Raw genomic sequence first — 109307 nt, forward strand, 5'->3', positions numbered from 1 at the left:
CCCTACAGTGCTTTTCTTACCCCTCTTTTTTACCCCAGTCTGAGATCCAAAACATATAGCATATTTTGTATTTCTATGTCATGTGTAAATGATATTTTGTGCAATTCTGAAATATAGGGGCAGATTTACTTACCCGGTCCATTCGCGATCCAGCGGTGCGTTCTCTGCGGTGGATTCGGGTCCGGCCGGGACTCATCAAGGTAGTTCCTCCGCTGTCCACCAGGTGGCGTTGCTGCGCTGAAAAGCATCCGAATGCCTTGAAATTCACCGAGCCGGACCAAGTGAAGGTAAGCGCGTCCCAAGCGACACTTTTATTGTTTTAAATGCGGCGGTTTTTCCGAATCCGTCGGGTTTTTGCTCGGCCACGCCCCCCGATTTCCGTCGCGTGCATGCCAGCGCCGATGCGCCACAATCCGATCGCGTCCGCCAAAATCCCGGGGCAATACAGGGGAAATCGGCGCAAATCGGAAATATTCGGGTAACAGGTCGGGAAAACGCGAATCGGGCCCTTAGTAAATGACCCCCATTATGTTTTAATAATATTTTAATATTAATATGTTTAATACTACACACACTTATATCGTCAATTGCGTATAGATAGGTGCTCGGCTCTATATTTTTTCTTCTTGAGCAGTGAAAAGCTGTCCAAGTTTTTTTTAGCTTTGTGCATTTCCATTTTTCACTTTGATACTTTCACACACTGTAAATTTTTTTTTTTTATTTACAAAGCTTCTTATCTGCAAATTATATTTTTTTTTATGTACTGGGAAGCTGGGAGAAAATTCCAGATGTGGAACTGGCGAAAAATGACAGTTGCACCATATTCTTATGGGCTTTATTTTTACGGATGTCATTGTGCGCTCGAGATGACACCTCTTCTTTATTCTTTGGGTCAGTGCAATTTTAATGAAAACAAATTTATATAGTTTTGCATCGCCATATTCTGTCACCTGTAACTTCGTCAGTGTACGGAGCAGTGTGAGACGTCATTGTTTTGCAGGATGACTTTTTCATTGATAGCATTTTGAGAACTGTAAACCTTTTAATCACTTTTTATAAAAATTTTTATTGGAGGCAAAACTGGCGAAAAATTGTCGTTGCGGACATTTAGGTGCTGTTTTACGTTACGGGGTTCACCGCAGTGAATAATTGTGGTAGAAAAATTTTGAGACGTAGCAATACCTAACATGTTTATGATTTTGCTGTAGGGAAAGGGAAGGATATCAATTTTTTATTTATTTATGCTTAAAAAAAAAAACTTTTTCTCATTTTTATTTTACTATTATAACAGCCCCCCCCCCCCCAGGGTACTTAAACCATAGGGGGTCTGATCATTTATACAATATATTGCAATATTATACTGTCTCTGACAGAATGTTAAGCAGAGATGTTAAAAGGCTCCCAGCTGTCTTGGCACCCCCTGCGTGGGCCCTCTCCATACTCACCTTAATGACTGGCCAATGTACACTCACCGGCCACTTTATTAGGTACACCATGCTAGTAACGGGTTGGACCCCCTTTTGCCTTCAGAACTGCCTCAATTCTTCGTGGCATAGATACAACAAGGTGCTGGAAGCTCCTCAGAGATTTTGGTCCATATTGACATGATGGCATCACACAGTTGCCGCAGATTTGTCGGCTGCACATCCATGATGCGAATCTCCCGTTCCACCACATCCCAAAGATGTTCTATTGGATTGAGATCTGGTGACTGTGGAGGCCATTTGAGTCCAGTGACCTCATTGTCATGTTCAAGAAACCAGTCTGAGATGATTCCAGCTTTATGACATAGCGCATTATCCTGCTGAAAGTAGCCATCAGATGTTACAGGGTACATTGTGCTCAATTTCTATGAGCTTGTGCAAATTGTAGCCTCAGTTTCCTGTTCTTAGCTGAAAGGAGTGGCACCCGGTGTGGTCTTCTGCTGCTGTAGCCCATCTGCCTCAAAGTTGGACGTACTGTGCGCTCAGAGATGCTCTTCTGCCTACCTTGGTTGTAACGGGTGGCGATTTGAGTCACTGTTGCCTTTCTATCAGCTCGAACCACTATGCCCATTCTCCTCTGACCTCTGGCATCAACAAGGCATTTCCGCCCACAGAACTGCCGCTCACTGGATGTTTTTTCTTTTTCGGACCATTCACTGTAAACCCTAGAGATGATTGTGCGTGAAAATCCCAGTAGATCAGCAGTTTCTGAAATACTCAGACCAGCCCTTCTGGCACCAACAACCATGCCACGTTCAAAGGCCTCAAATCACCTTTCTTCCCCATACTGATGCTCGATTTGAACTGCAGGAGACTGTCTTGACCATGTCTACATGCCTAAATGCACTGAGTTGCCGCCATGTGATTGGCTGATTAGAAATTAAGTGTTAACGAGCAGTTGGACGGGTGTACCTAATAAAGTGGCCGGTGAGTGTATATTTATGTTGAACCTACAGGAATGGGTAAAGGTTGGACAGTGGAAGGTTAACGTGAATATGGTAGGATTGCAGATAAATATGGAAACTTCAATAAATGTGAGTTCTCTGTTGTAACCGTTAACCCCTGTGTCCCTGAGCCATTTTATCCGACACACACTATAACATCATGGGAATCCTAATTTAACACATTGCAGGAACAGTAACATCTTTAATGCGAATTTCCCCCAATACTACTTTATGGTACCACATATCAGTCTGGCATCCAGGCTGTTCAGTTCACAGAGCATTGTCTAGACTGGATACAATTGTCTCCATTCAGAGGCAGTGACCCTGTACACAGCTAGTCCTGCTCTCAGCTGAGAAGTGGAGACAATTATATCCAGTCTAGACAATGCTCAGTCTATACTGTAAAGCTTCTCCAGAGACATGTAAAAATATGTAACATGTAAAACTAACCCCAAACAACAACAACAACAAAAAAAAGTACTTTCACCACCCAAACAAGTTGTAGGAATTCTGACTTCTATTTGGGTTCTTCATTTGAACATCACTAGTACCTGAAGTATTACATGTAGAGGTCTTCAGGATCAGAGAAGGTTCCAAACTGGGGATTTTATTTTGTTTCATCAATAGAACATGAACAATGATGGGAAGAGACATTTGTAGCTTCATAAGAGTAACAGAAAACACAGGGATGATAGGGAGACAAAGGGGAAACAATGTGAGGCTCCAGGCTGGCCGATGGATCTGACTCATAAGTAGGTTCCATCTAGAGAAATAGATCCATAGTTTTACTCCTGAGTAGAATCCTCTGACTCATCTATGGCCTTGTAGTAAGTAATATTAAAATGTTCCACTTCAGGGTCTAAAGACTGAAATACACCACTGGCGTAATGACGCGCTTTCTCTTGGCACGGCACTTTCTTGGTAGTTTTTCCTGCACATGGTTTGCCACCTTCTTGCGGTTCTGGGTTGTTACAAGTTCTGGTTCTTGTCTCTTCTCCGTTAATGCAGGAAGAGGAGGTTTTCCAGCAACTCCATCTTCCATCAACAGGAACAGTCGGCTCTGGAGATGAAGACACAGCGGGTCAGTGACTAGAGTAACCCCAGGTACTACAGGTGGTCTATATAACTTCTGGAGAGATTCTAGATTGTAACAATTTACCTTTTCTAGAGAATTCTGCCTGACGTGTTGTATTGAAACATGGTGATGATATGGAGAGGGAGCGTGGCCAATATGCTGAAACAAGGTTTATTATGGAGGAAATCATGGTAGCAGAGGTAGCAGGGGCAGATTTACCCATAATGCATCTCTGGAGACTAGTGGGGGTCCCACATAATGGTGGGATGCAGGTTTACCTGCAACCAATGTCACCTTATCTCTCCGTCCTGCAGTATGATGCGGCACGCTCTACTCTTCCTCTTATTCCTTCCCCCTCCCTAAAAGGGTGCTAAGAAATTAGACAAAGGGGAGGAGATTAGCACTAGGTAGCTTCACATCACACCAAGGGGTGGAGATCTACATTAGGGGGCCCCCAAGATGTAATTTTGCATATGGCCCCAAAAATGTCTGTACATGAATATATTACTCCCTGCTGTATCATAGCTATAAACTGTATTGGCATCAGGTTTGGGCCCCCCTGATCCCCAGAGAACTAAGACATGGGCTTTGGGTTTACTAAATCTGTTATAGTCCAGGCAGAGCAATGAGGGGGGGGGGAGAGGCATTCAACCTGATCTGAGGTTGCCCTTTAAAGGAAAACTACCAGTAAGACTAACAAAAATCAAACTAAACATACTCACCTGCGCTCCTCTTCATCACGATCCTCTCTGTGGTCTTCTTTAATCTTGACACCCCAGGATTACCTGGAAAAAAGACTTAGAATTAGCAGCACAGAGCACGGGGACGAGATGTCCGGCGCTTCGGACTGCATACTGCATAAGTCTTTTTTCCAGGTGATCCCAATGTATCAAGATTATCCATTGATTCCTTCTAAAATCAAGTTTTATAATCATGCTAATGTTTCCAGAGCCCTCAGTTTTTCACATTGACAGGCTGTTACAATGAGCAGAGCAGGACTTCCCTCCCTCTGCACATCCTGAGCATGTGTGTGCTTACCATACCGTGCATAATGCACTCCACTCGTACTGCTATCTCGTGGCTAGACTTAGTATTGAAGTGATATAAATGACGTTACTTACTTTCTAACAGTTTATCCTTCACCTCCTGGCAGGCCAGACCCTTGTACTGCAGGGGGCACTGACACATGCACACCCCGTCTACCAGCAGCACTGTGCCCCCGTTCTGACAAGGCTGGCATTTACACACATTATATTCATCCAGGTAGTCCTCCATAGCGCGCTCCAGGTTCTTTGTCTTTATATAGGCGTCTCTTATGTCAACAGGAACCAGGGTGTAAATAGGAGAAAGCTGCAGAGGAGAAATACAAACCACAAGTCATACACAGAAAGATGGCGTCCAAGGTCCAGTGTGGCATTTCAGTGCCACAAGCACAGCTGATAATAAGGTCTCCTAATGTAATATTCTACTACAAATGGCAAAGCAGGGGATCTATTGCCTCATTCTCTGAAAATAGCTTCCAACTGTATTGGCATCCAGAGGACGCTGATACGGTTTTAAATACACAGTGGACAAGAGTCTTAGAATCCTACATCTTCTCAGCTGGTTTATGAGAATCTGTCTATCTATCTATGTTACATCTGTGTCAGTATTTTCCTCAGGCTGAATCTGATTCACATCAGTCGGCAGTCTGAACAGTGCTTTAGTGGTTAACCGCTGATTTTACCTGTCACTTCAGGTGCTCAGATGCTTTGTTTTGGATCGGCAATGGTTAACATGCTCCAACCCTCAGAGCCCCGTCCCTTTCACCTAGAGCAGAGTTCTTACTCACATAAAGATAATGAGGCAAATTTACTTACCCGGTCCATTCACGATCCAGCGGCGCGTTCTCTGCGGTGGATTCAGGTCCGGCCGGGATTCACTAAGGTAGTTCTTCCGGCGTCCACCAGGTGCTGCGCTGAAGTCCGCCGAGGCCCGCCGGAATGCACTGAAGTTCACCGGCCTATTCCTGGTGAAGGTAAGCGCAAGTCCAGCGACATTTTTTTTAAAAAATGTGGCGGTTTTTCCGATTCCGTCGGGTTTTCGTTTGGTCACGCCCCCCCGATTACCGTCGCGTGCATGCCAGTGCCGATGCGCCACATTCTGATCGTGTGCGCCCAAATCCCGGGGCTATACAGGGAAAATCAGCACAAATCAGAAATATTTGGGTAACACGTCGGGAAAACGTGAATCGGGCCCTTAGTAAATGACCCCCTATGTGTGTGCTATACAGTCTTCTTTTACATCTCTATTGTACGTGCTACTGTTTTGCTATTTCTGCCCTTTTAATTTTTGTCTCTTATTCCTTGACTATCCTTTGCATTGGCAATGTTGTGCCTTTTTAGCCATCTCTGCTGTGACGTCTTCATAGTTGTCACATATCACACAGGATACACTCAGGCGAGAAGGCAGTGCTCTTAGGGTGCTGGAGTTTTTGGGTTAACTGTCTTTTCTACTGACCTGGAGTCCAGTGTTCCAATTACAATTTGTCTGTCATCTAACTATAGTAAGCATCTAGGTATATATCTGTTGCACTACAACTTTTCCCAAAGATTCATGGGCAGGTGTCTTGGGTGTACTTACCCTCTTCTCCGTTATAGATGGAGCGTCTATTAATGAAGTTGCCCAATCTACAAAGTCTTCAGAATTAACGTCACCTTTTTTCTTGGAAATCTTCTCATCTAAAATTGTAGCAAACTTGAGGGTTCCGCCCTCCACAAATGAAATTGTGTCGTCTACCACGGGGGTTACAGTTTTGTTTTCTAGGATATAGAATGATAGATAATTTTAATAATACAATACAGAAGTTCATACATCACCGAGTAACACTAGGGGTGCAGATACATGGATGACTCCCCTTATCTTCATAGTGTACCTCACCTTTAAGCATGCATATGTGTGCTTGTACATGAGTGCACATGCTTCCAGTTATTAAGTGACATGTAGTCTTCATTTTCTTTAGTGTCTATGGGTAGACCTAGCTGCTGTCACTCACTCCTCCCCCTTCCCTCTCCATAGACTTTTATGTAACCTGACATAGGGAGAAGTTATATTACACAGTTTCTTGTGGTCATTGGACTATTGACTTGTACAAAAATTGTTGAAAAGTTATTGATCCCTGGACATATTTTTTTAAAATTTTCTCCTCTTCTAAAACCAACTTGTTTATTTTTCTGTCAACCTATAGACAGAATGGGGGTCATTTACTAAGGGCCCGATTCGCGTTTTGCCGACGTGTTACCCGAATATTTCCGATTTGCGCCGATTTTCCCTGAATTGCCCCAGTATTTTGGCGCACGCGATCGGATTGTGGCGCATCGGCGCTGGCATGCACGCGACGGAAATCGGGGGGCGTGGCCTAACGATAACCCGACGGATTCGGAAAAACCGCCGCATTTAAAAAAAAAAAATTGGTCGCACAGGCCATACTCACATGCACCACGATGAAGACGATGAACTCCGGGGCACCTCGCCGTACTTCGCCGCAGCAGCGACACCTGGTGGACATCGGGCGCAGGACCTTCATGAATCGCCGGAAGACCCAAATGCTCGTCGGAGAAGCCACCGCTGGAATGCGAATGGACCGGGTAAGTAAATGTGCCCCAATGTAGTTTTTGCAGATAAATTGTATCTTATAATACATATAAAAAAAATTGTAATAATTATTACAGGTCTTTTAGGGGGAAAAAATTGGTCTTCATTTAATTTTTAAAATTTTCCATATTTTTGTAAACTAAAAAAAGGAAGGAAAATCTCCAATATAAAGCTTTGCGTTAAAAATTCGGAGACCTATGTTTTCCCTATCGATTGAGCTATATAAGAGTAGAAAGAAGCTAAATTGTGATTCAACTCAAGACTTTTCCCAAGTTCCGTGTTTGAGGAATCCAAACATTTTAGGATTTACTTTGGGCTCCTCTACCACCTTTTGAGGCTCTGTTGGATAAATTGAAGCTACTGGGTCCCAGAGAAGACATCAGTAGCAGCGCCCCCCACTGTAACGTATTGTTTATAATGCAAATCTCATTGTATGGGGAAGAATTTGGCCCCCTCATGTTCTTGAATCCAGGTGCCCCTGATGAGGAAGGATCACATGATATCAGTCAATGGTCAGGTGGACTGTCCCATGATTCCTGTCTGGCATCAGTTATCCAATCCAAAGACAATTCACCAGGAAGTAGTTGACATATGTTTTTTTTCATGGGTGAAATAGATGACACCACAAATATAAATTTTATTGCATTTCATTGGATACTAGACATGGAGCAAGGATACAGGGTAGGAGCTTAAACTTTCTTTATTTGCAGATTATATCCTCCTCACACTCATCCAAACCTTGATGTTTTTTCCCAATCTACATTCACTGGTGAGGGAATTAGGCCACCTGTTCCAATACAAGGACACCACAATAGTGGGATACACTCTAGGACACCACAATGGTAGGACACAGTGTAGGACACCTCAGTGATGGGATACAGTCTAGGACACCTTAGTAGTGGGATACAGTCTAGGACTCCTCAGCGGTGGGATACTGTCTCAGACACCTCGGTGGTGGGATACAGTCTAGGACACCTCAGCGGTGGGATACAGTCTAGGACACCTCAGTGGTGGGATACAGTCTAGGACAACTCAGCGGTGGGATACAGTCTAGGACACCTCAGTGGTGGGATACAGTCTAGGACACCTCTGTGGTGGGATGCAGTCTAGGACACCACAGTGGTGGGATACAGTCTAGGACACCTCAGTGGTGGGATACAGTCTAGGACACCTCAGCGGTGGAATACAGTCTGGGACACCTCAGCGGTGGGATACAGTCTAGGACACCTCCGTGGTTGGATACAGTCTCGGACACCTCAGTGGTGGGATACAGTCTAAGACACCTCAGTGGTGGGATACAGTCTAGGACACCTCAGCGGTGAGATACAGTCTAGGACACCTCAGTGGTGGGATACAGTCTAGGACACCTCAGTGGTGAGATACAGTCTAGGACACCTCAGCGGTGGGATACAGTCTAGGACACCTCAGTGGTGGGATACAGTCTAGGACACCTCGGTGGTAGAATACAGTCTGGGACACCTCAGAGGTAGAATACAGTCTAGGACACCACAGTGGTGGGATACAGTCTAGGACACCTCAGTGGTGGGATACAGTCTAGGACACCTCAGCGGTGGAATACAGTCTGGGACACCTCAGTGATGGGTACAGTCTGGGACACCACAGTGGTGAGATACAGTCTAGGACACCTCAGCGGTGAGATACAGTCTAAGACACCTCAGTGGTGGGATACAGTCTAGGACACCTCAGCGGTGAGATACAGTCTAGGACACCTCAGTGGTGGGATACAGTCTAGGACACCTCAGTGGTGAGATACAGTCTAGGACACCTCAGCGGTGGGATACAGTCTAGGACACCTCAGTGGTGGGATACAGTCTAGGACACCTCGGTGGTAGAATACAGTCTGGGACACCTCAGAGGTGGAATACAGTCTAGGACACCACAGTGGTGGGATACAGTCTAGGACACCTCAGTGGTGGGATACAGTCTAGGACACCTCAGCGGTGGAATACAGTCTGGGACACCTCAGTGATGGGTACAGTCTGGGACACCACAGTGGTGAGATACAGTCTAGGACACCTCAGTGGTGAGATACAGTCTAGGACACCTCAGTGGTGGGATACAGTCTAGGACACCTCAGTGATGGGTACAGTCTGGGACACCACAGTGGTGTGATACAGTCTAAGACACCTCAGTGGTGAGATACAGTCTAAGACACCTCAGTGGTGAGATACAGTCTAGGACACCTCAGTGGTTGGATACAGTCTAGGACACCTCTGCGGTGTGATACAGTCTAGGACACCTCAGTGGTGAGATACAGTCTAGGACACCTCAGTGGTGAGATACAGTCTAAGACACCTCAGTGGTGAGATACAGTCTAGGACACCTCAGTGGTTGGATACAGTCTAGGACACCTCAGCGGTGAGATACAGTCTAGGACACCTCAGCGGTGAGATACAGTCTAGGACACCTCAGTGGTGAGATACAGTCTAGAACACCTCAGCGGTGAGATACAGTCTAGGACACCTCAGTGGTGGGATACAGTCTTGGACACCTCAGTGGTGAGATACAGTCTAGGACACCTCAGTGGTGGGATACAGTCTAGGACACCTCAGTGGTGGGATACAGTTTAGGACACCTCAGTGGTGGTATACAGTCTAGGACACCTCATTGGTGGGATACAGTCTAGGACACGTCAGTGGTGGGATACAGTCTAGGACACATCAGTGGTGGGATACAGTCTAGGACACATCAGTGGTGGGATACAGTCTAGGACACCTCAGTGGTGGGATAGAGTCTAGGACACCTCAGTGGTGGGATGCAGTCTAGGACACCTCAGTGGTGGGATACGGTCTAGGACACCTCAGTGGTGGGATACAGTCTAGGACATCTCAGTGAAGGGATGCCGGACCGAAGAACCGAATGCCCATTTCAGTGCAGAATTTTGTGTTGCGTCGGGTATAGTGCAGCTGAGCCACGAATGTGTCTCGGACACTTCTTAAATACCTCTGCAAACAGTTTGCACATGAAAAAACATGCAAAGTCCAACAGAAAACTGGTGCAGCGGCTTTAGTAAATCTGGGCCACAGTCTAGGACACCTGGTTGGTTGCATAAAGTCTATGACAGCTGGATACTGGTTGGATACAGTTATTGTATTATAATGTATTTACCTGGAACGTTCCTGGAACCAGTCTTTCTACAGGCTTCGGGATTTATCTTTGCTGAAACATTCACTCCTTGACCTTCCACCTCTATTCTAGCATTAAATCCAAGACACTCTAATACATTTTCTATGGTAACATCTGTGACAAAAAAAAGTAAGAGGAACTTGTCAAAGGGATTCCGTCATGAGCATAAGGCCCACAAACTATGACAAACCAGTTAAACAGGACAGCGACAGGATCATATTGATGTCCTTCTACATTCTGGGAGATTCAGCATTACATAGAAATCTTTGAACATAGCAAACAAAAGACCTCAGGAGTCAAAGTGGTGGAGAAGAGTCACAGGGGTGGAGAAAAGTCACAGGGATGGAGAAGAGTCATGCTGGCCTGAGCCCACCCGGCCTTACGTCCCATGGGACTAGTCCATCATCATAAGCTATGTTCACCACCTGCCCCAGACTTTTAATGATTAACTGGACTATGGGACATGAGATAAGACAGGAGGAGACATGTGCTCATGGCTCTTCTCAACCCCTGTGAATCTCCTCCACCCACATGACTCCTTACAGGTCATTTGAATTTAGCATTCAATTTTTTGTGACAAAATTGGATACGAGGTAAAGTAGAGGGGGAGAGGTGGATTAACTGGTCAACAAAGCAGAAAATTGTCACAAATATGTTTTATCACAATTTTATACAACCTCTGACCTTCCATCAGTAGCAAAACTCCAACTTCCATCATGTCCTGACAGCTATGAGTTCCATTAAAGGAATGCTGGGAGTTGTGGTGCAAAAGCTGGAAAGTCACAGGTTGGAGAACACAGTCTCACCATGTACCATACCTCTCTTTTTCATAAGAGCAGAATCCAGCACATAAACAAGTTCATATTTCCCTCCAATTTTTCCAGCTGTGGTATAATGCGTTCCATACATCTCTAGGAAAGCAAAGTATTCAAACTTGTGGTAGGATGAAGGGAGGTCGTTCAAGTCATCGATGAATTCTGAAGTTAATACGACGTTTCTTGGTCTCATATTGAAAGTCCCCAGTTGTATAGTTCCCGAAACCCTCAAATATTTTTTGTTCTATGAAAAAAATGTTTAAAACATAAATATTTTTACATCCTTCTACCCATATAAAGCATCTCGTACCCCCATGTAGGTTCCATCAACAAGAACCTCTCCCGCTACGTTGGGTCGCTGGAATTAATTTGATAAAAAAACATTTTCGAGGCATCAGCGCTTCATAGTCTCACCGTTTTTAGTGAATATTCTTTGATTGTATGAATGCTTTTATTTCTTGATCCTTCTAGTCCTAATTTCCCAGTAATTTTAGCGCCAGATTTGGTGGTATTCAACCCAGAAGCAGGCGCATCATTGGTCGTTTTGATAGTCACCGAGGCATCTAGGTTTAAAGTGGTTTCCTTATAGACTTCGCTGAGTATTGACACAGCATCCTCGTAGGTCTCCGTGGTGAAAGATTTATCAGCTTTGGTCTGGAAGATAAAAAAAAATTATTAAAACCAGAGAGAGGGAATGGGAAGCACAGAGGGAGAAGGGTTCAGGAAATATTGCCTATTATACCCTGCCGACAGGGGTAATCTACTGTGAAGTGAGATGTAAATTGGTTGTATTAAGTCAGGGAGGCGGAGATTTTATCACTGAAGTCAAGATCTCTCTCCAGCAGAAAGTCCCCTTCACTGTAAATGATGGTCTTGCATCCAGAGACATCACTAACCAGATCTCCTGAAGTCCGATGCATGAAGTCAATCACAGAGGAGGAGGCTTCAGAGCTCTGACTTCAGTGTTAAACTCTCCGCCTCTTTGACTTTACACAGACAATTTACATCTCACTCAAAGTAGATTTTCTGGATGATGCCGCCACAAAGGACCATGCAATAAACAAAAACTAGAAGGTGTTACACTGTTTGACAATATACCAATTGCTGATGACAGGTTCCCTTTAAAGTCACGATGGACATTAAAGAGAACTGTCCACTCACAATGAGCAATCTTAATTGGTTTTGCAACACCCTCGCCGATGCAAGGCGGAGGAGTGGTTGCGAATACGTCCCACCATGTAGCTTGCAGCCTGTGTAGGGTCTAGTCATCCCCACAGCATGTCACTACATCACTCTACATAGTCCTTATAGGACACAGGGGAACATTGCATTGGTAGATCCTGCCTGGTAAGGCAGGAGTTAAGTGTTTTGTGTGATGTAAGATGTGTCATCCAATCACATGTATTATCCTAATGTATTGTAAGCTGGGATGTAACTGGAGGAGCAGCCACCACCTGACCAAGGGGAGTAACAAGATCCCTGGAAACTTCCAGATGAGGTCAGTCTCTCTCAGGAGAGAGAAGAGAGCAGTCAGACCTAGGAGTCTGCAGTAGCAGACTGGAGTTACTCCAGTCTAAACTCTATACAGCTAGCATACCAGACCAGAGCAGGAAGAGCCTAGCCCCTGCCTGAAGAGTGTAGCTAATAGCTAAGAGTTAGAGAGGAAAGGGGTATCATCCTACCTTTAAGGGTGATACCTGAAGCAACCCAGGACAAGCTGAAGCATCCTACTAGGACACAGCTACCTCCCAGCCTGCCCTCTGCATCCAGGCTGGCGCTCTACATCCTGTGGCTCCCTCCAACTGCATCTCAGCACTCCACCATTCTGTTAAAGGCACGTTGCTGCGGTTCCTGTCGGTTCCAATAAAGAACTGTAAGTTGTTTTTGTTCAACCTCTGCCTCCATCTGGTCCCTGCTACTACGGCTGTCACCATCACGAGCACCCTGTCCACCACACAGAGACTCATACTCTAGACACCAAAGGGTTGCCCCAGGGAGATTCGCTATAGCAGCCTCTCCCTCATCATTTCTTGCCAACACCACCCTGCTGGAGACCTGCCAGGCTGTAGGACAGCCCTCCGGTTTCCCATACCAAGCACCGTGACACTAGCGTGCCTAGGCCGCAACCGCCAGCCACTCAGGTACTGCGGGCCCCGGCTATCTCCAGGCCCCGAGAAAAGGCTAGGCCCCGGTGGGGGATGTTGCAAGTGGCGTCACGAACAGGATTTCTACTTCTGTGCCTTATTCTGGCACTAAAGACTATCCTTTATTGAAAAGACTGTGCTGCCTAACCCTGCTGCCATTCGGGTTTAGGCCCCAAGTGATTGTGTGTTTCTGCATTGAACTGTATTACTGCTGCCACGTGCTGTCGAGCACCGCTCCAGCACTCAAGAGGTTAACCCCTGCAAAGAACTTTGTCAGCTCTGCTACATCCGGCGCTGCCGCGCCTGAAGCATTTTACCTCACGAAACTGTGGCGCAGCAAGTAATTCCAGCCCGCCAAAACCTTCCCTGGCGGGAAACCCAGATGACACACCAAGCTCCGCCCACGCGCGAATGGCGCGAATCCCGCCTCCTGTGGCGCAGGAAAAAATAGAGCCCGTCCCAGCTCTTGGCGGGAAGGACTTGGACTCCTCCCTCTGGCACGAGGCGGACTTCCTGCCCCGCCTCAACAAAACGCCAGAACTCGTGTGGATCTTGTGCAGTGAGGTCAACACCATGTGAGGTCCTCGGCCATTCCCCTCCGTGGAACAACCGGAGTTCCTGGAAGTTCTTGAGACCATGATTGTGGTCTCTGCTCAGCCGGTCCGGAGGCCCTTTGCTGGGCACCGGCTGCATCGAGGACTGACCCGAGCCTTCGTCACGAGGACGTACCTCCAGAAGGTGACGGAGCGCCAAGTACCACCCGGGCGGTTCCTAGTGCCTCTCCCGGCTACCATGCTGGTACTGCGGGCCCACGTGGAGGCGCCACGTGGGGAGGCCCTGACTCCTGCCGAGCCAGCGCCTGGGCCCACTGCTGCTGTGCAACCTGCACCGAGGCCCACTGCTCCTGCCGACCAGCCTGCCAGACCTGCTGTTGTGGTTCCTGACCCTCCAGCTGCTCCTGCTCCAGTTCCGGCACCTGCCCGACCACCTGTGAGACCAGGACCTGCACCGGAGAGACCTACTCCAGCACCGGCACCTCCGCAGCCTCGAGGCCGAGGTGAGGCCCTCCGCCGGCAACTCCGAGACGCTGTCTCGGAACAGCGACGCCGAGAGAAGGAGGCCCAGCGCTACATGGCCGGCCGATCTAAAGAAGGAGCCTGGGTGAAGCAGAACCGCACCACCGGCATGGTCCGGTACTTTGACCGGCAGCGTGGCTATGGCTTTGCCACTCAAGACTATACCGGACGGGAGGTATTTATTCCCCGCCGGTCCGTCAAAAGGCCTGATTTGCCGGAGAGACTCCATAATCTGAGGCCGGGGGAATGCATCGAGGTTTCCCTGCAGGAAGGACCTCGAGGGCCATGGGCAGCTGGCGTGATCCGGATCCCGGACTCTGATGAGGACCGCTACCCATCGTGTGACGAGTCGTACGAGGACGACGAATGGCCGGAGTCTCCGAACACCTCTTCTTCCTCGGCTGCGAGTCCCCGGGCGGTGACCCACGTGAATGCTCCATCCACGGTGATCGTGAATACAGGCCCCATTGCTATCCATGGGCCAGGCATGATCCAGGGCGCACCACCCCACCGTCTCCCCTGCAGGGAGCGTTGCCAGATCCCGCAGTTCTTCCGTGGGAGAGGATATCCCGGTTCGTGAGCCTTATCCGGAGGCTCCAACTAGACCCTCTTCTCCACCTGCCGCTTACCAGTGGGGTGACGACCCGGCCCCAGAAGAATCGGAGCTGGAGGGAGCCGCGGCGCTGCCGCAGGATCCCATTTACTTCTTTCTGGACCCCTCCATTGTCCCTGGCTCTGTCGAGCCCCCGGCTGGAACAGCCGACACCCCGGGCGACAGCGCTCTTCCCCCTGAATGTCAGGAGGATGCTGCAGAGCCTGCAGTACCTGCAACTGCCACCGGGTGTCCCCAGCCGATTCCTACTTCCGCTGAAGATACACAGGATTCCCTGCTGACTTTGGATCCTGTCCCCGTTGAAACCAGCGATGCATCTGATTAACCCCTGATGGGCTGTAGCCCTCTTCAGGTACTGTGCCTATTGCAAATATTATTTCCGCTAACCCTATAGAGCCAGAGACTTTCCTGAGACTCTCACCCTTATTTATCTCAGTCAAGAGATTTTCCTTGAACTGCCCACTGTAATGTGCTATGATAGCACCCCTTCCTCTGCCACAGCAGAGATTCCTACCAAAGGACTCTGTCCCTCTACACCTAGAGGAGACCCTTTGCATCTTTATTGCACTTTTCCCCACATCAAGGGCTGTACCCAGAAGATGGACTTTGCTTTTAGAGACCTTCTGTGAGACTTTTGCCAGATACTACCAGGGAAAAGTTGCTATTTCATTGCTATTGTCTTGCACTTAATGCCTTCCTTTTAGGTACGGACATTATGCTTGCACTTTTATGCCTTTTCCTTTCCAGGTAAAGAGACATTGGGGCAGATTTACTTACCCGGTCCATTCGCGATCCAGCGGCGCGTTCTCTGCACTGGATTCGGGTCCGGCCGGGATTTAATAAGGTAGTTCCTCCGCCGTCCACCAGGTGGCGCTGCTGCGCTGAAAAGCATTTTAACGCGCCGGAATTCACCGAGGCCGTCTGAGTGAAGGTAAGCGGGTCCCGAGCGACACATTTTCGGTTCTTAAATGCGGCGGTTTTTCCGAATCCGTCGGGTTTTCGTTCGGCCACGCCCCCCGATTTCCGTCGCGCGCATGCCGGCGCCGATGCGCCACAATCCGATCGCGTGCGCCAAAATCCCGGGGCAATTCAGGTACAATCGGCGCAAATCGGAAATATTCGGGTAACACGTCAGGAAAACGCGAATCGGGCCCTTAGTAAATGACCCCCATTGTATCCTGCTACCCTGAGTAGCCTACCTCTGTAACGTTTGTAACGTTTAAGATGTGTACCCATTGAGCTCCTAAGCCAATGTGAGTTTACAAAATGTTTGCACACTGTCAATTTATGCCAGTAGTTTGCACTAACCTTTTATAGGCTTTTCAGATTGTAGTGTGGCTGTGTCGGACTGTCTCTATGTAAAACCCTGACCGCTATCTTATGCCTCAAACCGAGGTTTGCAAGTGGGGGTAGTCGGTAAACTGCGGGTCCTTAGGGGACTGGGGGTGTTACAGAGATAGCACCTGGATGCCACTCATACAAGGGTAAGAATGTCAGTCGGCAGGTACTTATACATTTGTATAATGTTTAATTGTGTCACATATGCCAATGTAATGCATATACACACTATATATTTGTCGCCAGGGAAGAAGTGTTTACCTAACAAATATACAGGCCTTGGTGCAAGGAGTGGATTACAGTACATGACACCACACCTTTCCTACTGTACAGTTTGGTTTAATGGCGTTAGCGACCAACTGTCATACTTCGCATTTACATGTCCTTGTCTTAGTCCGACACCAACCCAGGTGCCTGTCTCCAGGACCATGGGCGGTTTGTCCCTACAGATCACGTAGCCTGCACTTCATAGAAGTGCCCTTATCTACCTCTGCGCCCCAAACCATCTGTAGTCGAGCCGAGGGCGGCTCTTTCAATTGCCCCGGGGGTATGCAACACCCTCGCCGATGCAAGGCGGAGGAGTGGTTGCGAATACGTCCCACCATGTAGCTTGCAGCCTGTGTAGGGTCTAGTCAGCCCCACAGCATGTCACTACATCACTCTACATAGTCCTTATAGGACACAGGGGAACATTGCATTGGTAGATCCTGCCTGGTAAGGCAGGAGTTAAGTGTTTTGTGTGATGTAAGATGTGTCATCCAATCACATGTATTATCCTAATGTATTGTAAGCTGGGATGTAATTGGAGGAGCAGCCACCACCTGACCAAGGGGAGTAACAAGATCCCTGGAAACTTCCAGAAGAGGTCAGTCTCTCTCAGGAGAGAGAAGAGAGCAGTCAGACCTAGGAGTCTGCAGTAGCAGACTGGAGTTACTCCAGTCTAAACTCTATACAGCTAGCATACCAGACCAGAGCAGGAAGAGCCTAGCCCCTGCCTGAAGAGTGTAGCTAATAGCTAAGAGTTAGAGAGGAAAGGGGTATCATCCTACCTTTAAGGGTGATACCTGAAGCAACCCAGGACAAGCTGAAGCATCCTACTAGGACACAGCTACCTCCCAGCCTGCCCTCTGCATCCAGGCTGGCGCTCTACATCCTGTGGCTCCCTCCAACTGCATCTCAGCACTCCACCATTCTGTTAAAGGCACGTTGCTGCGGTTCCTGTCGGTTCCAATAAAGAACTGTAAGTTGTTTTTGTTCAACCTCTGCCTCCGTCTGGTCCCTGCTACTACGGCTGTCACCATCACGGGCACCCTGTCCACCACACAGAGACTCATACTCTAGACACCAAAGGGTTGCCCCAGGGAGATGCGCTATAGCAGCCTCTCCCTCATCATTTCTTGCCAACACCACCCTGCTGGAGACCTGCCAGGCTGTAGGACAGCCCTCCGGTTTCCCATAGCAAGCACTGTGACACTAGCGTGCCTAGGCCGCAACCGCCAGCCACTCAGGTACTGTGGGCCCCGGCTGTCTCCAGACCCCCGAGAAAAGGCTAGGCCCCGGTGGGGGATGTTGCAGTTTCATCGACTAAATAACCTTAAAACTTATCCCCCAAAACGGGGAAACCGCTCTGCAGATTACCCAAGTGTACACACAGCTCTCATTAGCACTCCCTACTGGATGCCCAACTGTACATTAAAATCTCCGAGGTAGGGGGGAAATGATCCTGCACAGTGTGAAGATGCAGCATGGACTGGCAGTGGTAAAAACCTCATCACTCCTTCAGACTAATTAGCATGATTTTAAAAGTTGAAGAAGGAAGGAGGCCATGTAAAACAAATATAAGAAGATTACCACAGTCCCAGTGCCTGGATCTATAAGTAATGTCCCTGGTTTATCATGTTGGATTCTGATTTTAGATTTCCTTTAAGGGATTAATTATATAATAGCAAAACAAAATAACTCTACATATAGAATTTATAGATCACTACCTGATAGGAAAGAGTTTTCACATTCCACGGCTTGCGGTAAGCAATCTTGGTGTTAACATCACGGACCGTTTCACAAACCCCATTGAATAATTCATTGTCGAAGACGGTATCTTTTATTTCTACCCCAAAGATGTTAAAACTACAAGGAAGAGAATTTATCAAAATTAATAAAATATTAATTTGTAGAAAGTAAGATTATATCATAGACATACAAAGAACTGAATACTTGAGCACACACTTCCCTCCTGTATTGTCTGCATCCCAGAGACCAAACTAGTGACAGGTAAGGGAACTTTATTCGGACAAGTATAAGGAACTGGACTACTGTGACAAGGCACAAAATATATTTGTAATGAATAGATCAGAGCTTGTGGGTTAGGCTATCCTGCCGGGCCTGATCCCACAGAAGATATTGGGGTTGTAGTCACAGAGAGGTCAGAGCACCCATGCTGACCCCTGACCACTGCTGGCTATGATAGAAAGGTGTCAGGACACATAGGACATGGCAGCTCGCTGTGTATGGGGGGGTGTAGTCACAGAGGTGACAGTGCACCCATGCTGACCCCTGACCACTGCTGGCTATGACAGAGAGGGTTCAGGACACACAGGACATGGTAGCTCGCTGTGTATGGGGGGTGTAGTCACAGAGAGGTCAGAGCCTCCATGCTGACCCCTGACCACTGCTGGCTATGATAGAAAGGTGTCAGGACACACAGGACATGGCAGCTCGCTGTGTATGGGGGTGTAGTCACAGAGAGGTCAGAGCGACCATGCTGACCCCTGACCACTACTGGCTATGATAGAAAGGTGTCAGGACACACAGGACATGGCAGCTCGCTGTGTATGAGGGGTGTAGTCACAGAGAGGTCAGAGCGCCCATGTTGACCCCTGACCACTGCTGGCTATGATTGAAAGGTGTCAGGACACACAGGACATGACAGCTCGCTGTGTATGGGGGTGTAGTCACTGAGCGGTCAGAGCCCCCATGCTGACCCCTGACCACTACTGGCTATGATAGAAAGGTGTCAGGACACACAGGACATGGCAGCTCGCTGTGTATGGGGGGTGTAGTCACAGAGCGGTCAGAGCTCCCATGCTGACCCCTGACCACTGCTGGCTATGATAGAAAGGTGTCAGGACACACAGGACATGGCAGCTCGCTGTGTATGGGGGGTGTAGTCACAGAGGGGTCAGAGCACTCATGCTGACCCCTGACCACTTCTGGCTATGATAGAAAGGTGTCAGGACACACAGGACATGGCAGCTCGCTGTGTATGGGGGGTGTAGTCACAGAGGGGTCAGAGCACTCATGCTGACCCCTGACCACTTCTGGCTATGATAGAAAGGTGTCAGGACACACAGGAGATGACAGCTCACTGTGTATGGGGGGTGTAGTCACAGAGAGGTCAGAGCGCCCATACTGACCACTGCTGGCTATGATAGAAAGGTGTCAGGACACATAAAACATAGCAGCTCGCTGTGTATGAGGGGTGTAGTCACAGAGGGGTCAGAGCCTCCATGCTGACCCCTGACCACTGCTGGCTATGATAGAAAGGTGTCAGGACACACAGGACATGGCAGCTCACTGTGTATGGGGGGTGTAGTCACAGAGGGGTCAGAGCGCCCATGCTGACCCCTGACCACTGCTGGCTATGATAGAAAGGTGTCAGGACACACAGGACATGGCAGCTCGCTGTGTATGGAGGGTGTAGTCACAGAGGGGTCAGAGCACCCATGCTGACCCCTGACCACTGCTGGCTATGATAGAAAGGTGTCAGGACACACAGGACATGGCAGCTCGCTGTGTATGGGGATGTAGTCACAGAGCGGTCAGAGCTCCCATGCTGACCCCTGACCACTGCTGGCTATGATAGAAAGGTGTCAGGACACACAGGACATGGCAGCTCGCTGTGTATGGGGATGTAGTCACAGAGCGGTCAGAGCGCCCATGCTGACCCCTGACCACTGCTGGCTATGATAGAAAGGTGTCAGGACACACAGGACATGGCAGCTCGCTGTGTATGGAGGGTGTAGTCACACAGGGGTCAGAGCGCCCATGCTGACCCCTGACCACTGCTGGCTATGATCGAAAGGGGTCAGGACCCACAGGACATGGCAGCTCGCTGTGTATGGGTGGTGTAGTCACAGAGAGGTCAGAGCCTCCATGCTGACCCCTGACCACTGCTGGCTATGATAGAAAGGTCTCAGGACACACAGGACATGGCAGCTCGCTGTGTATGGGGGGTGTAGTCACAGAGGGGTCAGAGCCTCCATGCTCACCCCTGACCACTGCTGGCTATGATAGAAAGGTCTCAGGACACACAGGACATGGCAGCTCGCTGTGTATGGGGGGGTGTAGTCACAGAGGGGTCAGAGCGCCCATGCTGACTCCTGACCACTGCTGGCTATGATAGAAAGGTGTCAGGACACACAGGACATGGCAGCTCGCTGTGTATGGGGGGTGTAGTCACAGAGGGGTCAGAGCACTCATGCTGACCCCTGACCACTGCTGGCTATGATAGAAAGGTGTCAGGACACACAGGACATGGCAGCTCGCTGTGTATGGGGGTGTAGTCACAGAGGGGTCAGAGCCTCCATGCTGACCCCTGACCACTGCTGGCTATGATAGAAAGGTGTCAGGACACACAGGACATGGCAGCTCACTGTGTATGGGGGGTGTAGTCACAGAGGGGTCAGAGCGCCCATGCTGACCCCTGACCACTGCTGGCTATGATAGAAAGGTGTCAGGACACACAGGACATGGCAGCTCGCTGTGTATGGAGGGTGTAGTCACAGAGGGGTCAGAGCACCCATGCTGACCCCTGACCACTGCTGGCTATGATAGAAAGGTGTCAGGACACACAGGACATGGCAGCTCGCTGTGTATGGGGATGTAGTCACAGAGCGGTCAGAGCTCCCATGCTGACCCCTGACCACTGCTGGCTATGATAGAAAGGTGTCAGGACACACAGGACATGGCAGCTCGCTGTGTATGGGGATGTAGTCACAGAGCGGTCAGAGCGCCCATGCTGACCCCTGACCACTGCTGGCTATGATAGAAAGGTGTCAGGACACACAGGACATGGCAGCTCGCTGTGTATGGAGGGTGTAGTCACACAGGGGTCAGAGCGCCCATGCTGACCCCTGACCACTGCTGGCTATGATCGAAAGGGGTCAGGACCCACAGGACATGGCAGCTCGCTGTGTATGGGGAGTGTAGTCACAGAGGGGTCAGAGCACCCATGCTGACCCCTGACCACTGCTGGCTATGATAGAAAGGTCTCAGGACACACAGGACATGGCAGCTCGCTGTGTATGGGGGGTGTAGTCACAGAGGGGTCAGAGCCTCCATGCTCACCCCTGACCACTGCTGGCTATGATAGAAAGGTCTCAGGACACACAGGACATGGCAGCTCGCTGTGTATGGGGGGGTGTAGTCACAGAGGGGTCAGAGCGCCCATGCTGACTCCTGACCACTGCTGGCTATGATAGAAAGGTGTCAGGACACACAGGACATGGCAGCTCGCTGTGTATGGGGGGTGTAGTCACAGAGGGGTCAGAGCACTCATGCTGACCCCTGACCACTGCTGGCTATGATAGAAAGGTGTCAGGACACACAGGACATGGCAGCTCGCTGTGTATGGGGGTGTAGTCACAGAGGGGTCAGAGCCCCCATGCTGACCCCTGACCACTGCTGGCTATGATAGAAAGGTGTCAGGACACACAGGACATGGCAGCTCGCTGTGTATGGGGGGTGTAGTCACAGAGAGGTCAGAGCGCCCATGCTGACCCCTGACCACTGCTGGCTATGATAGAAAGGTGTCAGGACACACAGGACATGGCAGCTCGCTGTGTATGGGTGGTGTAGTCACAGAGGGGTCAGAGCACCCATGCTGACCCCTGACCACTGCTGGCTATGATAGAAAGGTGTCAGGATACACAGGACATGGCAGCTCGCTGTGTATGGGGGGTGTAGTCACAGAGGGGTCAGAGCGCCCATGCTGACCCCTGACCACTGCTGGCTATGATAGAAAGGCGTCAGGACACACAGGACATGGCAGCTTGCTGTGTATGGGGGGTGAAGTCATAGAGGGGTCAGAGCGCCCATGCTGACCCCTGACCACTGCTGGCTATGATAGAAAGGTGTCAGGACACACAGGACATGGCAGCTCGCTGTGTATGGGGGGTGAAGTCACAACGGGGTCAGAGCGCCCATGCTGACCCCTGACCACTGCTGGCTATGATAGAAAGGTGTCAGGACACACAGGACATGGCAGCTCGCTGTGTATGGGGGGTGTAGTCACAAAGGGGTCAGAGCGCCCATGCTGACCCCTGACCACTGCTGGCTATGATAGAAAGGTGTCAGGACACACAGGACATGGCAGCTCGCTGTGTATGGGGGGTGTAGTCACAGAGGGGTCAGAGCTCCCATGCTGACCCCTGACCACTGCTGGCTATGATAGAAAGGTGTCAGGACACACAGGACATGGCAGCTCGCTGTGTATGGGGGAGGTAGTCACAGAGGGGTCAGAGCGCCCATGCTGACCCCTGACCACGGCTGGCTATGATAGAAAGGTGTCAGGATGGGAGATACATATTGCTGATCTTAATGTATTGACCACTAGTTGTAAACAAATATATGCTACTTACCCGCTCCCTGCTGCTCTTCCTATTTCTGACAACTCATACTCCTTTTTGCAGATGGCTTTTGGCTGCTTTTTGTCATCACAATCGTCCTCATCAGTTACATCTCTGCAGTCGCTCTCTCCATTACACAGCAGTTTCCTTTTTATACATCTCCCTGGAAAAGTGCAACAAAACAAAATCTGCCAGATTAGGATTTAAGAGATCACAAATTCAGCACCAGTACCACAGAAGGTCCATTTACCCAATTGTACCAGTGTTTGGTCATAACAAGCCCCAAAGCAAATAGCGAAGGGGCTGAGGACTGTAGGGGGTGGTTTCAAGCCTTCTGGTAGGCTGGTGGGGCTTGCCCCTTTACTCCTCCCGTGTGAGGGCACCAGAGGTGGTGTTTGGGGGCGGGTAAGGATTTATAAAGTCCGAGAGCACGTGGGGGGGCCTCTTTCCTTCTGCCCCCTGGACCGAAGAGGCGAGAAGTCACCCTCCCACCCTGCCCTCTGAATTATTTCTTTTCAGCTTTTCTTTCCTTGGTTCTGGCTGTTTCCTTCTGTTTTCCTACAGTTGTCACAGCGAAGGCGGAAGTTACACAGGCCCTAAGGCGCTGGAAGATGCCCACATGCCGGCTGCAGGGCCGCAGCCGCCATTTCGGGCGAAGTTGGTTCTCAAGATTTTGAAGATGCCAAGCGGGCCTAGCAAGTTGGGAAATGTTTTAATTTATAACGTTATTTAATAATTTATCTTGGTTGTTAATAAATGCTGTGGCCTTCCCACATTACCCAAACATTTAGTTTCCCGGTCTGTTGATGGGTGGTTAGTCTAGGTACACGGTCAGGTACCAGACGGTTGGGTGGTTAGTCTAGGTACACGGTCAGGTACCAGACGGTTGGGTGGTTAGTCTAGGTACACGGTCAGGTACCAGACGGTTGGGTGGTTAGTCTAGGTACACGGTCAAGTACCAAACGGTTGAATGGTTGATCAAGGTACACGGTCAAGTACCAGATTTAAGGTTTGGGTTTGTTAATCCCTGCAGTCCTAGGTGGTGATCTATAACTTTAATACTATGGTCCAGGTGGCAGCAAAGCTGTCCTGGTCCTGGGGCTTCTTCTAGACCTGTATCACTGTAGCATCACCACTGGGATCCTGATAGTTGATTCCAATTTCAAAAAGCATCAAAATAGCGCCCCAAAACTATGGAACCCCCACCAATATCCTGCTACAATGACCCTCTCAGAATATAGCGCAACCACTACCAATACACTGCAAGGGCTTCTCCTCCCAATACTCTGCAACAGCTTCTCCTCCCAATACACTGTAACAGCACCCCCTCATAATACATTGTAACAGCGCCCCCTCATAATACAATGTAACAGTGCCCCCTACTAATACAATGTAACAAAGCCCCCCTAATACAATTTAACATCACTCCTCCTATTATACTGTAACAGTGCCCCTTCCTTATACATTGTAAAAGTGCCCCCTCCTAATACACTGTAACAGCGCCCCCTCCTAATACACTGTAACAGCGCCCCCTCCTAATACACTGTAACAGCGCCCCCTCCTAATACACTGTAACAGCGCCCCCTCCTAATATACTGTAACAGCGCTCCCTCCTAATACACTGTAAGAGCACTCCTCCTAATACATTGTAACAGTGCCACCTCCTAATACACTGTAACAGCGCCCCATCCTAATACACTGTAACAGCACTCCCTCCTAATACACTGTAACAGCACTCCCTCCTAATACTCTGTAACAGCACTCCCTCCTAATACACTGTAACAGCGCCCCCTCCTAATACACTGTAACAGCGCTCCCTCCTAATACACTGTAACAGCGCCCCCTCCTAATACACTGTAACAGCGCCCCCTCCTAATACACTGTAAGAGCGCTCCCTCCTAATACACTGTAACTGTGCCACCTCCTAATACACTGCAACAGAGCCCCCTTTCCAATACACTGTAACAGCGCCCACTCCTAATACACTGTAACAGCACTCCCTCCTAATACACTGTAACAGCACTCCCTCCTAATACACTGTAACAGCGCCCCCTCCTAATACACTGTAACAGCGCCCCCTCCTAATACACTGTAAGAGCGCCCCCTCCTAATACACTGTAACAGCACTCCCTCCTAATACTCTGTAACAGCGCTCCCTCCTAATACACTGTAACAGCACCCCCTCCTAATACACTGTAACAGCACTCCCTCCTAATAGTCTGTAACAGCACTTCCTCCTAATACACTGTAACAGCGCCCCCTCCTAATACTCTGTAACAGCACTCCCTCCTAATACTCTGTAACAGCACTCCCTCCTAATACACTGTAACAGCGCCCCCTCCTAATACACTGTAACAGTCCCCCTCCTAATACACTGTAACATCGCCACCTCCTAATACACTGTAACAGCGCCACCTCCTAATACTCTGTAACAGCACTCCCTCCTAATACTCTGTAACAGCACTCCCTCCTAATACTCTGTAACAGCGCCCCCTCCTAATACTCTGTAACAGCACCCCCTCCTAATACTCTGTAACAGCGCCCCCTCCTAATACTCTGTAACAGCACTCCCTCCTAATACTCTGTAACAGCACTCCCTCCTAATACACTGTAACAGCGCCCCCTCCTAATACACTGTAACAGCACCCCCTCCTAATACACTGTAACAGCGCCCCCTCCTAATACACTGTAACAGCGCCCCCTCCTAATACACTGTAACAGCGCCCCCTCCTAATACACTGTAACAGCGCCCCCTCCTAATACACTGTAACAGCGCCCCCTCCTAATATACTGTAACAGCACTCCCTCCTAATACACTGTAACAGCGCCCCCTCCTAATACACTGTAACAGCGCCCCCTCCTAATACACTGTAACAGCGCCCCCTCCTAATACACTGTAACAGCACTCCCTCCTAATACTCTGTAACAGTGCCCCTCCTAATACACTGTAACAGCGCCCCCTCCTAATACACTGTAACAGCGCCCCCTCCTAATACTCTGTAACAGCACTCCCTCCTAATACACTGTAACAGCGCTCCCTCCTAATACTCTGTAACAGCACCCCCTCCTAATACACTGTAACAGCGCCCCCTCCTAATACACTGTAACAGCGCCCCCTCCTAATACACTGTAACAGCGCCCCCTCCTAATACACTGTAACAGCGCCCCCTCCTAATACACTGTAACAGCGCCCCCTCCTAATACTCTGTAACAGCACTCCCTCCTAATACACTGTAACAGCGCCCCCTCCTAATACTCTGTAACAGCGCCCCCTCCTAATACTCTGTAACAGCACTCCCTCCTAATACACTGTAACAGCGCCCCCTCCTAATACTCTGTAACAGCACTTCCTCCTAATACACTGTAACAGCGCTCCCTCCTAATACTCTGTAACAGCGCCCCCTCCTAATACTCTGCAACAGCACTTCCTCCTAATACACTGTAACAGCGCTCCCTCCTAATACTCTGTAACAGCGCCCCCTCCTAATACTCTGTAACAGCACTTCCTCCTAATACACTGTAAGAGCGCCCCCTCCTAATACACTGTAACAGCGCTCCCTCCTAATACACTGTAACAGCGCCCCCTCCTAATACACTGTAAGAGCGCCCCCTCCTAATACACTGTAACAGCACCCCCTCCTAATACACTGTAACAGCGCCCCCTCCTAATACACTGTAACAGCGCCCCCTCCTAATACACTGTAACAGCACTCCCTCCTAATACTCTGTAACAGCACTCCCTCCTAATACTCTGTAACAGCGCCCCCTCCTAATACTCTGCAACAGCTTCTCCTCCCAATACACTGTAACAGCGCCCCCTCATAATACAATGTAACAGTGCCCCCTACTAATACACTGTAACAAAGCCCCCCTAATACAATTTAACATCACTCCTCCTATTATACTGTAACAGTGCCCCTTCCTTATACATTGTAAAAGTGCCCCCTCCTAATACACTGTAACAGCACTCCCTCCTAATACTCTGTAACAGCACTCCCTCCTAATACACCGTAACAGCGCCCTCTCCTAATACACTGTAACAGCGCCCCCTCCTAATACACTGTAACAGCGCCACCTCCTAATACACTGTAACAGAGCCCCCTCCCAATACACTGTAACAGCACTCCCTCCTAATACACTGTAACAGCGCCCCATCCTAATACACTGTAACAGCACTCCCTCCTAATACACTGTAACAGCACTCCCTCCTAATACTCTGTAACAGCACTCCCTCCTAATACACTGTAACAGCGCCCCCTCCTAATACACTGTAACAGCGCTCCCTCCTAATACACTGTAACAGCGCCCCCTCCTAATACACTGTAACAGCGCCCCCTCCTAATACACTGTAAGAGCGCTCCCTCCTAATACACTGTAACTGTGCCACCTCCTAATACACTGTAACAGAGCCCCCTTTCCAATACACTGTAACAGCGCCCACTCCTAATACACTGTAACAGCACTCCCTCCTAATACACTGTAACAGCACTCCCTCCTAATACACTGTAACAGCGCCCCCTCCTAATACACTGTAACAGCGCCCCCTCCTAATACACTGTAAGAGCGCCCCCTCCTAATACACTGTAACAGCACTCCCTCCTAATACTCTGTAACAGCGCTCCCTCCTAATACACTGTAACAGCGCCCCCTCCTAATACTCTGTAACAGCGCTCCCTCCTAATACACTGTAACAGCACTCCCTCCTAATACTCTGTAACAGCACTCCCTCCTAATACTCTGTAACAGCACTCCCTCCTAATACACTGTAACAGCGCCCCCTCCTAATACACTGTAACAGCGCCCCCTCCTAATACACTGTAACATCGCCACCTCCTAATACACTGTAACAGCGCCCCCTCCTAATACTCTGTAACAGCGCCCCCTCCTAATACTCTGTAACAGCGCCCCCTCCTAATACTCTGTAACAGCGCCCTCTCCTAATACACTGTAACAGCACTCCCTCCTAATACTCTGTAACAGCACTCCCTCCTAATACTCTGTAACAGCACTCCCTCCTAATACACTGTAACAGCGCCCCCTCCTAATACACTGTAACAGCGCCCCCTCCTAATACACTGTAACATCGCCACCTCCTAATACACTGTAACAGCGCCCCCTCCTAATACTCTGTAACAGCGCCCCCTCCTAATACTCTGTAACAGCACTCCCTCCTAATACTCTGTAACAGCACTCCCTCCTAATACACTGTAACAGCGCCCCCTCCTAATACACTGTAACAGCACCCCCTCCTAATACACTGTAACAGCGCCCCCTCCTAATACACTGTAACAGCGCCCCCTCCTAATACACTGTAACAGCGCCCCCTCCTAATACACTGTAACAGCGCCCCCTCCTAATACACTGTAACAGCGCCCCCTCCTAATACACTGTAACAGCGCCCCCTCCTAATACACTGTAACAGCGCCCCCTCCTAATACACTGTAACAGCACTCCCTCCTAATACTCTGTAACAGCGCTCCCTCCTAATACACTGTAACAGCGCTCCCTCCTAATACACTGTAACAGCGCCCCCTCCTAATACTCTGTAACATCGCCACCTCCTAATACACTGTAACAGCGCCCCCTCCTAATACTCTGTAACAGCGCCCCCTCCTAATACTCTGTAACAGCGCCCCCTCCTAATACTCTGTAACAGCGCCCCCTCCTAATACACTGTAACAGCGCCCCCTCCTAATACACTGTAACAGCGCCCCCTCCTAATACACTGTAACAGCGCCCCCTCCTAATACACTGTAACAGCGCCCCCTCCTAATACTCTGTAACAGCACTCCCTCCTAATACACTGTAACAGCGCCCCCTCCTAATACTCTGTAACAGCGCCCCCTCCTAATACTCTGTAACAGCGCCCCCTCCTAATACTCTGTAACAGCACTTCCTCCTAATACACTGTAACAGCGCTCCCTCCTAATACTCTGTAACAGCGCCCCCTCCTAATACTCTGCAACAGCACTTCCTCCTAATACACTGTAACAGCGCTCCCTCCTAATACTCTGTAACAGCGCCCCCTCCTAATACTCTGTAACAGCACTTCCTCCTAATACACTGTAACAGCGCCCCCTCCTAATACACTGTAACAGCGCCCCCTCCTAATACACTGTAACAGCACCCCCTCCTAATACACTGTAACAGCGCTCCCTCCTAATACACTGTAACAGCGCCCCCTCCTAATACACTGTAACAGCGCCCCCTCCTAATACACTGTAACAGCGCCCTCTCCTAATACACTGTAACAGCACTCCCTCCTAATACTCTGTAACAGCGTCCCCTCCTAATACACTGTAACAGCGCTCCCTCCTAATACTCTGTAACAGCACTTCCTCCTAATACACTGTAAGAGCGCCCCCTCCTAATACACTGTAACAGCGCTCCCTCCTAATACACTGTAACAGCGCCCCCTCCTAATACACTGTAAGAGCGCCCCCTCCTAATACACTGGAACAGCACCCCCTCCTAATACACTGTAACAGCGCCCCCTCCTAATACACTGTAACAGCGCCCCCTCCTAATACACTGTAACAGCGCCCCCTCCTAATACACTGTAACAGCACTCCCTCCTAATACTCTGTAACAGCACTCCCTCCTAATACTCTGTAACAGCGCCCCCTCCTAATACTCTGCAACAGCTTCTCCTCCCAATACACTGTAACAGCGCCCCCTCATAATACAATGTAACAGTGCCCCCTACTAATACACTGTAACAAAGCCCCCCTAATACAATTTAACATCACTCCTCCTATTATACTGTAACAGTGCCCCTTCCTTATACATTGTAAAAGTGCCCCCTCCAAATACACTGTAACAGCGCCCTCTCCTAATACACTGTAACAGCGCCCCCTCCTAATACACTGTAACAGCGCCACCTCCTAATACACTGTAACAGAGCCCCCTCCCAATACACTGTAACAGCACTCCCTCCTAATACACTGTAACAGCGCCCCATCCTAATACACTGTAACAGCACTCCCTCCTAATACACTGTAACAGCACTCCCTCCTAATACTCTGTAACAGCACTCCCTCCTAATACACTGTAACAGCGCCCCCTCCTAATACACTGTAACAGCGCTCCCTCCTAATACACTGTAACAGCGCCCCCTCCTAATACACTGTAACAGCGCCCCCTCCTAATACACTGTAAGAGCGCTCCCTCCTAATACACTGTAACTGTGCCACCTCCTAATACACTGTAACAGAGCCCCCTTTCCAATACACTGTAACAGCGCCCACTCCTAATACACTGTAACAGCACTCCCTCCTAATACACTGTAACAGCACTCCCTCCTAATACACTGTAACAGCGCCCCCTCCTAATACACTGTAACAGCGCCCCCTCCTAATACACTGTAAGAGCGCCCCCTCCTAATACACTGTAACAGCACTCCCTCCTAATACTCTGTAACAGCGCTCCCTCCTAATACACTGTAACAGCGCCCCCTCCTAATACTCTGTAACAGCGCTCCCTCCTAATACACTGTAACAGCACTCCCTCCTAATACTCTGTAACAGCACTCCCTCCTAATACTCTGTAACAGCACTCCCTCCTAATACACTGTAACAGCGCCCCCTCCTAATACACTGTAACAGCGCCCCCTCCTAATACACTGTAACATCGCCACCTCCTAATACACTGTAACAGCGCCCCCTCCTAATACTCTGTAACAGCGCCCCCTCCTAATACTCTGTAACAGCGCCCTCTCCTAATACACTGTAACAGCACTCCCTCCTAATACTCTGTAACAGCACTCCCTCCTAATACTCTGTAACAGCACTCCCTCCTAATACACTGTAACAGCGCCCCCTCCTAATACACTGTAACAGCGCCCCCTCCTAATACACTGTAACATCGCCACCTCCTAATACACTGTAACAGCGCCCCCTCCTAATACTCTGTAACAGCGCCCCCTCCTAATACTCTGTAACAGCACTCCCTCCTAATACTCTGTAACAGCACTCCCTCCTAATACACTGTAACAGCGCCCCCTCCTAATACACTGTAACAGCACCCCCTCCTAATACACTGTAACAGCGCCCCCTCCTAATACACTGTAACAGCGCCCCCTCCTAATACACTGTAACAGCGCCCCCTCCTAATACACTGTAACAGCGCCCCCTCCTAATACACTGTAACAGCGCCCCCTCCTAATACACTGTAACAGCGCCCCCTCCTAATACACTGTAACAGCACTCCCTCCTAATACTCTGTAACAGTGCCCCTCCTAATACACTGTAACAGCGCCCCCTCCTAATACACTGTAACAGCGCCCCCTCCTAATACTCTGTAACAGCGCTCCCTCCTAATACACTGTAACAGCGCTCCCTCCTAATACTCTGTAACAGCACCCCCTCCTAATACACTGTAACAGCGCCCCCTCCTAATACACTGTAACAGCGCCCCCTCCTAATACACTGTAACAGCGCCCCCTCCTAATACACTGTAACAGCGCCCCCTCCTAATACACTGTAACAGCACTCCCTCCTAATACACTGTAACAGCGCCCCCTCCTAATACACTGTAACAGCGCCCCCTCCTAATACACTGTAACAGCACCCCCTCCTAATACACTGTAACAGCGCCCCTCCTAATACACTGTAACAGCGCCCCCTCCTAATACTCTGTAACAGCACTCCCTCCTAATACACTGTAACAGCGCCCCCTCCTAATACTCTGTAACAGCGCCCCCTCCTAATACTCTGTAACAGCACTCCCTCCTAATACACTGTAACAGCGTTCCCTCCTAATACTCTGTAACAGCGCCCCCTCCTAATACTCTGTAACAGCACTTCCTCCTAATACACTGTAACAGCGCTCCCTCCTAATACACTGTTACAGCGCTCCCTCCTAATACTCTGTAACAGCGCCCCCTCCTAATACTCTGTAACAGCACTTCCTCCTAATACACTGTAACAGCGCTCCCTCCTAATACTCTGTAACAGCGCCCCCTCCTAATACACTGTAACAGCGCTCCCTCCTAATACTCTGTAACAGCGCTGCCTCCTAATACACTGTAAGAGCGCCCCCTCCTAATACACTGTAACAGCGCCCCCTCCTAATACACTGTAACAGCGCTCCCTCCTAATACTCTGTAACAGCGCTCCCTCCTAATACACTGTAACAGCGCTCCCTCCTAATACACTGTAAGAGCGCCCCCTCCTAATACACTTTAACAGCACTCCCTCCTAATACTCTGTAACAGCGCTCCCTCCTAATACTCTGTAACAGCGCTCCCTCCTAATACACTGTAACAGCGCTCCCTCCTAATACTCTGTAACAGCGCTCCCTCCTAATACACTGTAACAGCGCTCCCTCCTAATACACTGTAACAGCGCTCCCTCCTAATACACTGTAACAGCGCCCCCTCCTAATACTCTGTAACAGCGCCCCCTCCTAATACTCTGTAACAGCACTCCTTCCTAATACTCTGTAACAGCACCCCCTCCTAATACACTGTAACAGCGCCCCCTCCTAATACACTGTAACAGCGCCCCCTCCTAATACACTGTAACAGCGCCCCCTCCTAATACACTGTAACAGCGCCCCCTCCTAATACACTGTAACAGCGCCCCCTCCTAATACACTGTAACAGCGCCCCCTCCTAATACACTGTAACAGCGCCCCCTCCTAATACACTGTAACAGCGCCCCCTCCTAATACACTGTAACAGCGCCCCCTCCTAATACTCTGTAACAGCACTCCCTCCTAATACACTGTAACAGCGCCCCTTCCTAATACTCTGTAACAGCGTCCCCTCCTAATACACTGTAACAGCACTCCTTCCTAATACTCTGTAACAGCGCCCCCTCCTAATACTCTGTAACAGCACTCCCTCCTAATACACTGTAACAGCGCCCCCTCCTAATACTCTGTAACAGCACTCCCCCCTAATACTCTGTAACAGCGCCCCCTCCTAATACTCTGTAACAGCACTTCCTCCTAATACACTGTAACAGCGCTCCCTCCTAATACTCTGTAACAGCGCCCCCTCCTAATACTCTGTAACAGCACTTCCTCCTAATACACTGTAACAGCACTCCCTCCTATTACACTGTAAGAGCGCCCCCTCCTAATACACTGTAACAGCACTCCCTCCTAATACACTGTAACAGCGCCCCCTCCTAATACTCTGTAACAGCACTCCCTCCTAATACACTGTAACAGCGCTCCCTCCTAATACTCTGTAACAGCACCCCCTCCTAATACACTGTAACAGCGCCCCCTCCTAATACACTGTAACAGCGCCCCCTCCTAATACACTGTAACAGCGCCCCCTCCTAATACTCTGTAACAGCGCCCCCTCCTAATACTCTGTAACAGCACTTCCTCCTAATACACTGTAACAGCGCTCCCTCCTAATACTCTGTAACAGCGCCCCCTCCTAATACTCTGTAACAGCACTTCCTCCTAATACACTGTAACAGCACTCCCTCCTATTACACTGTAAGAGCGCCCCCTCCTAATACACTGTAACAGCACTCCCTCCTAATACTCTGTAACAGCGCTCCCTCCTAATACTCTGTAACAGCGCTCCCTCCTAATACACTGTAACAGCGCTCCCTCCTAATACTCTGTAACAGCGCTCCCTCCTAATACACTGTAACAACACTTCCTCCTAATACACTGTAACAGCGCCCCCTCCTAATACTCTGTAACAGCGCCCCCTCCTAATACACTGTAACAGCGCCCCCTCCTAATACACTGTAACAGCGCCCCCTCCTAATACACTGTAACAGCGCCCCCTCCTAATTCTCTGTAACAGCGCTCCCTCCTAATACACTGTAACAGCACTCCCTCCTAATACACTGTAACAGCACTCCCTCCTAATACACTGTAACAGCACTCCCTCCTAATATACTGTAACAGCGCTCCCTCCTAATACTCTGTAACAGCACTCCTTCCTAATACTCTGTAACAGCGCTCCCTCCTAATATACTGTAACAGCGCTCCCTCCTAATACTCTGTAACAGCACTCCTTCCTAATACTCTGTAACAGCACTCCCTCCTAATATACTGTAACAGCGCTCCCTCCTAATACTCTGTAACAGCACTCCTTCCTAATACTCTGTAACAGCGCCCCCTCCTAATACTCTGTAACAGCACTTCCTCCTAATACACTGTAACAGCGCTCCCTCCTAATACTCTGTAACAGCGCCACCTCCTAATACACTGTAACAGAGCCCCCTCCCAATACACTGTAACAGCACTCCCTCCTAATACACTGTAACAGCGCCCCATCCTAATACTCTGTAACAGCACTCCCTCCTAATACACTGTAACAGCACTCCCTCCTAATACTCTGTAACAGCACTCCCTCCTAATACACTGTAACAGCGCCCCCTCCTAATACACTGTAACAGCGCTCCCTCCTAATACACTGTAACAGCGCCCCCTCCTAATACACTGTAACAGCGCCCCCTCCTAATACACTGTAACAGCGCCCCCTCCTAATACACTGTAACAGCGCCCCCTCCTAATACACTGTAACAGCGCCCCCTCCTAATACTCTGTAACAGCACTCCCTCCTAATACACTGTAACAGCGCCCCCTCCTAATACTCTGTAACAGCGCCCCCTCCTAATACTCTGTAACAGCGCCCCCTCCTAATACTCTGTAACAGCACTTCCTCCTAATACACTGTAACAGCGCTCCCTCCTAATACTCTGTAACAGCGCCCCCTCCTAATACTCTGCAACAGCACTTCCTCCTAATACACTGTAACAGCGCTCCCTCCTAATACTCTGTAACAGCGCCCCCTCCTAATACTCTGTAACAGCACTTCCTCCTAATACACTGTAACAGCGCCCCCTCCTAATACACTGTAACAGCGCCCCCTCCTAATACACTGTAACAGCACCCCCTCCTAATACACTGTAACAGCGCTCCCTCCTAATACACTGTAACAGCGCCCCCTCCTAATACACTGTAACAGCGCCCCCTCCTAATACACTGTAACAGCGCCCTCTCCTAATACACTGTAACAGCACTCCCTCCTAATACTCTGTAACAGCGTCCCCTCCTAATACACTGTAACAGCGCTCCCTCCTAATACTCTGTAACAGCACTTCCTCCTAATACACTGTAAGAGCGCCCCCTCCTAATACACTGTAACAGCGCTCCCTCCTAATACACTGTAACAGCGCCCCCTCCTAATACACTGTAAGAGCGCCCCCTCCTAATACACTGGAACAGCACCCCCTCCTAATACACTGTAACAGCGCCCCCTCCTAATACACTGTAACAGCGCCCCCTCCTAATACACTGTAACAGCGCCCCCTCCTAATACACTGTAACAGCACTCCCTCCTAATACTCTGTAACAGCACTCCCTCCTAATACTCTGTAACAGCGCCCCCTCCTAATACTCTGCAACAGCTTCTCCTCCCAATACACTGTAACAGCGCCCCCTCATAATACAATGTAACAGTGCCCCCTACTAATACACTGTAACAAAGCCCCCCTAATACAATTTAACATCACTCCTCCTATTATACTGTAACAGTGCCCCTTCCTTATACATTGTAAAAGTGCCCCCTCCTAATACACTGTAACAGCGCCCTCTCCTAATACACTGTAACAGCGCCCCCTCCTAATACACTGTAACAGCGCCACCTCCTAATACACTGTAACAGAGCCCCCTCCCAATACACTGTAACAGCACTCCCTCCTAATACACTGTAACAGCGCCCCATCCTAATACACTGTAACAGCACTCCCTCCTAATACACTGTAACAGCACTCCCTCCTAATACTCTGTAACAGCACTCCCTCCTAATACACTGTAACAGCGCCCCCTCCTAATACACTGTAACAGCGCTCCCTCCTAATACACTGTAACAGCGCCCCCTCCTAATACACTGTAACAGCGCCCCCTCCTAATACACTGTAAGAGCGCTCCCTCCTAATACACTGTAACTGTGCCACCTCCTAATACACTGTAACAGAGCCCCCTTTCCAATACACTGTAACAGCGCCCACTCCTAATACACTGTAACAGCACTCCCTCCTAATACACTGTAACAGCACTCCCTCCTAATACACTGTAACAGCGCCCCCTCCTAATACACTGTAACAGCGCCCCCTCCTAATACACTGTAAGAGCGCCCCCTCCTAATACACTGTAACAGCACTCCCTCCTAATACTCTGTAACAGCGCTCCCTCCTAATACACTGTAACAGCGCCCCCTCCTAATACTCTGTAACAGCGCTCCCTCCTAATACACTGTAACAGCACTCCCTCCTAATACTCTGTAACAGCACTCCCTCCTAATACTCTGTAACAGCACTCCCTCCTAATACACTGTAACAGCGCCCCCTCCTAATACACTGTAACAGCGCCCCCTCCTAATACACTGTAACATCGCCACCTCCTAATACACTGTAACAGCGCCCCCTCCTAATACTCTGTAACAGCGCCCCCTCCTAATACTCTGTAACAGCGCCCTCTCCTAATACACTGTAACAGCACTCCCTCCTAATACTCTGTAACAGCACTCCCTCCTAATACTCTGTAACAGCACTCCCTCCTAATACACTGTAACAGCGCCCCCTCCTAATACACTGTAACAGCGCCCCCTCCTAATACACTGTAACATCGCCACCTCCTAATACACTGTAACAGCGCCCCCTCCTAATACTCTGTAACAGCGCCCCCTCCTAATACTCTGTAACAGCACTCCCTCCTAATACTCTGTAACAGCACTCCCTCCTAATACACTGTAACAGCGCCCCCTCCTAATACACTGTAACAGCACCCCCTCCTAATACACTGTAACAGCGCCCCCTCCTAATACACTGTAACAGCGCCCCCTCCTAATACACTGTAACAGCGCCCCCTCCTAATACACTGTAACAGCGCCCCCTCCTAATACACTGTAACAGCGCCCCCTCCTAATACACTGTAACAGCGCCCCCTCCTAATACACTGTAACAGCACTCCCTCCTAATACTCTGTAACAGTGCCCCTCCTAATACACTGTAACAGCGCCCCCTCCTAATACACTGTAACAGCGCCCCCTCCTAATACTCTGTAACAGCGCTCCCTCCTAATACACTGTAACAGCGCTCCCTCCTAATACTCTGTAACAGCACCCCCTCCTAATACACTGTAACAGCGCCCCCTCCTAATACACTGTAACAGCGCCCCCTCCTAATACACTGTAACAGCGCCCCCTCCTAATACACTGTAACAGCGCCCCCTCCTAATACACTGTAACAGCGCCCCCTCCTAATACACTGTAACAGCACTCCCTCCTAATACACTGTAACAGCGCCCCCTCCTAATACACTGTAACAGCGCCCCCTCCTAATACACTGTAACAGCACCCCCTCCTAATACACTGTAACAGCGCCCCTCCTAATACACTGTAACAGCGCCCCCTCCTAATACTCTGTAACAGCACTCCCTCCTAATACACTGTAACAGCGCCCCCTCCTAATACTCTGTAACAGCGCCCCCTCCTAATACTCTGTAACAGCACTCCCTCCTAATACACTGTAACAGCGTTCCCTCCTAATACTCTGTAACAGCGCCCCCTCCTAATACTCTGTAACAGCACTTCCTCCTAATACACTGTAACAGCGCTCCCTCCTAATACACTGTTACAGCGCTCCCTCCTAATACTCTGTAACAGCACCCCCTCCTAATACTCTGTAACAGCACTTCCTCCTAATACACTGTAACAGCGCTCCCTCCTAATACTCTGTAACAGCGCCCCCTCCTAATACACTGTAACAGCGCTCCCTCCTAATACTCTGTAACAGCGCTGCCTCCTAATACACTGTAAGAGCGCCCCCTCCTAATACACTGTAACAGCGCCCCCTCCTAATACACTGTAACAGCGCTCCCTCCTAATACTCTGTAACAGCGCTCCCTCCTAATACACTGTAACAGCGCTCCCTCCTAATACACTGTAAGAGCGCCCCCTCCTAATACACTTTAACAGCACTCCCTCCTAATACTCTGTAACAGCGCTCCCTCCTAATACTCTGTAACAGCGCTCCCTCCTAATACACTGTAACAGCGCTCCCTCCTAATACTCTGTAACAGCGCTCCCTCCTAATACACTGTAACAGCGCTCCCTCCTAATACACTGTAACAGCGCTCCCTCCTAATACACTGTAACAGCGCCCCCTCCTAATACTCTGTAACAGCGCCCCCTCCTAATACTCTGTAACAGCACTCCTTCCTAATACTCTGTAACAGCACCCCCTCCTAATACACTGTAACAGCGCCCCCTCCTAATACACTGTAACAGCGCCCCCTCCTAATACACTGTAACAGCGCCCCCTCCTAATACACTGTAACAGCGCCCCCTCCTAATACACTGTAACAGCGCCCCCTCCTAATACACTGTAACAGCGCCCCCTCCTAATACACTGTAACAGCGCCCCCTCCTAATACACTGTAACAGCGCCCCCTCCTAATACACTGTAACAGCGCCCCCTCCTAATACTCTGTAACAGCACTCCCTCCTAATACACTGTAACAGCGCCCCTTCCTAATACTCTGTAACAGCGTCCCCTCCTAATACACTGTAACAGCACTCCTTCCTAATACTCTGTAACAGCGCCCCCTCCTAATACTCTGTAACAGCACTCCCTCCTAACACACTGTAACAGCGCCCCCTCCTAATACTCTGTAACAGCACTCCCCCCTAATACTCTGTAACAGCGCCCCCTCCTAATACTCTGTAACAGCACTTCCTCCTAATACACTGTAACAGCGCTCCCTCCTAATACTCTGTAACAGCGCCCCCTCCTAATACTCTGTAACAGCACTTCCTCCTAATACACTGTAACAGCACTCCCTCCTATTACACTGTAAGAGCGCCCCCTCCTAATACACTGTAACAGCACTCCCTCCTAATACACTGTAACAGCGCCCCCTCCTAATACTCTGTAACAGCACTCCCTCCTAATACTCTGTAACAGCACTCCCTCCTAATACACTGTAACAGCGCTCCCTCCTAATACTCTGTAACAGCACCCCCTCCTAATACACTGTAACAGCGCCCCCTCCTAATACACTGTAACAGCGCCCCCTCCTAATACACTGTAACAGCGCCCCCTCCTAATACTCTGTAACAGCGCCCCCTCCTAATACTCTGTAACAGCACTTCCTCCTAATACACTGTAACAGCGCTCCCTCCTAATACTCTGTAACAGCGCCCCCTCCTAATACTCTGTAACAGCACTTCCTCCTAATACACTGTAACAGCACTCCCTCCTATTACACTGTAAGAGCGCCCCCTCCTAATACACTGTAACAGCACTCCCTCCTAATACTCTGTAACAGCGCTCCCTCCTAATACTCTGTAACAGCGCTCCCTCCTAATACACTGTAACAGCGCTCCCTCCTAATACTCTGTAACAGCGCTCCCTCCTAATACACTGTAACAACACTTCCTCCTAATACACTGTAACAGCGCCCCCTCCTAATACTCTGTAACAGCGCCCCCTCCTAATACACTGTAACAGCGCCCCCTCCTAATACACTGTAACAGCGCCCCCTCCTAATACACTGTAACAGCGCCCCCTCCTAATTCTCTGTAACAGCGCTCCCTCCTAATACACTGTAACAGCACTCCCTCCTAATACACTGTAACAGCACTCCCTCCTAATACACTGTAACAGCACTCCCTCCTAATATACTGTAACAGCACTCCCTCCTAATACACTGTAACAGCACTCCCTCCTAATACTCTGTAACAGCACTCCTTCCTAATACTCTGTAACAGCGCTCCCTCCTAATATACTGTAACAGCGCTCCCTCCTAATACTCTGTAACAGCACTCCTTCCTAATACTCTGTAACAGCACTCCCTCCTAATATACTGTAACAGCGCTCCCTCCTAATACTCTGTAACAGCACTCCTTCCTAATACTCTGTAACAGCGCCCCCTCCTAATACTCTGTAACAGCACTTCCTCCTAATACACTGTAACAGCGCTCCCTCCTAATACTCTGTAACAGCGCCCCCTCCTAATACTCTGTAACAGCACTTCCTCCTAATACACTGTAACAGCACTCCCTCCTATTACACTGTAAGAGCGCCCCCTCCTAATACACTGTAACAGCACTCCCTCCTAATACTCTGTAACAGCGCTCCCTCCTAATACTCTGTAACAGCGCTCCCTCCTAATACACTGTAACAGCGCTCCCTCCTAATACTCTGTAACAGCGCTCCCTCCTAATACACTGTAACAACACTTCCTCCTAATACACTGTAACAGCGCCCCCTCCTAATACTCTGTAACAGCGCCCCCTCCTAATACACTGTAACAGCGCCCCCTCCTAATACACTGTAACAGCGCCCCCTCCTAATACACTGTAACAGCGCCCCCTCCTAATTCTCTGTAACAGCGCTCCCTCCTAATACACTGTAACAGCACTCCCTCCTAATACACTGTAACAGCACTCCCTCCTAATACACTGTAACAGCACTCCCTCCTAATATACTGTAACAGCGCTCCCTCCTAATACTCTGTAACAGCACTCCTTCCTAATACTCTGTAACAGCGCTCCCTCCTAATATACTGTAACAGCGCTCCCTCCTAATACTCTGTAACAGCACTCCTTCCTAATACTCTGTAACAGCACTCCCTCCTAATATACTGTAACAGCGCTCCCTCCTAATACTCTGTAACAGCACTCCTTCCTAATACTCTGTAACAGCGCCCCCTCCTAATACACTGTAACAGCGCCCCCTCCTAATACTCTGTAACAGCGCCCCCTCCTAATACACTGTAACAGCGCCCCCTCCTAATACACTGTAACAGCGCTCCCTCCTAATACTCTGTAACAGCACTCCCCCCTAATACACTGTAACAGCGCTCCCTCCTAATACACTGTAACAGCACTCCCTCCTAATACACTGTAACAGCACTCCCTCCTAATACACTGTAACAGCGCTCCCTCCTAATACTCTGTAACAGCACTTCCTCCTAATACTCTGTAACAGCACTTCCTCCTAATACACTGTAACAGCGCCCCCTCCTAATACTCTGTAACAGCGCCCCCTCCTAATACTCTGTAACAGCGCTCCCTCCTAATACACTGTAACAGCACTCCCTCCTAATACACTGTAACAGCGCCCCCTCCTAATACTCTGTAACAGCGCCCCCTCCTAATACACTGTAACAGCACCCCCTCCTAATACACTGTAACAGCGCTCCCTCCTAATACTCTGTAACAGCACACCCTCCTAATACACTGTAACAGCACTCCCTCCTAATACACTGCAACAGCACTCCCTCCTAATACTCTGTAACAGCACCCCCTCCTAATACTCTGTAACAGCGCTCCCTCCTTATACTCTGTAACAGCACTCCCTCCTAATACTCTGTAACAGCGCCCCCTCCTAATACACTGTAACAGCGCTCCCTCCTAATACACTGTAACAGCGCCCCCTCCTAATACTCTGTAACAGCACTCCCTCCTAATACACTGTAACAGCGCTCCCTCCTAATACTCTGTAACAGCACCCCCTCCTAATACACTGTAACAGCGCCCCCTCCTAATACACTGTAACAGCGCCCCCTCCTAATACACTGTAACAGCGCCCCCTCCTAATACACTGTAACAGCGCCCCCTCCTAATACTCTGTAACAGCACTCCCTCCTAATACACTGTAACAGCGCCCCCTCCTAATACTCTGTAACAGCGCCCCCTCCTAATACTCTGTAACAGCACTCCCTCCTAATACACTGTAACAGCGCCCCCTCCTAATACTCTGTAACAGCACTTCCTCCTAATACTCTGTAACAGCACTTCCTCCTAATACACTGTAACAGCACTCCCTCCTAATACACTGTAACAGCGCCCCCTCCTAATACTCTGCAACAGCACTTCCTCCTAATACACTGTAACAGCGCTCCCTCCTAATACTCTGTAACAGCGCCCCCTCCTAATACTCTGTAACAGCACTTCCTCCTAATACACTGTAAGAGCGCCCCCTCCTAATACACTGTAACAGCGCTCCCTCCTAATACACTGTAACAGCGCCCCCTCCTAATACACTGTAAGAGCGCCCCCTCCTAATACACTGTAACAGCACCCCCTCCTAATACACTGTAACAGCGCCCCCTCCTAATACACTGTAAGAGCGCCCCCTCCTAATACACTGTAACAGCACTCCCTCCTAATACTCTGTAACAGCACTCCCTCCTAATACTCTGTAACAGCGCCCCCTCCTAATACTCTGCAACAGCTTCTCCTCCCAATACACTGTAACAGCGCCCCCTCATAATACAATGTAACAGTGCCCCCTACTAATACACTGTAACAAAGCCCCCCTAATACAATTTAACATCACTCCTCCTATTATACTGTAACAGTGCCCCTTCCTTATACATTGTAAAAGTGCCCCCTCCTAATACACTGTAACAGCGCCCTCTCCTAATACACTGTAACAGCGCCCCCTCCTAATACACTGTAACAGCGCCACCTCCTAATACACTGTAACAGAGCCCCCTCCCAATACACTGTAACAGCACTCCCTCCTAATACACTGTAACAGCGCCCCATCCTAATACACTGTAACAGCACTCCCTCCTAATACACTGTAACAGCACTCCCTCCTAATACTCTGTAACAGCACTCCCTCCTAATACACTGTAACAGCGCCCCCTCCTAATACACTGTAACAGCGCTCCCTCCTAATACACTGTAACAGCGCCCCCTCCTAATACACTGTAACAGCGCCCCCTCCTAATACACTGTAAGAGCGCTCCCTCCTAATACACTGTAACTGTGCCACCTCCTAATACACTGTAACAGAGCCCCCTTTCCAATACACTGTAACAGCGCCCACTCCTAATACACTGTAACAGCACTCCCTCCTAATACACTGTAACAGCACTCCCTCCTAATACACTGTAACAGCACTCCCTCCTAATACACTGTAACAGCGCCCCCTCCTAATACACTGTAACAGCGCCCCCTCCTAATACACTGTAAGAGCGCCCCCTCCTAATACACTGTAACAGCACTCCCTCCTAATACTCTGTAACAGCGCTCCCTCCTAATACACTGTAACAGCGCCCCCTCCTAATACTCTGTAACAGCGCTCCCTCCTAATACACTGTAACAGCACTCCCTCCTAATACTCTGTAACAGCACTCCCTCCTAATACTCTGTAACAGCACTCCCTCCTAATACACTGTAACAGCGCCCCCTCCTAATACACTGTAACAGCGCCCCCTCCTAATACACTGTAACATCGCCACCTCCTAATACACTGTAACAGCGCCCCCTCCTAATACTCTGTAACAGCGCCCCCTCCTAATACTCTGTAACAGCGCCCTCTCCTAATACACTGTAACAGCACTCCCTCCTAATACTCTGTAACAGCACTCCCTCCTAATACTCTGTAACAGCACTCCCTCCTAATACACTGTAACAGCGCCCCCTCCTAATACACTGTAACAGCGCCCCCTCAACATCGCCACCTCCTAATACACTGTAACAGCGCCCCCTCCTAATACTCTGTAACAGCGCCCCCTCCTAATACTCTGTAACAGCACTCCCTCCTAATACTCTGTAACAGCACTCCCTCCTAATACACTGTAACAGCGCCCCCTCCTAATACACTGTAACAGCACCCCCTCCTAATACACTGTAACAGCACCCCCTCCTAATACACTGTAACAGCGCCCCCTCCTAATACACTGTAACAGCGCCCCCTCCTAATACACTGTAACAGCGCCCCCTCCTAATACACTGTAACAGCGCCCCCTCCTAATACACTGTAACAGCGCCCCCTCCTAATACACTGTAACAGCGCCCCCTCCTAATACACTGTAACAGCACTCCCTCCTAATACTCTGTAACAGTGCCCCTCCTAATACACTGTAACAGCGCCCCCTCCTAATACACTGTAACAGCGCCCCCTCCTAATACTCTGTAACAGCACTCCCTCCTAATACACTGTAACAGCGCTCCCTCCTAATACTCTGTAACAGCACCCCCTCCTAATACACTGTAACAGCGCCCCCTCCTAATACACTGTAACAGCGCCCCCTCCTAATACACTGTAACAGCGCCCCCTCCTAATACACTGTAACAGCGCCCCCTCCTAATACACTGTAACAGCGCCCCCTCCTAATACTCTGTAACAGCACTCCCTCCTAATACACTGTAACAGCGCCCCCTCCTAATACTCTGTAACAGCGCCCCCTCCTAATACTCTGTAACAGCACTCCCTCCTAATACACTGTAACAGCGCTCCCTCCTAATACTCTGTAACAGCGCCCCCTCCTAATACTCTGTAACAGCACTTCCTCCTAATACACTGTAACAGCGCTCCCTCCTAATACACTGTTACAGCGCTCCCTCCTAATACTCTGTAACAGCGCCCCCTCCTAATACTCTGTAACAGCACTTCCTCCTAATACACTGTAACAGCGCTCCCTCCTAATACTCTGTAACAGCGCCCCCTCCTAATACACTGTAACAGCGCTCCCTCCTAATACTCTGTAACAGCGCCCCCTCCTAATACACTGTAACAGCGCCCCCTCCTAATACACTGTAACAGCGCTGCCTCCTAATACACTGTAAGAGCGCCCCCTCCTAATACACTGTAACAGCGCCCCCTCCTAATACACTGTAACAGCGCTCCCTCCTAATACTCTGTAACAGCGCTCCCTCCTAATACACTGTAACAGCGCTCCCTCCTAATACACTGTAAGAGCGCCCCCTCCTAATACACTTTAACAGCGCTCCCTCCTAATACTCTGTAACAGCGCTCCCTCCTAATACACTGTAACAGCGCTCCCTCCTAATACTCTGTAACAGCGCTCCCTCCTAATACACTGTAACAGCGCTCCCTCCTAATACACTGTAACAGCGCCCCCTCCTAATACTCTGTAACAGCGCCCCCTCCTAATACTCTGTAACAGCACTCCTTCCTAATACTCTGTAACAGCACCCCCTCCTAATACACTGTAACAGCGCCCCCTCCTAATACACTGTAACAGCGCCCCCTCCTAATACACTGTAACAGCGCCCCCTCCTAATACTCTGTAACAGCACTCCCTCCTAATACACTGTAACAGCGCCCCCTCCTAATACTCTGTAACAGCGCCCCCTCCTAATACTCTGTAACAGCACTCCCTCCTAATACACTGTAACAGCGCCCCTTCCTAATACTCTGTAACAGCGTCCCCTCCTAATACACTGTAACAGCACTCCTTCCTAATACTCTGTAACAGCGCCCCCTCCTAATACTCTGTAACAGCACTCCCTCCTAATACACTGTAACAGCGCCCCCTCCTAATACTCTGTAACAGCACTCCCCCCTAATACTCTGTAACAGCGCCCCCTCCTAATACTCTGTAACAGCACTTCCTCCTAATACACTGTAACAGCGCCCCCTCCTAATACTCTGTAACAGCACTCCCTCCTAATACACTGTAACAGCGCTCCCTCCTAATACTCTGTAACAGCACCCCCTCCTAATACACTGTAACAGCGCCCCCTCCTAATACACTGTAACAGCGCCCCCTCCTAATACTCTGTAACAGCGCCCCCTCCTAATACTCTGTAACAGCACTTCCTCCTAATACACTGTAACAGCACTCCCTCCTATTACACTGTAAGAGCGCCCCCTCCTAATACACTGTAACAGCACTCCCTCCTAATACACTGTAACAGCGCCCCCTCCTAATACTCTGTAACAGCACTCCCTCCTAATACACTGTAACAGCGCTCCCTCCTAATACTCTGTAACAGCACCCCCTCCTAATACACTGTAACAGCGCCCCCTCCTAATACACTGTAACAGCGCCCCCTCCTAATACACTGTAACAGCGCCCCCTCCTAATACTCTGTAACAGCACTTCCTCCTAATACACTGTAACAGCACTCCCTCCTATTACACTGTAAGAGCGCCCCCTCCTAATACACTGTAACAGCACTTCCTCCTAATACACTGTAACAGCACTCCCTCCTAATACTCTGTAACAGCGCCCCCTCCTAATACTCTGTAACAGCACTTCCTCCTAATACACTGTAACAGCACTCCCTCCTATTACACTGTAAGAGCGCCCCCTCCTAATACACTGTAACAGCACTCCCTCCTAATACACTGTAACAGCGCCCCCTCCTAATACTCTGTAACAGCACTCCCTCCTAATACACTGTAACAGCGCTCCCTCCTAATACTCTGTAACAGCGCCCCCTCCTAATACACTGTAACAGCGCCCCCTCCTAATACACTGTAACAGCGCCCCCTCCTAATACACTGTAACAGCGCCCCCTCCTAATACTCTGTAACAGCGCCCCCTCCTAATACTCTGTAACAGCACTTCCTCCTAATACACTGTAACAGCGCTCCCTCCTAATACTCTGTAACAGCGCCCCCTCCTAATACTCTGTAACAGCACTTCCTCCTAATACACTGTAACAGCACTCCCTCCTATTACACTGTAAGAGCGCCCCCTCCTAATACACTGTAACAGCACTCCCTCCTAATACTCTGTAACAGCGCTCCCTCCTAATACTCTGTAACAGCGCTCCCTCCTAATACACTGTAACAGCGCTCCCTCCTAATACTCTGTAACAGCGCTCCCTCCTAATACACTGTAACAACACTTCCTCCTAATACACTGTAACAGCGCCCCCTCCTAATACTCTGTAACAGCGCCCCCTCCTAATACACTGTAACAGCGCCCCCTCCTAATACACTGTAACAGCGCCCCCTCCTAATACACTGTAACAGCGCCCCCTCCTAATTCTCTGTAACAGCGCTCCCTCCTAATACACTGTAACAGCACTCCCTCCTAATACACTGTAACAGCACTCCCTCCTAATACACTGTAACAGCACTCCCTCCTAATATACTGTAACAGCGCTCCCTCCTAATACTCTGTAACAGCACTCCTTCCTAATACTCTGTAACAGCGCTCCCTCCTAATACACTGTAACAGCGCCCCCTCCTAATACTCTGTAACAGCGCCCCCTCCTAATACACTGTAACAGCGCCCCCTCCTAATACACTGTAACAGCGCTCCCTCCTAATACTCTGTAACAGCACTCCCCCCTAATACACTGTAACAGCGCTCCCTCCTAATACACTGTAACAGCACTCCCTCCTAATACACTGTAACAGCACTCCCTCCTAATACACTGTAACAGCGCTCCCTCCTAATACTCTGTAACAGCACTTCCTCCTAATACTCTGTAACAGCACTTCCTCCTAATACACTGTAACAGCGCCCCCTCCTAATACTCTGTAACAGCGCCCCCTCCTAATACTCTGTAACAGCGCTCCCTCCTAATACACTGTAACAGCACTCCCTCCTAATACACTGTAACAGCGCCCCCTCCTAATACTCTGTAACAGCGCCCCCTCCTAATACACTGTAACAGCACCCCCTCCTAATACACTGTAACAGCACTCCCTCCTAATACTCTGTAACAGCACACCCTCCTAATACACTGTAACAGCACTCCCTCCTAATACTCTGTAACAGCACCCCCTCCTAATACTCTGTAACAGCGCTCCCTCCTTATACTCTGTAACAGCACTCCCTCCTAATACTCTGTAACAGCGCCCCCTCCTAATACACTGTAACAGCGCTCCCTCCTAATACACTGTAACAGCGCTCCCTCCTAATACACTGTAACAGCACTCCCTCCTAATACACTGTAACAGCGCTCCCTCCTAATACTCTGTAACAGCACTCCTTCCTAATACTCTGTAACAGCACTCCCTCCTAATACACTGTAACAGCGCTCCCTCCTAATACTCTGTAACAGCGCTCCCTCCTAATACACTGTTACAGCGCTCCCTCCTAATACACTGTAACAGCACTCCTTCCTAATACACTGTAACAGCGCTCCCTCCTAATACTCTGTAACAGCGCCCCCTCCTAATACTCTGTAACAGCGCTCCCTCCTAATACTCTGTAACAGCACTCCCTCCTAATACACTGTAACAGCACTCCCTCCTAATACACTGTAACAGCGCCCCCTCCTACTACTCTGTAACAGCATTCCCTCCTAATACTCTGTAACAGCACTCCCTCCTAATACACTGTAACAGCACCCCCTCCTAATATACTGTAACAGCGCCCCCTCCTAATACACTGTAACCGCACCCCCTCCTAATACACTGTAACAGCGCTCCCTCCTAATACACTGTAACAGCGCTCCCTCCTAATACTCTGTAACAGCACTCCCTCCTAATACTCTGTAACAGCGCCCCTTCCTAATACACTGTAACAGCGCCCTCTCCTAATACACTGTAACAGCGCCCCTCCTAATACACTGTAACAGCGCCCCCTCCTAATACACTGTAACAGCACTCCCTCCTAATACACTGTAACAGCGTCCCCTCCTAATACACTGTAACAGCGCTCCCTCCTAATACTCTGTAACAGCACTTCCTCCTAATACTCTGTAACAGCACTCCCTCCTAATACACTGTAACAGCGCCCCCTCCTAATACTCTGTAACAGCGCTCCCTCCTAATACACTGTAACAGCACTCCCTCCTAATACACTGTAACAGCGCCCCCTCCTAATACTCTGTAACAGCACTCCCTCCTAATACACTGTAACAGCACCCCCTCCTAATATACTGTAACAGCGCCCCCTCCTAATACACTGTAACCGCACCCCCTCCTAATACACTGTAACAGCGCTCCCTCCTAATACACTGTAACAGCGCTCCCTCCTAATACTCTGTAACAGCACTCCCTCCTAATACTCTGTAACAGCGCCCCTTCCTAATACACTGTAACAGCGCCCTCTCCTAATACACTGTAACAGCGCCCCTCCTAATACACTGTAACAGCGCCCCCTCCTAATACACTGTAACAGCACTCCCTCCTAATACACTGTAACAGCGTCCCCTCCTAATACACTGTAACAGCGCTCCCTCCTAATACTCTGTAACAGCGCCCCCTCCTAATACTCTGTAACAGCACTCCCTCCTAATACACTGTAACAGCACTCCCTCCTAATACACTGTAACAGCGCCCCCTCCTAATACACTGTAACAGCACTCCCTCCTAATACTCTGTAACAGCGCCCCCCAGTGTAAGTTACAGATTGAGTTCTGTTATATCCGGTCCGGCTGCTTGTGGGGAATCTTCTCTCTTTATGGCTCACATTTACTAAGAGCAGTGAAGTCTGCACTATGTACCCCTGTGTAGTGTGCAGGGGGCGTCATATTCAGGATTTCTGGCACCCGATCCTTATGAATCTGGCGCCCCCTGCACTGCTCTGACAGAATGCACCACTTTTTTTCTGATGCACCTTTGACATTTAACAATTCAGTGGCGCACACCTCATGCTAAAGGTGCACCAAAAAAATGTGCAAGCAAGAAAACTGGTGCAAGGTCTTATGTCCCAATCTACGTAGAGTGACTTACCTGAATCACACTGAAAGTCTTTGCCGCAGTCAATTTCGAAGTCTTCACATTTGACGTCTGGTTTACAGCGCTGATGTTCTCCTAGTGCGCCCAGACATTTCTCTCCGCCATATTGGGCAAACTTGATGTAGCTCCTTGAGCGGTACTGTAAGGGAGACATATAGATATACAGGGGGTACGGAAAGTATTCAGGCCCCTTTAAAGTTTTCAATCTTCGTTTCATTGCAGCCAATCTGAAATTCTTTTTTTGCTCTTAAATGTACATTATGCCCCCATCTGGTGTAGAAAATGGGGGTGGCTATTTTGAGGGGGGAGGGGAGATGACATGTAGTAAGGTTGCAAACACTGTCCGGAAGTGCTTATGTAGCGAGTGGCACCACTGTTTTGCCCATGGGTGACAGTCAGGCCGGATGCGGGAACTCCTCTTACGTGAGGTGGCAGCTGAGGGGTTAACACAGGACACTGTAGTGGCCCACGCAGAGCCTTTACGATGGCTCGAGTGGTGGTCTGCTTCTTAGGGTGGCTTGCTAGCTCTGGGGTCACAGTGGCCAGTGTAGTATTCTAGCTGATGTGGGGCTCACTGTAGTGTCAGAAGGGGGTGTGGATTGGTGTAACCCCAGGGGCAAACCCCCGGTTTATAATCTCCTGATTTATAGGTGGTGAATTGGGGTGCCCTTGATGTTAAAATAAGAACCAGGAGGCAGGCCCAGCACACAGCTCAGTTTACTTCAAGTTACTTTACTGTATATATACACCCCTAGGTGTCTGGGTAATGGTTGGGGAGCCTGTGGTGGTAACAGCCATATCCAGGGATCAAACTGAGGCAACGTTGTGTAAAATAACTCATGGTTCTTTAATGAACAACAGCAGGCAACCGCCCACGGTCCTGGAGGCAGGCACCTAGGTTGGTGTTGGACTGGGTACACAAAAATGAATACAGTACAGTTGGTAGCTATCGCCCCTTAAACCAACTGTTTGTTAGGGAAAGGTGTGGTGTCACGTCCTGTAATCCACTCCTTGCACCAAGGCCTGAATATTTGTTTGAAGACACTTCACCTAGGTGAATTACACACATAAAATGGTACAGTAGATACAATATACCTGACGTCTGACGGTCTTACCCTGGTGTATGGTGTCTAGGTGTTACTATGTGAACACCCCTGCTCCCCTAAGGACCCGCAGTTTACAGACGCCACACAAATACGAAGCTTTGGTTTGAGGTGTAAGCCCGCCGTCAGGATTTGACAAATAAAAGACGGTCCAACACAGACTTGATTACATTCCTGCAAAGCCTGGCATACAAAGGTTACATGCAAACTTACGTATAGTACTAATACTATAGTTGTGCAAACATTCAAATCGCATTGGCTGGGACAGCCCATTGGGTACATAGCTTAAACGTTACATAACGTTACAGAAGCATGGCTACTCTTGGTAACAAATAACCAATGTCCATTTTCCTAGAGAGAAAAGGTACTGGGGCACATTTACTAAGGGTCCGCAGCCGCGAATCCGTCGGGTTTTTCCCAAATATTTCTGCTTTGCGCTGTATTTCACGGGATTGTGGCGCACGCGATCGATTTTTGGTGCAATCGCGCCGTCTTTCGCGCGACAGAAATCGGGGGGCGTGGCCACCGGACAACCCGAAAGATTCGGAAAAAACGCAGAATTTAAAAAGCCATTTGTGTCGCAAGATCAAGCACTCACATACACCAGAAAAAAGCAGGTGAACTTCGGCGGACCTCGGTGCAGCAGCGAAACATGGTGAATATCGGCGCACGGACCTTAGTGAATCCCGGCAGAACCCGAATCAGCGTCGGAGAACGCACCGCTGGATCGCGACTGGACCGGGTAAGTAAATGTGCCCCACTGTATAGTGCAAACAGAATGTCCATTTCTGAAAATGAAAGGCTTTAAGTGCAACATAGTAAACTTTTTCCTTTGGAGTAACCGACTAAAGTCTCTCAGAGCATAACCCTTGAGGGGGGAAAAAGTGTAGTAACAGCAAAGGGTCTCCTCTTCAGATGAGGGACAGAGTCCTTTGGTGAGGTGACTCTGCTTCAGCAGAGGTGGGTGCTAGCATAGCACAACTGGGGGATAGTCCAGGAATGTTTCTGACTTTTAATAAATAAATAGTGGAGAGTTCCAGGATAGTCTCTGGCTCTTTGGGTATGTGGGCGCAGCCCAACTGTGAATAGAAAATCAAAAAAGTCAAATATACAATTTACAGCAGTGAGTGGGCTTCAGACCGTCAGGGATTGCTTGTTGTCTTCTGCATCACAATTGAGATCCACTTCTGGATCCGGTGGGGAAACAGCAGCCGGCTGGGGACACCTGATGGCAGTTCCAGGAACTGCAGGTTCCTTAGCGTCCCCAAGGGTCTCCTGATATTCAGGGGGAAGGGCGCTTTCCAGGATATCGCCTCTTTAGCTGGTTGCTCAGCAAGGCCTGGGACCATCGATGTGCCGCAGCTCCCTCCACTTCCAAATCTTCTGGGGCTGGGTCATCACCACACTGGTAGGCAGCTGTCGGATGAGGATCTTCTGTTGGAGCCCCCAGATGGGGCTCTTCTGCCGCAGCATCTCCCGCCACGGAGGACCCTTGGAGAGACAGTCGGGCTATTCCCCTGGACCAGGCCTGTACCATGGATGGTGATGGGACCCATGCTGACAATAACAGTAGACGGGGCACTCCTGTGGGTCACCGCGTGGGGAGTCACAGCCCGGAAAGAAGCGGGAGGTTCCTGCCAGAAGTCCTCCTCACAAAAGTCCTCATAGGCATCATAGGCTTCCTTCTCGGCATCGGGGATCCGGATCACAGCAGCCGCCCAGGGTCCTCGAGGTCCTTCCTGCAGAAAGAACTCGATCCATTCCCTGGGCCTCAGGTTGTGGAGTCACTCTGGCAGATCAGGCTGCCTGCCGGACTGGTAGGGAATGAAAACCTCCCGTTCGGTGAAGTCTTCGGTGGCAAAGCTGAAACTCTGCTGCCAGTCCAAGCGTTGGACCCAGGCGCCCTCCTTCGACCGGCCTGCCATGAACCGCTGGGCCTCCTTCTCCCGTCTGCGTTGGTCAGAGACAGCATCTCTGAGATGATGGCTGAGGGACTCACCTCTGCCCCGAGGCTGTGGGAGTGCCGGTGTCACGCCCTTCTTCTCTGGTGTAGGCTCGGGCTCCACAGGTGGGCAAGCAGGTGCTGGAACTGGAGCAGGAACAGACGGAGGATCTGCCGCAGCAGCGGGAGCGGTGAGGGAATTTTCAGCCGCAGTAGGCCCTGGAACTGGCTCTGGAGCAGGAGTCGTTTGTCCATTTTGCCCCGTCACTGACTGAAGGAAGGTCTGCATGACAGAGACCCGTGTCATGCCTCGGTGCAGCCGGTGTGCCACGGAGGGTCTTCAGACTGGCTGGGCGGAAACCACGATGACTGTCTCTAAGGCTTCCAGGAACTTCGGTTCCTCGGCAGGGGGAAGAGGTCTTAGACCAGACTTGGTGCTGATGACCACTCTGCTCAAAGTCCACCGAAGTTCTGAGGTGTGGCAGGAAGTCCACTTCGGGTGGAGTCAAAGTTCTTCCCTCCAAGAGCTCGGCGGGCTCTATTTCTTCCTGCGTCACAGAGCTAGCAGGCGGGGTTTGCACCATTCACGCATGGCTGGAGCTTGGCAAGTTACCTGGATTTCCCGCCACTGAGGATTTTGGCAGGCTGGAGCTCCTTGCTGTTCACACAGACTTCCAGAGGGAGTCTGGAGCAGCACTCGACAGCACTTGGCGATGCAATAACACAGTCTATGTGGTAGAACACAAATCACTTGGGCCTTAACCCGGATGGCACCAGGGTTAGGCAGCACAGTCTATAGTCCCAGTATAAGGCAGAGAAATAGATAATTCTGTTCGTGACGCCAGTGGCAGCCGTGGCCCAGAATACCGGAGTGGTTGGCGGTTGCGGCCTAGGCACGCTGATGTCACAGTGCTTAATATGGGGACCGGAGGGCTGTCCTGCAGCCTGGCAGGTCTCCAGCAGGTGGTGTGTGCAAGAAATATGGAGGGAGAGGCTGATGTACTGGTTCTCCCTGGGGAAACCCTTAGAGTCTGTAGTATGTGTCCCTTGATGTCTGTAAGATATGTGCCTGGGTAATGGATTGGGAGCCCGTGGTGGTAACAGCCGTATCCAGGGATCAGATGGAGGCAACGTTGTGCAAACCAACTCGCGCTGTTACATGGCAATGGCCTTACCGAGAATCCTATTTAACCCAGCCTTTCCCCACTCACCCAGCCGGATCTTCGTGCCTAGTGCCATTGAAAAAGCTTGTTCCCTGATGCCCTGCGTTCATTGTGTGCTTTCCTGTTCTGTTCTGATCCTGTTCAGCCTGTCCTGACCTGTTGCTCCGTTGCTGATTCTGATTCCTTGCCTGTCCAATGATCCTGCCTAACCTCTGTGTACCTCGCCTTGGCTGCCACCACAGACAAAGTTGCACCTGTGGAACCACCTGGTGGTACCTCGCTGCAGCAAGTCCACCCCGCTTTGCGGCGGGCTCTGGTGAAAACCAGGTGCCACTTAAATTCTGGCCCCAGGTGTCGGCTTATGTCATTGTCCGCGGTGGTCCAGTGGGTCTACTACCTCTGGAGCCTGACAAAAAGACAGGTGTTTGCCTTTCCTGATCAAGTCCAATCACTTTAAAGGACATCTACCACCAGGATGAAGGATTGTTAACAAAGCACACTGACTGCATACATGTACCCCCTCTGGCAGGATCTTCTCTTCTTTTAACTTTTTATGGCTTGGTTTAAAAAAAAAAAAGCTTTTAAAATTATGTAAATAAGCCTGAGGGGCTCCATACACGTTAATGGAGCCTGGAGCCAGTCATGCTCATTTGCAAAATGTTTAAAGCCTTTTTTTCCCTTAAAAACAAAAATCTTAAATAAGACCAGAGCCTGCCAGAGATGGTACACACCAGCATGTAAGTGTGCTTGGTTTACTATCCTTGATCCTGCTGTTAGATTTTCTTTAAATAAACACAGCTGGACTCCAATGAAGGAGTAGAACAATCTCAAGGAGGATCAGAAGGAAATGGACAGCATGTGAGCTAAATATGAGTGTCACAGCAAAGGGAGTCGGCAGCTGCAGCTTGTGTGTGTCTCCTCATGCATTCTTCCTCTCCTCCACACCACTGTCCCCTGTCTGCTGATTGTACGTGACAGCTAGTGGTGGAGGAGTTTGATGAGTGTGGAGGAGTGGAGACTGACACAGGCTGTCCTTACGAACCATATATACTTCTAATGTCCCTAAGGTGTAGGTGAAGTATAGCCAACCGAATCTGACAATCTGTGTGGTTCCTACGTGAAGTTGCCTTTAATAATATATCCATTGTATATAATAATACATAAATTTCTTAGTATGGCCTCCAGCAGCTCTGACACCTAACAAGGTCTGTCTAGGAGTGCTGCAGAAGCCTAAAGCTACAGAAACTAGGCTGTGAGCATCCTTTGCCAAACATAATCCAAATAGCTACTTGGACCTGGACAGATTGGACTGTTATCTTGGCCAGTTGCCTTTGCTGTGTTCATTTCCTGGAATAAAGTAACAGTAAGTTGATGTTCTACATCTCTTGCCTACGTGTGATCCCTGGCTGCCACTAAGAACAAGTGTCTCTCCTCTCCCATCTACCCAGGGATGCTTTACACACACATACACTGAGAGTGCCTCAGGCAGAACTATTTCCAATGTGCCACAGCTTCTCCCTCTTCTTGCAATCCGCCTGTCGGACAAGGTCTTCTCCACCTAGACCAAAAGACGGTGACCCACGCCTGGTGATTGACATGGCAAATTCACCTCTACTGGGCGTCCCAACTCTATCATGGCCTCTTGGCGTATGAGTAAAGGTAAGGAAAGGGGACACAATGGGGCAGATTTACTTACCCGACCCATTCGCGATCCAGCGGCGCATTCTCTGCGGTGGATTCGGGTCCGGACGGGATTTATGAAGGTAGTTCCCCCTCCGTCCACCAGGTGGCGCTGCTGCGCTGAAAAGCATCTGAACGCGCCGGAATACACCAGCTCGGACCAAGTGAAGGTAAGCGCTTCCCAAGCGACACTTTTTCGGTTTTTAAATGCAGCGGTTTTTCCGAATATGTCGGTTTTCGTTCGGCCACGCCCCCCCCCCCCATTTCCGTCGCGCGCATGCCGACGCCAATGCGCCACAATCCGATCGCGTGCGCCACAATCCCGGGGCAATTCAGGTACAATCGGCGCAAATCAGAAATATTCGGGTAACACGTCGAGAAAACGCGAATCGGGCCCTTAGTAAATGACCCCCAATGTGACCGAGATCTCTGCAGGCACTAAAAGAGGAATGGTACTGTTTGTAAGTGGAGTAATGGGTGGAGAAAAAGGCAGGGCGTAGGGCGAAAAATTTCCACAGTGCTCCCCATATCTTTTGTCCCTTTTTCACCTCCTCAAAATTTGGGATGTCATTCCCTGGGAGGATCCTTATGTCCGTGCACCCCCCCCCTGCTGTCAGCACCGAAGAGTGTGGGAGGATACTCATCTGCCAGTAGAGGGTGACCTTGACGGGCCAGCTAGACCTTCGACCAAGACCACTCGACCCCTAGCCAAACTCTGTGATACCCATTAGGCCTTGGCAGGGACATCGCACACACCAGTTTAATAAGGTTTTTGCTGCAATTCAAAACAGATGCTGCCTACCGCTCTTCACAGCCCTGCAGCCTACCACCCAGGCCCAGCGCCACCACCCGGCTAACCCGGGCAAGTGCCGGGGCCCCGGGGTACTGGAGGGGCCCACCCGGACCCACGGATCTCCCCGGGTCAGCAGGACATCTGCCCCGCTGCCCGGGAGATTCCTTTCCTATCTCATCGCGATCTGTGTCCTCCAGACACAGATCGCGATGAGAGCATTTGCACTCACTGCTTTCCCCAGAGGCTGAAGGACCTTTGATGATGTCATGGTCACATGACATGCCGGGGAAAGCAGTAACAACACAGAGAGAGCTGCATCAGGTGAGGGGGAGACATGACAGGGGCCATGGAGGGGGTCAGTGTGTATACAGGAGGGGGGGCAGTGTGTATACAGGAGGAGGGGGGCAGTGTGTATACAGGAGGAGGGGGGCAGTGTGTATACAGGAGGAGGGGGGCAGTGTGTATACAGGAGGAGGGGCAGTGTGTATGGAGGAGGGGGGCAGTGTGTATACAGGAGGAGGGGGGCAGTGTGTATACAGGAGGAGGGGGGCAGTGTGTATACAGGAGGAGGGGGGCAGTGTGTATACAGGAGGAGGGGGGCAGTGTGTATACAGGAGGAGGGGGCAGTGTGTATACAGGAGGAGGGGGGGCTGTGTGTATACAGGAGGGGGGGCAGTGTGTATACAGGGGGGGGGTCAGTGTGTATACAGGAGGAGGGGGGCAGTGTGTATACAGGAGGGGGGCAGTGTGTATACAGGAGGGGGGCAGTGTGTATACAGGAAGGGGGGCAGTGTGTATACAGGGGGCAGTGTGTATACAGGAGGGGAGGCAGTGTGTATACAGGGGGCAGTGTGTATACAGGGGGCAGTGTGTATACAGGGGGCAGTGTGTATACAGGAGGGGGGCAGTGTGTATACAGGGGGCAGTGTGTATACAGGAAGGGGGGCAGTGTGTATACAGGGGGCAGTGTGTATACAGGAGGGGGTGCAGTGTGTATACAGGAGGAGGGAGGCAGTGTGTATACAGGAGGAGGGAGGCAGTGTGTATACAGGAGGAGGGAGGCAGTGTGTATACAGGAGGAGGGAGGCAGTGTGTATACAGGAGGAGGGAGGCAGTGTGTATACAGGAGGGGGGCAGTGTGTATACAGGAGGGGGGCAGTGTGTATACAGGAGGAGGGAGGCAGTGTGTATACAGGAGGAGGGAGGCAGTGTGTATACAGGAGGAGGGAGGCAGTGTGTATACAGGAGGGGGGCAGTGTGTATACAGGAGGGGGGCAGTGTGTATACAGGGGGCAGTGTGTATACAGGAGGGGGGCAGTGTGTATACAGGAGGGGGGGCAGTGTGTATACAGGAGGGGGGGCAGTGTGTATACAGGAGGGGGGCAGTGTGTATACAGGAGGGGGGCAGTGTGTATACAGGAGGGGGGCAGTGTGTATACAGGAGGGGGGCAGTGTGTATACAGGAGGGGAGGCAGTGTGTATACAGGAGGGGGGGCAGTGTGTATACAGGAGGGGTGCAGTGTGTATACAGGAGGGGGGCAGTGTGTATACAGGAGGGGGGCAGTGTGTATACAGGAGGAGGGAGGCAGTGTGTATACAGGAGGAGGGAGGCAGTGTGTATACAGGAGGGGGGCAGTGTGTATACAGGAGGGGGGCAGTGTGTATACAGGGGGCAGTGTGTATACAGGAGGGGGGGCAGTGTGTATACAGGAGGGGGGGGCAGTGTGTATACAGGAGGGGGGGGCAGTGTGTATACAGGAGGGGGGGCAGTGTGTATACAGGAGGGGGGGCAGTGTGTATACAGGAGGGGTGCAGTGTGTATACAGGAGGGGGGCAGTGTGTATACAGGAGGGGGGCAGTGTGTATACAGGAGTAGGAGGGGCAGTGTGTATACAGTGGGAGGGGAGGAATGTGTACACGGGGATGGGGGGGCAGTGTGACTACTGGAGGGTGGCCCATAAAGGGGCCCACTAGGGCTCTGTCGCCCAAGGGCCCACTAAAACCTGGGGCCGGCCCTGCTACCACCCATACACTTTGGATTCTTGGTAATATCCTTTTTTGGATATTTAATATTGTTACTTTTTGCATCATTTCCCAGACTGATTTCTATTCTGCTCTGCAGGGATTTGCAAGCAGTGAAATCAGACCTTTTGTTGTTAGTAGCAGCAGGACAGTGGAATATGGATTTCTCTTCTAGTCTTCTATTCTATTCTATTGTTTCACATTACTATGTAATGCCTTATTTTATTTGTATTTGTCCCCCATGATCTGTAAAGTGATATGAAATATGAAACGCTATATAGATAAAGATTTATTATCAGGATAAATATTAATTATTGCAACTTTTCCAAGTGCACTGGGGGGGGGGGGGGTTCTCACATTACGGTGCTATCCGCAGCCAGTATTATATATTCTCCCTGGAGAGATCATACCTTTATGTATGTTGTTAGTAGCAGCAGGACTGTGAAATATGGATTTATATTCCAGGATTCTAGCTTGGATATGATATGACGTGTGCCATAAATATCCTTAATGGTAATGGGACTGATGGTCTACTAGAGCCCCCCTGCTCTGCTGCTTGTATTACATTGGCAGCCATTCTCATACATGTCATTAGCAGCAGATATTTCTGCACTTTCCTAATATTGAGCGCAAACAACCCCTTAGCCAAAATCCATATTTACCTTCAGTCTAGTACAGGGGTCACATTCACTCCACTCTGTCCAGACGCCCATCTCACAGTCCGTGGAAGGAGGCGGCGCAGCAGTTGCCTCCTGTTCAGAGCTAAAAACAAGAGAACTTTATCTAAGTACAACCCCAATACTCCAGTCACATTCTAGATAGATGATTGCAACTCTGGATGTGACTTTAGTATCAGAGACGATATAATGGCAGATATAAGGCTTCTGCTCTGTATGTGACTGGAGTATCAGAGATAATATAATAGCATATTGATACTTCAGTCACATCCAGAGCTGCATCTTAGATAATATAATGGTAGATAGATGATTGCAGCTCTGAATGTGACTGGAGTATCCAAAATAATTTAACAATAGATAGATGATTACAGCTGTGGATCTGACTGGAGTATTTAATGGCAAAATTAAGCCTGCAGCTCTGGATGGGACTGGAGTATCATAGATGATATAAGCATTGTTATTGAGAACATATCATAGCAGTTGCCTTCTCTATAGATCTGAAAACAAGAGAACTTTGTCTAAGTACAGCCCTAAAACTCCAGTCACATTCTAGATAGATGATTGCAGCTCTGGCTGTGACTTTAGTGTCAGAGATTATGTAATGGCAGATATAAGACTTCTGTTTTCCATGTTACTGGTGTATCAGAAATAATATAACAGCAGATTAATACTCCAGTCACAGCCAGAGCTGCAGTAATCTGAGTTGATATAACGGTAGATAGATGATTTCACCTCTGTATGTGAATGTAGTATTAGAAATGATCTAATGGGAGATACAAGACTTCTGCTCTGGATGTGACAGGAGTATCAGAGATAATATAAAAGCAGATTAATACTACAGTCACATCCAGAACTGCAGTCATATGAGATGATATAACGGTAGATGATTGCAGCTCTGGATATGACTGGAGTATTTAATAGCAAGGTAAGGCACACAGAGATACATACACACACATACATACACATACATTCAGCTTCATTTATCATATTTGGGTTGTACATAAGGTTGAACATGGTATGTGATAATGTATCTCTCCCCTTTAGGGGCCCTACAATGTATAAAACCCGCTAGTGGCTCCGCTTAGTATTATGACCCTTATGGAGCAGAAGCTCCAAATACAGGGGTGCACTGGCCATGAGGCAAGTTGAGCCTCTTGCCTCAGGCACCACAACCTGCAGCAATATGGGGGGCAGTATCAGAGGTGCAGTCGTTTACTAGTGGGGCTCATTTACTAAGGGTCGGGCTGCTCACTTTCGTCGGACTGTGCACCTTTTTATTACGGATTACACAGCTTGTACAGGTATTTAAAAAGGGTCTGCGTTGGCTTGCATGTGACACAATTTAGAGGGTGGGCCGTCAGACAATCCGACTGCTTCGGACTGAGCGCAGGATTTAACTTTCAAATTGTGTCGCAAGACCAAGCCCTAACATGCACCACTAAAAGGTGAACTCCTGCGGACCTGAGCGGGGAAGCGACACATGCAGGATATCGGGCGCACGATCTTAGTGAATCGCGGCACAGTGCATTATCATTGGGCATTACACTCTCGGTGAACTCCAGTAGGTAAATGTGCCCCGGTGTCTATTCACCCCCGATGTCAGCATGAGAGACACTACATGAAGAAATCTTCCTAAAAAAATTAACCAAATATATATTACAGTTAGAAGGGGCAGAGGGGACATCGCTCTACAGCTCGTCTCAGGCAGCAGATGACCATATATAAGCGCCTACATCCCCCAACTAACCTTATATCCCCTGGTACAAGGAACAAACATGCTAGAAGCGACAGCCACAGAAGACGCAGTACAGCCGCCATGGTGAATGTGAGAGACCACTGGGGGTCATGGAGGGGCTCTCCTTATAAAACGTTAGGTAATCGCATTGTAATTCATTAACCGCCGTATACACAGAAGATTCTGATTCTGGTCCAAATCACAAATATTTGACACATGTAAACACAATGATAACAAATTTATTAAGTGTTTATAAAGTCTATGTATCTATAGTATCTATCTATCTATCTATCAATATATATATACACACTAAAAAAATCTTACAATGTGTAAATTTCACAAGTTTTAATATTTGTTTTCATTTATTTTTATTTGTAAAATGGGGACTGGAGCTTGGATATTAGATTTTTTTGTATCTCTAATTTTTGAACTAGTAAACGATAGATAAAAGTATTATCTCCTCCTCACTGCAAAACAATCTCTATATATACCACTAGGGGGAGCTCAGGAAATTACTACACACTGGGGCTCATTTACTTACCCGGTCCAGTCGTGATCCTGCGGTGCTTTGTCCGACAAGGATTCAGGGTCTGCCGGGATTCACTAAGGTCGTGTGCCCGACTTCCTTCCTGTGTCGCTGCTGCGCTGAGGTCCCCGGAGTTCACCTGCTTCTTCCCGGTGCATGTAAGTGCTGATCTTGCGACACATTTCGATTTTTAAATTCCACGTTTTTTCTGAATCCGTCGGGTTGTCCGACGGCCACGCCCCCGCTGTCTGTTGCATGAAAGCCGATCACGTGCGCCAAAATCCCGGCGGAATTTGGCGCAAGACGGAAAAATTTGGGAAACCCGATGGAAATGTGGCCGCAGAAGCGCTAAGTAAATGAACCCCACTGTATATACAACCACCACTAGGGGGAGCTCAGGAAATATCTACACACTGTATATACAGCCACCACTAGGAGGAGCTCAGGAGATTACTACATACTGTATGTACAGCCACCACTAGGAGGAGCTCAGGAGATTACTACATATTGTATATACAGCCACCACTAGGGGGAGCTCAGGAGATTACTACATACTGTATATACACCACCACTAGGAGGAGCTCAGGAGATTACTACATACTGTATATACAGCCACCACTAGGAGGAACTCAGGTTATTACTACATACTGTATATACAGCCACCACTAGGAGGAGCTCAGGAGATTACTATATACTGTATATATACCACCACTAGGAGGAGCTCAGGAGATTACTACATAATGTATATACACCACCACTAGGAGGAGCTCAGGAGATTACTACAAACTGTATATATACCACCACTAGGGGGAGATCAGGAGATTACTACATACTGTATATACAGCCACCACTAGGAGGAGCTCAGGAGATTACTACAAACTGTATATACACCACCACTAGGGGGAGCTCAGGAGATTACTACATACTGTATATACAGCCACCACTAGGGGAGCTCAGGAGATTACTACATACTGTATATACAGTCACCACTAGGAGGAGCTCAGGAGATTACTACATACTGTATATACACCACCACTAGGAGGAGATCGGGAGATTACTACATACTGTATATACAGCCACCACTAGGGGGAGACCAGGAGATTACTACATACTGCATATACAGCCACCACTATGGTTAGTTAGGGACATTACTATATACTGTATATACACCACAACTAGGGGGAGCTCAGGAGATTACTACATACTGTATATACAGCCACCACTAGGAGGAGCTCAGGAGATTACTACATACTGTATATACACCACCACTAGGAGGAACTCAGGAGATTACTACATACTGTATATACACCACCACTAGGGGGAGCTCAGGAGATTACTACATACTGTATATACAGCCACCACTAGGAGGAGCTCAGGAAATTACTACATACTGTATATACACCACCACTAGGAGGAGCTCAGGAGGTTACTACATACTGTATATACACCACCACTAGGGGGAGACCAGGAGATTACTACATACTGTATATACACCACCACTAGGAGGAGCTCAGGAGGTTACTACATACTGTATATACACCACCACTAGGGGGAGACCAGGAGATTACTACATACTGTATATACACCACCACTAGGAGGAGCTCAGGAGGTTACTACATACTGTATATACACCACCACTAGGAGGAGCTCAGGAGATTACTACATACTGTATATACAGCCACCACTAGGAGGAGCTCAGAAGATTACTACATACTGTATATACAGCCACCACTAGGAGGAGCTGAGGAGGTTACTACATACTGTATATACAGCCACCACTAGGAGGAGCTCAGGAGATTACTACATACTGTATATACAGCACCACTAGGGGGAGACCAGGAGATTACTACATACTATATATACACCACCACTAGGAGGAGCTCAGGAGATTACTACATACTATATATACAGCCACCACTAGGGGGAGCTCAGGAGATTACTACATACTGTATATACACCACCACTAGGGGGAGCTCAGGACATTACTATATACTGTATATACAGCAACCACTAGGGGGAGACCAGGAGATTACTACATACTGTATATACACCACCACTAGGAGGAGCTCAGGAGATTACTATATACTGTATATACAGCCACCACTAGGAGGAGCTCAGAGATTACTACATACTGTATATACACCACCTGTGCACTGTGGGCACAGGTCGGCGCCGGGGAGAGGAGGAGGGGTTGAGCCCTGCTAACCCGCCCCTCTCCATACTGATATATGTTGTATGGCTCCGTGTTCCGGGGAAAGATAGGACATGCCTTGTCTTTCTCCCGGCTGCGGAACGGTGCGGTGCCTCATGTGTGCGCTCCGATACGGCGCTGAGCGCCCATTGCCGTCTATGTGGGACGTATATCGGCCGTATATACATCAGCCGCATATACGTCCCCCATACGGCAGCGTGAATATCGCCTTAAATTGAGGAAATAATGTCACCCTGGGGTGTATAGGAGTTCTCTCTAGTTCACTTTCTCCTAATGCTATAATTTGTACCATTGGTGGGACTCTGATAGGGACTATTAGGTGAGGTAGGTAGAGGTAATGGTGTGTGGGTTGGTGTATCTGAGGAGAGTTATGAATGTTTATCTGTATATTGGTCCTGTGTACCGGACTTTTGGTGTTGTGGACCTTGCGCCTGTCATGTACATGAGTTTATTCCCCTGTTTGTTGGCCCCATTCTGATGTTTATTGGTAAATTGCCTGGATTTCTGTTCAGGTTGGAGACTCTCTAGGTAGGTAGTATTCATATTCTTATCCTTCATGTTTATTTTTGGGTTTTTAGGTGATTCATTCATCCCACTTTAAAATATGCATATTACACTCACACTCACACACACACACATATATGTATATATATATATATATATATATATATATATATATATACTCACATTTATATACATAAACATACAGTTCTTCACTCATACACATATTTATACACTTTTACACACAACATATAGAGCATATACACATCACATCATCACATATATACCCACATATAGTGCTATATACAGACATACAGCATATATACACACCATACACACAGCATATATACATCACATATATGTTATATACATATTATGCTGTACAATGTCCTGCAACATATGTATATAATGGTGCACATCCTCCATTCTTTAGTGTTAGCTTGGATGATGGGGCCCCCCTGACACTGTGGGCCCCATAGCGGCTGCTATGGCTGCTGACACTGTAGTTACGGCCCTGGATGTTGGGTCATTAATGTGATTGTAATATTTACACGTTTACTGGTTATCCTGTTCTGACAGTGTCACAGTCTGTGAATCTGCAGCATGGAGGGGCTCTGGGAACCTTTCCCTTTTTGGGCTCATTAGCATAAATTTAAAAGTTGAGTTTAGAAGGGAGGAGGCCATGGATAATAAAATATAAGAAGATACCACAATCTTGGTGCCTGGATCTATATAGCCCAATTATAAAAAAAAACGCACAGAAAACCATTGCTTAACCCCTTCAGGACGCAGCCATTTTACAGCTTAAGGCTCAGTCCCATTTTTTGGATTCTGACCTGCGTCTCTTTATATGGTTATAACTTTTGAACATTTTAACTTATCAAAGCGATTCTGAGATTGTTTTTTCCCCACATGTTGTACTTAATTTTAGTGGTAAATTTTGGCTGATGAGTTTTGCATTTATTAAAAAAAAAAAAGAAAAAAATGCAGAATTTTTTGAAAAATTTGCCATTTTCGAAATTCGAAATCATTGCGTTTTCAAGCCGATAGATTTACCACCTAAATAAGTTGCTGAATAACATTTCCCATTTGTCTACTTTACATTTTCATAATTTTTGAAATGTCTGGATAATTTATTTTGATATCACGCGGCTTAAAAAATCGAATATCGGTTTTCTGTATTTTCAGAATTGACTATTTTGGGGATAAATACAGTTTTGAATGAAATTTTATGTATTTAGCATCAAAACCCCCTATATAACCAACCCATCTTCAAATCTGCACCCCTCAAGCTATCAGAAACAGATTTTACGTAGATTGTTAACCCCTTGAGATCTTCAAAATGGAGGTGAAATTTAGAATGGTCAAATGTTTTCGGTTATATGTTCATTTAGCCCTAAAATGTACACTTCCAAAATATGGGTGCACGGAGAGGTGCAGAAGAGAAGAAGTGCCCTGCAGCTGCCAGGATTTTAGTTTTCTCGTTGCCTCCTTTTGTAGGCTATAAAATTTTTTCTTTTTCATTATTGGGGCCATGTGACGGCATTTTTTTTGCGGGCTGAAAGGCTTTTTCCAGTGTTACCATTTTGGGGTTGGTATCCCCTATTGTTGAAAATTTAGTATCTTTTATTTGAAGGCAGGAGTAGAAAAGCATCAATTCTGTACTGGATTTTTTACTCTTTTTTTTTTTTTTTGGTGTTTTTTTGGTCGTTACGATTCGGGGACACCAGGCAGTTTTTTTTTACTGCGTTCATTGTGCGGGTTCAATAATTATTTACTTTTATTCTACGGGTTGTTATGTGTTATGATTTAGACTTTTTGGCGCATTATATGTCTCTTTATATGTTATGGGGATTATGGGCATTTTTATTGATTTAGTGAGTTATTTTTTATTGAATACATTTTTTTAAAACTTTTTTAGTGTTTCCACCACGGGACATGAACAAGCAATCATCCGATGGCACCCCCGCCCCTCCCCCCAATTTGTGTCGCATGGAAGTCAGCGCAACAAAAAAACAAAAAACAATCACGTGCAACGCAATCCCGATGCAGACACTTCTTAAATACCTGTGCAAGCCGTGTAATCCCCGAAAAACCACAAGATTGCACCTCTCCATTTCTTCAGCTCCAAGAAGGAAAGATTGAATAACTTCTTGGAGACACTAGGAATACTTTTAGGAATCAGAACTTATCTTCTTTGGTTTATTTAGGAATAATGTAAAAAACCTTAATAGTGGAACTTAGGAATTTTTATCTCCCCAGTGCCACGTGCTACGATAGAGAACCTTCACACCAACAAAGGAAAATAATGAACAAGAAATATTATACAAAATGTGGGCACTATATAGGATCGGTCTCAGACTTTTTAAACCATATATAAAAAATATTTTAGTTTTGTTACTCATAAAACATACAACAATGCAAAAGAATAACCAAAAGAACAATTTTTAGTGTATGTATAATTCTTAATATGGTATGTTACAAAAAGGTATTATTATAAATAGTCTCTATCGATGATGGTTCCAATGTCTCGTCTTTGGGAATCTTTTTTGCTTATCTACCAAGAGTTCAATATCATAGTCATTCTTTAGGTTAAAATGGGGCTTATTTACGAAGGGTCCACATTTCCGTTGGGTTTTCCGACTTTTCGGGGATCACGCTGCCGGGACAGGCATTTAGAAGGGGATTGTGTCGCACAGGATCAGATTTCGGCGCATGGGTGCCGGCTTACCATGTGGCAGAAATCGGGGTCGGGCCGTCAGACGATCCGACGGATTCGGACTGAACGCAGGATTTAACATTTAAATTGCGTTGCAATATATGCGCTTATATGCACCAGGAAGAAGATGGTGAACTCCGGCTAAACTGAGCGGGGAAGTGACACATGCAGGAAACCGGGTGCAAGATCTTAGTGAATTGTGCCGGAGTCCATGATCGCACAGCGGGATCGTGACAGAACCAGGTAAGTAAATGTGCCCCAATATGTGCACGATGTTTGTAAAATAGAATATGTGCACAATCCTTGGGAACAATTGGTTGGATTAATGTGCAGGAGGCTGATGCTGTTAGGCTATAGGGCCCTTTACCTGCAGCATCAACAGTTTTCAATGTAACAGCTGAACTGTTATAAAAGTTACTATTGTACAAGTTGGTTTCTAGCTGGATTATCGGTGCTATTTTCTTCAGGACTGTAATTTGTCCTGTTGCAACCACTTCTTCGGCTCGCTGCACTGGGACGCGGAGAACGCTGCACGGGGTGTTTCGAGATTTGTTCTGATTGATCCCGTTCTGTGTTGCACAATGGCGTTTGGAGCGCCGTCTGAAGCACTGGTGTTCTGTATAAAGGTCTCCGTTCCGTGCAGCCTGAACTAGATGATCCCAACACTTACGCTTTTACAACGCATTTTGGTTGTTGCAAATACCTGTCCTGGATTAATCCACCTAAAAAATCTGGAATGGATTTCACATTTATAATATCTGGAAAGAAGAAATCTCTTCCATATAAATGTGTGGATAATAGAGTAACGGATAAAACATGTACGGACCTAACATACAAGTTACTACAATGTATTTCTTCCAAAAAAAAAGTATATTTAAGTCATACTATTAATTAATTACAAAAAGGGAAGCTCCACGGGCTAGTTTTTTCAACATTGTCAGGGGTCGGGATCTGTGGACCCTCTGGACCACCGCGGGAGGTGGTACTAACCGACACCTCAGACCGGAATCTAAGTGGCACCTGGTCATTACCAGAGCCTGACGCAAAGCGGGATGGTCTTACTGCGGCAGGATACCACCCGGTTGTTCCACAGGTGCGACTAGCCCGGGGTGGCAGCCAAGGTTGAGATACCTTAGGAGGTGACAGTCTTGTAGTGGTGTACAGGCACAGGGTCAGGGCAGGAGGCAAATATGCTGAAGTCAGAGTCCAAATCCGCGGAGAGGGGCACGGGTGTGTCTGCGATCTGAGGCATGGATCGCAGGGACACCCGTGACACACATCAAACGACTCCAACTTCAGGATCCCACACCAGAAAAAGAGAATTAGAAGAGGACACAGACATTGCCACAACACAGAATCAGAAATTTTTACCTTAAGTAAAATATCCTTAACAAAAAAACCACACTAGTCTTTTAAACAAAGGCTTAAAATTTGCGCCAAGTCACAGTTTAGACAAATTTGAGGTTTATATAGGTATAGAAAAAATATATGCCTAACCTATGCCTAAAGAAATTTTTCTTGAAAAATCCTTTAGAAAAAAGCATCACAGAAACAAGACCATATAAACATACAAATTTAAAACCCAAATCAAGATTTTTTTCCACCGACAAGAAATGAGCAAAGAAATGACCTCCTTTAAAATATCCTGCCCACAAATTGTTAAATGATCCCATCACTATATACACAATGGATTTAAACCGCTTCTAGATGAAGCATATGAGATGCAAATTATAACAAAGAAAGAATATGATCATATATTACACACACATTACAGAATACCAGTATTTTATTGTCTGCCAAAGATCCATAAAGACAAAAATAACCCGTCTGGAAGACCCATTGGGGGTCATTTACTAAGTGCCCGATTCGCGTTTTCCCGACGTGTTACCTGAATATCTCCGATTTGCGCCAATTTTCCCTGAATTGCCCCGGGATTTTGGCGCACGCGAAATCGGGGGGCGTGCCCGAACGAAAACCAGACGGATTCGGAAAAAACGCCGCATTTAAGTGTATTGCAATGCGTTCCGATGATCTTCAGCAGAGCAGCCCCACCTGGTGGACGGCGGAGGAACTGCCTTAATAAATCCCGGCTGGACAAGAATCCACCGCAGAGAATGCACCGCTGGATCGCGAATGGGCCGGGTAAGTAAATCTGCCCCATTGTCTCAGGCATAGGATCTTTGACAGCAAATCTTTCACAATATATAGATAACTTTCTGTAGGACTATGTTAAAAAACCCAAAAAGTTATTTGAAAGATACAACCCAGATCATTTTAGAAAATTTACAGTGCGATCAAAGTTGTATGGTTGCAACATTAGACGTGAGCTCTTTATATACATGTAGAAAACATAATTTAGGCAATCAAGCCGTAGAACGCTATTTAGTGAGAGCAGGAAATCTAAAGAATGAACAAATTAACTTCATATTAGAATTAATTCAGTTTACTTTGGAACATAATTGTTTCTATATTGAAGGTGAATTTTATCTCCAAATATCCGGCACAGCCATGGGCACCAGGTTCGCACCGAATTATGCTAATCTATTTATGGCATATTTGGAAGAAGGAACCATAGATTGCATGCTTGGTGACGGCCTGTTGCTCTGGCGCTGTTATATCGATGATATCATCCTTATTTGGTACAAAAGTGAAATAGAACTAGAAAATGTCATTACAGCATTAAACAATAACAAATTCAAACTTCATTTTACACCCAATATACCATATACACTCACAGGCCACTTTATTAGGTACACCTGTCCAACTGCTCGTTAACACTTAATTTCTAATCAGCCAATCACATGGCGGCAACTCAGTGCATTTAGGCATGTAGACATGGTCAAGACAATCTCCTGCAGTTCAAACCGAGCATCAGTATGGGGAAGAAAGGTGATTTGAGGCCTTTGAACGTGGCATGGTTGTTGGTGCCAGAAGGGCTGGTCTGAGTATTTCAGAAACTGCTGATCTACTGGGATTTTCACGCACAACCATCTCTAGGGTTTACAGAGAATGGTCCGAAAAAGAAAAAACATCCAGTGAGCGGCAGTTCTGTGGGCGGAAATGCCTTGTTGATGCCAGAGGTCAGAGGAGAATGGGCAGACTGGTTCGAGCTGATAGAAAGAATACAGTGACTCAAATCGCCACCCGTTACAACCAAGGTAGGCAGAAGAGCATCTCTGAACACACAGTACGTCTAAATTTGAGGCAGATGGGCTACAGCAGCAGAAGACCACACCGGGTGCCACTCCTTTCAGCTAAGAACAGGAAACTGAGGCTACAATTTGCACAAGCTCATCGAAATTGGACAGTAGAAGATTGGAAAAACGTTGCCTGGTCTGATGAGTCTCGATTTCTGCTGCGACATTCGGATGGTATGGTCAGAATTTGGCGTCAACAACATGAAAGCATGGATCCATCCTGCCTTGTATCAACGGTTCAGGCTGGTGGTGGTGGTGTCATGGTGTGGGGAATATTTTCTTGGCACTCTTTGGGCCCCTTGGTACAACACCACAGCCTACCTGAGTATTGTTGCTGACCATGTCCATCCCTTTATGAGCACAATGTACCCTGTAACATCTGATGGCTACTTTCAGCAGGATAATGCGCCATGTCATAAAGCTGGAATCATCTCAGACTGGTTTCTTGAACATGACAATGAGGTCACTGGACACAAATGGCCTCCACAGTCACCAGATCTCAATCCAATAGAGCATCTTTGGGATGTGGTGGAAAGGGAGATTCGCATCATGGATGTGCAGCCGACAAATCTGCGACAACTGTGTGATGCCATCATGTCAATATGGACCAAAATCTCTGAGGAGCTTCCAGCACCTTGTTGTATCTATGCCACGAAGAATTGAGGCAATTCTGAAGGCAAAATGGGGTCCAACCCGTTACTTGCATGGTGTACCTAATAAAGTGGCCGGTGAGTGTAGCTATTCCTCCTATTTTGTATGTGCTGCATTCAAGATTTCCATTTTTTATGTCTATTTGTAGGTCTAAAAATTTTACTTTAACTTTACTTACCATATATACTTGCATATAAGCCGAGTTTTTCAGCACAAAAAATGTGCTAAAAACTCGGTCAGAAAAAAACAAACTGTGTACTCACTCAGACCAGGCAACGTTTTTCCAATCTTCTACTGTCCAATTTCGATGAGCTTGTGCAAATTGTAGCCTCAGTTTCCTGTTCTTAGCTGAAAGGAGTGGCACCCGGTGTGGTCTTCTGCTGCTGTAGCCCATCTGCCTCAAAGTTTGACATACTGTGCATTCAGAGATGCTCTTCTGCCTATCTTGGTTGTAACGGGTGGCGATTTGAGTCGCTGTTGCCTTTCTATCAGCTCGAACCAGTCTGCCCATTCTCCTCTGACCTCTGGCATCAACAAGGCATTTCCGCCCACAGAACTGCCGCTCACTGGATGTTTTTTCTTTTTCGGACCAATCTCTGTAAACCCTAGAGATGGTTGTGCGTGAAAATCCCAGTAGATCAGCAGTTTCTGAAATACTCAGACCAGCCCTTCTGGCACCAACAACCATGCCACATTCAAAGGCCTCAAATCACCTTTCTTCCCCATACTGATGCTCGGTTTGAACTGCAGGAGATTGTCTTGACCATGTCTACATGCCTAAATGCACTGAGTTGCCGCCATGTGATTGGCTGATTAGAAATTAAGTGTTAACGAGCAGTTGGACAGGTGTACCTAATAAAGTGGCCGGTGAGTGTATATCTCTAGACATAGTTGCCACCTTCCTAAATGGCTAAATAACTTTTAACCTTATGGTCAATATAGAAGGAACTGCACAACGATAGAAAAGTTTGAGGAGGAAGCTTGCCAGTGAACACAGAACAGGAGCAATCAGAACAAATCTCGGACGATCCGCGCGGCGTTCTCCACTTCCCAGTGCAGCGAGCCGGAGAAGTGGTTGCAACAGGACAAATTACAGTCCGGAAGAAAATAACACTGATACTCCAGCTAGAAACCAACAAAGAGTGAGTGTTGGATCGCCTACAACTACTTGTACAATAGTAACTTTTATAACAGTTCAGCTGTTCAATACATTGAAAGCTGTTGATGCTGCAGGTAAAGGGCCCTTTAGCCTAACAGCATCAGCCTCCTGCACATTAATCCAACCAATTGTTCCCAAGGATTGTGCACATATTCTATTTCACAAACATCGTGCACACATTTTATGCATTATTTGCACATTTTATGAATTTTTTATATTTTTTACTTTTTATATTTTTCATACGTATGAATTTGTCTATTTTTTAACCTAAAGAATGACTATGATATTCAACTCTTGGTAGATAAGCAAAAAAGATTCCCAAAGACGAGACATTGGAACCATCATCGATAGAGACTATTTATAATAATACCTTTTTGTACCATATTGAGTATGATTTATACACTAAAAGTTGTTCTTTTGGTTATTCTTATGCATTGTTGTATGTTTTATAAGTAACAATTAAAATATTTTTATATATGTGCCTATATATTTTATATATAGTGCCCACATTTTATATACAACTTCTTATTTAGGAAACAACACTGCTAAGATGGAAGTTAAAGATGGAAGCTTCAATAAATGTGAGTTTTCTGTTGCAATCGTTAACCCCCGTGTCCCGGTGCCATTTTATCCACCACACACTATGACATCATGGGCATCATTTAACACCTGCCGGGGACCACACATTGCAGCATCAATACCACCTTTGATGCGGATTTCCCCCCAGATTCCTCGGTGCTGAGATGCTGTATGCTGAGAATGTGGTTAGATTAGCAGCTCTGCAGTACCTCCCACATCTGAAAAAAGACCTTATCTGCCTGTAGCTTGTAGATTTACTATCCTTACGCTGCTGTTTGCCAGCAGGAAGTCTCTGTGTGAGCTTGTGTTTTAATACAAGGGTGGAGAGAACTCACTGCAGAATCAGACAGGAGAAAAATCTGTCCTGCCCTACCATAGACTTCTGATTTAGGGTCGGATCCTGGGTTAACTGAAATTGTATATATCAGGACTGACAGATAGAGACAGGTTGAAATTATCTGTGAAATGTTGTATTTTTGTAAGTAACAGTGAGTTAAAGAATATGTAATTATATTTAAGAATCTTGTCTTCATGGGAATACCCCTTGTCTAGACTGGATACAATTGTCTCCATTCAGAGACAGTGACCCTATACATAGCCAATGCTGCTATGGAGACAATTGTATCCAGTCTAAACAATGTTCTGTCTATACTGTAAAGCTTCTGCAGAGGCATGTAACTCACCGATGTCCAGAAAATAACCCCACACAACAATCTGGAGTCAAAAAAGTACTTCCAAGACCCATACTGACCTCTATTTGGGTTCTTCATTTGAACATCACTAGTACCTGAAGTATTACATGTAGAGGTCTTAAGGATCAGAGAAGATTCCAAACTGGAGACTTTATTTTGTTTCATCAATAAAACATGACTGGTGATTGGAAAAGACATTTATAGCTTCATAAGAGTAACAGAAAACACAGGGATGATAGGGATACAAAGGGGAAACTATGTGAGGCTCCAGACTGGCCGATGGATCTGACTCATAAGTAGGTTCCATCTAGAGAAATAGATCCATAGTTTTACTCCTGAGTAGAATCCTCTGACTCATCTATGGCCTTGTAGTAAGTAATATTAAAATGTTCCACTTCAGGGTCTAAAGACTGAAATACACGATTGGCGTAATGACGCGCTTTCTCTTGGCACGGCACTTTCTTGGTAGTTTTTCCTGCACATGGTTTGCCACCTTCTTGCGGTTCTGGGTTGTTACAAGTTCTGGTTCTTGTCTCTTCTCCGTTAATGCAGGAAGAGGAGGGTTTCCAGCAACTCCATCCTCCATTAACAGGAATAGTCGGCTCTGGAAGACACAGCGGGTCAGTGACTAGAGTCAATACAACTTCTGGAGAGATTCTAGATTGTAACAATTTACCTTTTCTAGAGAATTCTGCCTGACGTGTTGTATTGAAACATGGTGATGATATGGAGAGGGAGCGTGGCCAATATGCTGAAACAAGTTTTATTATGGAGGAAATCATGGTAGCAGAGGTAACAGGGGCAGATTTACCCATAATGCATCTCTGAAGACTAGAGGGGGTCCCACACAATGATGGGATGCAGGTTTAACTGCAGCCAACCTCACCTCATCTCTCCGTCCTGGAGTATGATGCGGCACGCTCTACTCCTCCTCTTATTGCTTCCCCCTCCCTAAAAGGGTGCTAAGAAATTAGACAAAGGGGAGGAGATTAGCACTAGGTAGCTCCGCATTGAACCAATGGGTGGAGATCTACATTAGGGGGCCCCCAAGATGTAATGTTGCATATGGTCCCAAAAATGCCTGCACATGAATATATTGCACCCTGCTGTATCATAGCTATAAACTGTATTGGCATCAGGATTGGGGTCCCCTGATCCCCGGAATCCAAGTTTTGACTCTTTTCCTCTCTCACAGCATTGAAGTCCTAGAACATTAGGAGTAAAGTCACAAGGAGCTAAAAGTAATCTTTGCAGAGAATTAAGACATGGGCTTGGGTTTACTGAATCTGATATAGTCCAGGCAGAGCAATGAGGGAGGGCTCCTGCTGCCTTACAGTTCAAGCTGATCTGAGGTTTCCCTTTAAAGGAAAACTACTATTAAGATTAACAAAAATCAAACTAAACATACTCACCTCCGATCCCCTCTATGCTCGTCTTTAATCTTGACACGCCGAGATCACCTGGTAAAAAGACTTATGCAATATGCAGCCCGAAGCGCCGGACGTCTCATCCCTGTGCTCTGTGCTGCTAATTCTGCTAAGTCTTTTTTTCCAGGTGATCCCGGCGTGTCAAGATTAAAGAAGACAACAGAGACGATCAGGATGAAAAGAAGCGCAGGCGAGTGTTTAGTTTGATTTGTGTTAATGGTAGTTTTCCTTTATGGTTGCTAACCGTAGGATTTGCTATACTGCTCAGCACATCTTTGGCTCTAGACTTACACCTTGAGCCACAGTTTAAACTTGGGACCTATGTAAGTCCAACCCTTCTTCCAGGGGAAGAACAAAGAGTACACATTTTGCAGATTTTTTTTTTCTATATTTTTCTATATTTTCTATTTATTTTAAAGAAATTCTTCCATCAAAATCCATCTTGATAAACCAGGGACACTTACAGATATATCCAGGCACCGTGACTGTGGTGATCTTCTTATATTAGTTGCCCATTGCTTCCTTCTAAAATCAATTATTATAATTATGCTAAGGAGTCTGAGGGGCTTTGGGGTGGTGTTTCCAGAGCCCTCAGTGTTGCAGATTGACCGGCTGTTACAATGAGCATAGCAGGTCTCTTCCCTCCCCCTGCACATCCTAAACACAATGCACTCCAATGGCGGTTGGTTGCTAGCTTCCACTTGTACTACTACTAGCTTACGGCCACCATGTGCAAGGGGCCTTCATGTGACTAGACTTAGTACCGAAGTGATATAAATGACGTTACTTACTTTCTAACAGTTTATCCTTCACCTCCTGGCAGGCCAGACCCTTGTACTGCAGGGGGCACTGACACATGCACACCCCGTCTACCAGCAGCACTGTGCCCCCGTTCTGGCAAGGCTGGCATTTACACACATTATATTCATCCAGGTAGTCCTCCATAGCGCGCTCCAGGTTCTTTGTCTTTATATAGGCGTCTCTTATGTCAACAGGAACCAGGGTGTAAATAGGAGAAAGCTGCAGAGAAATACAAAACACAAGTCATACACAGAAAGATGGCGTCCAAGGTCCAGTTTCAGTGCCACAAGCACCTCCTAATGTATTATTCCCCTATGAATCTATTGCGTCATTCTCTGAAAATAGCATCCAGAGGTTTTAAACACACAGTGGACAAGAGGCTACAAAACCTACATCTCCCCGCTTCCCCAAACTGGCTGGTTTATTATTTATCTGTCTATCTATCTATGTTACATCTGTGTCAGTATTTTCCTCAGGCTGAATCTGATTCACGTCAGTCGGCAGTCTGAACAGTGCTTTAGTGGTTAACCGCTGATTTTATCTGTCACTTCGTGTGCTCAGAGGCTTTGTTTTGGATCGGCAATGGTTAACATGCTCTAAACCTCAGAGCCCTGTCCCTTTCACCTATAGCAGAGTTCCTTATTATGTGTGTGCTATACAGTCTTCTTTTACATCTCTGTTGTACGTGCTACTGTTTTGCAATTTCTGCACTTTTAATTTTTGTCTCTCATTCCTTGACTATCCTTTGCATTGGCAATTTTGTTCCTTTTTTAGCCATCTCTGCTGTGACTACTGGGAGGTAGCATCTTCATGGTTGTCTCGTATCGCACAGGATACACTCAAGCGAGAAGGCAGTGCTCTTAGGGTGCTGGAGTTTTTGGGTTAACTGTCTTGTCTATCGGAGTCCAGTGTTCCCATTACAATTTGCCTGTCATCTAACTATAGTAAGCATCTAGGTATATATCCGTTGACTACAACTTTTCCCAAAGATTCATGGGCAGGTGTCTTGGGTGTACTTACCCTCTTCTCCGTTATAGATGGAGCGTCTATTAATGAAGTTGCCCAATCTACAAAGTCTTCAGAATTAACGTCACCTTTTTTTTTGGAAATCTTCTCATCTAAAATTGTAGCAAACTTGAGGGTTCCGCCCTCCACAAATGAAATTGTGTCGTCTACCACGGGGGTTACAGTTTTGTTTTCTAGGATATAGAATGATAGATAATTTTAATGATACAATACAGAAGTTCATACATCACCGAGTAACACTAGGGGTGCAGATACATGGATGACACCCCTTATCTTCATAGTGTACCTCACCTTTAAGCATGCATGTGTGTGCGTGTACATGAGTGCACATGCTTCTAGTTATTAAGTGACATGTAGTCTTCATTTTCTTTAGTGGCTATGGGTAGACCTAGCTGCTGTCACTCACTCCTCCCCCTTCCCTCTCCATAGACTTTTATGTAACCTGACATAGGGAGGAGTTATATTACACAGTTTCGTGTGGTCATTGGACTATTGACTTGTTGAAAAGTTACTGATCCCTGGACATATTTTTTTTTTTTATTTTCTCCTCTTCTAAAACCAACTTGTTTATTTTTCTGTCAACCTATAGACAGAATGTAGTTTTTGCAGATAAATTGTATCTTATAATATATTAAAACAATTGTAATAATTATTACGGGTCTTTTAGGGGGGAAAAAATTGGGCTTTATTTAATTTTTTACATTTTCCATATTTTTTTAAAACAAAAAAAGGAAGGAAAATCTACAATATAAAGCTTTGCATTAAAAATTCAGAGACCTATGTTTTCCCTATCGATAGAGCTATATAAGAGTAGAAAGAAGCTAAATTGTGATTCAACTCAAGACTTTTCCCAAGTTCCGTGTTTGAGGAATCCAAACATTTTAGGATTTACTTTGAGCTCCGCTACCACCTTTTGAGGCTCTGTTGGATAAATTGAAGCTACTGGGTCCCAGAGAAGACATCAGTAGCAGCGCCCCCCACTATAACGTATTGTTTATAATCCAAATCTCATTGTATGGGGAAGAATTTGGCCCCCTCATGTTCTTGAATCCAGGTGCCCCTGATGAGGAAGGATCACATGGTATCAGTCAATGGTCAGGTGGACAGATAGGGAGCTTAAACTTTCTTTATTTGCAGATTATATCCTCCTCACACTCATCCAAACCTTGATATTTTTACCCAATCTACATTCACTGTTGAGGGTATTTGGCCACCTGTTCCAATACAAGGACACCACAATAGTGGGATACATTCTAGGACACCACAATAGTGGGATACAGTCTAGGACACCACAATGGTAGGATACAGTCTAGGGCACCACAATGGTAGGATACAGTCTAGGACACCCCAGTGATGGGTACAGTCTAGGACACCTCAGCGGTGGGATACAGTCTAGGACACCTCAGTGGTGGGATACAGTCTAGGACTTCACTGGTTAGATAAAGTCTAGAACTCCTTAGCCGTGGGATACAGTCTAGGACACCTCAGCGGTGGGATACAGTCTAGGACACCTCAGCGGTGAAATACAGTCTAGGACACCCCAGTGGTGAGATAAGGTCTAGGACACCTCAGTGGTGGGATACAGCCTAGGACACCTCAGTGGTGGGATACAGTCTAGGACACCTCAGCGGTGGGATACAGTCTAGGACACCTCAGCGGTGGGATACAGTCTAGGACACCTTAATGAAGGGATACAGTTTAGGACACTACAATGGTAGGATACAGTGTAGAACATCTCAGTGATGGGTACAGTCTAGGACACCTCAGCGGTGGGATACAGTCTAGGACACCTCAGTGATGGGTACAGTCTAGGACACCTCAGCGGTGGGATACAGTCTAGGACACCTCAGCGGTGGGATGCAGTCTAGGACACCTCAGCAGTGGGATACCATCTAGGACACCTCAGTGGTGGGATACAGTCTAGGACACCTCAGTGGTGGGATACAGTTTAGGACACCTCAATGGTGGGATACAGTCTAGGACACCTCAGTGGTGGGATACAGTCTAGGACACCTCAGTGGTGGGATGCAGTTTAGGACACCTCAGCGGTGAGATACAGTCTAGGACACCTCAGCGCTGGGATACAGTCTAGGACACCTCAGTGGTGGGATACAGTCTAGGACACCTCAGTGGTGGGATACAGTCTAGGACACCTCAGCGGTGAGATACAGTCTAGGACACCTCAGCACTGGGATACAGTCTAGGACACCTCAGTGGTGGGATACAGTCTAGGACACCTCAGCGCTGGGATACAGTCTAGGACACCTCAGTGGTGGGATACAGTCTAGGACACCTCAGCGGTGAGATACAATCTAGGACACCTCGGCGATGGGATACAGTCTAGGACACCTCAGCTGTGGAATACAGTCTAGGACACCTCAGCGGTGGGATACAGTCTAGGACACCTCAGTGGTGGGATACAGTCTAGGACACCTCAGCTGTGGGATACAGTCTAGGACACCTCAGCGGTGGGATACAGTCTAGGACACCTCAGCGGTGGGATACAGTCTAGGACACCTCAGCTGTGGAATACAGTCTAGGACACCTCAGCGCTGGGATACAGTCTAGGACACCACAATGGTTGGATACACTCCAGGACACCTCAGCGCTGGGATACAGTCTAGGACTCCTCAGCGGTGGGATACGGTCTGGGACACCACAATGGTGGGATACAGTCTAGGACATCGCAGCAGTGGGATACAGTCTGGGACACCACAATGGTTGGATACACTCTAGGACACCTCAGCGCCGGGATACAGTCTAGGACTCCTCAGGGGTGGGATACGGTCTGGGACACCACAATGGTGGGATACAGTCTAGGACATCGCAGCAGTGGGATACAGTCCAGGACACCTCAGCGGTGGGATACAGTCTAGGAAACCTCCGCGCTGGGATACAGTCTAGGACACCTCAGCGCTGGGATACAGTCTAAGACACCTCAGCGCTGGGATACAGTCTAGGACACCTCAGCGGTGGGATACAGTCTAGGACACCTCAGTGGTGGGATACAGTCTAGGACACCTCAGTGGTGGGATACAGTTCAGGACACCTCAGCGGTGGGATACAGTCTAGGACACCTCAGTGGTGGGATGCAGTCTTGGACACCTCAGCGGTGGGATACAGTCCAGGACACCTCAGCGGTGGGATACAGTCTAGGAAACCTCAGCGCTGGGATACAGTCTAGGACACCTCAGCACTGGGATACAGTCTAGGACACCTCAGCGCTGGGATACAGTCTGGGACACCACAGTGGTGTGATACAGTCTAGGACACCTCAGTGGTGGGATACAGTCTAGGACACCTCAGTGGTGGGATACAGTCTAGGACATCTCAGCGGTGGGATACAGTCTAGGACACCTCAGTGGTGGGATACAGTCTAGGACATCTCAGCGGTGGGATACAGTCTAAGACACCTCAACACTGGGATACAGTCTAGGACACCTCAGCGCTGGGATACAGTCTGGGACACCACAGTGGTGTGATACAGTCTAGGACACCTCAGTGGTGGGATACAGTCTAGGACACCTCGGTGGTGGGATACAGTCTAGGACATCTCAGCGGTGGGATACAGTCTGGGACACCTCAGTGGTGGGATGCAGTCTAGGACACCTCAGCGGTGGGATACAGTGTAGGAAACCTCCGCGCTGGGATAGAGTCTAGGACACCTCAGCGCTGGGATACAGTCTAAGACACCTCAGCGCTGGGATACGGTCTGGGACACCACAGTGGTGTGATACAGTCTAGGACACCTCAGTGGTGGGATACAGTCCAGGACACCTCAGCGGTGGGATACAGTCTAGGAAACCTCAGTGCTGGGATACAGTCTAAGACACCTCAGCACTGGGATACAGTCTGGGACACCACAGTGGTGTGATACAGTCTAGGACACCTCAGTGGTGGGATACAGTCTAGGACACCTCAGTGGTGGGATACAGTCTAGGACACCTCAGTGGTGGGATACAGTCTAGGACATCTCAGCGCTGGGATACAGTCTGGGACACCACAATGGTGTGATACAGTCTAGGACACCTCAGCGGTGGGATACAGTCTAGGACACCTCAGCGGTGGGATACAGTCTAGGACACCTCAGTGGTGGGATACAGTCTAGGACACCTCAGTGGTGGGATACAGTCTGGGACACCACAGTGGTGGGATACAGTCTAGGACACCTCAGTGGTGGGATACAGTCTAGGACACCTCAGCGGTGGGATACAGTCTAGGATACCTCAGTGGGGGGATACAGTCTAGGACACCTCAGCGGTGTGATACAGTCTAGGACACCTCAGTGGTGGGATACAGTCTAGGACACCTCAGTGGTGGGATACAGCCTAGGACACCTCAGTGGTGGGATACAGTCTGGGACACCTCAGTGGTGGGTTACAGTGTAGGACACCTCAGTGGTGGGATACAGTCTAGGGCATCTCAGTGAAGGGATGCAGTCCGGATTGAGAACCGAATGCCCATTTCAGTGCAGAATTTTGTGTTGCGTCGGGTATAGTGCAGCTGAGCCACGAATGTGTCTCGGACACTTCTTAAATACCTCTGCAAACAGTTTGCACATTAAAAAACATGCAAAGTCCAACAAAAAACTGGTGCAGCGGCTTTAGTAAATTTCGGCCACAGTCTAGGACACCGGGTTGGTTGGATAAAGTTTATGACAGCTCAGTGGTTGGACACAGTTTAGGACACCTCAGTGGTGAGATACAGTCTAGGACATCTCAGCGGTGGGATACAGTCTAGGACACCTCAGCGGTGGGATACAGTCTAGGAAACCTCCGCGCTGGGATACAGTCTAGGACACCTCAGCGCTGGGATACAGTCTAAGACACCTCAGCGCTGGGATACAGTCTAGGACACCTCAGCGGTGGGATACAGTCTAGGACACCTCAGTGGTGGGATACAGTCTAGGACACCTCAGTGGTGGGATACAGTTCAGGACACCTCAGCGGTGGGATACAGTCTAGGACACCTCAGTGGTGGGATGCAGTCTTGGACACCTCAGCGGTGGGATACAGTCCAGGACACCTCAGCGGTGGGATACAGTCTAGGAAACCTCAGCACTGGGATACAGTCTAGGACACCTCAGCGCTGGGATACAGTCTGGGACACCACAGTGGTGTGATACAGTCTAGGACACCTCAGTGGTGGGATACAGTCTAGGACACCTCAGTGGTGGGATACAGTCTAGGACATCTCAGCGGTGGGATACAGTCTAGGACACCTCAGTGGTGGGATACAGTCTAGGACATCTCAGCGGTGGGATACAGTCTAAGACACCTCAACACTGGGATACAGTCTAGGACACCTCAGCGCTGGGATACAGTCTGGGACACCACAGTGGTGTGATACAGTCTAGGACACCTCAGTGGTGGGATACAGTCTAGGACACCTCGGTGGTGGGATACAGTCTAGGACATCTCAGCGGTGGGATACAGTCTGGGACACCTCAGTGGTGGGATGCAGTCTAGGACACCTCAGCGGTGGGATACAGTGTAGGAAACCTCCGCGCTGGGATAGAGTCTAGGACACCTCAGCGCTGGGATACAGTCTAAGACACCTCAGCGCTGGGATACGGTCTGGGACACCACAGTGGTGTGATACAGTCTAGGACACCTCAGTGGTGGGATACAGTCCAGGACACCTCAGCGGTGGGATACAGTCTAGGAAACCTCAGTGCTGGGATACAGTCTAAGACACCTCAGCACTGGGATACAGTCTGGGACACCTCAGCGGTGGGATACAGTCTAGGACACCTCAGTGGTGGGATACAGTCTAGGACACCTCAGTGGTGGGATACAGTCTAGGACACCTAGTTGGATACAGTCTATAACAGCTCAGTGGTTGGATACAGTTATTGTATTATAATGTATTTACCTGGAACGTCCCTGGAACCAGTCTTTCTACAGGCTTTGGGATTTATCTTTGCTGAAACATTCACTCCTTGACCTTCCACCTCTATTCCAGCATTAAATCCAAGACACTCTAATACATTTTCTGTGGTAACATCTGTGACAAAAAAAAAAAATCAAAAAAGCAAGAGGAACTTGTCAAAGGGATTCCGTCATGAGGATAAGGCCCACAAACTATGACAAACCAGTTAAACAGGACAGCGACAGGATCATATTGATGTCCTTCTACATTCTGGGAGATTCAGCATTACATAGAAATCTTTGAACATAGCAAACAAAAGACCTCAGGAGTCAAAGTGGTGGAGAAGAGTCACAGGGGCGGAGAAGAGTCACAGGGGCGGAGAAGAGTCACAGGGGCGGAGAAGAGTCGTGCTGGCCTGAGCCCACCCGTGGGCTCCAATGGGGCTAGTGCATCATCATAAGCAGCTGCACCAGACTTTTGATGATAAACTGGACTATGGGACATGAGATACGTCAGGCAGAGACCTGCGCTCATGACTCTTCTCAACCCCTGTGAATCTCCTCCACCCACATGACTCCTTACAGGTCATTTGAATTTAGCATTCAATTTTTTTGTGACAAAATTGGATACGAGGTAAAGTAGAGGGGGAGAGTTGGATTAACTGGTCAACAAAGCAGAAAATTGTCACAAATATGTTTTATCACAATTTTATACAACCTCGGACCTTCCATCAGTAGCAAAACTCCAACTTCCATCATGTCCTGACAGCTATGAGTTCCATTAAAGGAATGCTGGGAGTTGTGGTGCAAAAGCTGGAAAGTCACAGGTTGGAGAACACAGTCTCACCATGTACCATACCTCTCTTTTTCATAAGAGCAGAATCCAGCACATAAACAAGTTCATATTTCCCTCCAATTTTTCCAGCTGTGGTATAATGTGTTCCATACATCTCTAGGAAAGCAAAGTATTCGAACTTGTGGTAGGATGAAGGGAGGTCGTTCAAGTCATCGATGAATTCTGAAGTTAATATGACGTTTCTTGGTCTCATATTGAAAGTCCCCAGTTGTATAGTTCCCGAAACCCTCAAATATTTTTTGTTCTATGAAAAAAATGTTTAAAACATAAATATTTTTACATCTTTCTACCCATATAAAGCATCTCGTACCCCCATGTAGGTTCCATCAACAAGGACCTCTCACACTACGTTGGGTCGCTGGAATTAATTTGATAAAAAACATTTTCGAGGCATCAGCATTCTCACCGTTTTTAGTGAATATTCTTTGATTGTATGAATACTTTTATTTCTTGATCCTTCTAGTCCTAATTTGCCAGTAATTTTAGCGCCAGATTTGGTGGTATTCAGCCCAGAAGCAGACGCATCATTGGTCGTTTTGATAGTCACCGAGGCATCTAGGTTTAAAGTGGTTTCCTTATAGACTTCGCTGAGTATTGACACAGCATCCTCGTAGGTCTCCGTGGTGAAAGATTTATCAGCTTTGGTCTGGAAGATAAAAAAAAAATTATTAAAACCATTTCATTGCACTAAAGTCGTCCCTCCTTTGTCTTGATTTCTACACTTGTTTTCATAGTGCAATAAGAAATAGTGAGAATCTAGTGATCGCAGCCGTTCCGATTGCTCAGACAGATGTGTTTGTAATTTTTTATGGAAGGCTTTTTCCTTCTTCTATTTTTTAAGATGGACCAAGTGTTCCCAGCAGCAGTGATTATGATATTCAATTCTGCTCCGAAATTTCCGGCACAGAGAGGGACGGGAAAGCCCAGAGGGAGAAGGGTGCAGGAAATATTGCCTATTATACCCTGCCGACAGGAGATTGTGGCAGGTAGTGGAGAATTCACAGGGAGATGGACACAAGGGCTTTGGGTGGCTTGTAAAAACCATAAGGGCTCTGGTGACACCCTTCCGAGCACTTGCACATCTTTAGCATAAACTTAAGAGTACACTTACTGGACTGACTTTTTAAACCTTTTAGTAACAATGGGGGTCATTTACTAAGGGCCCGGATTGCAATTTTTTGTTCGGTTTCCCAAAAATTAATGATTTGCGCCGAACTGCCTCGGGATTTTGGCGCACGTGATTGGATTGTGGTGCATCGGCGCCGGAATGCATGCAACGGAAATCGGGGGTGTGGCCATTGGAAAACCCGACGGATGCGGGAAAAAACGCGGAATTTAAAAAAAAAATGTGTTGCTTGACACGCGCTTACCTGCAGCCAAGATAGGACGGTGAACTCCAGTGAACTCCGACGGACTTCACCGCAGGAGCGACACCTGGTGGACATCGGGCGCACTACCTTAGTGAATCGCCGGAAGACCTGAATCCTCGACGGAGAATGCGCTGCTGCATCGTGTCAAGACTGGGTAAGTAAATCTGCCCCTATATGTCCGCTACATCAATATAAAGGGGAATTTCTGTTGGCAAGAAGCTGCTTTGAAGTGAGATGTAAATTGGTTGTATTAAGTCAGGGAGGTGGAGATTTTATCACTGAAGTCAAGCTCTCTTTTCAGCAGATAGCCCCTTTACTGTAAATGTCCTGCATCCAGAGACATCAATAACCTGATCTCTTGAAGTCTGATACATGATGTCAATCACAGAGGAGGAGGCGTTCAGAGCTCCCCATCTTGACTTCAGTGTTAAACTCTCCACCTCCTTGACTTTATATACCCAATTTACATCTCACTTCAAAGTAGATTTTCTGGATGATGCCACCACACTGGACCATGCAAGAAACAAAAACTAGAAGGTGTTACACTGTTTGACAATATACTTTAAAGTCATGACGGTCATTAAATAGAAATGTCCACTCCCAATGAGCAATCTTATTTGGTTTCATCAACTAAATAAATGTAAAACTTATCCCCAAATAGGGGGAAACCGCTCTGCAGATTACCAGAGTGTAAACACAGCGCTCATTAGCACTCCCTACTGGATGCCCAACTGTACAATAAAAGAAATCTCCGAGGGAGGGGGGTAGTGATCCTGCACAGTTTAACAGCCTGTGAAGATACAGTATGGAGTGCCAATGGTAACAACCGTCAGACTCATTAGCATAATTATAAAAGTTGCTTTTAGAAGGAAAGAGGCAATGTATAACAAATAAAGAGGATTACCATAGTCATGGTGCCTGGAGATATGAGTAAGTGCCCCTGGCTTGTCATTTTGATGGTAGATTTCCTTTAACCCCTTCCCGACATTTGACGTACTATTACTGCATGGCGGGAGGTGCGTTCCCACAAAATGCAGTAATAGTACGTCATGCTTCTGGCGCCGGCTCCAGAATGGAGCCCGTGCCAGAAGCTGCGGGTGTCGGCTATATATTATAGCCGACACCCGCCTCTAACACCCGCGATCAGGGCTGCGCGATCCTCTTCTGTGAGCCGGGTCCGTGCCTTCTGGCAGGACCCGGCTGTAACACAGCATGCGCAGCATGCTCAGTGTGTTACATTACACAGTGTAATACATCTGTAATACAGTGTAATACATCAGTGGATCACTTGTTCAAGCTAACCTGTAAAAGTTAATAAAAAATGTTAAAAACACTACATAAAATCATTTTTTAATAAAAATAATTAATTAAATAAAGTTAAAGTCCCCTAAATACAAATATTCCCTATACACATGCAATAAAGTGAAAAAAACACAAAATCGCCAAAAAACCCACATATTTGGTATCGCCGCATCCGTAACAATCCGTACAATAACTCAGAAACATTATTGGACCCGCTCGGTGAACGCCGTAAAAACAAAACCCGTAAAACACGCCAAAAATGTACATTTTTCATAAAATCTCTACACAAAAATTTTTCTTTTCACCCATACAATCAAGAGTTAATAAAATCTCATCAATAAGCTAATGACCCACGAAAATGAAGTATTTGTAAAGTGCATCTCATGTCGCAAAAAATAAGCCCTTATATGTCCAAATTGCCCAAAAAAAAAGAATGTAATGCCAATAAAAAGTGACAATGCATACTCTGTTCTGAATGGCGCAGTTCCCTTCGATGCCCTGGCGTGTGCCCATACAGCAGGTTACCACCACATATGGGGGATTGTTATACACGGGAGAGATTGGGTATCAAATTTTGTGGAGCGGTTTGGTATTTTATCATTTACATTTTTTGAAAAACACATTCATTTAGCCAAAAAAGTTTACTTTCAAAATTGTATCCGATTTTGTTTTAACCCCTGTAAAACAATTAAAGGGTTAAAAAACTTCATAAAAGTTGTTTTACGTACGTTGAGGGGTGTAGTTCCTATAATGGGGTAATTTATGGGGTTTTACTTTTATTTAGGCCTCTCAAAGTGATTTAAAACCTGAGCAGGTCCCTCAATAGCAGGATTTAGCGTTTTTTATGAAAATGTGAAAAATCGCACCTAACGTTCAAAGGCCCATAACATCCTACAAAAATAAGAGGATGCCTAAAAAACCATGCCCACATAAATTAGACATTTAATGAATGTTAGTTATTACATTTTTTTGCGGTTATGACTATGTGTGGAAAAAGTAGAACATTTTGAAGTTCGAAAATCAAGAATTTTTCCAAATTTTTACCCAATATCTGATTTTCTTATAAATAAATGCAAAACATAACACCAAAATTTTTCAACTAACATGAAATAGAAAGTGTCACGAGAAAACAATTTTAAAATCACTTGGATATGTTAAAGCGTTTCGAAGTTATAACCATTTATAGTGACACAGGCAGATTTGAAAAAATGGGCCGTGTCAGGAAGGTGAAAAGTGGCTTCAGCGTTAAGGGGTTAAGGGATTAATTATATAAGAGCAAAACAAAATAACTCTACATATAGAATTTATAGATCACTACCTGATAGGAAAGAGTTTTCACATTCCATGGCTTGCGGTAAACAATCTTGGTGTTAACATCACGGACCGTTTCACAAACCCCATTGAATAATTCATTGTCGAAGACGGTATCTTTTATTTCTACCCCAAAGATGTTAAAACTACAAGGAAGAGAAATTATCAAAATTAATAAAATATTAATTTATAGAAAGTAAGATTATATCATAGACATATGCAACACCTTCGCCGATGCAAGGCGAAGGAGTGCTTGCGAATACGTCCCACAGCATGTCACTACATCACATTACATAGTCCTTATAGTACACAGGGGACATTGCAGTGGTAGATCCTGGCAAGGCAGGAGTTAAGTGTTTTGTATGATGTAAGATCTATCATCCAATCACCTGTATTACATTCTGTCCAATGTAAGCTGAGATGTAATTGGAGGAGCAGCCACCACCTGACCAGGGGAGTTACAAACCCCCTGGCCAGGAATGTTCTAGAGAGCAGTCTCTCTCAGGAGAGAGAAGAGAACAGTTTAGTCTGAGCTCAGCTCAGATCAGAACAGCTAGAGACTAGTTTTAGCCTAGCTCAGATCAGAAGAAGCAGACTGGGTTACCCCAGTCCAGACTCTATCCAGCCACCATACCATACCAGAGCAGGAAGAGCCTAGCCCCTGCCTCTGAAGAGTGGAGCTAATAGATAAGAGTTAGTGAGGAAAGGGGTATCATCCTACCTTCAAGGGTGATACCTGAAGCACTCCAGGACAAGCTGAAGCTTCCTATTAGGACACAGCTACCTCCCAGCCTGCCCTCTGCATCCTGGCTGGCGATCTACCTCCTGTGGCTCCCTCCAACTGCAACTCAGCAATCCACCATTCTGTTAAAGGCACGTTGCTGCGGTTCCTGTCGGTTCCAATAAAGAACTGTAAGTTGTTTTTGTTCAACCTCTGCCTCTGTCTGGTCCCTGCTACTTCGGCTGCCATCATCACTGGCACCCTGTCCACCACACAGAGACTCATACTCTAGACACCAAAGGGTTGCCCCAGGGAGATCCGCTATAGCAGTCTCTCCCTCATCATTTCTTGCCAACACCACCTGCTGGAGACCTGCCAGGCTGTAGGACAGCCCTCCGGTTCCCCATACCAAGCACCGTGACACTATCGTGCCTAGGCCGCAACCGCCAGCCACTCAGGTACTGCGGGCCCCGGCTGTCTCCAGGCCCCGAGAAAAGGCTAGGCCCCGGTGGGGGATGTTGCACATACAAAGAACTGAATAATGAGCACACACTTCCTTTCTGTATTCTCTGCATCCCAGAGACCAAACTAGTGACAGGTAAGGGAACTTTATTCGGACAAGTATAAGGAACTGGACTACTGTGACAAGGCACAAAATATATTTGTAATGAATAGATCAGAGCTTGTGGGTAAGGCTATCCTGCCTGATGCCACAGAAGAGATTGGGGTTGTAGTCACAGAGGGGTCAGAGCGCCCATGCTGACCCCTGACCGCTGCTGGCTATGATAGAAAGGTGTCAGGACACACAGGACATGGCAGCTCGCTGTGTATGGGGGGGTGGGGGGGTGTAGTCACAGAGGGGTCAGAGCGCCCATGCTGACCCCTGACCGCTGCTGGCTATGATAGAAAGGTGTCAGGACACACAGGACATGGCAGCTCGCTGTGTATGGGGGGTGAAGTCACAGAGGGGTCAGAGCGCCCATACTGACCCCTGACCACTGCTGGCTATGAAAGAAAGGTGTCAGGATACACAGGACATGGCAGCTCCCTGTGTATGGGGGGGTTAAGTCACAGAGGGGTCAGAGCACCCATGCTGACCCCTGACCACTGCTGGCTATGATAGAAAGGTGTCAGGACACACAGGACATGCCAGCTCCCTGTGTATGGGGGGTGAAGTCACAGAGGGGTCAGAGCGCCCATGCTGACCCCTGACCACTGCTGGCTATGATAGAAAGGTGTCAGGACACACAGGACATGGCAGCTCGCTGTGTATGGGGGTGTAGTCACAGAGGGGTCAGAGCGCCCATGCTGACCCCTGACCACTGCTGGCTATGAAAGAAAGGTGTCAGGATACACAGGACATGGCAGCTCCCTGTGTATGGGGGGTGATGTCACAGAGGGGTCAGAGCGCCCATGCTGACCCCTGACCACTGCTGGCTATGATAGAAAGGTGTCAGGACACACAGGACATGGCAGCTCGCTGTGTATGGGGGGTGTAGTCACAGAGGGGTCAGAGCACCCATGCTGACCCCTGACCACTGCTGGCTATGATAGAAAGGTGTCAGGACACACAGGACATGGCAGCTCCCTGTGTATGGGGGGTGTAGTCACAGATCAGTCAGAGCACCCATGCTGACCCCTGACCACTGCTGGCTATGATAGAAAGGTGTCAGGACACACAGGACATGGCAGCTCGCTGTGTATGGGGGGTGTAGTCACAGAGGGGTCAGAGCGCCCATGCTGACCCCTGACCACTGCTGGCTATGATAGAAAGGTGTCAGGGCACACAGGACATGCCAGCTCCCTGTGTATGGGGGGGTGAAGTCACAGAGGGGTCAGAGCGCCCATGCTGACCCCTGACCACTGCTGGCTATGAAAGAAAGGTGTCAGGACACACAGGACATGGCAGCTCGCTGTGTATGGGGGGGGGGGGTGTAGTTACAGAGAGGTCAGAGCACCCATGCTGACCCCTGACCACTGCTGGCTATGATAGAAAGGTGTCAGGACACACAGGACATGGCAGCTCGCTGTGTATGGGGGGTGTAGTCACAGAGGGGTCAGAGCGCCCATGCTGACCCCTGACCACTGCTGGCTATGATAGAAAGGTGTCAGGGCACACAGGACATGCCAGCTCCCTGTGTATGGGGGGTGAAGTCACAGAGGGGTCAGAGCGCCCATGCTGACCCCTGACCACTGCTGGCTATGAAAGAAAGGTGTCAGGATACACAGGACATGGCAGCTCACTGTGTATGGGGGGTGTAGTCACAGAGGGGTCAGAGCACCCATGCTGACCCCTGACCACTGCTGGCTATGATAGAAAGGTGTCAGGACACACAGGACATGGCAGCTCCCTGTGTATGGGGGGTGATGTCACAGAGGGGTCAGAGCGCCCATGCTGACCCCTGACCACTGCTGGCTATGATAGAAAGGTGTCAGGACACACAGGACATGGCAGCTCGCTGTGTATGGGGGGTGTAGTCACAGAGGGGTCAGAGCACCCATGCTGACCCCTGACCACTGCTGGCTATTATAGAAAGGTGTCAGGACACACAGGACATGGCAGCTCGCTGTGTATGGGGGGTGAAGTCACAGAGGGGTCAGAGCGCCCATACTGACCCCTGACCACTGCTGGCTATGAAAGAAAGGTGTCAGGATACACAGGACATGGCAGCTCCCTGTGTATGGGGGGTGTAGTCACAGATCAGTCAGAGCACCCATGCTGACCCCTGACCACTGCTGGCTATGATAGAAAGGTGTCAGGACACACAGGACATGGCAGCTCGCTGTGTATGGGGGGTGTAGTCACAGAGGGGTCAGAGCGCCCATGCTGACCCCTGACCACTGCTGGCTATGATAGAAAGGTGTCAGGGCACACAGGACATGCCAGCTCCCTGTGTATGGGGGGTGAAGTCACAGAGGGGTCAGAGCACCCATGCTGATCCCTGACCACTGCTGGCTATGATAGAAAGGTGTCAGGACACAGGACATGGCAGCTCGCTGTGTATGGGGGGGGGGGTGTAGTTACAGAGAGGTCAGAGCACCCATGCTGACCCCTGACCACTGCTGGCTATGATAGAAAGGTGTCAGGACACACAGGACATGGCAGCTCGCTGTGTATGGGGGGTGTAGTCACAGAGGGGTCAGAGCGCCCATGCTGACCCCTGACCACTGCTGGCTATGATAGAAAGGTGTCAGGACACACAGGACATGGCAGCTCGCTGTGTATGGGGGGTGTAGTCACAGAGGGGTCAGAGCGCCCATGCTGACCCCTGACCACTGCTGGCTATGATAGAAAGGTGTCAGGACACACAGGACATGCCAGCTCCCTGTGTATGGGGGGTGAAGTCACAGAGAGGTCAGAGCGCCCATGCTGACCCCTGACCACTGCTGGCTATGAAAGAAAGGTGTCAGGATACACAGGACATGGCAGCTCACTGTGTATGGGGGGTGTAGTCACAGAGGGGTCAGAGCACCCATGCTGACCCCTGACCACTGCTGGCTATGATAGAAAGGTGTCAGGACACACAGGACATGGCAGCTCCCTGTGTATGGGGGGTGATGTCACAGAGGGGTCAGAGCGCCCATGCTGACCCCTGACCACTGCTGGCTATGATAGAAAGGTGTCAGGACACACAGGACATGGCAGCTCGCTGTGTATGGTGGGTGCAGTCACAGGGAGGTCAGACCTCCCATGCTGACCCCTGACCACTGGTGGCTATGATAGAAAGGTGTCAGGACACACAGGACATGGCAGCTCGCTGTGTATGGGGGGTGTAGTCACAGAGGGGTCAGAGCGCCCATGCTGACCCCTGACCACTGCTGGCTATGATAGAAAGGTGTCAGGACACACAGGACATGGCAGCTCGCTGTGTATGGGGGTGTAGTCACAGAGGGGACAGAGCGCCCATGCTGACCCCTGACCACTGCTGGCTCTGATAGAAAGATGTCAGGACACACAGGACATGGCAGCTCGCTGTGTATGGGGGGTGTAGTCACAGAGGGGTCAGAGCACCCATGCTGACCCCTGACCACTGCTGGCTATGATAGAAAGGTGTCAGGACACACAGGACATGGCAGCTCGCTGTGTATGGGGGGTGAAGTCACAGAGGGGTCAGAGCGCCCATACTGACCCCTGACCACTGCTGGCTATGAAAGAAAGGTGTCAGGATACACAGGACATGGCAGCTCCCTGTGTATGGGGGGTGTAGTCACAGATCAGTCAGAGCACCCATGCTGACCCCTGACCACTGCTGGCTATGATAGAAAGGTGTCAGGACACACAGGACATGGCAGCTCGCTGTGTATGGGGGGTGTAGTCACAGAGGGGTCAGAGCGCCCATGCTGACCCCTGACCACTGCTGGCTATGATAGAAAGGTGTCAGGGCACACAGGACATGCCAGCTCCCTGTGTATGGGGGGTGAAGTCACAGAGGGGTCAGAGCGCCCATGCTGACCCCTGACCACTGCTGGCTATGAAAGAAAGGTGTCAGGATACACAGGACATGGCAGCTCACTGTGTATGGGGGGTGTAGTCACAGAGGGGTCAGAGCACCCATGCTGACCCCTGACCACTGCTGGCTATGATAGAAAGGTGTCAGGACACACAGGACATGGCAGCTCCCTGTGTATGGGGGGTGATGTCACAGAGGGGTCAGAGCGCCCATGCTGACCCCTGACCACTGCTGGCTATGATAGAAAGGTGTCAGGACACACAGGACATGGCAGCTCGCTGTGTATGGTGGGTGCAGTCACAGGGAGGTCAGACCTCCCATGCTGACCCCTGACCACTGGTGGCTATGATAGAAAGGTGTCAGGACACACAGGACATGGCAGCTCCCTGTGTATGGGGGGTGTAGTCACAGAGGGGTCAGAGCGCCCATGCTGACCCCTGACCACTGCTGGCTATGATAGAAAGGTGTCAGGACACACAGGACATGGCAGCTCCCTGTGTATGGGGGGTGTAGTCACAGAGGGGTCAGAGCGCCCATGCTGACCCCTGACCACTGCTGGCTATGATAGAAAGGTGTCAGGACACACAGGACATGGCAGCTCGCTGTGTATGGGGGTGTAGTCACAGAGGGGACAGAGCGCCCATGCTGACCCCTGACCACTGCTGGCTATGATAGAAAGGTCTCAGGATGGGAGATACATATAGCTTAATGTATTGATCACTAGTTGTAAAGAAATATATGCTACTTACCCGCTCCCTGCTGTTCTTCCTACTTCTGACAACTCATACTCCTTTTTGCAGATGGGTTTTGGCTCCTTTTCGTCATCACAATCGTCCTCATCAGTTCCATCTCTGCAGTCGCTCTCTCCATTACACAGCAGTTTCCTTTTTATACATCTCCCTGGAAAAGTGCAACAAAACAAAATCTGCCAGATTAGGATTTAAGAGATCGCAAATTCAGCACCAGTACCACAGAAGGTCCATTTACCCAATTGTACCAGTGTCTGGTCACTAGGTGGAGATCTATACCTTTAATATTATGCCCCAGGTGGCAGCAAAGCTCTCGTGGTCCTGGGGCTTCTTCTAGACCTGTATCATTATAGCATCACCACTGGGATACTTGTTAATGCCAATTTCAAAAAGCATTTAAACAGCGCCCCAAAACATGGGTAAAATTAGGGCTATTGGTTTGGCAGAAATCATTTGCAATTGGATTGAAAACTGGCTGAAGGATCGTATCCAGAGAGTTGTGGTCAATGATTCCTACTCGGAATGGTCACCAGTTATGAGCGGTGTACCTCAGGGTTCTGTGCTTGGCCCACTACTATTTAATATATTTATTAATGATATAGAGGTAGGAATTAATAGCACTGTGTCTATTTTTGCAGATGACACCAAACTGTGTAGTGTAATACAGTCTATGGAGGATGTTCATAGGCTGCAGGGTGACTTGGACAAACTGAATGTTTGGTCATCCACTTGGCAAATGAGGTTTAATGTGGATAAATGTAATGTTATGCACCTGGGGGCTAATAATCCAAAGGCAAAATATGTCCTTGGGGGAGTAAATCTGGGAGAGTCCCTTGTTGAGAAGGACCTGGGGGTACTAGTAGATCATAAATTGAATAACAGCATGCAATGTCAATCAGCTGCCTCTAAAGCTAGTAGGATCATGTCATGTATCAAAAGTGGAATGGACTCTCGTGATAGGGATGTAATATTGCCACTATACAAGGCACTGGTTCGGCCACACCTGGAATATGCTGTCCAGTTCTGGGCACCGGTCCATAAAAAGGATGCCCTGGAGCTGGAGAGGGTTCAACGTAGAGCCACAAAACTGATAAGGGGTATGGAGGGTCTTAGTTATGAGGAAAGATTAAAACAACTAAATTTATTTAGTCTGGAAAAGAGACGACTACGAGGGGACATGATTAATTTATATAAATATATGAATGGTCCATACAAAAGATATGGTGGGAAGTTGTTCCAGATTAAATCAAATCAAAAGACGAGGGGGCACTGTCTCCGTTTGGAGAAATCAAGGTTTAATCACTGGGGACGACAGGGCTTTTTTACTATGAGAACGGTCAATCTATGGAATAGCCTGCCTCAGGCGCTGGTCACAGCAGGGACAGCAGAGAGCTTCAAGAAGGGTCTAGATGCCTTTTTACAGCTAAATAACATTGATTGTTATGCTATATAGGATTGTTTCCCCTAAATCCCTTCCTCATCCAATCCCTACCCTTCCTTGGTTGAACTTGATGGACAAGTGTCTTTTTTCAACCGTATAAACTATGAAACTATGAAACTATGAAACAATGGAACCCCCACCAATATCCTGCTACAATGACCCTCTCACCTTCTCAGAATATAGTGCAACAGTGATTCCTAATACAATGCAATAATACGGCCTCCTAATGCACTGCAACAGCTTCCACTCCCAATACACTGCAACAGCTTCCACTCCCAATACACTGCAACAGCACCCCCTTCGAATACATTGCAACAGCGCCCCCTCCCAATACACTGCAGCAGCACCCCCTCCTTATACACTGCAGCAGCGCCCCCTCCCAAATCACTGCAACAGCACCCCCCCTTATACATTGCAGCAGCGCCCCCTCCCAATACACTGCAACAGCGCCCCCTCCCAATACACTGCAACAGCGCCCCCGCCTAATACACTGCAGCAGCGCCCCCTCCCAATTCACTGCAACAGTGCCCCCTCCCAATTCACTGCAACAGTGCCCCCTCCCAATACACTGTAACAGCGCCCCCTTCTAATACATTGTAACAGCACCCCCTCCCAATACACTGCAACAGCACCCCCTCCTTATACACTGCAGCAGCGCCTCCCCCCAATTCACTACAACAGCACCCCCTCCCAATACACTGTAACAGCACTCCCGCCTAATACACTGCAACAGCGCCCCCTCCTTATACACTGCAACAGCGCCTCCTCCCAATTCACTACAACAGCGCTCCCTCCTTATACACTGCAACAGCGCCCCCTCCTAATACACTGCAACAGCACCCCCTCCTAATACACTGCAACAGCACCCCCTCCTAATACACTGCAACAGCGCCCCCTCCTAATACACTGCAACAGCACCCCCTCCTAATACACTGTAACAGCCCCCCTCCTAATACACTGTAACAGCACCCCCTCCTAATACACTGTAACAGCACCCCCTCCTAATACACTGTAACAGCACTCCCTCCTAATACACTGTAACAGCACCCCCTCCTAATACATTGTAACAGCGCCCCCTCCTAATACACTGTAACAGCCCCCCCTCCGAATACACTGTAACAGCACTCCCTCCTAATACACTGTAACAGCACCCCCTCCTAATACACTGTAACAGCACCCCCTCCTAATACACTGTAACAGCACTCCATCCTAATACACTGTAACCGCACCCCCTCCGAATACACTGTAACAGCACTCCCTCCTAATACACTGTAACAGCACCCCCTCCTAATACACTGTAACAGCACCCCCTCCTAATGCACTGTAACAGCGCCCCCTTCTAATACACTGTAACAGCGCCCCCTCCTAATACACTGTAACAGCGCCCCCTCCTAATACACTGTAACAGCACCCCCTCCTAATACACTGTAACAGCCCCCCCTCCGAATACACTGTAACAGCACTCCCTCCTAATACACTGTAACAGCACCCCCTCCTAATACACTGTAACAGCACCCCCTCCTAATACACTGTAACAGCACTCCATCCTAATACACTGTAACCGCACCCCCTCCGAATACACTGTAACAGCACTCCCTCCTAATACACTGTAACAGCACCCCCTCCTAATACACTGTAACAGCACCCCCTCCTAATGCACTGTAACAGCGCCCCCTTCTAATACACTGTAACAGCGCCCCCTCCTAATACACTGTAACAGCGCCCCCTCTTAATACACTGTAACAGTTCCCCCTCCCAATACACTGCAACAGCACCCCCTCCTTATACACTGTAACAGCGCCCCCTCCTAATACACTGTAACAGCGCCCCCTCCTAATACACTGTAACAGTTCCCCCTCCCAATACACTGCAACAGCACTCCCTCCTAATACACTGTAACAGCACCCCCTCCTAATACACTGTAACAGCACTCCCTCCTAATACACTGTAACAGCAGCCCCTCCTTATACACTACAACAGCACCCCCTCCTTATACACTGTAACAGCGCCCCCTCCTAATACACTGTAACAGTTCCCCCTCCCAATACACTGCAACAGCGCTCCCGCCTAATACACTGCAACAGCAGCCCCTCCTTATACACTACAACAGCGCCCCCTCCTTATACACTGCAGCAGCGCTCCCTCCTGATACACTGCAACAGCGCCCCCTCCTTATACACTGCAACAGCACCCCCTCCTAATACACTGTAACAGCGCCCCCTCCTTATACACTGCAACAGCGCCCCCTCCCAATACACTGCAACAGCGCCCCCTACTGATACACTAGTACAGATTGAGTTCTGTTATATATCTGGTCCGGCTTCTTGTGGGGGTCTCTTTTCTCTATGTCCAGTACTACCTACAGTGACTTACCTGAATCACATTGAAAGTCTTTGCCGCAGTCAATTTCGAAGTCTTCACATTTGACGTCTGGTTTACAGCGCTGATGTTCTCCCAGTGCGCCCAGACATTTCGCTCCCCCAAATTGGGCAAACTTGTCATAGCTCCGTGAGCGGTACTATAAGGGAGACATATAGATATACAGGGGGTACGGAAAGTATTCAGGCCCCTTTATATTTTTTTCATTTTTTTATTTCATTGCAGCCAATTGATACGATCAAGAAAGTTCCGGAATGTCAATAATTTATTAAACAAGAAAAACTGAAATATCCATTTCCCGGACTGATCCCTATTCAGCTCTGCAGGGATTTGCAGCATTTGTATTAATGTATGTGAAATCAGACCTTTGTGTATGTTGTTAGTAGCAGCAGGACAGTGGAATATGGATTTATAATAATAATAATATTCTAGTCATTCCTATTGTATCACATTACTATTATTTTATATTATTATATATTATATTATTTTATATTATTATTGTATTTGTCCCCCATGATCTGTAAAGTGATGCGGAATATAACGGTGCTATTTGGATAACGATTTATTATTAGGATAAATATTAATAATTGTAGCTTCTCCAAAAGCTACTGGGGGGTTGTTCTCACACTGCTGTGCTCTCTGCAGCCATTTTCCCTGGAGAGATGTGTAATCGTACCTTTATGCATGTTGTTAGTAGCAGCAGGACTGTGAAATATGGATTTATATTCCAGGATTCTAGCTTGTGTGATATCATATTTCTCTCCAGACACCATTTTGTTCACCCAGACGACATCTTGTTTTAGCCGGCGCCATGTTGTCCACTGTCAGCCATTTCATGATTCAGACAGCACCATTTTGTGTAAACTGTTTATAAAATACGTTGTCCTCGCTTGTTTCGACTTACGCAGAGCCTCCACAAGGACATTTAGTATAAACATTCTGTTTCCATTTCTGTTTTACTGTTTTTACAGTAGAAACTATACATGAAGTTCATTGGGGGAAATAGCTTAAAGGGGAGGTTCTTGTATATTTAAGCTAACCTATAGAATTTCAGTATTTTATCACCTTTTCACTCCCTCTGCAAAGCATTTTCTGCTTCTATATATGTGACTTGCGGCTTGGAATGAAGACAGGGATTTTAGTGCAGCTTATGACCAGATATCCGTGTCTATTCTGTGCTATGTATCTCAGCGCTGAAAACAAAGACCTATAAATTTGGCGATCACCTTGCAATTGTTGAAGGGCTGTTGGAGCCCTAGATAAAAATCTCTAACACTTGGAAATGATAGACTTGTGACATAAATATCCCTAATGGTAATGCCAATTTATAAGAAATGGGACAAGCTGGTCTACTAGAGCGCCCCCTGCTGTGCTGCTGGTATTACATTCTCATACATGACAGTAGCAGCAGATATTTCTGCATTCTGCTAATATTGAGCACAAACAGCACGTGAGCCAGAATCCATATTTACCTTCAGCCTAGTACAGGGGTCACATTCACTCCACTCCGTCCAGTCGCCCATCTCACAGTCCACGGAAGGAGGTGGCGCAGCAGAGTCCTCCTCTTTAGAGCTGAAAACAAGAGAACTTTGTCTAATTACAGCCCCAATATTATGTATATAGGGGGCATCACTGCGGCTACAATGTAACTCTTCTTTACATTGTAATATTATACAAAAATATTCAGTATCAGCTCCAGATCATGAGGGGGAAAGTGGGGTCATGTGGTCCAGTACCTGAGCCTCAATGCCCCTAACTGTGACATTTATTATACTGGTGTCTTCGTATTTTAGAGGAGTCTATGGGACCCTAAAGCTCAATTGCCTTGTAATGACTGAGCATGCATACATTGTAATACACCCATCGTGTATTATAACATGAGACGTATACGGTGAGCTCCCCCTAGTGGTGAGGAATGCAATCATAATTTTACGGGAAGAAAAATTGAGAACATCACTGCAGTTTGGGAAGGTTGTCAGATCACCAGGTATGAGCCCCCTTACTTATACTAGCCCTCATAGGAGACATATTAACCCTTTACCAAATTAACTTTGTATTTTAGTCTAAATTAATGGGCTGTTATCTGCTAAAGGCTGAGGATTACCAGTTTTAACCCCTCGTCCCACTGACCAGCAGAGAACAAACTGTAAATACTGTAGACCTAACGTATAAACTGAAATGAATGAGCCCTATAGGAACCTATTTTTTGTGGTCACCATGATAAAGTTACCCAGCCATAAAAATTATATACAAACTATAATAACCCTCCTACTCTCCCTAACATAGTATTATGCCCCAACTACCCCTACCCCCCCCCCTTCCGTTATCATTATCACATCTCTATTGTATATCATACAACATAAGTTGTATATTGTACTAGCTGTAACCCCTGGCATTGCCTGGGATAGCAAGTATCTGCTCTTAGCTATAACAAAATAGAAGGGGGTAACAAAAATATTCTGACACTAGTTTTTATTATGAAAAGTTAAAAAAAATTCACATCCTATATTCAACACTACAGATACACAACGCAGATTAACTAAATAATATCCAGTTAATGAAAAGTACTTTATATACATCTTATTCCAGAGCCATTTCATTTTTTTCCTTCCAGTGCAGAGACAAAGAGGAGATGATATAATGATGGCAGATTGATACTCCAGTCGCATTCTAGGTAGATGATTGCAGCTTTGGATGTGACTTTAATATCAGAGATGATGTAATGGCAGATTGATACTCCAGTACTTCAGTAGATAGGTGATGGTTGCTCTGAATGTGACTGGAGTATCCAAAATGATCTAACAATAGATAGATGATTACAGCTCATGGTGTGACTGGAGTATTTAATGGCAAATATATGACTGCAGCTCTGAAAGTGACTGAAGTATCACAGATTTATAAGCTTCGTTATTGGAACATATTGGGGGACATTTACATAAAGTGTCGGTATCTGCACCGGCTTGGTTACCGACTTGCTCTCAGAAAGGAGACACATACTTAATACTGTGGAGCTGTGCAGATGCATCATTTCTGGTGACAAGACCATTTTCTGTCCCTGGGACCAAAATCTGTCCCGAGCTCCAGAAATGTATCTAGTAGTCGGAAAACAAGTTGAGCGCTGCCCCGGAGCGGCGCAATGGTCGCTGCGGCAATGCATCAGTGGCTAATATCGTCCAACAGCTCGTCCAGGTGGTGTGTTTCCTGAGTGCAATATCACAGTTTTGTGTCTCTGCTAGACCAAATTTCTTTTTGTCTACTTTCCGCCAGTTAACAGTGCCCAAAAATGGCTACAGCACATATTAATTGCGTCTGGGTTCCCACTCTGCCCAAGCCACACCAATTTCAGAGCAGGCGAAAAAAGTGATCTTTTCTGGCGCCGACAGCTAATAAATAGGTTGGAAAGCAGAACATGTGCTGAGAGCACCACAAAACTGACAACATAGTAAATGTCTCACACATAAGCTGCTTATATAAAGATTGATAACAGCAGATTGATACTCCAGTCACAGCCAGAGCAGCAGTCATATCAGATAATATAACGGTAAATAGATGATTGCACCTCTGGATGTGGATGTAGCATTAGAGATTATCTAATGACAGATATAAGATGTCTGCTCTGGATGTGACTGGAGTATCAGAAATAATATAACAGAAGATTGATACTACAGTCACATCCAGATCTGCAATCATCGATATAATGATAGATAAATTATTGCAGCTCTGAATGTGACTGGAATATTTAATGGAAAGGTAAGTCACACGGAGTGGCTGTGCAAAATTTGGTGACTGTACACCCCGATCCCTTTAGCAGACATACACATACATACACACTAACATATATACACACAAATATATACATATATATACACACACACACACATACATACACACATACATACACATACATTCACCTTTATATATCAGATTTGGGTTGTATATAAGATTGCACATGGTATGTAATGGTGTATCTGCCCCCCTTCAGGGGCCTTACAACGCATAAAACCCACTAATTAGTATTATGACCCTTATACTGTGTGCAGCAGAGGCTCCATATACAGGGGTGAACCGGCCATGAGGCGAGTTGAGCCTCTTGCCCCAGGCACCTACAGTAATATGGGGGGGCAGTTGTCTACTACACAGCAATACCTGACTCTTAAAAATAGTGTCTCTTCACCTCCAATGTCAGCATGAGAGACACTACATGAAGAAACCTTTCAAAAATATTAACCCAATATTTATCACAGTTGGATGGGGCAGAGGGGGCATCGCTCTACAGCTTGTCTCAGGCAGCAGATAGTCCAGGTTCACTCCTGTCCATATACCATGTACAACCCTATATACTATGTCCAGTAAAGTGCATCTCACAAGCTACTTGTAGAGACTGCACAATGACCATATACAAGCGCCTACATCCCCCAACTCACCTTATATCCCGTGGTACAAGGAACAAACATGCTAGAAGCGACAGCCACAGAAGACGCAGTACAGCCGCCATGGTGAATGTGAGAGACCACTGGGGGACCTGGAGGGGCTCTCCTTATAAAACGTTAGGAAATCGCATTGTAATTTATTAACCGCCGTATACACAGAAGATTCTGATTCTGGTCCAAATCACAAATATTTACACACATGTAAACACGGCTATAAAAAAATTTATATAGTACATATACAGTATCTATATACAGCCACCACTAGGGGCAGCTCAGGAGATTACTATATACTGTATATACACCACCGCTAGGAGGAGCTCAGGAGATTACTACATACTGTATATACACCACCACTAGGAGGAGCTCAGGAGATTACTACATACTGTATATATACCACCACTAGGGGGAGCTCAGGAGATTACTACATACTGTATATACAGCCACCACTAGGGGGAGCTCAGGAGATTACTATATACTGTATATGCACCACCACTAGGAGGAGCTCAGGAGATTACTATATACTGTATATACACCACCACTAGGAGAAGCTCAGGAGATTACTACATACTGTATATACACCACCACTAGGAGGAGCTCAGGAGATTACTATATACTGTATATACACCACCACTAGGATGAGCTCAGGAGATTACTATATACTGTATATACACCACCACTAGGATGAGCTCAGGAGATTACTACATACTGTATATACACCACCACTAGGAGAAGCTCAGGAGATTACTACATACTGTATATACACCACCACTAGGAGGAGCTCAGGAGATTACTATATACTGTATATACAGCCACCACTAGGGGGAGCTCAGGAGATTACTATATACTGTATATACACCACCACTAGGATGAGCTCAGGAGATTACTACATACTGTATATACACCACCACTAGGAGAAGCTCAGGAGATTAGTACATAATGTATATACACCACCACTAGGAGGAGCTCAGGAGATTACTACATACTGTATATACAACCACCACTAGGGGGAGCTCAGGAGATTACTATATACTATATATACACCACCACTAGGAGGAGATCAGGAGATTACTACATACTGTATATACAGCACCACCACTAGGAGGAGATCAGGAGATTACTACATACTGTATATACAGCCACCACTAGGGGGAGCTCAGGAGATTACTACATACTGTATATACAGCCACCACTAGGGGGAGCTCAGGAGATTACTATATACTGTATATGCACCACCACTAGGAGGAGCTCAGGAGATTACTATATACTGTATATACACCACCACTAGGAGAAGCTCAGGAGATTACTACATACTGTATATACACCACCACTAGGAGGAGCTCAGGAGATTACTATATACTGTATATACACCACCACTAGGATGAGCTCAGGAGATTACTATATACTGTATATACACCACCACTAGGATGAGCTCAGGAGATTACTACATACTGTATATACACCACCACTAGGAGAAGCTCAGGAGATTACTACATACTGTATATACACCACCACTAGGAGGAGCTCAGGAGATTACTATATACTGTATATACAGCCACCACTAGGGGGAGCTCAGGAGATTACTATATACTGTATATACACCACCACTAGGATGAGCTCAGGAGATTACTACATACTGTATATACACCACCACTAGGAGAAGCTCAGGAGATTAGTACATAATGTATATACACCACCACTAGGAGGAGCTCAGGAGATTACTACATACTGTATATACAACCACCACTAGGGGGAGCTCAGGAGATTACTACATACTGTATATACACCACCACTAGGGGGGCTCAGGAGATTACTACATACTGTATATACACCACCACTAGGGGGAGCTCAGGAGATTACTACGTACTGTATATACAACCACCACTAGGGGGAGCTCAGGAGATTACTACATACTGTATATACAGCCACCACTAGGGGGAGCTCAGGAGATTACTATATACTGTATATACACCACCACTAGGATGAGCTCAGGAGATTACTACATACTGTATATACAGCCACCGCTAGGGGGAGCTCAGGAGATTACTATATACTGTATATACACCACCACTAGGAGGAGATCAGGAGATTACTACATACTGTATATACAACACCACTAGGATGAGCTCAGGAGATTACTATATACTGTAAATACACCACCACTAGGAGGAGATCAGGAGATTACTACATACTGTATATACACCACCACTAGGGGGGAGCTCAGGAGATTACTACATACTGTATATACAGCCACCACTAGGAGGAGCTCAGGAGATTTCTATATACTGTATATACAGCCACCACTAGGAGAAGATCAGGAGATTACTACATACTGTATATACAGCCACAACTAGGAGGAGCTCAGGAGATTACTATATACTGTATATACACCACCACTAGGAGGAGCTCAGGAGATTACTATATACTGTATATACACCACCACTAGGAGGAGCTCAGGAGATTACTACATACTGTATATACAGTCACCACTAGGAGGAGATCAGGAGATTACTACATACTGTATATACACCACCACTAGGGGGAGCTCAGGAGATTACTACATACTGTATATACAGTCACCACTAGGAGAAGATCAGGAGATTACTACATACTGTATATACACCACCACTAGGAGAATCTCAGGAGATTACTACATACTGTATATACACCACCACTAGGAGGAGCTCAGGAGATTACTACATACTGTATATACACCACCACTAGGGGGAGCTCAGGAGATTACTACATACTGTATATGCAGCCACCACTAGGAGGAGCTCAGGAAATTACTATATACTGTATATACAGCCACCACTAGGAGAAGATCAGGAGATTACTACATACTGTATAACACCACAACTAGGAGGAGCTCAGGAGATTACTATATACTGTATATACACCACCACTAGGAGGAGCTCAGGAGATTACTATATACTGTATATACACCACCACTAGGAGGATCTCAGGAGATTACTACATACTGTATATATAACCACCACTAGGAGGAGCTCAGGTGATTACTACATACTGTATATACAGTCAACACTAGGAGGAGATCAGGAGATTACTACATACTGTATATACACCACCACTAGGAGAAGCTCAGGAGATTACTACATACTGTATATACACCACCACTAGGAGGAGCTCAGGAGATTACTACATACTGTATATACACCACCATTAGGAGGAGCTCAAGAGATTACTACATACTGTATATACACCACCACTAGGGGGAGCTGAGGAGATTACTACATACTGTATACACCACCACTAGGATGAGCTCAGGAGATTACTACATACTGTATATATACCACCATTAGGAGGAGATCAGGAGATTACTACATACTGTATATACAGCCATCACTAGGGGCATCTCGGGAGATTACTATATACTGTATATACAACCATCACTAGGGGGAACTCAGGAGATTACTACATACTGTATATACAGCCACCACTAAAAGGAGTTTAGGAGATTACTACTTACTGTATATACAGCCACCACTATGGGGGGGGCTCAGGAGATTACTACATACTGTATATACACCACCACTAGGAGTAGCTCAGGAGATTACTACATACTGTATACACAGCACCACCACTAGGTGAAGCTCAGGAGATTACTACATACTGTATATACACCACCACTAGGAGGAACTCAGGAGATTACTACATACTGTATATACAGCCACCACTAGGAGGAGCTCAGGAGATTACTACATACTGTATATACAGCCTCCACTAGGGAGAGCTGAGGAGATTACTACATACTGTATATACACCACCACTAGGAGGAGCTCAGGAGATAAATACATACTGTATATACAGCCACCACTAGGGGAGCTCAGGAGATTACTACATACAGTATATACAGCCACCACTAGGAGGAGCTCAGGAGATTACTACATACTGTATATACACCACCACTAGGGGGAGCTCAGGAGATTACTACATACTGTATATACACCACCACTTGGAGGAGCTCAGGATATTACTACATATTGTATATACAGCCACCACTAGGGGGAGCTCAAGAGATTACTACATACTGTATATACAGCCACCACTAGGGGGATCTCAGGAGATTACTACATACTGTATATACACCACCACTAGGAGGAGCTCAGGAGATTAATACATACTGTATATACACCACCACTAGGTAGAGATCAGGAGATTACTACATACTGTATACACACCACCACTTGGAGGAGCTCAGGAGATTACTACATATTGTATATACAGCCACCACTAGGGGAGCTCAAGAGATTACTACATACTGTATATACAGCCACCACTAGGGGGAGCTCAGGAGATTAATACATACTGTATACACACCACCACTAGGAGGAGCTCATGAGATTACTACATACTGTATATACACCACCACTAGGGGGAGCTCAGGAGATTAATACATACTGTATATACACCACCACTAGGAGGAGCTCAGGAGATTACTACATACTGTATATACACCACCACTAGGAGGAGCTCAGGAGATTAATACATACTGTATACACACCACCACTTGGAGGGCTCAGGAGATTACTACATATTGTATATACAGCCACCACTAGGGGGAGCTCAAGAGATTACTACATACTGTATATACAGCCACCACTAGGGGGAGCTCAGGAGATTAATACATACTGTATATACAACCGCCACTAGGAGGAGCTCATGAGATTACTACATACGGTATATACAGCCACCATTAGGTGGAGCTCAGGAGATAACTACATACTATATATACACCACCACTAGGGGAGCTCAGGAGATTACTACATTCTGTATATACTGCCACCACTAGGAGGAGCTCATGAGTTTACTACATACGGTATATACAGCCACCACTAGGAGGAGCTCATGAGATTACTACATACTGTATATACACCACCACTAGGGGGAGCTCAGGAGATTACTACATACTGTATGTACACCACCACTAGGAGGAGCTCATGAGATTACTACATACTGTATATACAGCCACCACTAGGAGGAGCTCAGGAGATGACTACATACTGTATATACACCACCACTAGGAGGAGCTCAGGAGATGACTACATACTGTATATATACCACCACTAGGGGGAGCTCAGGAGATGACTACATACTGTATATACACCACCACTAGGGGGAGCTCAGGAGATTACTACATACTGTATATACAGCACCACCACTAGGAGGAGATCAGGAGATTACTACATACTGTATATACAGCCACCACTAGGGGGAGCTCAGGAGATTACTACATACTGTATATACAGCCACCACTAGGGGGAGCTCAGGAGATTACTATATACTGTATATGCACCACCACTAGGAGGAGCTCAGGAGATTACTATATACTGTATATACACCACCACTAGGAGAAGCTCAGGAGATTACTACATACTGTATATACACCACCACTAGGAGGAGCTCAGGAGATTACTATAAACTGTATATACACCACCACTAGGATGAGCTCAGGAGATTACTATATACTGTATATACACCACCACTAGGATGAGCTCAGGAGATTACTACATACTGTATATACACCACCACTAGGAGAAGCTCAGGAGATTACTACATACTGTATATACACCACCACTAGGAGGAGCTCAGGAGATTACTATATACTGTATATACAGCCACCACTAGGGGGAGCTCAGGAGATTACTATATACTGTATATACACCACCACTAGGATGAGCTCAGGAGATTACTACATACTGTATATACACCACCACTAGGAGGAGCTCAGGAGATTACTACATACTGTATATTCAGTCACCAGTAGGGGGAGCTCAGGAGATTACTACATACTGTATATACAGCCACCACTAGGAGGAGCTCAGGAGATTACTACATACTGTATATACAGCCACCACTACGAGGAGCTCAGGAGATTACTATATACTGTATATACAGCCACCACTAGGAGGAGCTCAGGAGATTACTATATACTGTATATACACCACCACTAGGATGAGCTCAGGAGATTACTACATACTGTATATACAGCCACCGCTAGGGGGAGCTCAGGAGATTACTATATACTGTATATACACCACCACTAGGAGGAGATCAGGAGATTACTACATACTGTATATACAACACCACTAGGATGAGCTCAGGAGATTACTATATACTGTATATACACCACCACTAGGAGGAGATCAGGAGATTACTACATACTGTATATACACCACCACTAGGGGGGAGCTCAGGAGATTACTACATACTGTATATACAGCCACCACTAGGAGGAGCTCAGGAGATTACTATATACTGTATATACAGCCACCACTAGGAGAAGATCAGGAGATTACTACATACTGTATATACAGCCACAACTAGGAGGAGCTCAGGAGATTACTATATACTGTATATACACCACCACTAGGAGGAGCTCAGGAGATTACTATATACTGTATATACACCACCACTAGGAGGAGCTCAGGAGATTACTACATACTGTATATACAGTCACCACTAGGAGGAGATCAGGAGATTACTACATACTGTATATACACCACCACTAGGGGGAGCTCAGGAGATTACTACATACTGTATATACAGTCACCACTAGGAGAAGATCAGGAGATTACTACATACTGTATATACACCACCACTAGGAGAATCTCAGGAGATTACTACATACTGTATATACACCACCACTAGGAGGAGCTCAGGAGATTACTACATACTGTATATACACCACCACTAGGGGGAGCTCAGGAGATTACTACATACTGTATATGCAGCCACCACTAGGAGGAGCTCAGGAAATTACTATATACTGTATATACAGCCACCACTAGGAGAAGATCAGGAGATTACTACATACTGTATAACACCACAACTAGGAGGAGCTCAGGAGATTACTATATACTGTATATACACCACCACTAGGAGGAGCTCAGGAGATTACTATATACTGTATATACACCACCACTAGGAGGATCTCAGGAGATTACTACATACTGTATATATAACCACCACTAGGAGGAGCTCAGGTGATTACTACATACTGTATATACAGTCACCACTAGGAGGAGATCAGGAGATTACTACATACTGTATATACACCACCACTAGGAGAAGCTCAGGAGATTACTACATACTGTATATACACCACCACTAGGAGGAGCTCAGGAGATTACTACATACTGTATATACACCACCATTAGGAGGAGCTCAAGAGATTACTACATACTGTATATACACCACCACTAGGGGGAGCTGAGGAGATTACTACATACTGTATACACCACCACTAGGATGAGCTCAGGAGATTACTACATACTGTATATATACCACCATTAGGAGGAGATCAGGAGATTACTACATACTGTATATACAGCCATCACTAGGGGCATCTCGGGAGATTACTATATACTGTATATACAACCATCACTAGGGGGAACTCAGGAGATTACTACATACTGTATATACAGCCACCACTAAAAGGAGTTTAGGAGATTACTACTTACTGTATATACAGCCACCACTATGGGGGGGGGCTCAGGAGATTACTACATACTGTATACACACCACCACTAGGAGTAGCTCAGGAGATTACTACATACTGTATACACAGCACCACCACTAGGTGAAGCTCAGGAGATTACTACATACTGTATATACACCACCACTAGGAGGAACTCAGGAGATTACTACATACTGTATATACAGCCACCACTAGGAGGAGCTCAGGAGATTACTACATACTGTATATACAGCCTCCACTAGGGAGAGCTGAGGAGATTACTACATACTGTATATACACCACCACTAGGAGGAGCTCAGGAGATAAATACATACTGTATATACAGCCACCACTAGGGGAGCTCAGGAGATTACTACATACAGTATATACAGCCACCACTAGGAGGAGCTCAGGAGATTACTACATACTGTATATACACCACCACTAGGGGGAGCTCAGGAGATTACTACATACTGTATATACACCACCACTTGGAGGAGCTCAGGATATTACTACATATTGTATATACAGCCACCACTAGGGGGAGCTCAAGAGATTACTACATACTGTATATACAGCCACCACTAGGGGGATCTCAGGAGATTACTACATACTGTATATACACCACCACTAGGAGGAGCTCAGGAGATTAATACATACTGTATATACACCACCACTAGGTAGAGATCAGGAGATTACTACATACTGTATACACACCACCACTTGGAGGAGCTCAGGAGATTACTACATATTGTATATACAGCCACCACTAGGGGAGCTCAAGAGATTACTACATACTGTATATACAGCCACCACTAGGGGGAGCTCAGGAGATTAATACATACTGTATACACACCACCACTAGGAGGAGCTCATGAGATTACTACATACTGTATATACACCACCACTAGGGGGAGCTCAGGAGATTAATACATACTGTATATACACCACCACTAGGAGGAGCTCAGGAGATTACTACATACTGTATATACACCACCACTAGGAGGAGCTCAGGAGATTAATACATACTGTATACACACCACCACTTGGAGGGCTC

General features: G+C 47.5%; 2 protein-coding genes across 2 annotated transcripts; both read right to left on the reverse strand.

The window, feature by feature from the left end:
• Positions 1-3008: 3008 nt before the first annotated feature.
• LOC140118026 (complement component C9-like) lies at positions 3009-60495 on the reverse strand. Its single transcript, XM_072135385.1, has 11 exons — positions 60416-60495; positions 58654-58753; positions 49283-49427; positions 22908-23058; positions 18258-18396; positions 11513-11752; positions 11102-11342; positions 10266-10397; positions 6126-6304; positions 4625-4853; positions 3009-3488 (listed from the first exon to the last, which is right to left on the reverse strand). Exons 1-11 carry the CDS (start codon positions 60484-60486, stop codon positions 3214-3216), a joined length of 1902 nt encoding a protein of 633 aa, XP_071991486.1. The 5' UTR covers positions 60487-60495; the 3' UTR covers positions 3009-3213.
• Positions 60496-72769: 12274 nt separating this feature from the next.
• On the reverse strand, positions 72770-100891 carry LOC140118027 (complement component C9-like). The gene is made up of 11 exons (XM_072135400.1): positions 100768-100891; positions 97816-97915; positions 96338-96482; positions 92524-92674; positions 86610-86748; positions 83026-83265; positions 82623-82863; positions 81768-81899; positions 75888-76066; positions 74858-75086; positions 72770-73243 (listed from the first exon to the last, which is right to left on the reverse strand). The coding sequence occupies exons 1-11, from the start codon at positions 100836-100838 to the stop codon at positions 72969-72971; spliced, it is 1902 nt and encodes a 633-aa protein (XP_071991501.1). The 5' UTR covers positions 100839-100891; the 3' UTR covers positions 72770-72968.
• Between the last annotated feature and the right edge of the window lie 8416 nt (positions 100892-109307).

The sequence above is a fragment of the Engystomops pustulosus genome, chromosome 1 (assembly GCF_040894005.1).
Source record: "Engystomops pustulosus chromosome 1, aEngPut4.maternal, whole genome shotgun sequence".
Lineage (NCBI taxonomy): Eukaryota > Metazoa > Chordata > Amphibia > Anura > Leptodactylidae > Engystomops > Engystomops pustulosus.

Bases quoted from the DNA above. Each gene is read 5' to 3' on its own strand.
- LOC140118027 (XM_072135400.1), bottom strand. From the start codon at position 100,838: ATGGCGGCTGTACTGCGTCTTCTGTGGCTGTCGCTTCTAGCATGTTTG. The intron at 82,864-83,025 runs GTGAGAATGCTG...TTTTTTTCATAG, and splicing joins AAGAATATTCACTAAAAACG to AACAAAAAATATTTGAGGGT. The intron at 73,244-74,857 runs GTAAGTAACGTC...TGTGTCTTCCAG, and splicing joins GAAGGATAAACTGTTAGAAA to AGCCGACTATTCCTGTTAAT.
- LOC140118026 (XM_072135385.1), bottom strand. From the start codon at position 60,486: ATGGCGGCTGTACTGCGTCTTCTGTGGCTGTCGCTTCTAGCATGTTTG. The intron at 49,428-58,653 runs GTAAATATGGAT...TCTCCCTTACAG, and splicing joins ACCCCTGTACTAGACTGAAG to TACCGCTCAAGGAGCTACAT. The intron at 3,489-4,624 runs GTAAGTAACGTC...CTTCATCTCCAG, and splicing joins GAAGGATAAACTGTTAGAAA to AGCCGACTGTTCCTGTTGAT.